Source organism: Podarcis filfolensis (genome assembly GCF_964270895.1).
Source record: "Podarcis filfolensis genome assembly, chromosome: 4".
NCBI lineage: Eukaryota > Metazoa > Chordata > Lepidosauria > Squamata > Lacertidae > Podarcis > Podarcis filfolensis.
The window spans coordinates 31,781,160-31,925,338 of NC_139607.1; the positions used below are offsets into that span (position 1 = coordinate 31,781,160).

A 144,179-nucleotide genomic window follows, 5' to 3' on the forward strand; every position below is an offset into this window, starting at 1 on the left:
CCAAAGTGCACAGAAACGCTATTTACCTTCCCGCTGCAGCGGTACCTGTTTATCTACTTGCATTGGCATGCTTTTGGACTGCTAGGTTGGTAGGAGCTGGGACAGAGCAACAGGAGCTCACCCCGTCGTGGGGATTGAACCTTCTGAATCACAAGCCCAAGAGGCTCAGTAGTTTAGACCACAGTGCCACCTGCGTCCCTGTCATCTGGGGTACCAGAATCTATTGATGAAATTAATAAATGGCAGCATTTAGATAATATTTGGGATATGATGGAAAAATACAAATTGCAGAACTGTGCCAGAGAAGAAATTCCTAGGTTAGCTTATGCAAACCAGCCTGAGTGCAGAGCTGTTGAGAAACAATGGGGAACCATTGGCAATACAAAATGAAGGCCATTGGCAATACAAAAAAGCTATCCTTCCTCCCCGCCCCCTCAAAGGAGTGGACAAAGAAAAGAGATTTGGAAGATTGCCAAGGCGATTGAGGGGGACATGGTGTCACAGGAAAATGTGTCCCTTTTGAAAGCTTAAAAGTGTTCTGGGAACAAGAAGGAGGAAGTAGGCAGAACCATCTTGGTTCTAACTGAAGGAGGCTGCAGCAAGAGAGTGAGAGCCATGATTGCGGCTTTGAACCTGCTAAAGCTCTGCCAGGGATGATGAGAGACACTGTTAGGGTATAATGTTCTGCACCGTCTCCCTTGAAGACTTTAGGTGTAAAGTAAAACCTATTTTTTGACAACACTAGCCTCGACTGTTCCTCGATTTTACCGACGGAAACACAACCATTGGTGAGTTACTGGAACCCCCAGGAATCTTGCTAGTGCTCAGCAGAGATTGGGGGTGGCACGCAACCTCCGAAAAAATATTATGCCCTTGACACAAAGTTATGTATTGTCATATGTCAGGGGAAGAACACAACACAGGGTTTTTGGTGACAGCCACTCCCTGAGTAACACTGTGCTCCACTCTGGGAAAACTGAACCAGATCCTGAGCAGCTTTGACCAGTTTGAAATGTAAAATTGTTAAGTACCTGAGACCTAACAAGTTTCATGTTTGTGTCCATCGTGAACTCAAGAGTGTTGTCCAAGCCAGGCATGGACAACTCAGTTTCATCATAATGTACAGGTAAGTACCAACTTTAATCTTGAAATGTTTTAGTGATGCTGCTGGTCTCCTTTCTGTGTGCCGTGAAGAAATACAGTAGGGATTAACTGATCTCCCATGAGACAATCTGGGTCAAGTTTTGTGCTCTGATTTCCCTGTTCTCAATATCGCAGTTACTGCTTCCAAGCTTCGCTCTGCAGGTTTCAGATTTTTTCACTGTCAAAAGGCCTGTTTCCCATAGATGGTAACTGTGTAAAATACAGACAGCGCTAGAGGCTGTGAAGTCTCTCTCTGTCTTTAGGGGAAACTGTACTGCCACCTCTCATTTGACATTCCAAAAGGCATCAGACAGATTAGTGGCAATCTCATGGCAGGCTGCTAATCTTAAAACAGGAGAGGGAGGGAGGGAGGGAGGGAGAGGCTTAAGCAGGGCATGCACTGCCTGAATCAAAGTGAGGAAAACAGGGGTGAAATTGACGCCCAAAGTTGGAAAAGACGAAGTCTCCAAACTACCATTGCATTGTCTAAAATGTGGCAGTACTAAAGAGAAGCCCTGGACTTTGAATTTGTGCAGGTTTGGCCCAGCTAATTGGGTTGGCCTATTGGCTTCAATGGGGCTCCTCAGCTGTATTGTTATATAGCATATATATAATGGCATGGCCCTCTCTATATTTTTTGGTCTCCAACTCCCATCATCCCTGACCATGCTGACTAGGGCTGATGGGAATTGTAGTCCAACAGCATCTGGAGGACCATAGATTCCCCACCTCTGACCTCAGTGGTGGTGCAACCCCTCCTAAAAGATTAGGACTGGGTTGCCACATCTGTTAGATCTTCTATAATTTTATTATTGACTGGGTTGTCAAAATTGGTTAGAATTTTGGAGAGATTCAGTTTAAAATGAAGAAAAGTCCTCCTGTATTAGACAAATGGCCTGCCTAGTTAAATTTCACAGGATGGCTGTGCTTGCATTCATGTAGGGTTCCAAAATCAATGTGTGATTTTGGTAGGTTTGCCTTTAAATGCAAACTGAATTTAATCCCCTCACTCTGCTCTACTCTGCCCTTAGTTTCTGGCCCCTTTGAGGTGGGTTCTACAACACCCCTTATCAGAAGTCTACAAATTCGCATTGCTTACCATTTTTATAATCTGAAAATAAGTTCTCTTGTTCATTCGCACACCTTGATTGAATAATGTCTGGTTACATTTTGCCTGGCACAGTGCAGGCAAAAAAATAATAATTGGCTGAAATGTCAGATGCTGTTCTGCATGAGAGGCATATTGACTCTCCACTGCATCCTTAAGTGAACTACTCAAAGACACAGGTGAGAGGCTAATCCACATGCCATCACTCTGAAGCAAGTCCCATGGAGTTCACAGGGAGGAAGGGATGAGCCATTGAGATATTTCATTGTTGAAATGAATGGGAGAGTTGTGTTATTGTGCAACTGCTGCTATTCATGTCAATAGGCTTAATTTCTGGAGGACTGTGAATAGTTTTTTCTGTGTTATGACATTTCCAAAGAAATGATTCATTTAATTCTCTTTCTGTCCACACAAACCATGTTTACTATTACATTTTGTTTTAATCTTTTCATGATACTTTCTGTTTGTCCCAGCCGGTCTTATCTGGAAGCCACCTGATGTCTAATTCTATAGTCCTTCACAAAGGGCTTGAGGAGTTCAGCAATTATAGCTTTTCATTTCTTCCCAGAGTGAGAACTAAGTGCAAAGTGTGCCTCTCAATTAACTTTCCTTAATGTCATGCAGAGCTCCTCATGGTGTGCTCCTTCCGTGGCAAATTGCAGTTCTTTGTCCTGCATGTTACTGCTGTGGCAAATGTCTTTGAGGAAGTAATTGCATGCACTTGGGCAAAGCAATCCTAAACACCGGCTATGCCAAAGGGAAGACAGTTTGCTGAGTTATAAGAATAAATGTCACTCACTTGGTCAAGGGGGAGGGTAAAAGTTATGAACCCCTCATGCCCCTGAGACTCTCCTACTTTTCCCACTATATGTGCCTTTACCTTGTTGTTGTTGTTTAGTCGTTTAGTTGTGTCCGACTCTTCGTGACCCCATGGACCAGAGCACGCCAGGCACTCCTGTCTTCCACTGCCTCCCACAGTTTGGTCAGACTCATGCTGGTAGCTTCAAGAACACTGTCCAACCATCTCGTCCTCTGTCGTCCCCTTCTCCTTGTGCCCTCCATCTTTCCCAACATCAGGGTCTTTTCCAGGGAGTCTTCTCTTCTCATGAGATGGCCAAAGTACTGGAGCCTCAGCTTCAGGATCTGTTCTTCCAGTGAGCACTCAGGGCTGATTTCCTTCAGAATAGATAGGTTTGATCTTCTTGCAGTCCATGGGACTCTCAAGAGTCTCCTCCAGCACCATAATTCAAAAGCATCAATTCTTCAGTGATCAGCCTTCTTTATGGTCCAGCTCTCACTTCCATACATCCCTACTGGGAAAACCAGTAGCCTTTACCTTATGATTATACATAAATGAGTTCTGTATATCTACATATGTATCCCTAATAAATATATGATCTACGCCTCTCATAAAATGCATGTAAAATGTATCTTTCTGTATCTCTATGTCCTCAATGTTTCCTTAAGTCATGTATTTTTAAAGCAAGTTTGGCTATATGTTGCATGCTGTTTCCCTTCAAATATTTACATAAACTCATCTGTCTCAGACAAAAGGGTTTATTAGGATAAATAAAGGCTCACGAGTCAAGTCACTGATATACATGCAAACGCAGCCCCCCCCCCAATCCTGTCAAATATATTCCTCGAGGAAATCCTGTCAGATGACTTCTTCACTTAGCCAGTTCCGTGGTGCCTGTAGATAAAGGAAAAACACCGTCATTAGCGGAACAATCAAGAACAGGAACCATCCCAAAACCCTTTATGTACACCTAAGCACAACAAGTGGGAGGCAGTGGAAGACAGGAGTGCCTGGCGTGCTCTGGTCCATGGGGTCACGAAGAGTCGGACACGACTAAACGACTAAACAACAACAACAAAAAGCACAACAATGACATACGTTATCACAATCTTCTCCCTCCCTTTGGATACCCTGCTTATCTGCTGTAATCCCCTCCCCGCACCTGTATGACAATGTCTGTTCTATTGACCTGTATTGTAACCGAAATGTATAAATGTCCACAGATTCTTTTGTTCGGGGTTCTCTCTCGGTTGCCTGTCACGCGAGTGGGAACCCTGTTGCCAACAGTCCCTAAAGATCAGGCTTATAGCCACTTTGCTTTTGTACATCCTGGTCTGGTCTCTGTTTATTTCCTGACCTGTTTGAGCCTTTCCGAAGGTCCAGCCTTCCCTAAGAAGCTGAACCCCTTGCAGGGACCCCATTTTTATTCTTATTTCAGCTGCTATATCAGCAGAACAGCTGCCGTATCCTATAGAAAGATGCACAGCCTGGGAGGCAGTGGAGGCTGCTCCATTAGAGCAAATGCCCAAGCAGCCTCATCTGGCTGCCATATTGCATACAAACGGCGAGGAGGTGGCTTTTCCTATCAATGGCTTTGGCTGCACCTATTGCTAGTCTCCCTGCCTTCTCTCCTACAGTTCCTAATGGGCACCAGCCACTGCTGCTGGGAGAGGGCAAGGAACACAGAACCTCCAAAATACAGACCCAGTGTAAAAATGGCAGCCACATCTTTGCTTCCTTGGAACTCTGCCCACCAACTGGGATGGATTTCTGCTTGTTGTAAACTGCTTCGAAGCCTATTTTGGCATTAATAATAATGCTGATAATTAATAATTAAAGTTGCGCATCATCAGAATGTGGAACCAAGATGCATCTGAAGTAGCCAGTAGCAGGCACTCTTCTCAGTGCAACATGTTCTAGTGTGGCATTAGCAGACACGGCTGTTGGGGCAGCAGCTGTCTCTTGGACGCGTAGGTAATGCCAACTTCTTGACAGCCCTGCAGTCATTAACGATCCCATGACACTCATGATGTGGTGGGATTAACCTCAGTGCCCTGGCCGAATGCCAGTTCAGGTATTAAGGTCCTGCTGTTTCAATTCGATCCACCGTTCTATCCAATTTTCTCTACCAAATTGTTACACCGTTGTGATTCTTTTCCAATGCTTAGTAGCTCCTTCAGTCTATAGGAGACCACCTTTTGTGGTTTTGGGAGATGTTCCATCTCCCTTGCATCTTTTATAATTGCTCCAGTTGCACAAGGCTCTTCTGCAGCATTGCTCTGCCAATGGTGTCTTATTAATGCTTGCTGAGCATAGTTACATCACTGGCAGAGCAATGCTGCAGAACAGCCTTCTGCAACTGGAGCAATTATAAAAGATGCAATGGAGACAGAAGCTGTTTATTGGGGTCTCCCGTTAAGTTAAGAACTTTTCGGAGAGGGGACCTTTGGTCAGTGGCACAGCATATGCCCAAGGTCTTCAGGATCAGGTAGCAATTGATGTGAAAGTTCTCTGCCTGAGATCCTGGAGAGCCCAAAGTAGAGAATATTGGGATAGAAAGACAAAAATATTTAGACCAGGCATTTTCCTAGGATGCTGTGGGGTCTTCCAGGTAATATCTTCCAAGTGGTCTAGTATGTATGGAATTTCTACACCCTGCAAACTTGCCCCAGTCTTGCTCCACCCCCCTTAATAAACAAGGCAGCCCTAAAGATCAACAAGGAAGCATTTGCTGGAATGTGAAAGCTAATCCAAGTGCAGGTGAGCAGCTCTGTGTTTTTGTTTGTGAGAGGCAGGTTTGAGCCTTGAGTCAAGAGACTTAAGTCTGCAGCCAAGGAGTCTGGTGAGGTGTGTGCACGATGGTAAATGCGAAAATAAATGCAAAAAAATAGGGAGCATATAGAAACTCAGCACAGTGCAGTTGCAAAATGTATTTTTTTTCATTTTGCCAAGCAGTTTCCAGTGACTGCTGTTGCTACAACTAAAATTTCAGAGAATAGCATTTGAAATGAAAAGATAGGAGAGACACCTCATAGCAGAGAGTACCTCACCAAAATGAGGATGAACCATTCCGTGGTCCACAAGAAATTAGAATTGCAGCAGCAGCAGCAAAAAGATCCATCAAAAACTGACCAGTAGTGCTATACCGGGGAAGTAGCCAATGAAAAGTCACACATCCTCATCCAGGGACTATTATGATGGGCTGATCCAGGGACTGCATACAATGTGCAGTTTTATTCCTTCCTGCTCATTCGAATACTGTGTGTGTGGAACACACACACACACACACACACACACACACACCACCTGCCAGGAGCATCGCTGCAGCTTACCTGGAAGGGCCTGAGAATTACATGGAATTCTGGGTTGCAAATAAAGGTTCTCAAACCAGTATGTGAATACATTATTGAGTAAGAAATATAGGAAAGGAACCATGAATCACTGGAGAGTGCTTTTTGTTATTAATAACAAAGTCAAATGCTTCTCTGCCCATAGAGCATTTCTTCCAGAATTTCATGGGTGGCGTACTTCCCTTGAAAGGTAATCGATACAACAGAATACCAGCATATTTATTCTGTGGCAAGGAGCACTTGTCATTATTCCTCCAGCCCCTACAAGTTATAACAATCTGTTTTATAATCACTTGGGGCTGTGCTGTGTAATTATATGCTTAAACTGAATCCAACTACATCAGCTCAGATGTATTGGATCTGATGATCTTTTCAAGTAATATATTTATGTTAATCTGCTTAGCTGCATTCATCAGCCTACAAGCTACTTTCTTTTTATCTTTAACTATGCACCCATTTATCAAGTAGGTGCCCTGTCCTCCTACATTATGGAGGGAGGATTGTTCTAAGTTAGATAGTTAACTCAAGCCATTGCAATCAACATATTTTTATGCCTATTTCCTCTGCTGCCGCCTTGCATTTATATCAATGGCCCACGCTTTATTATAAGCATGGTACAAAATTTACCTTCGGTGTAAGTCTATTCATTAAACATTAACAGCTTTGTAGAGCAACGGTGCATAGCCGCTTAGAGGTCCTTCCACAAACTGTATATGAAATGGTTTGCACCTTTTGCTGTTGCAGTTGTTCATTCAGTAGACAGGAGCAGGAGTCAGGAGCAAGTTGGCAATAAATCACATGCAGTCAGTGAAGCTAACTCTTTATTCCAGGAAATGCAGCAAACTCTAGTGAGCACAGCAACATGTCCCGGTAGATCTTGCCGGCTGCAATTTGGTGCACAATACACAGAGACATCCAGTCATGTGAGAAAGAGCTGGTGTCATGGACTGTCTGGATGCAGAGAGGTAGGTGGGAGGTAGCAGCTGGGAAGCCCCCAAGGGAAGAAGGCTCAGAGTTAGGGGACTGGTGGTGGGACAGTGATGAGTGGTCAGAGGGAGAAGAGGGAGCAGAGTAGGAGGAGGATGTGTTGGAAGCTGAAGCAGTAACAGGGCTTAGTGAGCAGGAAGGAGCTGTGGTGGAGAGCAGTCCAGAATCGGAGGCAGAAGTGGAGGCTGGAGAGAAGGGGCACCAAGAGGTAGAGAGGCTGAAGAAGCCAGGAAGTCTCCCCCTCCTGGGGTGCCCAGTTCCACTCCCCTGTGGTCTCCCAGAAGACAAAGAGGTATAAAGAGGGAAGAGCAAAGACAGACCAGATTGCTTGGGAAGGACCTGGAGGAGGAGGAGGAGGAGGAGGAGGAGGAGGAGGAGTTTGGATTTGATATCCCACTTTATCACTACCTGAAGGAGTCTCAAAGCGGCTAATATTCTCCTTTCCCTTCCTCCCCCACAACAAACACTCTGTGAGGTGAGTGGGGCTGAGAGACCTCAAAGAAGTGTAACTAGCCCAAGGTCACCCAGCAGCTGTATGTGGAGGAGTGGAGACGCGAACCCAGTTCTTAACCGCTACACCACACTGGTTCTCTAAGGAGGTGGCTTAGGAAACTGTGGGAAGGTGGGGACCTTCAGTCTTCACAACTGCCTTGTTGGGGCAAGATCTACTGGGAGGAGCTGCTGGGCTCACTAGGTCTCCTTAGCTGTTTGTTTCTTTGAATAAAGAGTTGACTTTGCTCAGGCCGTGTGAGTTATTACTGACCTGCCCCTGACACCTTCCTCTAGCATGAGTTCACCTTTAAAACTGAACTGAATTTAATTTATCCACCATCCCTAGGTGGACCAGCATTAACCAAGACTGTGGGGGTTGTGGGTTGTGTTTATGTGTGTCATCAAGAAGCACCCTTACTTTGGATACTCATGGTATCCAGGGCATTCTTACTGTAATAGCAGCTTGATACAAAAGCTATTCAAAAAAAATCCAGAGACAGAAGAAATCATTTATTCAGCTTGTGATCATTTGCCCTTTTCTCATCTCTAGCTATGACCAACCTCCTTGATCTACGCAGTCAAGAAAGTGCCTTACAGCTCCTTCTAATGGTAAATTGAATTTCTCACTTAATACAGTTAAAACTGTTATGGTCTATTTTGACTCGGACAGGGATGCCCTTCACGGCTTCAGAAGGAATCGAATCATTGAGTTTTATTGATTGTTACATGGATATTATCTTTCAAGGTTCTAGTAGTATTGACAAACAGAGGGCAGATTTACGTAGTCCCAAGTGTAACTTGGTAAATCCAATCAAATTTAATGTAGATGGTCCAAGTACACAGTTTGCTGTGCTATCCAATATATGTTTACTGAAAATCAAGTCCCATTCTGTTCTGTGGGGCTTACTCCCTAGTAAATGCATTCAGGATGGAAGGCTATGTGTTAAAAATTCCAGTCAGCCAACCAGACAAGAAGAAAATCTTCCCAAGCCATGTTGAGAAGTTTTGTTTTGTTTTGTCTTTCTACAACCAAGAGGTATATACATTTTATGTAATTAAAAAGCAAAGCAATCAATTTAGGGGATAAGGAGTTATCACCAATTATGGCTTTGATTTACCTAAGAAAACAGATTCAAGATCATTTCTGTATCATTAGTCTAATGGACTGGGCTGGGGAAAGGATTGGAAGAGGCATTTTCTAAAACTAACGGACTTAGAGAAACTGAGTTTTGGAGCTCTTGAGTTCAGAACCAGGAGTGCAATAAAGAAATGATAGCTAATTTTAAAACATTTCAAATATTCTCTGCATTAATGGAGAAGATAGTATTGCAATCAGGAGAGTCCTTTTTTCTAGACACTTCAGTAGGAAAAGTGGCCTGCTTTTGTATTTTTTTATAAAAGAAATAGTGTTTAATTCAATTTTTCAGAAATTGTTTTAAAAACCTGGTAGTGGTGGTTTGTCAGATGCCAGAATGCCGCATCATTTTATAATATGGAGCGTATGTTAAATTGGCTATCAAACTATATAATATCATTTTTCAGACACACATATGCTATGGTAATTTTATTCAGTCTTGAGCATTAATTAGAATGAGTTTGAATATAAAGGCATGAATCATCTATTGGAAACAGAAATAGCCCTTCCAGATTTGATTTTCAAGTGGTGACCATCACAGATTGGAGCGGGGTCAACGAATCAGGCACAGAGTGTCTGGCTAAGATCTAGCTAAACATCGCTGAGCTTAAGGCTACTTTTCCCTTGATTTCTGCTTCCTCAGTATCACTGCAATTTCTTCATAATATAATGTCCAAAGTACTGGTGGATCTCATGCATATTTTCATCTGCAACCTATACTACCTAACTGTTGTTAGCCGCTCTGAGCCCGGCTTCGGCTGGGGAGGGCGGGATATAAATAAATAAATAAATAAATAATAATAATAATAATAATAATAATTGTATACTGAAAGTACGGAGCAGGCAACTCTGAGGAATGATTTGTACCTGGCAGTAGAAGGGAAAGATCTGACGTATTTATTTATTTATTTATTTATTTATTTATTTATTTATTTATACATGGGCACAATTCTACTCTATGATATGAGGTGGTTGTATATGGTGTCTGGAAACCAAGCCTTATGAGGAGCGGCTGAAGGAGCTGGGTATGTTCAGCCTGGAAAAGAGAAGACTGAGAGGAGATATGATAGCCATCTTCAAATATCTCAAGGGCTGTTACATGGAAGAGGGGGACGAGCTTGTTTCCTCCTGTTCTGGAGGGTAGGACATGAACCAATGGCTTCAAGTTACAAGAAAGGAGATTCCAGCTAAACATCAAGAAGAACTTTCTGACAGTAAGAGCTGTTTGACAGTGGAATGGATTCTTCGGGAGGTTGTGGACTCTCCTTCCTTGGAGGTTTTTAAGCAGAGGTTGGATGGCCATCTATCTTGGATGCTTTAGTTGAGATTCCTGCATTGCAGGGGGTTGGACTAGATTACACTCGGGGTCCCTGCCAATTCTACAGTTCTATGATTTTACGTGGGAGGTATTTTTGCACAAAGTACACAGCAGAAACACATTGCAGGAAGCCACAACCATACATGATCCCCCAAAGTGCATTTCCTAAGTTTGTGATTGATTGCAGGCTAAGAAACAGCTACGGGCTAAATACTGAACTGTATACATGTTGAATTGAAGCAACTCTAACTGAAGGTGAGGGCAATGACAGAATCAGTCTTTCTGTTATGCTGTTGAGGGTTCGCGTCTTAGATACATCTAAGACAGGGATGGAGCATCTCTGATCAGCAGATTTTGGAGGACTACAACTCCCATATTCCTTGCGCATTGGCCTTGCTGGCCGGGACTGATGGGAATTGGAACCCACCAACATCTAAGCAGGTAAGTGTTACCATAAATGTTAATGTTTGTCCAATGCGTCAACAGTGAAGGCAGAAGAATCTGTACTTGGATCTTCCAGAACATGTGAGAGGGATAGCTCAATTGGGAGAGCGTGAGACTTTTAATATGAGGGTCAGGGGTTGAAGCCTCACATTGGACAAAAGATTCCTGTATTGCTGGGGTTGGACTAGATGACCCTGGTGGTCCCTTCCAGTTCTACAGTTCTATGATTCAAACTCATCACTTTAGCTGCTAGATTGTGCTGACTCTGCCAGTCAATTTGAATTGCAGGACTGGCTTTCTAGCAGTCCTGGGAACTATAATGCAGAACCTAAATATCCTTGATTCTTCGCACTTGTTTTTATTGGTCAGGAAAGGAAGTTAAGATAGCTGGATCTCATGGTATTTTCTTGGTTTTGTGTTGGAAGCTGACTCGAGGCTAAAGTGCTAAGTTGGGATATGGGTAGCTATTTAGAAAAGCAAACTGAAAGCCGCACAAAACTGAGATGGATATGGCTTAATTCACAGAAAGACAAACAGTTCTTGATGGCTTAAGCGTGGAGAACAGGAAAGATCTGGAAATACTTGTATTCCATTGTGCCTTTAAAAACAATGGTGTAAGAGGAAGAGATTGCTGGTAAATTCTGCATCCGATTGCTGAACTCCAGGAACATCCCTGGTTTCTCACGCGCATTGCTACTGCAGATTGCATCCTCAATGGCAGCACAATATTATACCCTTTTAAAAGGTAAAGGGACCCCTGACCATTAGGTCCAGTTGCGGACGACTCTGGGGTTGTGGCGCTCATCTCGCTTTATTGGCCGAGGGAGCCGGCGTACAGCTTCCAGGTCATGTGGCCAGTATGACTAAGCCGCTTCCGGCGAACCAGAGCAGCGCACGGAAACACTGTTTACCTTCCCACTGGAGCGGTACCTATTTATCTACTTGCACTTTGACGTGCTTTCGAACTGCTAGGTTGGCAGGAGCAGGGACCGAGCAACAGGAGCTCACCCCGTTGTGGGGATTCGAATTGCCAACCTTCCGATCAGCAAGCCCTAGGCTCTGTGGTTTAACCCACAGCACCACCCGCATCCCATATTATACCCTTTGCCGGTATATCTTTACAGGTATGATACCCTTTTAAATACCTGTAAAAATCCAGCAGCAGTTCTGTGCCCCAGCTGCAGGAGAATGAACACTAAAGGCATGACACAGATCATGCTGGGATTTAGAACAACAACTGCTGTCCTCCTGGCCAGAAATATCTTACCAGTACGGTGTCTTTACCTCTAATGCCTTTCTAGCTCCCCCTCCTTTTTAATTTGAAGAGGGAGGAACTGATGTCAGTAATGGGCTATTGCCTAGCCTGCAATCACTAGAGTTTGTGTACCTGTGGAGAGAAGTAAAGGTATCCTCAAATAGTAAGTAAACCCCCTGAAAGGTGAGGCTGCAATTCCAGCATACAAAGAGATTAAGGAGTTTGGGCTTATTATATGTTCTGGCAGCAAGCAATATGTTTCTTTTTGGGGGGTTGAATTGTGACTCACGCTCCACAGAGCAACAGCTGAGCTGGATCCAATGAAGCTGAATGTTGGAAGATTCAGACCAGGAAAAAAAAATAAAGTACTTATTCACACAGCACAAAGAAAACCAAGAAATTTGCTCGCACAAGATATAGTTACAGCCGCCAACTTGGATGGTTTTAAAAGAGGATTAGACAAATTTGTGGAGGATAAGGCTACCATCTCTGATGGCTATATTTTATCTCCACTGTTGGAGGCAGTGAGGTTTAAAGACTGTCTCAAGGCAAATTTTAAAAAATGTAGTATAAATGCCAACAATTGGGAAACACTTGCTTGCGAGCGCCCCAATTGGAGAACAGCCTTAACCAAAGGTGTCATGGGCTTTGAAGACACTTGAACTCAGGACGAAAGGGAGAAACGTGCTAAGAGGAAGGCACGCTTGGCAAATCCACACCGTGATCAACTCCCACCTGGAAACCAATGTCCCCACTGTGGAAGGACGTTTGGGTCCAGAATTGGACTCCACAGTCACTTACGGACTCATTGTTAAAACCGTGTTTATGGAAGACAATCTTGCTCGGCTACAAGTGATCGCCAAAGAAGTATCTGAATGCCTGTTGCTGGGAAGTATAAATGCTCTTGTGCTCAGGTTTTGCTGCTGGGCTTCCTGTAGGCATCTGGTTGAACTACTGTGAGAACAGGATGCTAAACTAGATGGACCTTTGCCTGCCCATAAATATAACAATGTTAGTGGCAATCGTAGAATTGAAAGGGACCCCAAGGGTCATCTAGTCCAACCACCTGCAATGCAGGAATCTCAGCTAAAGCATCCATGACAGAGAATCTTTAGAGGCCCAGTAGGAGTCTTTATAGGCCTAACTTGGTACAAGAAGTAAAACAATTGTTCCTGGGAGCACTGAAAAGAATGGCATAAATACAAAAATCTTAAACACATGTCCCTCCCTTTTTGAAACTGGCCTTTTTTTATTGTGCTCCAAGAAATGGTGGCTACAATGTCTCTCACTCTTAGAACCCCTTCAGATAAGCTGAAACCATACAGGCACCAGAGTAAGGTCATCTCACACATCACGTTCCTCAGGTGCGCACTAAAGGTAAAGGTAAAGGGACCCCTGACCATTAGGTCCAGTCATGGATGACTCTGGGGTTGCGGCGCTCATCTTGCTTTATTGGCCGAGGGAGCTGGCGTACAGCTTCCGGGTCATGTGGCCAGCATGACTAAGCCACTTCTGGCGAACCACAGCAGTGCATGGAAATGCCATTTACCTTCCCGCTGGAGCGGTACCTATTTATCTACTTGCACTTTGACGTGCTTTCGAACTGCTAGGTGGGCAGGAGCAGGGACAGAGCAACGGGAGCTCACCCCGTCATGGGGATTTGAACCGCCGACCTTCTGATCGGCAAGTTCTAGGCTCCACAGCGCCACCTGGGTCCCTCAGGTGCACACTAAGATGTTCTAAAGATCCCTTTCCTAACCTCATGCCCTCTGAATATTTTGGAACACAGCTCCCATCATTTTGGGCATTGGCCTTGCTGGCTGGGCTGGGTCTGGTGGGAACTGGAATGTGAAACAGCTGGAGGTCACCAGGTCAGGAGCAGCAGTTTTAAAGTGTACCCCTAAAAATGTATGGACACTGTGCAAGCAAAAAGCCCCAAACAAAACAAGTTTGCAAAGCTAGCATCATGATAAGGGAACAAGGACTCCTTGCAACTCCCTATTGAGAGTATTTTCAGTGGTGCTTCTCCATATTCTTTAAAGCGGCCAGCAGTAAACTGGTGGTGGGAACAGACTAGGTAGATTTTTTTTGCAGGGGCAAAAATTCAGAAGCTGGTTTAATGAAGCCATTGGTTGAAAACAGACGCTGTGAATTCCCCCCTTACCCAAATATCACCGAAATCTCCGCCCTCCAAAAGCTTGGGGAGAGATGGAGTTTTGCTGTCTGAAGGAGGAAGGCGTCCTCGGACTCAATGAACGCTCAAGGTCTGGGCGGGCTCGATGGCCGGAGTGCTGCCCTGCTGGGGCAGATTAAGGCGCAAAGGGAGAGAGGGAGGAAGGCGCGCTTGGTGGCAGGAAGGAGAGCGCAGACTGACGAGGCTGTAGCGCCCGCCGCCGCCGCCACCACAATAAAGCAAAACGCACGCGCAACGCGTCGGTTCCCTGCCTCCCGCTTGGAGCTGTCCAACGCAGCTGGTGCTGAAACAGCGCGCGGACCCAACCCCTGTGCGCCCAGTGACCAGAGATAAAGAGGGAAGCCGGTCAGAATAGCCTCTGTTCCGGGCAACGGGCGCCAGCAAGGCTGTGAGTTTCCAGAGAAGCGAAGTGAAGCGTTCCTGTTTAAAAAAGACTCCCGTCGCAGAAAAGGACTCGGAGCTGCCTTCATAGGACCAGCGTGGGAAAGCGCCCCTCGGGATGGATCTGACCGGACGCGCTCCCTTAGGGAGAGCTTGAAGGCTGCCCTTGGATATTTTTAATATTATTATTATTAATCTCGCGGTTTCCCCACTTTGGTTTTCTTTCTCCTCTTCCTTCCTCATTTCGAAGAGGCCATGTCCCCGCAGTCTGCGCACACCAGGAAAGAGCAGGTAGGAAACTTGGTAACTTTTCTGCAAAGTAGCCGCGACGGTGCATGTGCGTAAGGGAAACGGGACTTCCCTACTTGCTGGTGGAAGGCGTTAAATTGAGGGGCTCGGCTGTATTGCAAAAAGCGGTGTGTGTGTGTGTGTATCGGAAATCCCAAGAGCGACAGAGTAGTAGACTGGGGGCATCAAAGACGCTCCTGTGCTTTTTTTTATCTCAAAGAGAGGAACCTCCTGTAGTTCACACCATAACTATTACTATGCGAACAGAGAAGGATACAGAACGCCCCTGAATCTTTCTTTATTTTCAGTGCTAGAGCTCAGATTTGAGGCATCTGGAAGAAAACGGTGCCGCTGAGCACGTGCAAAGGGCTGGCATAGCGTAGAAGGGATTCTGTGACTCCGTGGTGCTTTTTAAAAATTTTAGAAAGTAAACATTGGGGGCAAGTCTCTCCAACTATACCGAGTCCTTTTCCAGGCAAGGAGAGCATCTAAGCCCATACCTTGAAGGTGGCCAGAAATGTGCGCGGAACAAGCCAATTGCCTGACATTTTGATCCCTGTAAAGACCTTAACAGGATAGCAAAAGCCTAGAGCTGCTTTTCCTTTTAGCCGGTCTTACTCTTAGTCTCTCTCTGTAATCTTAATGCGCCAGGCACTGGGCTTGTCATGCAGAGCCCCGCTCTTCCTCGGCCTCCTATGTTGCTCCGGGAAGCGGGTCGCTCCATCGCCACCCCTCCCTTCTCTCAGAGCTTAGCCTGGAATGGGGCTTGCTTCTAGCCTCCCATTTGCTTTGGAGAACATTCCAGGCTAAACAGATTCTCTTGCTAATTGTGCATGTGCCACTGAAACGGATTTTTTTTCCTGAGGATGCCTCTCTCGTGTTACTTTTTGGTTGACACTGGTTCCCTTTTGCATAAAGATTCACTGTAAAGTTTTGCTGAGAACAGAGTTCAGGCAGAGGCAGTCCTGATGGGAAGGTGGGAAGGTTGCAGTGAATGGAGTTGGAAGGGTTAACCCTTCCTTCTTTAGCTGGGACCCCACTCCGCAACCAAAATCCTCCCAATGCATGACAATTAGGCTTTTAAAATGCCCGATTGACTCTGATTGAAACTTAACCAAGGAAAAAACCTCCAAAAAACAAAATTATTACCAAATTATTTCCTGGGAAGGGGAAGACAAGATGAGAAGACTATCTGGGTCAAATGGGGAACTGTTGAGGACTGCTGGTCAGATTGCCCTACCGGCATTAAGGCAGGTAAAATGAATGGCAGGATGGCAGGAGAATTTAGTCTTCTTAAGAAACATGTGTGGCACAAAGAACATTGTGGAGTTTGCAAAAGTGCTTGGAGTGTGTGTGTGTTTTCTTCTGTAGCTGTCCATGCTGACTCCCCCCAAAATGCATGTCTTCCTGCCCTCTGCCCTTCTACCTTACAGATCGCTATTTTAGAAGTGCATGGAAAAAGTAAAATGATGGTTTTTCAGGAATGGGGATTTCATTTCCCCCCTGGATGCAGAATGTAATGCAGAGATGGGAAACTTGTGGTCTTCCAGATGTTGCTGGACTTATGTCAGTCCCAGCCAGCATGGCCAGTGCCCATGTCTGTGAGTTCTGTTTTGTTACATTCTGTCATTGCACAGTGGTACCTCAGGTTACATACGTTTCAGGTTACTTACGCTTCAGGTTACAGACTCCGCTAACCCAGAAATAATACCTCTGTTCAGGATGAGAACAGAAATCATGCTCTGGCGGCACGGCGGCAGTGGGAGGCCCCATTAGCTAAAGTGGTGCTTCAGGTTAAGAACAGTTTCAGGTTAAGAGCGGACTTCCAGAATGAATTAAGTACTTAACCCGAGGTACCACTGTATAAGAAATTAAAGCCAAGGCAATGCTATTCCAATGAAGGAGCAGAACATCGCAAAATAAGGGCTAATCCCATTCCCCATGGTTTCCATTGAGTTCTGTGGAACAAAAAAGCAGCAGAGACATAATGGAAGAGAAGCAAAGCATTGTCCCAGGCAGTCTTGCCAGCAATATACTGGCCCTTTCTACAGTTGTCCCACCTGTCGAAAGGCCAAACCTTTCAATATGTATATAGCTAAAGGTCCATTGTTTTTGAACTAGGAGTGAGGCTGTGGAAAGTGTCTGTGGCAGCCTTGAGAGGGCATTACCCTCACCCATCTTTGCTGCCCATGTCTTAGGAAGATGGCGGTGGCTTGGGTGAGGGTTGTGAGAGGAGGAGACAGAGAAATGGCTCTGGACTCCATCCTAGGTATCACAATTGTCATATTGACCATGTTTGGTTGAGGAAAGACTCTTTTCACCTGTCTTTCTGACATGGAACTGGGATGGCAAGATAGTGGCAATAGCAGTTCCACCAATTCACTTCGTTGCCATTCACTGAAGATACTGCCCACATCAGTAGTTGTGGTACCCATCCTGTTTTGGGGGGAACAGAGTTGGTTGCTGCCAGCGGAGCTCTGAGGTGGGAGCTGAAAGGCAGCCTGCTTTGAACTGAGTAGGAGGTGAGCAGATTTTCCTTCTTGCTTCCTCCCTCTCGCCATCCCCTTGGGTTTGTCCTGGAGTGAAGGTGGGTTGAAGGTGGGTTGCCATGACCAGTCTGACTCCACAGTATGTAGAATGCCAGAGAAGACTGAGAATGAATGTCTCTGGCTGATGTGTCTTTGTCACCCTTTGGGAATTATCACATTACACACTTAAGGTTTAGGAAATACAACTAAAGATTTAGGGGGAGGGCATGCCTTTATTCCAAAAGCAGATGATGTGACTATAAATAGCCTTCCCTCTTCCTGACTAGACAGTGGGAGGCAACAAAAATGCACAAGTGTGCTTAGAACAGGCTTCCAAAAGTGCCCAATAATAGTTTTTGTACGTGTAATAAAAAACCATACTCTTTTGCAATGCTCTCTCTTTGACCAGAGAGAGGATAGCTGCATAAAATAAATGAGAGGGCACACCAGAGTTGGGGAACTTGTGGTCTTCCAGATATTTTTAGACCCTCAGCTCCCATGAGCATAGCCAGTGGTCAGGAATGATGGGAGTTGTAGTCAAGCTACACCTGGGGGACCAAAGCAGGGTCAAACTTTGGCCTTTCAAATTTCAGCAGTGCCCTGTGTGAGGCCAAAATTGGGCACCTCCACCTCTCATCTTCCGTTCTGCTCAATTCACTATGTCATGGTTCCGATGCCCTGCAGTGCCCCTAGACTCAGCGCCCAGTGTGGCAGAACCAGTCGCGCTGCCCTAAATCTGCCTCTGACCAAAGCTTCCCCACTCTGCTTCCCCACGCAATGGCCAACCATAGTCCCAGGTAATCTTCACTTCTTTCATATACTATGATCTATCTCCAGCCGAAGTTGCTAATTTGAGCCACTTTGTTAATATGGGATAAAAGACAACCCTCTTCATTTTTGTCTGATGTTGAGATGCTTTATGGTCTAGTTTCCTTAGTGTTACTGGTGCTTGGAGATTCAGGGACAGTTCCCATGCTCTTTGTGCACATTCCTTTTCAGCGTAGGCTCTCAGCCACAGTTTGGGAGCAGTTGCCAACAATTACAGGCTTGGGTTTGAGTTTGCCATCACTTTGCTGATGGGAAATAGTGGTTTCTGCTGATGGAAAACGAGTCACGTCACTGGTTCACATTCCACGCTTTACATCCAGGCAGAAAAAAATGGTTCTTCCATGCATGCGTGAAGCATATGAACTTAGAAACCTCACAGATCCATCCCAGCCTTTCCAATATCTAATTTCTGTAACCAGAGCTTCCCAGACTCATAACACTAGCCTAAAAGTCATAGGGTTGTAAGTGACTAAATCTTCTCAGAGCAGAAATGTTGAAACCAGTGGACTTGAATTTGTTATGACGAACATTAAGTCCACTGATTTTGGTGGATACCTGAGTATAAATTAGTGGATATAAGCCATGCCATCTGAACTCAATGCCCTTACTTCAGATTCTGATGGCTAGTTGTGGATATTCAGTGTGAAGAAAAGACAGTCCATGCGTGCTTGAAATCACTCTCTTCTTTATTATTGCTCCATAGGAATTAGCATACACCCTGGAATTAAAACTAGGTTAAATCAAAGTCACATACATATTGTATCATTCTCAACAGTGTTGGTAACTGTGGAACTGAATTTGTACTAGTGCCAGTGAGAAATGAATACCACTTAGGTCCTTGTGGTCTGCCATTTAAAGCAAAATATGTGGCGCTGTGGGTTAAACCACAGAGCCTAGGACTTGCCGATCAGAAGGTCGGCTGTTCGAATCCCTGCGACGGGGTGAGCTCCTGTTGCTCGGTCCCTGCTCCTGCCAACCTAGCAGTTTGAAAGCACGTCAAAGTGCAAGTAGATAAATAGGTACCGCTCTGGTGGGAAGGTAAACGGCGTTTCCGTGCGCTGCTCTGGTTTGCCAGAAGCGGCTTAGTCATGCTGGCCACATGACCCGGAAGCTGTACGCCGGCTCCCTCGGCCAATAAAGTGAGATGAGCACCGCAACCCCAGAGTAGGCCATGACTGGACCTAATGGCCAGGGGTCCCTTTACCTTTACCTATGTTCCCATAATAAACAAAACTGCCAAGGGCATTTTCACATTTAAGGCTGCAATCCTGTATCTACTCTTCTGGGAGTAAACACCGCTGAACTCCATGGAACTTACTTCTGAGTAGAAATGTATAGGAGTGTCCTCGCATCAGTATGGCAGCATTCTACTGATCCATAACACCTTGCCAACAGTGTGCCGGATAATATTTCACACTTGTGCAAATGGCACACTCCTCTTTCTGTAGTGTGGAAGAGGCCACACTCTTAAGGAGAAAAGCCCATATATTTTGCTTCTCTATAGTAAAACTAAAAGATGATCAGCAGGCTATCTTTAAGCTTTTGATAAGATTCCAAGGAACCCTAAGTTTCTCTGGGAAATGGCTGATGCAGAAGGTTAGCACAAACACATGCTAACTTGCTGACTTTTAAGTTCTGCCGCACTGAAAAAGCTTCTCATGATTTCCCTATTCCTCTTCACAAGCCAGTGGGAAAAATGCTTTTTTCTCTGTGTGATCCTGGGATTCTCGGTGTGGTCCATGAGACATGGGAACTATGACAACCTTGTAGTAAACAGACTGCAAAAAGGGAGCTCATTATTTCTAGAAATTGCTCGCAGCCAGACACATCTGCTGTGACTGAAAACCCACAATCTACCATTTCTTATTGGTAGAAGTGTTTGCCCTGTCCTATCCTGTCCTAGTTTTATCAGAGAAATTGTGACTCCAATCCACCTGAGGAAGATCATCCTTTCCTATATATGAGGATCGCAACATTTAGACTGCAGCCCCATAGCACCTTATCGACAGCAAGTCCCTTTGAAAACAGTGGGGCTTATTTTTGAGCAGGCACAATTGGTTTGCACTTTTCCAGTGGGTTATTTTTTAAAAAAATAAAAAAACCTTTTTGATTAAATAAAAGGGTGCTTCCAATTAATTGGAAAGCACTATATATATATAGTTTCCCCTCATTTGCTTATCTCTCTCTCTTTTCCTGTTGTTTCCCATGTGTTAAAGTTTAGTTTGCATGCTCCCCAGGGCAGGGACCCAGTTTCTTGCACTCTGTAAAGTGTTTTACACACTGATGGTGCAATAGCAAAACCGGTGAGTACAAGGACCACCTTAAAAAGTGGCATTTTTCTTTCTTTCTCTCACATACAGAAGAAATGCCTCTTCTAAGGTGCTGCCTGATATGATATGTTTGCACCATCCAAAACTAAAGAAAGTATTGCTTCAGAAATATTGGTTTCCCTGATATGCAAATAGATAGATAGATAGATAGATTTATTGCGGCCATTGGCCCATATCAGAAACAATACATCAAAATTTATCCATAAACAATACAATTTAAACAGTTCCAAAATTAAAACACCCATATAAAACCAATTTTACTTCAGTTAAGTAAACACTATACACAATAAGCTCCCTCTATGTAAACTGCAATTCAAATCCATCAGATTTGGGGGGGTATGCGTCTTAGTTCTGGCACTTATTGATAGTACTTAAGTTTAGCTAAGCTGTCAGAGTCATACAGAGATCCATTTCTCCTCTTTTGAAATAAAACATTAATCAGGTATCTAGCGACTGCAAGGGATCTACTTGTATCTTCGTCGTTTAATAAGTATATTATTTGGGCTTCCTGAGGTCTATCAGCTATTCTCGATAAATATGGGGCCAGAAACTTGGACCGTGAAGCCGAATGTAATGGACAACAGAAGATTATATGGTATAACGATTCTATAGATCCACTTTTACAGTCACAGAGGAGTGAGATCTGTCCTTTGGAGAGTCTGTTACCCAACACGTTTGATGGGAAAACATTGAATCTAGCCTTTATAAAGGCATACCTGTGCGTCACCACAGATAAGGTAGTTAAATAAGATGGAAGTTTCATTGGTGGTGTTAAGCCAAGGTTTATCGGCGAACAGGTGCCACCACCTGTCGCAATATTAAATTGTAAATCCATCTCCTCTAATTTGTGAGTTATAATTCTCTTGGCAGAAATTAAATCCAATTTTAATAGTTCAGATGGAGATAGTCCTAGGGACACAAGTTTCCCATGTAATATTTTTGCCCAGGGGCTAGGGAAGTCATCTCTCCAGACACTGTATCAAGAGGAGATTTGGAAGTTTATGCCATAATGCCAACCAGTAACAAAGGATGCATTTCCATAATGTGGTTTCTAGAGATGTAACATTTAGTTCCAGACGTATAGCAGTATTGCTTACACACCTGGGTAATTTTAGCAACCTTCTTAGAAGCTGGTTTTGGATTACCTCCAAATGGGTTAGATTGACAAAGGGCCCCCATATTGGGATTGCATATGCTATTGTTGCAATCACCTTTGCCTTGAAAACTTTTAACATTGATGGAATATGGAAAGCCCCATCTGAAAAGAAAAAACGCAGTAGCGCAAAGGAAAGGGCTTTAGCTCTGTTTAATACATATGCAAGATGGACCTTCCAGCCCATGTTGTGTTGGAGAAGGACTCCCAAGTACTGAAATTTAAAGACTTGGTCAATAGCTTTTCCGTCTATTCTCCAATTATAGGTTTTTCGACTCTTGGAGAAAATTAGGACTTTGGACTTAACATGGTTAATTGTAAGAAAATTTGATTTGCAGTAAACATCGAAAATTTTTAATGCCCTCCTAAGGCCGACTCTTGAGAAGGAAAGGATCACTGCGTCGTCTGCGTAGAGTAGAAGGGGGCAACGATATTGGGCAAGACGGGGGGCGTGGATCGTTTCTTGAGAATCTATCAGAGGCACCCTCATATCACTTATAAATAGATTAAAAAGGGTCGGAGCAAGGATACATCCTTGACGAACACCTCTATTGATAGTTACTGAATTTGAGAGGTCGCCGGCCGGAGTGATTCTCACCCTGGCGGCCGATCCGTCGTGCAATTTAGTTATTAGCCACAAAAGTCTTTTGTCTATTCCCCATTGGGCTAATTTCCCCCAAAGTAATCCTCTGGGGATGCTGTCAAAAGCGGCCTTTAAATCAATAAAGGCCGCACAAAGTTGGCCTCTATTTGGGGAGGAATATTTCCGGGCAAAGTGGTATAAAACTAAGACATGATCAACCGCTGACTGATTCGGTCTAAAACCAGCCTGTTCTGGCCCAATCAGGTTGTTCTCTTCGGCCCACTTAGTAAGCTTAGTTAACAAGAACCGTGGATATGCAAATATAATTTATAGGTGAATCAACTAGATGTCATGTGATGAATTGATTGGTCGTTCTTTAATCAAATTGCATTAAGGTCTGTGTGCCAAGGCTTGTTCCATATTCCCTGATACAATAGCGCTTCCTTGCTCTTGGGTCTTGAATTTATGCATAATCTTGGATCTTGAATTTATGAATTTACACCACTGCCTGGCTACTCCTTTGTCTTCATTTTGTCATTAGCTGAGGACATTTTTGTTCTCCGTGGCATTGTCTGGCTATTTGTTCCTCTACTGTTGTTCACTTCCACACCATACATTGAAAGCACTCTTATTCCATTTTAACAGGCAAGGCTTCCCCCCAAAGAACCCTGGGAACTACACACAGCTAAAGTTCCCTGCACCCTTAACAAACGAAGATTCCCAGGATTCTCTGGGGGAAGCATTGTCTGTTAAGTGGTATAGAAGTGCTTTCAGTGTGTGGTGTGACCATTCCATGCATAGTTTCCTCAGGCTACTGCTTTTTGTTGTTGTTTCATTGCTTTTAGGTTGCTTCACCCCAACTTTGTAGCTCTCCCCTCTTGCTCTCTCCATGCAGCACACAATACCTCCTGACTCCATTTCCCGCCCATTTCCTCGTGCTTCATATTCACCTACCCTTCTTGCAGGTTCATCTTCCTCAGTACACTGTTTTGCACTCTTCCTTCAGTCTTCTTCCCTCTGGGCTCTTTATTCCTCAGCTTCCCAACCTCCTAGTATTTCTTTCCATTTCCACAGCCTGTGCAAGATATAAGTTCCAGTCAAGCTGACATTTTTTCCTCCCCTCACAGAATTTGGACTGCAAACCGTTTTGCTTTCCCGTGTAACTGAATGTTCCATGCCAGTCAGTGTCAGAGGCTTCTCTGATACAAGCACTACACAACGTGGATTTTTTTTTATTCTTACGTTTTGTGCTCCTCTCTATTTTCCCCCAGTCTCTTTGAATAGAAAACACAATACACAAAACTGCAACCACAGAATGTGAGGGAGGGAGGGAGAGAGACTACCTATCTCATATGAAAATGTGTATCTTGACCTCTGAAGCTGATAAGACATGATAATATTGGAAGAGAAAGTTCTTCTGAAATGAAAGGGATTGAGATTTTAGTCAAACAGGCATGGGCTGGAGAAGGATATTGACATAATGGGGTCAAGGTACCCCACATGGGTTCTCTGCAGTAGCATGTATGGATGAAATGTTCTTCCTCTGATTCTCAAACCTTTCCATTTTATCCTGTGAGGGGGAATTTCAACGGAATCGTGACACTTGCCTTTTTCTGGCTTGTGCGCAATAATCGTTCTATTGAAGCAGGTTTTGCATGCATTCAGAACATGCTGGCATCAACACCTGGCATCTGTGGACAGCTGTTGGAGCTGTATCACTTTGACAGGGTTCACTACGAACCCCGGCTCTACCCCCTGCCTTTATTCATTTTTTGGTCCAGTGCTCCAAGACAGGGGTGAGGAACCTGTAGCCCTTTGGATGCTGTTAAGACTCCAGCTCCCATCAGCCCCAACCAGCCTTGCTAATGGTCAGAGAAGATGGGAGTTGGGGTCCAACAGTGTCTAGAAGAAGGCCACAAATTCTGCACTTCTGCTCTAAGGCGTCATGTGAGATTAAAGCGGTGACCCTCTGGCACATGCCACAGTTGCAGTGTAAGCCTGTGAGGGCTCACCATCATAGTTGGGGGAAGGTCCACCATAATGCGCTTTGGCCAGAGCCTCTTCAACCAGGAGCTGTCCTTGGGATATATAGGTCAAGGATGGGGTGGATAAAGGAGGCACATTTTCGCCCAGATGTGTTCCCAGCTTAACTCATCTAGCTGGACCCTCCCTCCTTCAAGCCTTCAGTACGACAATATAACTTAACCAATTAACAGTGTGTACCTATTGGAGTTCACTTCATTTAGTGGTCTGCCTGCGAATACACTAGCTTGAGAAATATGAACCAATTGTACTAAAGATCCCTGTGTTGGGCTCAAAGGGAAACCTTCACTATGTGGAGAAGGGAGGCATCTCTAAATAAGTTCCTTTATCTGAAAAAGCCCTTTATCTGCCATCTTCACGAAGGATAAAATTATCAATGCTTCCTAGCCATGATAGCTTTGTTCTGCCTCCATGGTCAGAGGCAGTAATGCTTCTGAATAGCAGCTGCTGGAAACCACAGGAGCGGTGGAAGAAGGGTGCTCTAGTGCTCAGGTCCCCCTTGCGAATTCTCAGACTGCCCTTTCCTCCAGGCCCGTACAACACAGAGTTGCTCATTCTGCTGTGTTTCCCTTTATCTACGAGTCCATTAAGGATCCACTGCCATTCGATGAACCAGTGGTCAGAGATGAAGATGGGGAGGCTCTGAAAGAAACACAGGAATTTAGGCAAAACCATCATTTATCTCAGTGAAGACCTTACTTGGAAAATAAATACAACCCAGGTGGTTAAGAAAGCCCAACAGAGACACCATCTCCTCAGAGTATTGCGGAAGAACGATGCTAATCAACATTTGATGATCTCCTTCTACCGATCAACAGTAGAAAGTGTCCTTTCATACTGCATCACGGTGTGGTACGCTGGTTTGACATCAACTGATAGGAAGTGCCTACAGAGGGTGGTGAATACAGCACAAGATATTATGGGCTGTCCCGTGAATCCGCTGGATGAAATAGCAGAAGAACATTGCCTCAGGAGAGTGAGGAAAATTCTCAGGGATGATTCACACCCTGGCCGGCACTTTCTTGATCTCCTGCCCTCAGGCAGAAGATATAGAAGCATGATTAGTCGCACCAACAGGGTAAAGAACAGCTTCTATCCGTGGGCTGTTAGGCTGCTGAATGAAAAGATAACAACAGGGCAACTGACTTTCAGCTTTGGTGTGTGTGTGTGTGTGTGTCAGTAAACGAGGGGAATTAAGACTAAGAGAGCTGAGTGGGGGGTGCTTGTGTAATCTCACTGTATACAAGTTGTACAAGTGACAATAAAGTATTTCAATTCAATTTCAATTTCAATTTAAACAGCTGTGATGAGACGCAGCCAATTTAAATGCAAACAGGCCAAAGTTACATCGTCCTTCATGATGATCACTCCCAGGAATTGATCCCCCCCACCACCTGTGGCAGGGCAAGAATTCAGTTTTGGAAAGCAACCAGTTCTGCTCTGCAGCAGGGAGATTCAGTGTGGCACGAAAACTAATGTCGAGAAGTTTGCTTCGAACCCTGCCATAATGGGGAACTGCTTCAGAGGAGCTACGGCCTCCCTTAGTTCACTCAGCATCAGCAGACGTCAAATCAGATGGTTTAATATCTTTGCTTTGGAACCTAAAGGATTCTTGGCAACTTAGACATACTGAAAATTGGGGAGGGGTTGGATTTTGCCAGGTGAAAACCTTGAGAGATTTCTAAAAATGCCCTTGAGGAGCAACAGAAGGGTGACAACTAGTGCCACACACTGGACTGGTTGTAAGTAGGAAAGGGGGCAGCTGGGGGCTGACTGAGAGCAGAAAGAGATAGGTGGGGCAGCACCCCATTTGCCCCAATGGACCAACCTTTGCTGTCTCAGGGTAATTCATACTGAACACCAAAGGACTTATTTCTCAGCAAATCATTCACGGATTTGACTGCGTGAATGAAGATATGAAATAGAAGTTATAGTGGCTCTTCTAAAACATTAATTATGGTTACCAGATTTTTTTCAATGAATCCGGGGACACTTTTTTTTTGGTTTTGAAGCTGAGGAGCAACAGGGAGTCAGTAGTGAGGATGGTGAGGCAAAAGACCCCGGGCCCAAGCACACATGCATATTGCATAAAGGTGCAAAGCCCTTCTTTCGCACCCTGTGAAACATAAATGTGCAGAGTTTTTAAAAAACAGCAATGGCGTGCCGCCCACACATGACCCCTGAGCCTCCCCCAATCTCTTTCCCCCTTCCCTCTTTGTTTTGACAGATCAGGGGAGGCTTGGGAATCACGGGCGGCCGGCCACTGCCCAGTTTTTTAAAAAAATCTGCGCATTTATGTTTCACAGGGTACAAAAGAAGGGTTTGGCACCTTGCCTGGCAGAGAAACTGCATGCCTTGAGCCCCTCCTGGGCAATGGCCACCCACTCACGACTCTCAAGCCTCTCCTGATATGTCAAAACAGAGGGGGAAGGGGGCAGGAGATCTGTACAGCCGGACGTCCCTGTTTCCCCTTCAGCAGTGGCTCCTGAAGCCAGCCAGAGCCAACTGCGCTACCGGGCTGGCTCCAGGCTGCTGAGACTGCCGCTGCCATGTTTCCCGGGAACAGATTTGCAAATCCGGGGACTGTCCCCGGGAACTGGGGACTTCTGGTAACCCTAAATTAAGCTGCAATCTTTATCCAAAGTGGGGTCCCTTTGATTTAAAATTCGGCGCCCCCATGTCTCATCTTCTGCTGAATTCATTACGTCATAGTTACAATGTCCCGTGGCGCCTCCTAGGGTCAGCACCCAGTAGGGCGGAACCAGTCTTGCTGCCTAAAACCCACCTCTGCTTTGGGTCCCTTCCCTTCTCCATTAGCCATTCTGTTTTTATCCACTATGGTTTTATTCCATGAGCTGTAACCTGTAAGATCAAAAAGGGCATGGAAGACGAAAGAGGAGTGTAGTGGAGCACTCTGTTAATTTTCTTCATTTGAGGCCATATGCTCTTATACTCCCTCCATGGTATATATATAAATAAATTAAAAGAGGATCAGAGATCAGAAAGCACGTTTGATTTGAACATCTTTGTTTATGCTACAATACAAATAAGGAGAAGAATTCACATGGAAGCATCACTTCCATATAGCAATGCACATTAGATCATCAGAAGACAATAGTATTAAAAAAAGGTAGATTAAATTACTATTTACTTTTTTAAAATAGAGCTTTTCTGGCCCTTTTTTAAATGAAAATTTTCAAATCACAGCATGAAAATTAATTGTTCTGGCAATGTTTGATTCAATATTTAGCCTTGCCAAATCCACAAGACATTCCTGTGGCATTGTAGAGCTTAAATAATTCTTAATTAGCTAAAGTTTGCTAAATGACCTCTCTCCAGAAGCCACTGTTGCTGACATGGTTAATAGCATTCTTAAGCGAAACACAAACATTTTGGAAACAGGCCACCAAGTTTGTACTCTGCTAATAAGTTCAACAGATTTAATGGCCTTAACTGTGAATTTTCAAGATTTGCTTTATGTATTGAGGATAAATGTCGCATTTCTTTTCCAAAATCATCACCATTAAGGTCAGCAGGATATTGCTCTAATAAAGCAAAAGCTTTTCTCTCCACATCCCTTTCGGACGTGGTGATATATTTCCACAAGAAATCAACTTTTTTTCTGCTAACTGCTTAACAGCAAATGTAATAAAATACATTTTCTGAAGTAGACTCCTTCTGGAGTACCGCCTGTATAATTTCATTTCTTCCAATCAGGTGTTGTCATCATGCAGCCTTGCCTTCTTGCACCAAACTCCATCACATTTACAGGAGAGTTTTATTACTATTGTCAGGGAACTGCCATAGGAGCTAGAGGCGGAGGCAAGGCTCCAAAGCGATGCTGGAGAAGGGCCCAGCAGGGAGAGAGGCAGCTCATCGGCTGGGGAAGGAAATCAGCGTGACACCAGGGAGAAAGGGGGGCAGATGGGGGAATCGGCGAGAGGACTCCAGGACTCCTCGCCGGAGACCAGCGGGGAGAGCATGGGTCCTCCGCTGCCCACACCCACCCTGCGCAGAAGACTTCCACGCAGGGAGAGTAGGCGGAGACTTGGTGTCAAAGAACTTCTATGCTGGAAGAGGTTCAAGAAACGCCCACTGACGGATTCTGCTAGCGACTGAAACAGCCACGAAGTGAAGGGCTGTCCAGACAGAAAAGGTTTAACCAGGCAACCTAGCCAGGAGTGGCGGCAACTTACGCACGAGCAACCCCTATAACCATTACAACTATATTTAGGTTGTTTGGTGCCACCAATTCGGCTTCATTCCACACGTGTTTCCTGTTGTTTTGAAGTTTTGTCAGCTCTGTGAGGAGAGCTTCTACAGTGGCTATTTCAACATCCAGTGTTGCCTTTCTAGCTTGGATGGCCTTGTTGCAAATATCTATGCCAGCTAATATTTTGTACCACACAGATGACATTAGCACACTGGCAAAAGATGTCACACATAATGAAAACTCTGTGGACTTCGTTTCTTGTTTTGGCCGTCAAATTTAACTCTAGGAGATTTTCCAGTACTAATTCAATGCCAGGCAAGTGAGCTGCAAAAAGACTTGCACGTTCATTTAGTAGTAGAAGAAGTGGTAAAGACTAGTAGTAATATTTCTGTACTTTAGTAATTAAAAGTGTACCAAATGTGGTACTTTATTACCAAATGTGGCAACTCTGTGTTAGATTCTATCATATACAATAGTGCGGAAGTGGTTGCCATGGTGACATAGAAAATTGGACCAGTGGTGGGGTAAATATGACCCCACTTATCCATTTAAAGGTTATGATGCAGTGATGCTATGATGAAAGAAAATAATACTATTCATTATACTTCCGCATTTCCCAATACTACACAATATTATGGATTACAATACATAAAACCATGTACAGTGGTGCCTCACAAGATGAAATTAATTCGTTCCGCGAGTCTTTTCGTCTTGCGATGTTTTTCATCTTGCGAAGCACGGTCCGTCGCAACTGCGCCTCTTCAAGCGGCTTTAAGAAAAAAGGGAACAAACTCGCAAGACGTTTTCGTCTTGTGAAGCAAGCCCATAGGGAAAAATCGTCTTGCGAAGCATCGCAAAAAACGAAAAACCCTTTCGTCTTGCGCGTTTTTCGTCTTGCGAGGCATTCGTCTTGCGAGGTACCACTGTAGGCTCACACAAAATGAGCATGCTAGTATTTAAGACCTGCAATCAAAATCAACACCTTTTGACAGAAAAAGTCCAAATTAAAATAAATGGAGCTTATCCAGTTTTCAAGGTATTAATAAAGCAGAGCACTATTAAATATCGTAGGTAGTGGTGGTGAGTTGGTTGAGTGGGTTATTTTGCTTTTGCTTTTATTACACCTTTGGAAATACAATTTGAACTGATGCAAATATTAACCACCTCCTGATTCTTAGGAGGGTTGTTTGGAAAAGGTAATTTTACCAGGTGTAGACAGTTCTTCATCCATTCATCATGACAATGGTGGCAATGAGCTACTTCGCCTGGCACTGTTAGTGCCAACACTCACTGCCCTTTCCTGGCAGATGACAGTTTCCTCGGTAGGCAGATTGTGACGCCTGCAGGAGAGGCAAGGCAAGCCCACCTTCTCAAGCTGTCTTTTGCCAGGACTTCAGCACCACCTCTCTGGATTGCCTAGCCCTAGGGGAAGTAGGCTGGGGCATGCCGGCAGAAGAGAAAGTGAGCAGGGAAAGAAATCTCATAGCATTTTATGTAAGGTAAAGGGTAAAGGGACCCCTGACCATTAGGTCCAGTCGTGGCCAACTCTGGGGCTGCAGCGCTCATCTCGCTTTATTGGCCGAGGGAGCCGGCATACAGCTTCCAGGTCATGTGGCCAGCATGACTAAGCAAACCAGAGCAGCGCACGGAAACGCTGTTTACCTTCCTGCTGGAGTGGTACCTATTTATCTACTTGCACTTTGATGTGCTTTTGAACTGCTAGGTTGGCAGGAGCAGGGACCGAGCAATGGGAGCTCACCCCGTCATGGGGATTCGAACCGCCGACCTTCTGATCGGCAAGTACTAGGCTCTGGGTTTAACCCACAGCGCCACTTGTGTCCCAGCATTTTATGTAGGCTCGCACATAAATTAATAAGTGCTTCACAGAGTAGAAACAACAAACCCTCCATGTGTCCCTATTTTCCAGGGACAGTCCCGGATTTACAGAAGCCATCCCAGTTTTTGATTTGATCTTGGAATGTCCCGCTTTTCCTTAGGATGTCGCTATCTTCATTGGAGAAATGTGGGAGGGTATGGTAGGACCAGGGCTTTTTTCACCTGGAACTTGCCGGAACTCAGTTCCAGCACCTCTCAGGTGGGTGCCATTGCCATTATAAGAGAACAAGGCAGGCATTCATGGTGATTTCTGGCACCTCTTTCTAGAAAAACAGCACTGGGTAGGACATCCCTATTTTCATCGGAGAAATGTTTGAGGGTAAAGATAAAAGTTAATGACTGTAAAGCACTTTGTTGACTAAAAACTACTGTGGCAAGAGTGGGGAACCTCAGGTCTTGGATGCAGGTGCAACCTCTATACCTGCCCTTTGGGGATCTCCTCAGCCACACACCCTTTCCTGATGCCACACCCCTTATCAGCCCTATTTCATACCCTCCTTGAGTATGTCCTGTCCCTAAAACCCTGGAGAGCTGCTGTCAATAGTGAGCCAGATGTAAAAAGCATCCCACATTCCTAAGTGATCAGCATGCAAATCAGGATCTCAGCTGCAAGGGGCATCTGTTTATTTATTCTGTGGTGAAATAAATGACTGCGACCTCAGGTGCCAAAAAAAGCACTCTACTCCTTTCAGTAAGTATCTTCCCTAGGGCTGCGGATAAACAAGGCCAGGATAAATGGGTGAGTGGCTTGTGAGCTGTAAGACAGCTTCGTCTGACTTACACAGGACTCTCAATTGAATTCAAAGCTAGGAAGCATTCAACTCAGCTTCCTCACTCAAGAAACAATATCAATGCTCAGCAGTGAAAGCCATGGGTTGCCTCAGGCCAATGGCCAATGTGTGGCTGTTAACTTGCAGGACTGGTTATGTTTTGGCTTGGGGGTGGAAGTGAAGAGAAAGCTTCAATGAGACATACAGTGGTACCTCGGGTTAAGAACTTAATTCGTTCTGGAGGTCGGTTCTTAACCTGAAACTGTTCTTAACCTGAAGCACCACTTTAGCTAATGGGCCTCCTGCTGCCGCCGTGCCACCAGAGCACGATTTCTGTTCTCATCCTGAAGCAAAGTTCTTAACCTGAGGTACTATTTTTGGGTTAGCAGAGTCTGTAACCTGAAGCGTATGTAACCCGAGGTACCACTGTACTCTTGTGTGATGGAGTATGTCCTACCCTCCAACATTTCTCCAATGAAAATAGGGAAGTCCTAAATAATAATAATAATAATAATAATAATAATAATAATAATAATAATATATACCCCACCCATCTGACTGGGTTCCCCCAGCCATTCTGGGTGGTTTCCAACATATATAATGACACAATAAAACATTAAACATTTGGAAACGTCCTTATACAAGGCTGCCTTCAGATGCCTTCTAAAGGTTGTATAGTTACTTATCTCCTTGGGTTGCGGGGTCACATAACTCCATACCTTCCAACATTTCTCTGATGAAAACGGGGACATCCTAAGGAAAAGTGGGGCGTTATGGGATCAAATCAGAAACCTGGGTGGCTTCTGTAAATCCGCGACTGTCTCTGGAAAACAGGGACAGTTGAAGGTATGTGGTCTGAGCTGCAGTCCAAGGTATCTTTGGTCGAAAAGCTGGGAAACCTTTCACTGCCTCTTGAAGCCGTTCTTATGTTGACATTCTATAAATTACATGGGATCTGTATTATGAGACACGACACATTGTTTTCTGAAAGGTGAGCAGCAGGTTTTACAAAGCAAGTCTTTCATTTTCAGCAAGGCCAGTGATGCTGCCTAATTTCCTTACAGGTACTTGGGCTTGTGCCTAGCCTTTCTCCAAATTCAATGGATGTTACAGAAAATAGAAGTGCTTTATGCAGTTGATCTGCAGAGATTAGGGGGGTGATGTGCTGATTTGCCTTGATATGCTGAGTCACTGTCTGTTGATTCCGTCATGGAGTCTTTGAATAGTTTCCTTTTTCTTTAGCCTACATGACTAGCTGCAGTTAAAGATGGGAGAGGATTTCATTCGATCGGCGTTTTTAAACACGCTGATTTAATTCACACCTCTTGGTCTAAGACACAGATTGGAAAGTAATTATCCTTCAGAGTACGCACTTCTGCAGAACTTTACAGTACAGTTCTCTGCTCAGGAAGAGAATGTGTAATTTTATTTTATTCATTGCATATTTTAGGATAAAATACATTTAGAAAGGCATACGTTGAGATAAAACATGCATTGAAATGCTATTTTGAAATAAAACATTTAAATGTTCATATGGATTTTAAAATTATTATTATCGCAGCTAAATGTGGAGACACCGGATGGGATTGATTTATGATTGAATATGTGAGAAACAGATCCAGACTGGAAACTGATCGATCCATCTGTATTTAGAGGCAATCCTAAATGCGTGTCTTTATAATAATGGCATACCTTCCATTGTAAACTGTGCACAGTACTTCAATGGAGCAAAATTTAGTGATCCAGCTTATTCAAGCTGAATAATTTAAGGCAATGGAAGAATAATGCAGACGTTGAACTTCTTGAATGGAAAGTTTGCACAAGAATTGATATTTGTGCTGGCCGCTTTAAATGTAAACATTGCATCCTAGTCAGGAGGCCCTAAGCCAGGCTTCCCCAACCTCGGCCCTCCAGATGTTTTGAGACTACAATTCCCATCATCCCTGACCACTGGTCCTGCTAGCTAGGGATCATGGGAGTTGTCGGCCAAAAACATCTGGAGGGCTGAGGTTGAGGTCTGCTATTGAAGGTAATGGGGCACTTTATATGTCCAGCTGTCCTTTGTCAACAACAAATTGTTGCTGTTTTTTGTGTTGAATATATGCTATATGGTAATTTATGGACCTAATAGGTATCTAAAGCCATTTGCACATAACAAAATTTGTATTACTTACAATCATCATAGGAGCCTACACAACACAAAACACTGTTGCTGTATGTAGTTTTTATTTTATTTGTTATTTTATTTTATCTTATATTTTGGAAATGTACACCCAGCTTTTTCCCCTTTAAATTTTTTGGGGGCGCCCAAGAGGGTATCAGTGCGGCAAAGATCACCAAACATGCATATCACAACATACATATCCTTGTGCCCTCCATCTTTCCCAACATCAGGGTCTTTTCCAGGGAGTCTTCTCTTCTCATGAGGTGGCCAAAGTATTGGAGCCTCAGCTTCAGGATCTGTCCTTCCAGTGAGCACTCGGGGCTGATTTCCTTCAGAATGGATAGGTTTGATCTTCTTGCAGTCCATGGGACTCTCGAGAGTCTGCTCCAGAACCATAATTCAAAAGCATCAATTCTTCTGCGATCAGCCTTCTTTATGGTCCAGCTCTCACTTCCATACATCACTACTGGGAAAACCATAGCTTTAATGACTTTAAATATGCTTCTGGCTGTAAACTAGAGTAGAAATCTGGATCCAGCTAGATGGGACCCTCAAGTGACCACTTTGACAGGTAGCTAGGACCTCTCAAACTGCCAGTCACCCAGCATCACCATGACATCTGATTATAGAATGTCAAGGGAAGGAATTGGCAGCTTGCTCTAAATGTGCTCCCAATTCTTTATATGCACAGCCTTTTTCTGTTGCTCTGCATTGCTTAATTTTGAAAAATGTTGGCCTTTGGCTGCAAAAGAAATACCAGGGTATTCTCCTGATTCTTCTTGCTTTTGGCCACAGTTTTAAGGGTTAAGCTATCAATGACATCATATATATGATGTCCAGCCTGGTGGTGGACAAACTGCAAGGTCCAGTGGGACCAGTTGGGCCCAAAGGCTGGAGGTTCCCCACCACTGGTCTAAGTCAGGGTATTATTTAAAATGCTTTGAAGCCACGCATGGCTTGGGACCTTCATACCTTCCTGACTGCCTCTCCACTTCTGGATCACTGTTGCCATCTTTGTGATGTGTTTGGATAGTGTTGGCCATAAAACGAAGATTTTCTCGATATTGACCCATGTTTGTGGAATTTTCTTTCTGCAGAGGTGTGAGAAGATACTCTTCTGATGGTTTCTGGGAGGAGCATAAGCCTCTTCCAACAGGGTTTTGGTTGACAAAATTGCTCTTTCCTTCATTTCTTGTGGCTATTTCTCTGTTGTTACTGAGTAACGTTGCTGGTTTAGAATTGTATTTTGTGTTCTTCTAAGCCATTATTTATTTTCTTCAGAGATGTGGAACATAACATTTTAAATAAATAAAACACATTAATTTGTGCAGGTCGAGGGCTCTTGCTTCGGTCCCGTAGAAATAAATGGGACAAATTCTTCATGTGACACAAGTCTCATTGGTTCGAATTGGACTAAAGAGTGATGGACTTTTAGGGTAAAATCTGCACCGTACATTTGAGACATTCGCTCCTGGTTCTCTGCCTTCTGCCTGTTTTCTTAATCGCAGTCTTCTTGTTTGGGAGCCAGGTGCAAAAGTGGCCAGGACTCTTGCATCTTTAACAATGGATGAAATTCCCTCTTCTATACAACTATTAAAAGTCTAGGAGCCCTACCTTCTTTTGCACCTGGCCACCCAAATTTTTGTTGTTGCTACTATTAAATGGTTGGAAGTAATAAGCCTTTTGAATCACTCAGAGATCTACCTTCTGTCCTCCTTGATGCCACCTTTATTCACTTGTGTTGAACATTCTAGGGGTAGCCAGTGTGTTGAGCCCCAGATGTGGATTACAGATGTGGATTATAGCTCCCATCATCCCTGATTGTTGGCTGGGGCTGTGGTCCAGCAACACCAGAAGATGCAGTCCAACAACATCTGGAGGATCCCAGGTCGTTTGCCTGTTTTCTGTGCGATAGGTCTATTGAAGAGCCAATAACTAGGTGAATGATAAAAAGAAACATGCATGGATATGTAATGGTATGATTAATGTCACTTCTAGTTTGCTGAGACGGCTGTCTTAAATGTTAGGGAGCAAAGTCCCTTTGAACTTTGGGAATGACTTCTGAGCAAAACAATGCCACAATTTCTCTGCATAAGTTCCCCTTCTCCTTTTGGTCTTTTTATTCTGTTGATTTTTTAAAAAAAGAACTTTAAAGTCTCTTCTCTGTAATGCAGGATTCACAGTGCATTCTTTGTGTATTTCAGGTACGGTTTGGAGGCTGATATGTAAAGCAAAATGGCTAAAGTTGATACCTATCACTCCTGTCCTGCGATCCATAGGCTGTCTCTGAAGACTATCAACGATGACCCTGATGATAAGCTTGAAAATGGGTTTACCAGGTAAACTTGGTTCTGTAATTCAACATAGCCTGACTCCCAAATAAAGCACAACCTGAAACCCAAACATTATGGGAATATAGTTCACAAGGGTTTCCAACATGGTGCCTATGGGCACAATAATGCCCTTGAAGCCATTGCCTGCTGCTCAGAAAAACTCTGAGTCCCCTCCCCCACTCCCTGCCCACTTGGTCATGAGAAGATGTCTCCTGGTATTCATTTGCTCTCTGCACACCCCACCACAGCCTCACTGTGCCTGGGCCCAGAAATGGCTACGTCAGATCATAAATACAAATGCCAGCCCACTAATTTACCTCGTCATGCACTCCTGTGCAGGTCTACCCAGAAATAAGGCCCATTTAAATCCATAGGATGCCTTCTACCCCATCTAAGTAAATGTCGAACTGTAGCCTTAACAGTGCAATCCTAACCATGGCTGATCAGAAGTATTGGATTCAATGGGATTGACTCCCAGATAAGTGGGTTCAGGTTTGCATTCTGAGCCATATAATGGATTTCCTCCTCTACCCTCATCTCAGAATGGATTTTAGTATCTGTTGATTTTTTTTAGCATGTGGGCTTTGATTCTGACTGGATTTCTACAGTCCCCCCACCCCCACCCCCGGCTCACCTATTGTTTTCTGCCTTGACCATCTAGGATGGGTCTGGCAGAAAATCTAATAGATGCGAAGACAATGCATCTGTCAGTAAGTTCCGTCTGGCAAAATTCTTGTGGACATCAAGCGATGCGGAACTGAGGCGGAAGATTATTAATGTGCTGCGTTTTTCATAACGTCACCCGTGACAGTAATAGCACTTGTGACTTTGGAAGGAATGCATGTTCCTCCACGGTTGTTGCCTAATTGGGAGAGCTGGAGGAATAGCAAGTGCACGTCAAATGGGGGCTAAATGTGTTGTTCTTTCGGGTTTTACTCTTTGATTCTCAAGGACCCGCTCGCTGTGTGAGGAGGACACGTCTCCCGAATTGCACAGAGTCATTTCCATGGAGACGGGCGGCCTGCCTGAATCTCGAAGAAGCTCGTTCTCAGGCAGCGGAGCGATGGCTAGGTAAGCTACGTTTGGGAGATGGCATGGCAGTGACCTTGCAAGAGGTTAATGGGATCTCGCACTGGAAGCAAAGGGGCGGGGCGGGGCTGGCCAGCGAAAATGCCTAAGAAAGAAATTTTTCGTTCATATCAAACTACTATAGAAGAAATGGACGATAAATTGATCACCATCTGAACTATTAGGATCATAGGAGCCAACTCCTAGGGACCAATGGGTCGTTGCCCCCCTCCTAAAATATTTGAGTGGGCCAGGCCACCCCAGAGTTGAGGGGCATTGCCATTCAAATGGTGTGTGTGCACTGCGTCATATGATTGACTGTGCTTAGTTTTCCCTCCCAATATTTTATTCAAGTTGGCACCCCTGATTAGTATTGGGGGCGAGCTGCACTGGGCGATTAAGGTGGTATTCGAAGCATGTTCTTTTTAGTTCCTTGAGAGAATGTAAAATTGAGAGTGAAATCTTGGTGAAACCTTTTTCGGTTTTCTATCAGAAGTCACATTTTGTATTTGGCATAACTCCCACTTCAACAGTTTTCATGGGAGGTGGTGGGGAACCACAATCTTCTGAAAGGCCACCATGGGGCTTGTCTCAGCACCAGCTAAAATGAGGCTGTGTGGAGCAGCACTAAGTCCTTGCAAAATGTTACGTTCTCTTCAATGTTTTGTTGATTGTGCGTCTGACGTGTGGGAAAGCATCCAGCTTTGAAAATATTGGCACAAAAATGCTGGGTCCGTTCCCTTTAATTGCCACAGGGGGTTTCTTTCTCCAGAATATATTTTGGACAAAAGCAACATGTTCACCGTGCAACTTTGACAAAGAATTGTTACTTATCATGTAAGCGGTTTTAGGTTATGTGAAGAAGAGTGTTTTGTTATTGTTGTTGGAGAAACCCATGTTAGCAAAAATAGCTTTGTCTCTGCATTAGTAGTGGGGAGAACACAGAGTGTGAAAGCTTTCCATTGGCTTCCTTTGGACTTAATCCGTCCTATGAATACTTCAATAGCGCAAGGTTCAGCTACACCTTTACATTATGGGACCAGCCCTACTTTTAGCCAGAGTGGGGAGGCCACCTTGGGCAGATGTTTTGGAGTGTCATGAAATGGTAGCAAATGCTATTCATTATCTTTGTTGCCTAGAAAAGGAGAAATCATGTAGGATTTTCTGGCTGCAGTGCCATAATAACTTGAATATCCCTGGTTAGATGTGATTATACATATATCCGCCTGTGCACATATGTGTAATATTTACTTCAGATGTTGAAATGTAAAGATTGAAGTGTAGACATCCACCTCATCAAATGGAAATACATCAAAATGGAAGGAGTGAGGTGTTGGTGCTGACCTTTCAAGCCCTAAACGGCCTCGGCCCAGTATACCTGAAAGAGCGTCTCCACTCCTATCTCTCAGCCCAGACACTGAGGTCCTCCTCTGAGGGTCTTCTGCTGGTTCCCTTACTGCAAGAAGAGAACTTGCAGGGAATCAGGCAGAGGGCCTTCCCTGTTTTGGGAAGTTTTTAATGTTTGATGTTTTACTATGTTTTAATATATGCTGCAAGCTTCCCAGAGTGGCTGGGGAAACCCAGCCAGATGGGAGGGGTATACAGTGGTACCTCAGGTTACATACGCTTCAGGTTACATACGCTTCAGGTTAAAGACTCCGCTAACCCAGAAATAGTGCTACAGGATAAGAACAGAAATCGGGCTCTGGCGGCACGGCAGCAGCAGGAGGCCGCATTAGCTAAAGTGGTGCTTCAGGTTAAGAACAGTTTCAGGTTAAGTACGGAGCTCCAGAACGAATTAAGTACTTAACCTGAGGTACCACTGTATAATAATAATAATAATAATAATAATAATAATAATAATAATAATAAAGGGTTCTGCAAGCACCATGTGTTTAGTTTGTGAAAGTTTCAAACAGACCTTTGATGACACAATTACAAGGGAATGCTAACCTTAGGAAACCTTCTGAAGTACGTGTACAGTTGTTCACTTTCCCCTGGTCAGTTCGTACTGCCTAGCTGTTCCCTCCATCCTTTCAGGTTATCGTGGTTCATCTTATCACTGCGATCCTGGGCCAGGAGGAACTTACATCATGAAGACCAAAGGCCAGATTCCTTTCTTGAGCGAATCCGAGGGCCAGAACTCAAAGACATTCCCAGTAGAGACAGCAACACCCAGCTGAACTACGATGAGGCAGATGGATTGAAAAAGTAAGAGGATACAGCTTCTGTGGGATGATATTTGCTTGGAACATTGTGTTTACAGAGGAAGAATGATCCTGCCTGTGGCAGAGGGATACTTAGTGCAAGTGCTTTTCTCCTAGGAAAAAAGGTGTCAGTACTCACCATGCAAGGGAGGATTCTCGGACTCTGCCAGAGCATTGTGCCTCCTTTCCTAAGCTGGGAAGAAGCTTCTTGGACTTTGGGAAGGAGCTACGAGGCTCTGATTTCGGGGAAAAAAGCATTGCTTAGTGCAGCACTGATAGGTACTGAATATTGTATGGGGAAACTTTGGCCCTCCAAACGTTTTTAGGTTCCCACTCCCATCATCCCTGACCACCGGCCATGCTAGCTGGGGCTGATGGGAGTTGGAGTTCAGCATCCTCTGGAGGACCAGAGCTTCCTCGGCCCTGCTGTAGACAATCCTAAAAATTAATTGGAAGTCTCGCCATTAGCTTTAATGCGATGTGACTTGCACCTGTCATGTATAAGGGCTACAAGTCTATATCAATAGTTTTCGGTGAATGTACCCATTCAGTCATACTCCTGATCATGTAGATTTATGGCTGGATCCTTTCTATGACTTCCGCTCCAGGCTTCCAGACTGAACTTGGTTGCCCATTTTGAAATATGGATGGTTTGCAATGCATGGCAATGCATTACTCAATCTTCCATATTTTACACCAGGGCTGAGGAACCTGTGACCGTGCAGATGCAACTCCCATAATCTCTGCCCTTTGACCCTGCTGGCTGTGATTGATTGGACTTGCAGTTCACCAGTATCTGAAGGACCACAGGTTCCCCAGTCCTGTTTGATGCCAAATGAAACCAAACTTCTGCAGTGAGAATAACAATGCAGATGAAATGGATTTGCAGAGATAAATCAATTTTGCCTCTTCGGCAAAAATGACCATACGCCCAAGATTCATTTCTCCCCCGACCCCCCAAAAAGCTCACACTGTTGGGCAGGAAACAATGCGTGGAAAGTGAGAAAGGAAGGGCATAGAGGCTGGGATCTGACCATTGGTAGAATTGAGGGAGGAGAGAATGGAAGCTGGTGGGGAGAAAATGAGGACGGGACACAGCACAGGAAGCTACATTGTCCCAAGTCAGACCATTGGTTCATCTTGTTGGTATTGTCTGCACTGACTGACAGCAGCAGCTGTTTAGAGTTTCCCAACCCTACCAGGAGATGACAGCAAGTGAACCTGAGACTTTCTGGGTGCATATAATGTGCACTACCAACCCATGCAAACCATCCTTCTCCAGCAGCCTTGTCCATTGACATTGGAACCTTGCCCGGGGCTCTGTGGTGTCTCAGCTTTCCCCAAATATTGCTTATTTAGGTTTTCAACTTTTTCTCGCCCCTTGGACTATCCAATCAGAAACGAGCCCTTAGAATGCTGCATTGTGTGGCACAGGAACACAGAGTCTGTGACCCTCCCCATGCTCTTGGCTTCTATCTCCCATCAGCCCCACCTAGTATGGTCCATTGTGAGGAATGATGGGAGTTGTAGTCCAACAGCATCTGGAAGGTCACATTCTGTTTGTCAGGTCCCTGAGCTTGTAGAATGTCTACACCTGATTCAGTCAAGGAGATATTTCTAAACGTTTGCTCTGTGTGTTGACAGTATTTAACCATTTTAAGTAGTAGCCCCTGGACGATTAAAAGAGGGCATAGAATATTAGAACTGTAGAGTTGGAAGGGACCACGAGGGCTGTCCAGTCAAGGCCCTGCAATGCAGGAATCTTTTGCCCAGCTTGGGGTTCAAACTCACAACCCTGAGATTATGAGTCTCGTGCTCTACCAACCAAGCTGTGATACCCCAGTAATCTGTGTTCTGTGTATCTAGCAATATCTGCTGTTGATTACAAGGTTTCAGAGACCAATCTGGGCGCTCCTTAACTGCAGGCTTCGTATGTTCACTTCAGTTTAGAATTGTGAGTCTCCACCTATCACAGGCAGGGAATCAAAAGCTTGCATCACTGATGCAACCGCGATGTCCCTCCCTCCCCCAAATGATAAGTGTTGAACCTGGGCTCTCCAATAGATAACATTCCCCTTCCTTCAAAGTTCCAGATTTGCAGCGTTCCAGCCATGTCTCTGCTCTGCCGTGGTGTTTGCAGCAGCAGTAAATATGCCTGTTTTCTGCCAAGCCAGTCTTGGCACTGCTGCTGTGAGGATGACTGGAACGGCTTGAGGAACACTTAAGAGTCGCAGCCAAACGGGTGCTATAAATAGCCGGATCCTCCACCATCGAGCATTAGGACGCCTGAGACCAGGCTAAAGTGCTTCAGGCACCAGGCATGGCCACAAACGTGTGTGAGCTGCACGTGAACATGGGTGCCCGGTGCCCTGGATAGTTACGCAAAGGAGCTTAGTGCTGCGGTCAAAGTTGACCTCCTTAATCTTGTCAGAATCTGGGAAGGCCTAACAGTGCAATGAATAATGGAGGTAAGGATAGTTGCACACAGTGACCAATGTATTAAATGCTGCTTTCTGCATTGCTCTTTTATTCACCCATGCATTTACTTGTTAATTTTAACTCACTGTAGTCAATGGGCTCTGGCCAGATTTAACATCAACTATTCCAACAACACCAATGAAGAGTAAGTACGTAGATGATCTGTGCCTTACCTAGTCCCTCCCCACTGCTGCAAAACATGCTCCTCACAACTGTAGATCAATTGTCCTCCCACCCCCCCTTTCTAAGCCCTATTTCAGCTGCCATGCTTTTGTGGAAAATCTCTTCCTTGTAGATGATAATCTATCCCTTTCCTTCTGGTTAGTGATGCTGCTAATTGGGAATTTACACACCGTAGTATTTAGGGGGGGACCCCTTGCCCTTGTATTTATAGCCTTACTTTGAATTGTAGCCTCCTGGCTGATTTTGTGGAGCTTTCCCCATGTAAATTCATAGATAAAATCTGTCCATTCTTTTAACTGGGCTGTGTTTTGTCATAACACTGGACTCACACCACATTTAAGCAAACTGGCTGACGTGTGAGCTGTGAATTTGGTGTCACACTCCTCATTTCACTCATTTCTTAGTTGTGTGGGAAAACAAGCCACTTGGCTTGGTATTATATCCAAACCTTGGCTCATAATTTGTTTCTCTCCAAACAAACCATGATCTGGAGCCAAGGTTTCACCCTTGGCTTCCCGATCATGGATTGTTTGGGAGAAGCAAACCATCAGTACTTGTTTGGATGTAATGGACGCCAAGTCAGCTGCTCTGTAGTTTGTTTCACCAGACAACTTAGAGAAGGAACAAAGTGGGAGCGCATGAGCTGTGTGTATCAGTGTGCAACTCATGCTCAGGCTAACTTGCTAAACTACGGTTCTATCAGGAATGTGGCTCCTCTCTGCTGTGTGGGTCTCTGAGCAGCTTCCCCCCTCTTACATAGCACCTGCATTGGTCAAACAAACCATAGTGCTGTTTGTCATGTCATCTGAACCCAGACCACAGTTTGTTTCAAACAAAAGCGCAAGAGACAAGCCAGAAAAACATCAAGGACAAACCATAGTTTATTTATGGCTTACCGCTCAAGCATTGTTTGAAACCAACAATAGCCTTGGTTTGGACAACATGACAAGCAATCCTGTGTCTTGGTTGAGCTGCATGGGGCAGACAATGAACCCACCTGGCAGTGGAAAGGTACTTCCATGGGTAAGCCTGTTTTAAAACAAACTGTGGCTTATTGTGATGTTTGTGCCAGGCCTAAGTCTCTCTTTCACCATCTCTCTCATGTTTAATATTGTGTCTTTTAGTTTGAGTAATCCAGGATGCTTTAAGGCAGACTGGATTTTCCTGGCTTTTCTCCTCAATCACATACAAAATAGCCTTGTAAAAGGTAAAAGTAATGTTTACTCGCTCAGAATACGTGTTGCAGAGTAACAGATGGTATATCAGCTACAAAGTCCAGCTTAAAAGGGAGTCTGATCATGGAGCTCGGATTTAGCAGATGTCACCGAAGAGAGGAAGAGAATGTGCCCAGGCAGGGAGGAGAATATATGGCTACACCTTCCCCCTGTCAGGGCACAGCAGGCGGGTCTCTCACAGAGTCCTCTCTAGCAAACTTACAGGAAGACTCTGTGAGCTTCAGCTCCTATCATGTGCCTATCTAGCGAAACATGAAATGTTGGTTTGACTGCATGTTAAATATCCCACGTATGGCTTCATAATTGTCAGAGAAGTAGATTGGGCAGGGAACAATCCACAAGCACTATTCATTTCAGCTGGGCAGGCATTCTTGGTTTAATGATAGGAGTCTTACAGCCGCTCTCAAGAAATAAACAGCACCACGTACTATCTAGGTAATGGTGCAGAGGGACAACTTGACACAAACTCTCTATAGAGATTTCTTATACTTCATCAGACTTTATTTCCCTACCCTACCCCAAAGAAAGGTGTCAGAATGATTCCTTAGCACACCAGCCCAATAGATAAATTCTGGGCTGTTGTGTGAAAGACTTATTGCTGGCAAATGTATAAAGTGTGTACTAAGCTCTTTCAAAACCAGCCACATTTTGTGTGTGTGTGTGTGTTGTTGTGTTTCTGATATTCACCAACTCTTGTGATGTGCCCAATATTTTGTATTAAGCCACTCAAGTAGCCATTTGGGTAAACTTTAGACTGGCCTCCTCTAGTCTTCCTGAACCTGCTCCCTGCTTGCTAGCTCTCCAGCTCCTGATGAGCCAACCACGTTTTGCTAAGTCTGTTGCACACTGTGTTATGCAGAAAGAAGGAAGAAAAGAAAGATGTTAAGGAGGAGAAAAAGGAGGAAAAGAAAGAGGAGAAAAAGGAGGAAAAGAAAGAGGAGAAAAAGGATGACAAAAAAGATGATAAAAAGGATGATAAAAAGAAGGAAGAAGAGTAAGTATAAATTAGGAGGACTGCATCTTTACAACACACTTCCTGCTCTGTACAGAATTGAATGGTATAATCAACTAACTGCTCCTGAGTCGTTTAGCTCTTGAGTGATTGTCGTGTCGAAACCTACAATCGGCTTTGGCTCTGGAATATTCAAACGGCGCATTCTAGAATGCTGCAGCCACTCAGGGACCTTCCGCAACTTACAGAGAATTAGGGCCACCTCTCCCAGAACGTTGCGCAAACATGGGATAACTCTGGCACCTACGCAGAAACATTGCAGCCATTATTTGGTGCTGAGAGCTCCTTTTACAGGTGACAGCAGCATGATGTGAGCTGGTCCCCTGTGCATTTTCCGCACCATGTTGCCTTCCTGTATAAAGGCTTGCAGCTCTGAGTGTTAGGGCAAAACTCCTGTGACTGACCCCATCCACATGGCCACAGACCTTTTTAAACAGAAAGTAACAGCACTGTTGTAAGATGAATTCACAAAAAAATGTAAACATATGTAAACCTATAAAGGATATGCAAGTCAGGCTTGGCAAAGCCTGTGTTTTCTGGTTGTCCCCTTAGAGCAGTTTAAGAAAGTGTTGACCCCACTTTTCCTCCTCTCCCCACTTGCTGGTTCCTTGGCACATTGGTCAGTTAGGACAGCAAAACAAGTTGTGTGGGCGAGAGAGGAATGTATTGCAGCAGTCTTTGGTAGGCTGCTGCACTCCAAATGAATTGGACTACAACTCCCATCCTCCCCTGCCGGGAGGGTACCAAGTTGGCAAAGGTTGTACTACAGGAAGGAAGCTCCTGCTAACCCCACCCTTTGAATTTCTTGCACACAACTGGCCACAGTGGCCGGAGGATTTGGCACATTCAGGTTTGATAGCTGAAGCTTCCAATACTAAGGTCATGTTTACTGCTAGCGTGAACAGATGGGACGCCATTGATATAGCCACTAAACCTATGTGCACTTCTATGAAGCGCAAGGCTGTGCATGCATTCTTGGAGATAAATGGATCCCACTGACTTCAACAAGACTGCCTTGGAAGGAAATGTGCCTAGCATGGCAGCCTTGCAGTTCAATCCTACGCAGCTTTACTCAGACATGGCCGTGGGATTTGCGCTTTGGGTCACTACCTAAGCTTGTGCCCACCGATGAGGATCAACTTTCTTGCAACACCATGTCGAGGAAGGTTGGAAAGAAATAGAATGCTCAAAAGGCAAAGTAGATAATTGATTCCAAGAAGTGTGTTGCAAAGATTGCATCTCAATTACGCTACTGATGTGAGAAAACGAAGCAACAATAGTGGTAGTTGTGTACTTTGCGTGCTGTAGACTTGTAGTAATAGTACCTGCTGCCGTACTGTGATAGTAGTGATTGTGCAGGTCGTGAAAGCTGGTTAAAAACAAGATGTCTAGTTTCTGCATTTACTGTACTGGCAAGGTTGTAAATGTAATGCTGATAGTTTGGTGAGCAAAGTCTTTCACATCTGTATGGGCCATCTGTTTGATACCCTGTTCAGTTCAAGCCTTAAGATGCTGTGAATGAAGCATCCTCAATTTAACCACAGGATGAGACCACTTTAGCTGACATGTCCTCTTTTGGGGGTCCTCCATGACCACCCAGGGAGAAATTTTGCATTTTAAAGCAAATGTCCTGGATTTGGGGTTAAAATAAAAATAATAATAACTTGTGCATGGGGTGGCCCGGGATCCGGCATGGGCGACTCAGGCTCAGCAGTGGAGCTGTCAGGCGATTACCCTGGAAAAAACTCAACAACTTTTTGTGTCCGGATTTTGTACCTCTTGAAATATGGCGACCCTAAGATAAACTCGCTGATTCCAATTTATGAATGTATACGTGGGTGCCATGTTGGGCCATACCAGATGGGCCAATGCTGGCTATAATGTATTTCTTTACGAAATTGCAGCCTTCAGCGTACTGGAAGTGGGATCTCTCTGGGACATGAGATGTGTCTGTGATCAATGGAATTTCATGTGCTCACACCTGCATATTCTTATTGCTATTATTTCATTTATTAAATTATATACCACCCCCTCATCGCAAGATCTCAGGGCGGTTCACAGATAAAATACAAGTTAGAACAACAAGTAAAGCATTAAAACAAAAACAACAAAACAATAACCCCCCGCTTTCCCCTTCTTTTCAGGAAGAAGAAAGAGGTCTTTGTGATGGACCCTTCAAGCGATCTGTACTATAGGTGGTTGACCATCATTGCAACACCCGTATTCTATAACTGGTGTTTGATAGTGTGTAGGTGAGGATTATTCGTTAGTGGGTACTTCTGTTGTCATTGCCTGTTTTGGTCCTTTGTCTTTACTACTGCACACGTTAGATCTTCTAAAAAAACACAGCAAATATTTGTATCTGACTGCAACGTTGGTTGATTTTCCTTTTCCTGCTCTCGTCCTGGTGTTTGGTTTTTCCCCCATTATCATTTTTATAGTGCTTATTTATTTATTTATTGGCGTTCTTTCTTCTGAGACAGTTGCGCAGATCGAAATGGTAGCAGTTTTTAAATCTGCTGACTATATTTGAAATCATATGCCTACTGTATCTAGCTTGCTTTGAATGTCACTGTAGCTCATTTCCGCCTCTTTTCCTCTCAATTTAATGCAAGATGCTACAACCTTGTTTTGCTTAATATAACCTTTCAGGCTAATTTTAAATATATTCATGTTTTATTAATATTTTCCCTCTTTTTTTGCGTGCTATTCACTTTCAACTCGCTCTGAAATTTGGAATGCCGGCCTAGTTATCTCTTACTCATTAGATCCAGCTGTCTATCTATCTATCTATCTATCTATCTATTCAAGTGGTTTATATTAGCCCTACAATTCTATACTTTCATCTATACGCAGCTCTTTCTGAAGCAGGAACTGCCGCCCTCCCCACCCCATCCTCATCTCATTTGCAGCAATCTCTTGCCACTTGTAACAACCTGTCACCGCCATCTGGTGGGCTGAGTAGACCTGCAGTTCACAGATCATGAATTATATTTTGAATAGGCTGCGCCCTTGCACAGCTTTTCTTGGATTATTTGCTCAGTGCAGTTCCGCTAAATTGATTTCTGCTCTCCACTTTCCTTACCAGTATCAGGAAGATAAGCACAGGGAGAATTACAACCTCAGAGAATATATGGGAGATGAAAGCAGGCAATGTTTCAACGTAAAGTTGAACGTGTGGTTTGCTCTCCCCCAGTGCAACCTGCCTTGAACCGGTTGTTAGCTCTAAGCAAATCTTCCATTCCTTTCTGTTTGTTTAGAGCCTGTTTTGATGAGCTTCAACTGGAACACATTACACTTTGGCTGATCTTGGACTATTCCTCTGATGTCATCTATATCCTGGACACATTTGTCAGGTACAGAACAGGTGAGTTGTTTGAGCAGTTTCCAACCATGGAATCACACCACGAATGGCAGCAGATTCTGTCTGTCTGCGTGAATCCGGACTCAGTTAAATTAGGGGGGTGGGATTCATGCTGGCTTTGGCTCAGTTATGTTCCCAGATCTGCTTCTTGTTTATTTTTGCCATCTTGGGCCAATCAAGAACCCTTGCTTTGCTTTTACTGCTCAAATGAAGCCTAGGTGTGAGCAGAAAGGACTTGAGCATCCTGCTGCAGCAGCCCCCCATGCACTCTCAAAACCTGCTCTGTACAGCTGAGGGACCCTTCAGATTTTGGGGGTGCAAAGGAAGGCGAGAGAAGGAGAGAAAGGTGAAGTTCTGTTGGGTGAGCAGAAATCTGCTCATGCAATGTTGGATTCTGCCCACTGATGTTAAGATGAGCACTATATAAGATGAGTAATGTCATGTCTGGGATGCAGATGGCGCTGTGGGTTAAACCACAGAGCCTAGGGCTTGCTGATCAGAAGGTTGGCGGTTCGAATCTCCGCGACGGGGTGAGGTCCCGTTGCTCGGTCCCTGCTCCTGCCAACCTAGCAGTTCGAAAGCACGTCAAAGTGCAAGTAGATAAATAGGTACCGCTCCGGCGGGAAGGTAAATGGTGTTTCCATGCGCTGCTCTGGTTCGCCAGAAGCGGCTTAGTCATGCTGGCCACATGACCCGGAAGCTGTACGCCGGCTCCCTTGGCCAATAAAGGGAGATGAGCGCCGCAACCCCAGAGTCGGCCACGATTGGACCTAATGGTCAGGGGTCCCTTTACCTTACCTATATATGATGAGTAATGCCATGTCTTACCATTTTTGTGTTTACCACCCTGGGCTCTTTGGAGAAGGAGAGCAGGATAGAAATTTAATAAATGAAATGAGTGTGGCAATGCCTGGTTGTACCTCAGAAGTTGAACAGAATCTGTTCCGGAAGTCTGTTCGACTTCCAAAACGTTCGACTTCCAAAGCGCGGCTTCTGATTGGCTGCAGGAAGCTCCTGCAGCCAATCGGACGCCACGGAAGCCCCGTCGGACGTTCTGCTTCCAAAAGAACATTCAAAAACTGGAACATTCACTTCCAGTTTTCGATTGTTCGGGAGCTGGAATGTTCGACTCCCAAGGCGTTCAGGAGCCGAGGTACAACTGTATTTTATTTATTTCAATAAATATTGGTGGCAAAACAATATTTTGCTATAGATGGTCACAAAACCGTTAAAATACTGAAAATAAATATATTTGAAAACGCGTGAGCAGCTTTCTGGGGTAGACAGTTCTGCTTAAGCAATCTCTTGCCTTCTCTGTCCTTTTGCTTTTTCAGGTTTCCTGGAACAAGGACTACTAGTACGCGATGAAAAAAAGTTAAGACTGAATTATCAATCTACTACGCAGTTCAAGCTGGACTTGCTCTCTCTTGTCCCAACAGACCTGGGCTATTTTAAATTTGGGGTTAACTATCCTGAGCTGCGCTTTAATCGGCTGCTGAGAATTGCTAGGCTATTTGAGTTTTTTGACCGTACAGAAACGAGAACAAACTACCCAAACATGTTTCGAATTGGGAACCTTGTCTTGTACATTCTTATCATTATCCACTGGAATGCATGCATATTTTTTGCTATTTCCAAGCAGATTGGATTTGGAACAGACACCTGGGTCTATCCCAATATATCTCATCCAGAACATGGACGTCTGTCCAGGAAATACATTTACAGTTTATATTGGTCAACATTGACATTGACAACCATTGGCGAGACTCCACCTCCTGTGAAAGATGTAGAGTATCTGTTTGTGGTCATGGACTTCCTGGTTGGTGTGCTCATCTTTGCTACCATTGTCGGTAACGTAGGCTCAATGATCTCTAACATGAATGCCTCTAGGGCAGAGTTCCAGGCGAAGGTTGATTCTATCAAACAGTACTTGCAGTTCCGAAAAGTCACCAAAGACTTGGAAAACAGGGTTATTAAATGGTTTGATTACCTGTGGACCAACAAGAAAACGGTGGAAGAGAAAGAAGTTCTGAAGTACCTCCCTGACAAACTGAAGGCTGAAATTGCCATCAACGTCCACTTAGACACACTAAGGAAGGTACGCATCTTCCAAGACTGTGAAGCTGGACTCCTTATTGAGCTGGTGTTGAAGCTAAGACCCACGGTCTTCAGTCCTGGAGATTATATCTGCAAGAAAGGGGATATCGGAAGGGACATGTATATTATTAAAGAAGGGAAGCTGGCTGTCGTGGCTGATGATGGTGTGACCCAGTTTGTGGTCCTAAGTGATGGCAGCTACTTTGGAGAAATCAGCATCTTAAATATCAAAGGCAGCAAATCTGGCAACAGAAGGACAGCCAACATCAGAAGTATAGGCTATTCTGACCTGTTCTGCTTATCTAAAGATGACCTGATGGAAGCTCTCACTGAGTACCCTGATGCCAAAAAGGCACTAGAAGAAAAAGGACGGCAGATTTTGATGAAAGACAATTTGATTGATGAGGAAGCAGCTAAAGCAGGAGCGGATCCCAAAGACCTGGAGGAGAAAATAGAAAAGCTGGAAGCTGCCCTAGACATTCTCCAGACCAGGTTTGCTAGACTCCACGGAGAGTACACTGCGTCTCAAGCCAAAGTCAAGCAGAGACTTGTAAAAGTGGAGACAAAAGTGAAGAAGTATGGAAGTGGTACGCTGTCAGGTGACGAGGGTGAAAAACCACAGGAAGAGAAAAAGAATTAAGTGGGCACTTTGATCATCTTCATTCAGCTCAGAATATTGCATCAGAGAAGAGATATGCACATGAAAATATGTAAACAAGGCTATTTTTATATGGACCCAAATCAATGGCATTTGTAGCATTTTTAACTGAAGCAATTGTCATGTAAATAGGAAATTCTTATGTTTTATGATATTTTTAGAAACAGTTCTTCACTTCCTTTTCGTTGTTGTTCATTTTGTATTGGTTACGGGTTTCTTATGAGTCATGATCAGACCTCCTTGATGCCAGAGTGTGTGCATGTCTGACTGCATTTGTGATTGATACCTTTCACTATGTATTTGGCACCAAGGAGGTCTTCTGTAAACTAATAACTTAGTGGACTGATCAAACAGATGCATACATATAAATAAGAACGCTACTTGCACCATTTCTGCTTTGAAATCATAGCAGCCTCCCGGTGAATATAATTTATCCACTTTCACTAAATTTATTCTACTCATTTTGAAAACACTAGAACCATCTATATAGTACTTGCTGAATGTGGCATGTGTGAATGAGCTACTTTTATACTTATTTGTCACAAATCTCTATATAGTTCTACTTATGATATTATTTGGTTGTTGGAAGGGCCTGGCGGAGTTCTAATTTCTCTCCCTCAGAGAATTACAGATAGGCAAAATTGGAGCAGTAAGTAGGGTTGCTGTGGAAGTGCCCTCTGGACTTTTGTTCAGGCGTATAACATTCATTCCAGAACTGAGCTGAAAAGAAACCAGTTTCTCAGTTTTGCAGCAGAAACTGGCTGTGCACAGTGCTGATTGGCTGGTGCCTGTAACATCATGAATCCATAACCCCCTCCCCCTGTGGTTGTTTTTTGTTTGGTTTAAAAAGGCAGTGAATGAAATTTTAATTGCACAAAGTGACCCTTTGAATAATAAGGCAGATAGATAGTCTTGAAGCATGGGGAAAGGGGACAAGACTGCACTACCAATGACCACCACTTTCTGGGAATGTATAGAAATGAGAACAACCATGCTGCGTTATTCTGATGCTCATCCCATATTCCAGGTACTCTTTCTCTGTTCATTGCCCCTAAATTTACTATTCACTCTGGTTTTTAACAAAATGCAGGATTTTTTCAGCTTTTCTGCACTGCTGACAGTCCTCTGTAGTTTCCTTGTCGTTTTTCTACTGTGCAACAGAAGTCAGCAAGTAATACAATATTTGCAAGCCTTTACTGACAGGCAGCGCTATAAGACAACTCAGCCATGTGAAATGAGTTCCCCCACATTCTTCTTTTTCTCTCTCTCTCCTCCATATTGATGCCATTCCTTACACCCCTTTCTACGCTAATACATAACAATGAAGCTGTTAAGCAGAGGAATGGTGATTTCCTCTCGTCTTGCCCTATTGCCTGTCAATTTCACAGCCATTGCATAAAAGTGTTTTCATTTTCTTCAGGCATGTCCTTTTACTGCTTCTAGGGGAAAGTTTTGTTTCCAGTAACCTGTAACAGGCTGTGAACTGTAAAAAAAGAAAAGAAAGAAAGTTAGAATGTGATGTAATTTATAAATTCATTTCTCATAATTAAAAGTGCAGCATGCATATTTAGTCAGAAGTATGTTCCAGTGGGTGGTATTCAACTAAGTTTTCCTCAGAGTAGACCTGCTGGAATTAATGCAGCAAAAAAATTATTCAGAGTAGAGCCATTGAAATTAATGGCTGAATCTACTCTGAATAAATTTTTTGCTTGATACTGCGCCCCCCCACACCTATGAGTTGGATCCAATCTAAGTTAGTCGCACACAGTGCTATTTTTCTATAAAAATTGCTGCCGGAACTCACCATGAATACTGCCCTTGTTCTCTTATAATGGCAATGGCACCCACCTGAGAAGGGGTGGAACTGAGTTCCAGTGAGTGCTGGCTGGAAAAAAAAGCCCTGGTTGCACATAGGTCCCATTGAACTCAATGTGAAAACTTAAACATGACTAATTTAATTGCCATTGATTCAGTGCGACCCAACTGCAGTGAATCCAGGACTAGAACCCAACTCTCAGTGTCTAACATGATGTCCTCCTTAATACAATGGTACCTTGGGTTACATACGCTTCAGGTTACATACGCTTCAGGTTACAGACTCCGCTAACCCCGAAATAGTGCTTCAGGTTAAGAACTTTGCTTCAAGATGAGAACAGAAATCGTGCTCCGGCGGCGTGGTGGCAGCAGGAGGCCCCATTAGCTAAAGTGGTGCTTCAGGTTAAGAACAGTTTCAGGTTAAGAATGGACCTCCGGAACGAATTAAGTACTTAACCCGAGGTACCACTGTACAGTTGTTTAGAACTGCAGCCTAAGTTTGCTTGATGGTCTGAGACGCAGCAAATGTAACTGCTTGAATTGTACCTCAAAGTTATGCATGGTACTGCCTCATGATGTGGAAAACATCAGAAGGAATGCTGGGTTGCTTTGATGATGCTGCCTTGGCAGCCCCAAAGCGCTACTGAGGTGAAACATAACGCAATCAAGAGGACCTGAGGTGACTTAAGGCAAAGGAATCACTTGCTTTAGTTGCCCACCTATGACAGAGGCCAGGAATCTGTGTCCTGTCAGGTGTTGTGGGACATCAGCCCCAGCCAGAATATGTAAACAATAATACAAAATATGAAGTTATTAAAATGCATAAAATGTACAACTCATCCAAGTAGCCAACAATTAAATTCAAGCCATGATTCTTAAGATGCTATCCGACTAAGGCATACTCAGAAAGGATCTACTGATTTCAGCTGGTCTACTCCGAGTAGGACTTAATGCTGGCTGTCACCCTTGTCATTTAGTGTATGTATGCTTGCATTTGCTGACAGAACTGCATGGATGTTGTAGAAATTTTGAATTCAAACATGTCTATGATCCATAGTCAATACAGGGCAACCACCACATGGAGGAGGCTTGAAATAACACCTGTGTGATGACACACACACACACCCGTCCTGATTTTGCAGTTGTGTAAAATCGTATAACCACCTTTTTTATTTGCAATGCCTACTCTGGCAGATTCCCCACAGTGAAATTGAGACATGCAGTACAATCCTATATATGTGTCCACTGAGTTCTGTTGGATTTACTCCCAGGTGAGTGACAGTAGTATTGCAGTCGCAGTATGTGATGATTTAAGTGTGAAACCTCTCCATATGTTACAGCCACTGTGTGGGACACTTATTCATATATGGGCAAAGTCATTGGTAACATATATGGCTGGTCCAAAGAGGTCATCAGTGAAGAATGTTGTGGAAGGCCTCTGTCCCCTCATTGTATAACCAACAGTCCATCTTTAATGCTTCCTTTTCATGATCCAAGCTCTTTAAACCATCTGCAGTTTGAAGAAAATTGGACATTCCCACCACCTCCCGGTTTTGGTGCATCAGATTGGCTTTTCTTCCAAAATCCCTTGACAATTTTTTCTTAAATGTATGACATTGACAAATAAACCATCAGTTCAGAACCCAGCAGCTCTGGTTCCCTTATTTGGCTCTTTAGAACCAACATATAACGAGCAGAAAAATCTGATTTTTAAATCTTCCGAGAAAGAGAGCTAAGGCATAATCTGGAGAATATTCACTGTTGATCCTCATGAATCCCAATGGGACTCTCAATAATCCAGGACAACTCAGAATCCTGCGTCCATTTATGAACTCAGAAAGAATGGCTCAGGAACACGCAGGCTAAGAAGTCTTTTGGATATTACACTGAACCCTGAAGCTAAGTGGCAACTCAAGAAAAAATGCTACATAGGGGAGAAAATGAGGGGGCAGGATACGGCGGCAGCTCTCAAATCATTCACATTTTCCCTTGCAAAACCAAGACTGAATCTGCCAGCTATGCTCGATTAGTTTGCCTTGCTTCTTGGCAATTCTCTTTGTGGTCCATTAGGCTGGAATATAGGATTCTACTTAGCAGGCTTTCAGCTACTGAGACCACATCAGCCAGCTTTTCCGATCTTATTAGGAATCCAAATAGACACAGTGCACCGCTGTGAACAGCCTCTCCTACTTGTACTAGCAAGTCTACATTGGCATATTCCAAAGCAGTGCAGCAATTTGCTTTTTCTTCATAGCCTATCAGATGTTTTTGACACTGACAATGAGAGGCAGATGGCAAGGCTTCTGAATTAAAACTCGCCCCCTTTAATATCCCTGTGCTGCTGAAACATTGGACGCATTATGGCAGAGTTCCCCAAACTTGGGTCTTCAGCTGTTTTTGGACTACAACTCCCATCATCCTTAGCTAGCAGGACCAGTGGTCAGGGATGATGGGAATTGTGGTCCAAAAACACGAAAAGTTTGGGAAACACTGGTGCAGATGGAATGAAGTGCATATGTGTCATTTGTCATGCACAAGGGTCATTGCTGAGTTTTCATCACTGGCACAGGGGCTATGCTGCAGGAGTTATAGTATATATACCGTATTTTTTGCACCACAACATTCACTTTTTTCCCCCTAGAAAGTAAGGGGAAATGTCTGTGCGTGTTATGGAGCGAAAGCCTGCGGGTGGCGGGGGGGATCTGCTGCAGTCGTGAGCAGAGGATCCATGGTTCCCCTTCCTTCCCTCCTCCGTGGTTACAAAGCATGGATCCACATGGATCCTCAGGATTTTTGCATTGGGCTACTCCAAACTCACTGTCAGATCACATGTCTGTGGCCACAGCATGAACCACAAAAATCATATATCCACTATTTTGTTTAGAATATTTTTTTTCTTGTTTTCCTCCTCTAAAAACTACGTGCGTGTTATGGTCTGGTGCGTGTTATAGAGCGAAAAATATGGTAAGCAGGTGACTCAGCACTCATGTGGGGTTACCTTCTCGGCCCCCGCACGCATAAGCGAAAAGTGCATAACTGGGGAGCACCCTCTAAAAAGCCTCTAACCCCTCTCTGCTCTCTCACCAATCCAGTTCAGAAATACTATAAAAAACCCACAACTAAAATGGAAGCTCTGGGGCTGGTGGGAGCGTGGAGGATGTGCAGGGAAGCAGCTGCTGTGCTACCCTGTGGCTGAGCAGGCTCAACAAGCCCTGCTGCACCTCCCGTCTCTTTCGACATCCTCTTTGCACTCCGGGGAGGGTCTCCTCCATGAGCCACAAGGACTCTGCAGCTCTCTCCTGTGATTTCCAGCTTGGAAAGATTTATATCTTATATGCAGTCACGCATAAGTGGGGAAGGATGCATACACACACACACACAGAATCAAATTGCAGCATTAAATTAAATTTTGGACATGTTCAATACTGAATAACAAAAACTGTGTGGGTTGTACCATGTCACGTAAAACTACCTCTCTCTCTCTCTTCCCCTTGCAACTGCCCCAGACTGACTCCCAAGCACCCTGTTGGATGCAAACCAACATCTTTGCATTGTGGTTCCTTATTATTGCCTAATTCTCTTATCATACATAACTTCTTATCTGCCCTGAGCAAGTGCAATAGAAACAACTACATGTCGCTTACCTGTTTCCTCCGACACTCCTTCCTCCATGGTGAATATTAGACTGGAAGCTACTCAGGAAAAGGGACCTCTCTGGAAAATGCTTTGCATGTTGATGGTGCCATGTGCAATTAATAAACTAACAGCATAATACAATAATAGCAACAATAATGTGGACGCCATTCTACAGTTGTTTAAATGATGCGTAATGACTCTTTGTATTTTAAAAATCATTTTATTATTCTGCCTTTAGCATTCTGCTGTTCTTTGATTTTGTTTTCATGTATCACTAGCTGCCTTGAGCTCAGTTGCACTTGCAGAAGGATCACATAACTCGGACCATTTACACAACTGCCTCCGAGTGCCCTCTCCCATTTTGTGGAGTCTGCTTGGCTCCCTGGTGTACCCTGGACCTCAATGTGCTTGAATGCAAGTGGAGAAAAACTTCAGAGGAAGTTGGTGCATGCTCATAATCAAGGCTACTCAGTGGCAGCGAAGGTGGAAAAGGAGGCATCATCTGCTGCCGTCATTGCATCCTCATTGGTATCTAAAGCACCACCATATGCAGTGTGATGATAGTGGAAAAAAATTAGGGGAAATACTGTAGGTGCTTCAAATTTATATCCATTGTTTGGCTTCACGGGTCGCCAGTGTGGTGCCATTGGGCTTGCAGAGGTCTTCACTGCCATCTACAGGGTCCTCTCCCTCTGCTGAAAGAAGTCATCTGTGATAGTCAATAGCAGGTACGGGGAACCTTTTCGCCTGAGGGAGGCATTTCCTTCTAGGGCCAAACGCCAGCAGTTGGTGTGAGCAGAGGCAAAAGTGGGCGGAGCAATGCATGCAAATGTTATGTTTGTCCAGTAGGCTAGTTTCTACATGTATGAACACGTCCATGTCTAGCCTCCACCTGGATCAGTAAGAGGCATGATCAGAGTTCAAGAACACATCCCACAAGGGTGCAAAGTGGGACAAATGAGAGTTGTGGTGTGGGGAGATAAAGTTAAAGAGGTCTTTAGGTCTGAGGTTCCCAGCCTCTGGCCAACAGATAGGTTTGCCATATTTCAAGCAGCAGAAATCTGGACACAAACAAATTGTTGACCTTTTTTCTTTTTGAAATTTGCTTTTCTGTTTAATCATATCATCGATGCATACTGTGTTACAGTCAAACACAAGGTAATCAGAAAAAACAACAACTTAAATATAACACATAGGTAAAAGAGTAATAATCTTAATATAACTTATTCCTCCACTCTTATATACCTTGACTTTAACTCCCCTTCCACTCTTTCCCTGGTTTCCTATCTGATATCTTTTCAAACTGTGTTTTCTTACTAAATTGTTTTCATTACCATACCCTGAGTTTTTTCAGTTTCTCACACTTATTTTCTTGTTATATTTTTTCCATATAATCTATATATAATGTCCAGTCTTCTCTTAGTTTCTTATCATCTTTATTTCTTAATCTGTTTGTCATGCTGGCAAGTTCTATATAATCTAATATTTTAAGGTGCCATTCTTCTTGTGATGGTATTGCATCTGTTCTCTACTTTTGTGTTACCAGAGTCTGGCCCCTGTGGTCACATCCATCCATAATGTAGAGTGATTTTTTGATATTTCTATTGTTATTATTCAAAGAAGGAAAAGCTTCTGGGTTTTTAGGAAATGTTCTTTTAAACATTTTCTTAAGTTCGTTATAAACCATCACCCAGAATTCTTTTATTATTCTGCAAGACCACCATGAATGATAAAATAAACATTTTGGAGTCAATGTTATTGTTGACCTTTTAAAAGAAAATTCCCAAAGTTTCAGAGCATTATTATTATTATTTTAGAAAAATTCCAAAGTTGTTGAGGAAATGAGTTTTCCAAACGTGTTTTTTGGTTATGTTGACAAAAATCCAGGACAAACTGTTGCTTTTCAGAAATCCACCCCTTGCCCCACAGATGTCACTTCCACTATTGAAATCCAGGTAATGTCCGGGAAAATCATGATTTATGGCAACCCTACCATAGAGCAGGTTGTGTGCTGTGCCCAGTTTCTCTGGTTTGCAAATGTGCCCACTGGTCTAAAAAGGTTGGCACTCTGTTTGACATGGTCTGACTGTGCTGATGCCAACAAAATGGTTTCTGTTCACAAGGCATTTGACTTCCCTCCTCTGAGTGAAAAGACTCTAGTGTTTATAGAAACTGTAGCATTGTCCTGCAATAAATATTTACTCAGCTTAAGGTGTCCATTCGTGGGAAAAACCAAACTAATAAAGCTACCATCCACGGTGATTCCCACCTTTGAAAAGAAGGCTTTCGTTTTTTGCTTCCTTAACAACGCAGATTAGGAACTCGATCTCATCAACAAACCCTTGATTGTTGGCGTCGCACTTCGATACGTCTTGAGATTTAAGAACACCCTTGGAGTACATTCAAAGGCTTCTTCCACACTCCCGGCAACAGAAAACCGCAAAAGGCTAAATATGATCCGCTGTGGAAAGGAGAAAAAGCAGCCAGAAAAGAATTAAATCCAAGCACTTGTCTGGTTTTGTATATAAAATTTCAACCTTCTCTTCCACAATGGTTGAAAGGCGTGAGTTCAAAGATGGAGAGAAATTGCAGCTAGCTTTGTTTTGCAATGCCAAGGAGGAGATCCTGTTAAACAGGAAGCTTAGGATCTTGGAGTCCATGAAGAAGCAGGCAGAAACCTCCTTCACTCTTGATCAAAGAATATTGTACAACAGATTCAGCCTCAAGCTCAGGAGGTCAGAAGCGGCTCATGCCAAGCTGCACGGCAACAGACACCTTGCCAAACAGCTTTCCCAGAGCCTCTTTCCAAATCTGCATACGGTTGTGACGGATGGTAGCAAAAAGGCGGTGAGAGTTATATTGCAGAATGAGGAGGCCTCCCGGACTGTTTCAGCTCCGTGCAGAATCCAGACTCATCTGGCTGCGGTCTCAGTTGCCAAGAATCAGAGCTGCCAAGACTTGCAAGGTAAGGAAGCAGAGATTAAGGATCCACAGAGCTACCTTGGAGCTATTAAGGAAATTGATGCACAAAGAGGATATCGCAGGAAGGATGTATCAGCTGCTAAAAAGGTTTCCATTTGCAAAAGGCAAACTGACTTAAGTGAGCCTATCGGCATTCTTGGATACAAAAGGCCCTTCACTGCCTATCATCAGAAACATGACAGGCTGTCCGATGTGAATTACAGATATCAAGGGATTTCGGAGAGAACTTATTCACAGCTACAGCATCCACAAGCTGAGGCTACAGATCCTAACATGTCTTTGTGCCCTGAAGGACTTGTAAATAAAGGACTGAAGGAAGGCTTTCTGGAGCAAAAAAAAAGTAGCAAGGGGGAAAGAAATAAAAAATGGAGACCTAACTCTAGGAATCTTTTCTTAGGGTTGGACAACACACCACAGGGAAGATACTCCAGCATGGGAAATCACGTGATGGTAGACAATCATGGCAGTTTTAATAACAAAGTCAAGCTTTTTGTCCAGAAGATCGCAGCTTTAAAAAAGGAGGCAGACTCTACTTTACAAGATTATTATTCTGAGCGACTGGTAGAAAATTTAGGGAGTCAGGTAAAACAGGATTTTCTATGGGATACTCAACAGGAGCAGGCAAAATGGAATCCAGTAGGTCCGGAAACCAATCACCGAAGCATTACAATAAAGAATTTGGACAGGGATTTTATGAGAAAGGAAAGTCCTTTAGAAATTCTGATATGGGAATATTATAATGAGATTATTACTAAAGAGAACCTCATTGAAAGAAAGTGGTTGAACAATAATCCTTATCAACTGATCGCAAACTAAGGTTTGGAGTTTCCAATAATCTTTCACACACACCCTACAGTATTTAGCCCATATTTCAAGAGAAAATATGCGCTGGTAACTGTTGCTTAAAACCAGAAAGAGCCTTACCTGAAGAGATAGGATTTACTTAATATTTCTAATTACATGCACTCCCAAAACTTGCATTAAGTGCTCAGTGATCTACAGTTACTCTGTTAGGCCCAACATATCTTTTGACAGTTTGTCAAGGAGAAATAAATTTCAATCCCAGTGTAGATTGAAAAAACGAGCAAACATATGCATATGAAGATCTGCTTAAGTAGGGTAATTTAATTGAAGAAAATACTTCAGTTGGGACTGGAGACCTACAAGCAACTTACAAATGGACAAAAATGTCAAGTCCTGATAATAAAATTGTTCCTAATAATCATCAACATGTTTACCGTCTGAGTAATTTATTAAATGTATTAGGGTAAAGGCATCAGATTTGTTTGTGCATCAGGATTTCCTTTCTCTCCTCCCCTTGATAAGACCCCCAAGCCCCACTCAAGAGTTAGCAGACCATATAGAACAGGTATCTGCAAGGGACAGAGGGAGGGGAAGTCCTATTGTACAAGCAGAACTCCACTCATCCAATACAGTGATACCTCAGGTTACAGACGCTTCAGGTTACAGACTCCGCTAACCCAGAAATAGTACCTCAGGTTAAGAGCTTTGCTTCAGGATGAGAAAAGAAATTGTGCTCCGGTGGCGCGGTGGCAGCAGGAGGCCCCATTAGCTAAAGTGGTGCTTCAGGTTAAGAACAGTTTCAGGTTAAGAACGGACCTCCGGAACGAATGAAGTACTTAACCCGAGGTACCACTGTACTGGATATGACCCAGTTCTTCCACCAAAGGAGAGGAACTTTGGCACATAGGCCAGAATCTCTCTTCCAATGTGCCACTTTACTAACCTTATACCGCCATGAAACTCTGCCTTCTTCCAGATTCCCTTCTGCCTCTTTTCCATAAAACTGAACTCAGTGTCTGTTGTTTTCTTTCCAAACTCAGCTAGATTATATTGTGGAGGGATGACATGGCTCAACTCGTCACCTTTCAGAATCCACCTGGCAGAATCCAGGGCTCTTTTCCTGCTGCCACTGAGGTTGTTGCTATTTGTTGTATTAACGGTTGTGTCAGCTGCCATTAACGCAGTAGCATCAGGGAGAATGATAAGTCTTCCTTCTGGCCTTGACTTACACAGGTGGAAGCATCAAGGACTCCAATCCCAATTAATCCTTGTATTGGTTGTCTTCACCCTCGTTTATGGTAGAGCAACGTGCTAAAATGTGTAACAATCCTCTCCGGAGCCACCTGAGTGGAAACTGCTCCCTCTTAAAAGGACAGGTTCTTGGGTATGGGAATTAAACAGACCAAAATCCTTGATATGTATAGGTATTCTAAGAAAGAAAATCTAATAGAATTGGCTGCCCTAGATCCATTCTTTTATCGAGTCACAATGTTGTCTAGAGAAATTGGATTTGCAACCTGGAATTCTACACAGAAAGCTCCCCACAGAAGGGAATCTCTCTGCTCCACTGTAAGTGTTCATGTGAAGTTGCCTTACAACCAGGGATGGAGAACCTGCATCCCATCAGCCAAAAGTGGCCTGCCAGGCCTTTTTGGGACACGCCATGGACTTCATTTGTGAACTCAAGTGAATGACAGGTGGGAAGCCTTGCCTGACTTGTCAAATCTAACCCTCGGAGCCAAAAAGGTTCTGCACCCCTGCCTTACATCAGATCAGGATACAGTACAAGACACAGCATGAGTCATAGAATTGTAGAGTTGGGACACCAAGAGTCATCTAGTCTAACCCTTCCCCCCAGTTTCAACTATCTTATAATTGGCACAGTTAGAAAGGCCACTGCTGGGTAATATCTGGCTGGTGCTGATTTGGAACAGAGTCTCCTCAGTAGCAGCTCCCTTCTTACGGAATGCTCTCCCTGATGAGCTACTTTTATCTCCCTCATTAATTACACCTGGACAGAACTTTACAAAATCCATGTCTTCCCAGGTGTTTTATGGCTAAAATATATTGGTCAAGGTTGCCAGGGACTTGTTTAGCTGTGAGAATACAAGATTGTTTTAAATTTGTTTTTTTAAAGTTCCTTTCTCTTTGCTACTTTGCTGCCCTGGACTCCTTTGGTGAAAGGCCAGGACAGAAATTTAACGAACAGAAAGTAATGTTTATATATAGTATTACAAATGACCATTTACTGTACACAGTCCTAGATAAAAAGCACAGTCCGCTATCTCTCATCAGTGCTACTAATACACAGTATTGTATTCTTTAAAAAGGAGACACAGAAGTACAGTGGTACCTTGGTAGTTGAATGGCCTGGCTCCTGAAAAAATCGGCTCCCTAATGCCGCAAATCCAGAAGTGAGTGTTCCGGTTTGTGAACGTTTTTCGGAAGCCGAACATCCAACATGGCTTCCAATTGTGTGCAGGAAGCTTCTGCAGCCAACTGGAAGCTGTGCCTTGGTTTTCGAACCATTTTGAGAGTCGAACAGACTCCCGGAACGGATTAAGTCCGAGAACCAAGGTACCACTGTACAGGTAAACAGACTAGGTGCTCATGTTACAGAAACTATTACCATACACAAGAGACCCACAACAAAATGTTGCAGTGTATCCTCCCTCCTAACAGGAGTGTTGCTCTCCAGAGCTTTGTGGTATTGGAAGGCGGCCTAGTGTAAGAACTTAAAAACCAATTAAATGTAGAAGGTGACTTCAACTACAACCCTCAACATGCATAATTACAACACAGCGTTAGTCATGCTGAACAAATGGGACTCGCTTCTGAGTTGGCCTGCATAACAGCACTGTTAAGAGGAAATAGATCAATACAACACCTAGTGCCTTCTTAGGAGCCCCCGGAAAAGCACATCATTTATCTATTAACATAGGAAATTGTATCAGCCATCAGAATTTCATCCCTTCAGGTGCCTATTTTAAAACTGCCCGTTAATTGAGGCATATACAAATAACCACAGAAATTATATGCTTAGCTCCTCCCACCCCCTGCTCTCACCTATGAGATGAGTAAAAAGCCCCACTAATGTCAAGACACATTTGAGAGTGGTAAAGGCCGTCAGTTTCAAGTGAATTGTTAAGGACAGCTTTATACCAAAGGGAGTCAATAAACATGGCATTTTAAATCAAAGTCACTCCAACGATACCAGGGTTAACTTACGAAACTAAGAAAATCACTTTTCTTCTTTGTCACTGGACCATGGTGGAAAACATCACTGTTTTATTTAGCATTATTGGTACATAACAGTTGCCTGTATCTATTACTAAAAAAAATTAATAAAATAATCCTGAAAGACACATTTTTCTCTCTCCCTCAAATGAAATAATACCAATTCTGCACAAATCAAGCTGATTTGTTGTGTGTAGTAGTCAGGCATAGCAATCACCAAGGCACAAGCTCAGATCTGCACATCAGTTGTCACTTGCAGTTAAGACGAGGTATGCCAATTACATTGTCTTGGTTAAAAATGTACAGTCCCTTTATTTTATATTGTTACAGCGGCGATCACCAGCGTGCAGGGACAATCTGTAGAAAGGTAAGGGCTCCGTCCCTCTGATGTAGGATGCAGGCTTAAAACACTCCAAACCTATGGCATGTTATGTAAGAGATGGAAGTGAGCTTAGGGTTTATTTTCGAGACATACAATGAATAATTGGGAGTATTACAATGCAAACTTGCCCTTAAAGATGTTTAATTATTCCCCCACCATTGCTAAACTGGGGTGGGGAGGTGAAGAATCCTTGGCTGCACCACTGATCATACGATTTGAAAAAGGAACAACAATTCATTAAAATAACTTGCAGGGAAGACTGGATTGTCTATTTAAAATGTCAACATAATAGGCAATTAAAATTTTGTTTTAAGTGCACTTTTCATGCTTTTGATTATAGACCCAACGTTTTGATTTCTCCAACAACACATTTCATCCTACTCTAATGCTGTTTGGCTGAAAATGCACTTTTCCCAGTAAACAACTTTTTTTTTAAAAAAAGAAAAGACAAAACCCAACCTAACTATGTTTACGCTTTCATACAGCTAGAAACCTTGCTAATTAAAAACACTGTATGCTACAAGACAAGACATGTGAAAGACAACATATATATTGAAATGAGATTTTTTTTTTTTTAATCGTTGTGCTGTGACTAAAGTAAAAGTTCTCAAAGGCTGCAGTTAAACATTCCAAAGTTCTCCCTTCCATTTTTTATTGAGTCTAAAGATTTTTCCACACATTTCTTTGGGGGCTAGAACAGCAGTCATTGCATCACACCATTTCGCTTTCCAAGACTTCAAGTTTCAAAAGCAAAACTGTCCAAAAAAGTACAGTTCTTGATTTTTGATTTGATTAAACTGGGACGAAAAATGTAGCACATACTTAAAAAGGTTACACAATCTACAAATGATGGCAATATTTTTCCTCGGGAGAGTACAGTTTCGTTTTCTTGTAAATACTCAAAAAAGAAAAAAAAAAGAAAAAGGCTCAACTTCAAGCAGTAATAAACACAAGCAAAAGTGATTTAACCCTTTAAAATAAATATTCAGGAAAACCTCTCTGTACATACAAGTGAAAGAATATGTAACACTTTCACGCTAAAAGAAAAATAATTTGTTCAAAGAAGCAGCTGAAATCTGCTGTTCCAGCCCAATGTCCCCAAGTGAAGAAGGGGGCACAGACACGAGTGACTACTGTAGCTCTCTATATCTTATGGCCTTTTTGTGGGGGTGGGGTGGGGTGGGGGTTATTTTATTTATTTATTTTGGACAGGGACACCATCACCACCAAATCTTTTTAATCCCTTTTGTTATTTTATTTATTTTCGTTACAGCATGCCAAATCCTTTGGCATATGTGATGGCCTTCAACAATCTCTCTTTAAGTTTTTCTTTGCTGGAGTACTCTGGAAGCAGAAGGACATTAAAGCATGTGTGAGACGTCGGTAACCTACGGAGAAAGGGAAGAGGAGAAAACGATCAGGTCACGGGAGAGCGGAACACAAAACGCACAAGCCATTACTGTCGCTTTTCTCAAATCAACAACTAGTACAGTCGTACCTCAGAAGTCGAACGGAATCCGTGACGGAAGTCCGTTCGACTTCCAAAGCATTCGGAAACCAAGGCGCGGATTCCGATTGGCTGCAGGAAGCTCCTGCAACCAATCGGAAGCTGCATCGGACATTTGGGTTCCAAAGAACCTTCGCAAATCAGAACACTCACTTCCAGGTTTGCGGCATTTGGGAGCCAAAACATTTGACTCCAAGGCATTTGACTTCCAAGGTATGACTATAGTGGGGACTGAGGGGGAACTCAACTCAGAAAGAGGCTTAAAACGTATTTTTTTTACACTTGCTGCATGATACACTTAAATTTCTGAATTTTAAAGTAAGATTTACGTCAAACGAGTTTACCTTTCTGTGTCGGGGCCATTTTTGGCTATAATCATCTTTAGTTTTCCGAGTCCTCCTACTGGGGCTCTGTCTGTGCCTGTTGTAAACTGGAGGAATAGTCTTTTTTGCTCGTCTGTAAATGAATGGACTATTTCCCAAAATTCTCTGTTGAAGCAAAAATGAAAATAAATAAATATTCTGGGCACAGCAAAACGTCTTGTGCTGCTTATATCTTGCCCTTAACCTTAGAAGTAGCAAATGCAAGTGTACTCTATCAATATACAGTGGTACCTCTGGTTACGTACTTAATTCGTTCCGGAGGTCCGTTCTTAACCTGAAACCGTTCTTAATCTGAAGCACCACTTTAGCTAATGGGGCCTCCCACTGCTGCTGCACCGCTGCCACACGATTTCTGTTCTCATCCTGAAGCAAAGTTCTTAACCCAAGGTACTATTTTTGCGTTAGCGGAGTCTGTAACCTGAAGTATATGTAACCTGAAGCATATGTAACCCAAGGTACCACTGTTTTGTTTAAGAGTGTTTTCAAATGCAAAAATACTATATAAAGAGGCACACATATATCTCAATCCAGGTAGGGGAATATGGTGCTTCTGAATGCATATTCCTACCTGACTGAAGAACTGTATTCACATTTACTCAAACACCTACAGACTTCTACTCAGCTGCAGTGGTCTGTTTTAGGGCTTTGGATGGGGATGAGGACAGTGGATGGCAGTCTACCTTCTCATTTCCCACACTGCCTAAGTTACCTAACGCTCCCCCTTTCTCATTACTATCCTTAGCTGTTGAGAGCGCTAGCATGAACATACTAGCACGTGACGCAAAATTTGAAAATGGGTCCTCCACTGTTTTTGGCAAGTACAAAACTTTTCCAAATAGCCACGTTGATTACAAAACAGAAGTTGCTACTATATGACCAGGCGAGGCTCTAGGAAAAGCTATTTGGGGGAGCCCATAAAGTTCAAAGATCATTATTAGGCGAACAAGGATGTAATCCATGCAACATAGGCTCTGAAAGCTGGGAGGGGACAATAAATATTTTTTTGGGGGGGGGGAGCATCCCCTCCCCTTTTGCTACTCTTGAAGTCATCCTTCTACATGTGATTTTTTGACCTATGTCTAAGACATCAGATCTTCTGATTTAACCACAGAATGGACAAGAAAAAAAGATCTAGTATATTTTAAAACTGGAAGCCTTAAACACATCTCTTTTTTGTTTTTTAAACTGTGCATTATCTGGTACATTTGTGTCGTAATTTAGCTATTCACACCACTTGCTAACAGGCAGAGTCTTCTCCATTCACCCACAGAAAAACTTAAACCTCCTACCTAATAATTAGAGAGTCTCTGGTATAGCCGCCATCATACTCCGTAGTTTCTTCTAGAGCTTGAAAGTCTAGATTCTATAAATACAAGACATCATATCACCACCTCAGACTTTAGATATTCAGCAGAGAGCAAGTTATTGACTTTTGCACGTTTCAAGTGCCTTACCCTACTTCCGCAAATGAGCAATTCAATCTCTTCGGGTCTAAATAAATATTTTAGGGGAGATTCGTTGGTTACCATGTGGAATCCTCTTCGAAAGGCCTTAAACTGCTTCTCTACTGATTTGTTGAGAATGTAGTCAGAATACAGATTCACAAATTCCTGTTTAATAAAAAGACAAATAATGCAAGGTTTCCTCAGTGGTCAAGTGCGAATCTTTGTTTCAACTAACAAGTGGCTACAGGTGAGAAATAGGAAGAACTGCTGCCAAAAATCAGAACGGACTTCCCCCTATTTAATAACTTATATTTAAATCATTCGGGCTGCTAATAATTTTGAGCTTTCCCCAAATACATCCTCTTTCTTTTCACGCCATCCACGAAATCAAGTGGTTTACAAAACAAGCCACAGAGAATGTTTCACATCATCATCTACTTCTAATAAAGGTATTTAAAAATCTAATAAATAATAACAATAACAACAACAACAATTTATACCCCGTCTATCTTGCTGCATTTTCCCAGCCACTCTGGGCGGCTTCCAGCAGAATATAAAAATGTAATAAAACATCAAACGTTAAAAACTTCTGAATACAGGGCTGCCTTCAGATGTCATCTAAAAATTGTGTAGTTCTTTATCTCCTTGACATATGACGGGAGGGTATTCCACAGGGAGGGCAGTACCGCAAGAATTTCCCCCCAAATCACTTCTCAGAATCACATTTTATCAGAATCCCCTTCTCAGTGGTTCATCCTATACTCCTTCTCTCATTATCTTTTGCTAGCAGGCAAAGATGCCTTCATTCATATAGCCTTTTGGCCTTACAAGTTGACTTGTTATGGCAATTGTAAGTCTGCTGAAATTAGCTGAACTGGTGGCATTTCTTTCAGTTTTGTTGATATGTTTCACTCAATTTCTTTTCACGCTTTTGATTTATTTTGCTTTGTATTTTATTGCTGTTAGTCACCTTGAGCACTATTTGTTGTCGTACAAATTTAGCAAATGAGAAAATACAACTTTCTGACAGCCTCAGCAGAGATCATGCAAATGAGCTTAATTTATATAAACACATACAAGGTGTGTTTCTATCTGTTCTCCTAGAATATTGATCAAGTAATCACTCAGCAACTGGTGGCCCATTCAAATTACCTTTCTGTTTTCATTTGTAATAGGGATTTTATCTCCATTTTCCTTTAAATCGTGCATCATCGGATTACCAAAGAGATCCGTATGAGATATCTGGAAGGTTATCATCATATCATCTTCCACGCTTCCCTCATACTGCAACAAGTCTCTTAAGCTTTGATAGAGAACCTAAAATGAAACAAGACATATTTCATAAGGCTTTAAAGCCCCAGCGACAGACCTGGTAATTATGCAGTATGCATGAACGTTAGGGTCAAACTGTATGTTTTTACTCACACCCATGTCAGTTTCCAGATTTAAATGAAAAGCAGCTATAGGATACTGTGAATCAGATCACAACAACTGTGGAGCAGGAGAGAGCTCTTTAATCCTTTATTCAAAGGCTGTTTTTCCTATCCAAATCATCTTCATGTACTGTTTTTCCACGGGCAGGGAAGAGATCCCCACATCCTGGTAGGTGGAAAAGCAGTAAGGGGAGGACAAGTTTGAATGGAAAAAGATCTTTACAACCCCTTGCCTACTGTTCTGATCAAGGTTGCAGCCTCCCAGAGCTGCCTTTCATTTTTTAAAAAAAATGCACACAGTAAGATACTGTTTCAGGCAAGTGTGTGTCATTTTTTTTGTTTGTTTGTGGTAACCAAAGCTTAACAATGGCTATAAGTGGAGTCTGATAAAGAGCGGGGGAGGCGGGCGGACACACCTCCTTTTGCATTTGGAGAAGAAGTTGTCCTATTTTTACTATCTATAATTTCCAATAGATTTTCAGCTAAAGGAAACTTTGGAACAGATGCAAGTTTCTGTTTTGGAATGAAATAACACTGAGAACATCACTGGCATCGTTTGCTTTCACAACTACATTGTGAAGTTTCAGAAAGCTAGTTTCGAAACTGTTGTGATTGTCCTTATAACTCAGCTGCCAATATGGCTTGCCGCCACCCTATACATTTAAAATCTCAGCTGCTTAGATAAGACAAACAGGTTAAGTGACCCAGTCACCCTCCCTTCCACACAAACGCTCCCCTCTTCTCTAGTACTGGCAAAGCACATTTGTGTTGACAGTACAGGTCTCTTGACACTGCACATTGTGCAGCCTTTTCCTTGAGCACCTGACATCATGTACTGTAATAACAGGTGACTAGAAGTGTTGCTAAATGCTGACTTTTCTAAAATGCCCATTAAGCAAACTGTCACAGGACTAAGAGCTGGTGTGGATATGTGTATTGAAGTGGCAAACAGTGGGAGCTGTGAAGTCACCAGTTAAACACTGCCTCTGTCATGAACTACTAAGCAAGCAACACTCTCAACTTTGGTCCCTATTATGCAATTTTGAGTCAATGGCCACTGATGTTTCATGCAAGAGAACACACAGAGAGTGTCACACTGTCAACAACAACAACAACAACGCAGAATGTAAGTACAAATTTCCAAACGTAATTATCAACTTACAGGGTGAGAGTCTGCCAGGTCACGGAAAGTTCCTTTTTTGCCCATTAGTTTCCTGTAGACAACCATTGGGAAATGGACGTCCAGAATGCAGTTATTGTAAATGGCCAGACCCAGCACGATTCCAATCAGTGTAAACTGTCCCTCAGTTTCAAAAGACGATGGGTTAAACCAAAACAATTTTGTAGACTCATCGTAAGTGAACATTCCTATAAAAAAGCATGTCAAAATTAATACTGATGAATTGAATAGCAAGACTTTTTTAAAAAAGAAAAAAACATGAAAGCTTAATTTTTATTATTATCGTTACTTAATAAATTTGTATCCGAAGATTGCAGGTTCACAACATAACAATATAAAAAACACAAAAAATGCATAATAAAAATAAGAGCACACCAATCAATAATTTCCCCTCCCAGAACACATTTAAAAGGGCATCGGATGTCAATAAGTGAAAGGCCTGGTGGAAGAAGAATATTTTCACCTGGCGCCTAAAGATGTACCGTATTTTTTGCTCTATAAGACTCACTTTTCCCCTCCTAAAAAGTAAGGGGAAATGTGTGTGCATCTTATGGAGCGAATACAGGCTGCGCAGCTATCCCAGAAGCCAGAACAGCAAGCGGGATCGCTGCTTTCGCTGCGCAAAGATCCCTCTTGCTGTTCTGGCTTCTGGGATTCAGAATATTTTTTTTGTTTTCCTCCTCCAAAAACTAGGTGTGTCTTATGGTCTGGTGCGTCTTATAGAAAAAAATATGGTATAAACCCGGAGGGAGAGCATTCCACAAATGGGGAGCCATTGTAGAAAAGGCCTGTATAAATGTTGTCATCTTCTGGGCCTCTTGTGGAGGAGACACATGAAGAAATCCACCTGTTATTTAGTCACAGCTTAGTTCACAGCATCATCCGGACTTCATTCAAAAGTCCCCATGTATAATAAAGCTACCATAATATTCCAAAATCCACTGAAACTGTGTGTGTGTGTGTGTGTGTGTGTGTGTGTGTGTGTTGTAAATGGATGCTTGAACTTTCCATGACATACACACTACCTGCACAAGAAGAGCTAACATTTTAGGGAGAAGGCAGCTAGCTACAGCTGGCTTCTGGTGGGCAGGTGAGCACTCAAAACCAAGGCACACTTGCATGTGAAAATGGTGTACCATCCCCTAGAAGGCCTGTCACGTGATTTTGCTGACTTGTCACAAGATGGTGTCTAAGGCTGGGGTACACAAGCTACAAGTAAAAACAAAAAACCTAGAAAGATGGGTTTTCATATGGCTCAGGAAAGAGTAGATAACTGTTAAGAGGACGAGACACAAGCCATCTTGCATATTAAATAAATATGAAGTTAATTACGTACCAATATCTGGGTTGAAGATTTCCTCTACAACTAGCTGGAAAAACTCTTTGGAAACTCCTCCTTCATCAACCCCTTGTTCTCCTTCAAATTCCACATACAATTGCTTTTTCAAATCTGCTGGATTTTCCATGGCAATCATTTCTAACTATTGAATAAGAAACAAAACGTTCCTTTAGTACATCCTATTTTATAGGTCACCATGCCATGGATATACTAAACAGCCCCACCTCCCTCTGCTGCTTCACTACAACACGCACAAGCAAAAATGAAAGCTGTTGTTTTATCTTAGAAATACATTTTAACGGACGTAAGGAATAGCGAGACTCAGAAAACGAAGCAGTTTGTTACAAGTGATCCAGGGTAACGGTCACAATAAATACTTGCCGTAGAAAATATTTATAGTCTGTTATACAGAACAGCAGGGGAGATAATGAGGTTCACAGTGAGGGAGGTGGACAATGTGACCCACTTTGGGCTCATCCCATTGTGGTGCATTGTGGTGTCTAAGAAAAAAGAAGGAGGGGATGAAGTTGACTGGGAAGGCCTGCAAGCACTGTGCGCATGCCTGGAAAATGTTTTGATGGATCTGCTAGACCGGGATGGAGGAATATAACACCACCACCACCACCACCACCACTCTGGGTGACTTCCAACAAAAGATTAAAAATACATTTAAACATCAGTCATTAAATACTTCCCTAAACAGGGAAAGGTAAGAAAAAGAGGAAACAGGGTTCCCAAAGTGCTCTTGGAACTATCCCCAAGGGTAGGAACCACACCGTCCTCCCTCTAGTTGCTGCCTCAGAATTAGACCTTTTGGCTCAGAGTTTGAGGGGATTACTGTCATCTCCAGCGACTAGTACCATTCCCGCAGCAATAGCTGAGGAAGACTCCCATTGTCTCAAAGCCTTGCACAAACCCTACAGAGATCTCTCTTCCCCTCCTCAATTCTTTCCTTTAGAACGCACAACAGTTTTAACTTTTAGATTCAAACTTAAAAATAGCCCACAGGATTTTAGAGTACATTTTACAAGTTCATATTCTGCATAAGCCTTAAAAGGAGCCTTGAAGATAGACATGACAGTATCCGCGAAGGATCAGAAGCCACGATCTACACAGTGGCTTGAATCCTTAGAAAAAGAACTTCACAGAATAGATGCTTCTCCTTCCCTCCACCCCAGCTGCTTATTGCAAAATCTTCTGGAGCCCTCCCATCCATCCTTCTAGAGAGGCATTTTGGGGTGCATAAATGTCCATAGGGGAAGAAAAATGTTTCTTCTGCAAGATTCCTTAAGATTCCTTGATTTCTATCCTAGAATTGTAGAGTTGGAAGGGACCATGAGGGTCATCGAGTCCAACTTCCTGCAATACAGGAATCTTTTCCCAAGTGGGACTCAGACCCACAACCTGGAGATGAATAGTCTCATGTGCTACCGAAGGCGAGTTAACCAGTACCGTATTTTTCCGTGTATAAGACTAGGTTTTTTTCCTTTAAAATGTCAAAAATTAGGGGGTGTCTTATACTCTGGGCCATCTTCCCCCATTTCTTAAATCTGAGTCTTATACATGGGGGCGTCTTATAGACGGAAAAATACGGTAAATATTTAAAATCCAATCCAGCTGTAAAAGGAAGGAGTAGACCGAGGAGCTTGCTGGTTTGTTAGACAGCCGCCGCTCCATGTGCCATTGATTAAGCTGAGCATTGTGTGCAGGTGAGAGTGAACAAACACAAACTGCTTCAGGTCTGAATTGGCATCTCTCTGTTGAGCACAGGAAGGCAACACATGAGGCTCAAGGTGGCTTCTTCATGTGGCACTAAACTATGGTTTAGCATGTGTGAGCAAAATTCTGTAGAGTTGGGGCACATTTAATACAACTCATGCCCATATTTTTGCATTTATCCCAGTTTCTTGAAATTTTTCTTCTGCACCACTAGACTGGATATCTATATGTAGCCTTCAAAGTAGAAGGCTTAAAATATCTATTTATACAATAGATACTGAATCCAAACTGACACTGTTAACACTCAATATTATTAAGAAAACTGACAACTGGTTCAAACCCAAGTGAACCATGCTGCTCCTTGCTACAGATGATGGGGAAAAGTCACCAGCTAATCTAACCAGGAGCAAGTTTGATTCCAAAACATTCCATCACCCACCCAACTGCAGACATAATAAAAAACCACTAAGATTATCAAGGGAAAGTTCTCTCTCTATTGCACAACACTTTGTATTGCCCAGTTTCTCACTGCTAAGTTTTCTGAAGCCTTACAGGGGAAAGAACTGTAGAGAATGATCTTCTGACCCTCACGGGACGCAATTAATGCTATTTACTGGGTTAACACAAACTTTACTGACTCCTCTAAGAAGGAAATGTAACACATAAAATGTGTACCATCATTGAAATTGGGGCAATGTTTTACTTTTGTACTACGGAAAGGTATCTCATTTAATCCAGCCACTTGGAACAAGGTCATTAGAATATGATTGGAGCAATTAAATATAAAAAGGCGATAAAGAACTTTGCTTTACGAGTAGACATTTTTACTGACACGAGATATGCAAGAAGAGTTTTATGGAGTGAAGCTGTATGCAAATCAATCAGTTAGGCAAAATGTTTCAACCGACAATGGCCTTGTTCTCACATCCCAGCAAACCATAGTTAATGGTTTATGGCAGCGGTTTTCAACCTTTTTGAGTCCTCGGCTCCCTTGACCAACCACATTCTTTTTGCAGCACCCCTGTGGGGCTCAGGAGCCCAGTTATGTCACTCAGCCTTTTTCGAACAGCCTCCTGTGTGGCGTGTTCCCTCAGCCTCCTCTTCTCTCCTCTGGAGTCCTCTGGGCAGTTGCTGCAGCCGTCCCTGGTCTCTGAGCTGCCCCCTCCCCGCCCCAAAGAGAGGTGCCTCCCAGAGATACCATTTGCCTGGGGAGCTGCAACAAACAGCTGTGCACGTCTTTGGGAGGCAGGGACTCGAGAAGGCATCAGAGGGCGGGAAAGAGGGACAGAGGCCAGTGCTGCCTGTGGCACCCCTACCATCATTTAAGGCACCCCGGGGTGCCATGGCACAGTGGTAGAAAACCACTGGTTTATTGTGACCACACTGATCTTAGCCACTTTGCGTCTCTGCAGCTTATGCTGGGAGGAAACAAAACTGAACTACTGCCTTAGTGTGACATTTAAAGCAGGGATTGTAGTTTGTTTCACTCCCTAACCAGGATGTGTAGCCAATATTTGTTTTTGTCTTGCTTGTTGGGAGCAAAACAGTCCGTGTCTCCTGGTTTTGACATAATGCGAAGTCACGAATCCTGGTTTATATCCTCTGTGCGCCAGCAGGTGAGAGTCATATTGTCCAGATATGCACATTCATACCAAACTATTGCCTACAGTTTCCAAAGACATGTGAATCGGGCTAATATATTCTATGTCATGGAGGAGGAACCTTCAGATCATGGGCAAAACAAGGCCCACAAGGCAATTTCCCCACCTGCCCCACTCCTTACATCATATGACATAAGGTGAAGGGCAGGTAAGGTCACAGCTACACAAAAGCAACCGGGAGTCTTAGAATGCAACCCCAAGTCTTCTTCTGCAAATGGGGCTTGCATCCAGAGGCTTTTAAATTTGGCACCAAATGCAAGCACTTGCAAGCTCCTGATCAGAGCTCCTGAATGGAGCCAATCCCTGTTGAACGCAAGCCACACTTCCAGCAGGAGTCGTTGCAGCCTTGGCTTGAATTTAAGCCACAACTGCAAGGAAACAACTGGGCGAGCACTTAGAAGTGTCAAATTACTTGATATCAGGTGTTTAGTGGAGAACCTGGCAGTTCCCACTGCCTTGAGCTACAAGTTTTAAGTCAATCTTCACTAACCTGGTGCCAGCCACCTGAAAGGTACCAGGTTGCCAAAGGCTGCTTTAATTGAACATCTGTTTTGAATCTATAGTTTAAAGAAAGGTTACTCTGTGATGGTTACAAGGTCTTGGAGACAGAAGCAAATTAGTTATTTCTTAAATATGTATGAAACCAAATTTTCAAACAGATATTAGACCGAGTCTGACCATGAATGCACAAGAATTTAAAGTTTATAAGGGCACTTTGTCAGTGTTCAGAGTAGGAAGGTAGTTGCCCGGAAATTAGGAAAGTTTATTGTTTCAGGATGCATCTTGGGTGTAGTAAGGTACACGATACATACTTGACAATTTAACGGTGGTACTCAAGTCACAATGTAAATGTGTTGTACATAAAATGGAAAGGCTAACAAAAGGCAGCCAATATCCAAGGCCGAGGAAAAATTTACTTGCAGAACAGGAATAGGATTTCTGATACTATAAATCCAACTGCACTGCTGAGCAAATGAAAAACAGAAAGACATCCAGCTTAGAATAGAGCTGAGTCAAACTAGATAAACACACACATTAAATATAGCAGCCTTAAACTAGGTTTTATAGAACACAATGTTCCATTTTATTTGCAGGATCAATGTAAACAGGTTCTGGCAAGAATTCTGTCCTAAGAGTTTGGAAACTTACTAAGTGAATTATAGATTTGCAAGAGCTGAATGTGAGCTGTAATGCAGCTTTCTCCTGCAGCTACACTGGATCAGGGCACCCCCACCATTGTGGAACAGAATGCCGGAATCAAAACAAGTTGTGACCAAGGTTATCCCTTCTGCCACTGGCAATCATTTAGATACTCAAAGAGCAATTGCAGGATTGTTGCCATGGCAAATACAAGTTTTACTGCAATTCCAAATTCTGTGACTGCCAGTAAAGAAACTTAGTTCTGGGATGTGTGTACAGATGCAGTGTGAATGTGTGTGGAGTGGCCACAACAACGGCAGGTATGGAGGATTGGCCAAGGATCAACACATTCCTTGGACAGAAAAAGGCTTGCCATTCCTGATGCAGCACTTTCTACCAATACTTCTGAAACTCAACCACCAAAGAGGGATCAAATTATCCCATTCACAGGTGCCTTTTCACTCTTAATGAAATAGCACATGCAACGAATTTAAAATCTCAAACTTTCAGACCAGTGCAAAGTTGCAGATTCGTGTTTTCCCCTCACATGCATGAAAAATTATCTGAGGTAAACAGCAGCTGGCTTTCTCAGCTTCACTCAGGATTCTCCTGTCAACACCAAAGTCTTCAAACCAACCCAAAGCTTTGCACTATTTATGACGTGATCAAGTTAGCAGGTCTAAATAAGGAGACTCTTATCACCGCTGCATAAAATGTTAACGTTTTTGATGTTTGCTGAAAATGTTTTCTCCCATCCCAAGCCTTTTCAAATTAGTCTATTTCTGCAGTTTTGATTCGTGATGCTTTTATCATTTAATACTGTTTTATTATCTATATTATGTTTTATATTCTATTTCTATGCAGCAAAATAAATATAACCTAGTTTAAATAAAGTCAAGTCAAATGAACGGAATTAGAAGGCAGTGGGTTGCATAAGTGTGAGTGGAAGACCACTTGAACAATGCAACTTCCTTTCCCCTGTATACCCTTCAAAGTCTTCCCTAGAGGGTCTACCAGTGGGGGGCTGCAGGAGAGAAGAGAGAAGGGGAAAGCTCTGTTTCACTAGTGGAACAGGACCACTTGATACCACTAAATGTTAATGCAACTGCACATTATTCTTACACGCTAGATGCTAGCATCAGCACCAGAATTGCAGTTAAACTCTTTAACCTAAGTGACACAGGTCTCGAGAGACTTGACTCATGGCTCCTTCCCCTATCAGGGACTGCTCATCTTTCCTATCACAAACTGAAGAACCTGCATTCTAGGAAAAAAGCACGAACCATATTTTCTATTCCTCTAACCAAATTCAAGAGGTCACTGCTGGAAAGCTACTGTGAAACTTTAGTAACCTACACAACAGAGATGCAAAGTTCAGTACAGTACTCCATGAAGCTTTTGTTCCCCAGATGTCAGGCTGTTAACCCAAGACATGTGTTCAGACAATGACAAATTTGCTTACTAACACCTCTTGGTGCTATGTAGACCACTGGTTTGAAGACTAGCTTTATTAAGACTGAATGGGAGATTTTTTAATGGTTCCAGTTACGGCTTTGTGAGGGGCAGGTTGAGCTTCAAACAGTTAAGATGAACCACAGAAAGGCTTGCGATGAAGGGGCTAGGGCTTTATACCACCAGTTCCGTGGAGCAAACTGCCTCTTCTATACAAGAAAGGGAATTCTGACTGAACATCAGGAATAACTTTCTGACAGTTAAGACCTCTTCGACAGTGGAATGGTCTCCCTCAGTTGTGGACTCTCCTTCACTGGTGGTTTTTAAGCAGAGGTTGGATGCCCATCTGTCATGGATGCGTTAGCTGAGATTCCTACATTGTAGGGGTTTGGATTGGATGACCACTAGGGTCCCTTTCAACTCTACAATTCTACATGTGTCTGCATGTCGTGGAGGTGGGAGATGTCTTTGGGAAGGAACAACAACAATCAGTTCACACACAGGGAGGGAAAGGCTTTAACAAGTTTTACAGAAGGTGGTGTTTTCATTTTTATCTTCTTTCTTTTTAAATTGTGGGGGACGGGGATGGGGGACAGTTTCCAGCTGGCGGGCTGGATGCCTAGGTCCCCATAGCTCTGTGTGCCATTCTGAAAGGCAGGATGGGTGAAGTGCTTTATTTTGCTTGTGTTGTTTGAAATCAAACTGCACAGGTCAAGGCACAGTGCTTTGCAGGTGTGGATGCCTCCACTGATCACCAGTGCTTGTGAAGCCCTTGTGCCTTTACAGGGGGAAATGTGATTATCATTGGTGCTCGTATGGGAACATGGTTTTGCAAGCAGCAGCAGCTAGCTGAACTGACAGTGCCTGAAAATTCCACTTTTGGCAGGGAGCCGAATCTTTTTACCTGCAGCAGGGGTGTAGAAGGCAGGTGTGGCTTGGTCAAAATGGCTTCACAGGACAAAGAGGGAGGCCTACTGGGCTTATTAGGCTCACACGCTGGAGTACCTGACTGCTGCTTTATACCACAAACTGTTTCATGTGACAATTGCTCATGAATGTGGCCAGATTATGGGGACACTCTGAAACTAATAGTTAAACGGGTATTGCCAACTGATACACAACATGGAATGTACCATTATCCATCAACGAACTTCCAAGAACCTCAAGTCTCTTTCTGAATGGTCATCTGTGGATAAAAGCCATAGTGTGCCAAATCAAAATATTCCAGGAACATTTGTGCAGAGATTAAAATTCTAACGTGATGGCTTTTTGCTTTTAGCAAAAGAAAAGCCATACACGTTTTACATAGGTTCAAATGTTTTTCCAGGAGTAATTCTGGGAACTATAAGAAACAAACCTGTGTACACGGCAGGCCACTCCTCCACACATCAGTCCCCCAAAGCATCAGTAACCTCAACTAGTGCTTATAATACTTCAGACACCAGGAAACCTGAGTCGATAACATAGTAACAATCTGGCTTCTAGCTATTTTATTTTCCAACATAGACAGTCAAACACCTTTTTACATCAATACGCCACTTACCCGGACAAGAGCATCATCTATGATGTGATCCCGTCTCACTTTGAGTCGCAAATACGGATTTAACTGCTGTCCTTGAACTAAACTGTAGAGTACGGTGATGCGCCGTTCACTGTACATACGGATTCTGTTGTCATAATACAATCCCAGGTTTTTCGTAACAGCATTCAATATAAAGGGGCACGTCATAAAGGAGAATTTGTTTTCCGTTTCTACCTTGAAGAAGGTGTAATCTTTGTCCATTTCTAGAACGTCATTCAGTGGCTCATTGATAAACTCTTCAAAGGGGATAAGTGGTTTTCGGCAATCTATAGTTTTTACACCAAGTTCCGTTTCCAGTGGGTCTACTCGGGGTCCTTTTTTATTTCTTCTCTCCTCGCCCAGCAGTTCCTGAAGCGTTAGCTCGCTGGATTCTGGGATTGGCTCTTCGTCTTCCTCCTCGTTGTGATCCGTGTCCACATCCCCTCCCACTACATTTGCATAGTAAACCATTTTTAAGCACTTTGAAGCAGCGACAATGGCATCGTCGTCATTCACTAAGTTGCGGCTGTTGAACTCGTTGCTTATGACCTTGTAGGTTATAAGTTGTTGAAACGTTTCCATCATCCGTCGGATCTGGTCTGCGCTATACTTTGACCACAATCTGACCAGCTTCGCTTGAGCTGCCAGGGGTAGCTTACTCATTGCTTTGCAAAACAATGGCAGTGCCATTTCCAGGTACTCAGGACTGTGAAGATTACCATTTTCCATAACGATAATAAACAAGTTGAGATAGTTAGGATCTCGAGAGTACACATTATGGTAAGTCAAGTCACATTCCACATTGGGCGACAAGTACACAAGTGCATTTAAAAAGGCAGATTCTATTTTTTCGTTAGAAAGCAATCTATTGTAGACCCGTCTGACTGCATCAATGTCTACAGACACTTCTTCCGGGCCTAATTTTTGTAGGTTGTTATCCCCCTGTGTGGCATCGCCTGTTCTGGATGATGATGATGATGGTGCAACCGAATCTTCTTCCATGGCAGAAGAACAGGCAGCTTTTTCCTTTTCATCTTCATCCTTATCTTCATCCTTTCCTTGAAGGGATTTCAGTTCTTCCTTAGTATGCTGCTTGGCTTTTCGAAAGCTCTGTACCAAAGCTTCAGCGCTAGAAAATACTCTCCCGATGACACGGATTAAAGGTGAATAGTCCTCTTTTTCTCTACATAGCTCAAGGATTTCATAGACTTTGTCTTCTGTTAAGAATGTCACATCTACAATGTTAAACACAAAGCAGAAAACCTCTGTTGAACTTAGGTTAAACTTAGGTTAAACTGTTGAACTTATGTTAAAATCTATGTATTAAGCAGAGACCCACTATTTAGCAACTTCAGCAGGCATACAACAACTTTGGCACTTTATTATGACAAAAGATTGAATTAGAAACTAGGGCTGTGTCACGATAAACCATCCCCCTGGTCTCACAGCTCCCCACTCTGCTCTGGCACAGCTGTAAAGGGGCTGCTGCAAAGTTTTCACTTTTGATTTCAATTAACCAGGTTAACACCATGTCAGAATTCAAAATGGTGGTTAATCTTAACCATGGTTTGTTGAAACAAGCCACCTTATTGTATTTTATTTATTCAAATATTTCTAGCCTGCCCTATACTGCTTGATCTCAAGGCGGTGTAAGTAATTAATTTAAAACAAGGATTCATCAAATAAAAATAAGGTACATAAAATAAACCAACAGCACTAACCTTAAAACACAAAATGGAACACAGTATAAAGCAACAGACATTCCCGACTGAATAATCGGTTCTTTATCAGACAATAAAGCAAGGTGCCTGTTTCTGAAGGGAGAGTTTTCCATCACTGGGCGCCAGCAAAGAAATGACCCTCTTCCCCATCTCCACATAATATACAGCCTCTAAAACTGGGAGGCAAAGGAAAGCCTCACTGGCTACTCTTAATGCACGGACAGGTTAGTATAGAGAGATGCTCCTTCAAGTGTCTAGGTCTCCACTTGTTTAAGACTTACCGCTAACACCTTGAAACTGGACCTGAAGCATACTGGCAGCCAGTGTTAAAGGTAATGCCTTACCTTTAAAGTCATCTCTTGGGCCTTGCATTTCCTTTTTGTTCATTTTTCTGTCAGTGCAGGAGTTGTTGTGGGCACCTTTGGAATTGTTTTCTAGGTAAGCTGAGCTTGTTCCTTTCTTGGAGGGATGAGGATCACAGAGTTTTGCATTAATCTTATAAAGCTCGAGGGCTTTAATGGCTGCTGCATTGTTATCCATACGGAGGAAAGTTGGACAGGAAGCACAAAATTCATTCGTGCAGGCTTCATTTCCACAGCCCTCAGTTAACTGATGGTAGTAGCGTTCTATTAGATGCTTTGCAGCTGCTCGCTTCCTGTACCAAACATCCAAACAGTAAGCACAAGGATTAGTATGGCTTTCATATACAAGCTCATTCAAATGGTCGGCAAAGCACAGATTAGTGAGGCTCTGAAGTAATCTCTCTCAATTTAAGAGATATTGCACATCAAGAGATCCTGAAAGGCAAGATGCACCTGCTAAATAATAATAATAATAATAATAATAATAATAATAAAAGGTCTGATGCACAGTATAGTTTGTGAATGTGTAAACTAGTCTGCTGTTTCTTTAAAAAATGTAGATTATCAAAGTCTGGGGCAAAGACCCTCCCCAAGCTCAGCATTTCAATGTGATTACTTTCAACTGGAAAGATTTAAGTAACAGAACTTTCAAAAGTACTTAATTAGGACAAGGCTATGGTCAATACTTGTCATAGTTTGGTTCCAACAAATCATTCAGTTACAAGAATTACTAAGCTCCTCGTATATATATGCACTCCTTCTCATTACAGTGGACGCTTGGGTTGTGAATGTGATTCGTGTGGGAAGCTCGCCTGCAACCCGCAGCGTCCGCAACCTGCAGCGCCGTGTCTGCGCGGGTTGCGATCCGGCACTTCTGTGCATGTGCCGAAACCTGGAAGTAACCAGTTCCAGTACTTCTGGGTTCGGCACGGTGTGCAACCCGAAATCATGCAACCCAAAGCGTCTGTAACCCGAGGTATGACTGTATATTGAATTCCACAATAATGTAGAAATTTAGTACAGTAAGTGTATGACTAGAACCTGGCTTCTCCAAATGATATGGACTATGAGTCTCATCATCTCTCATTATTGGCGATGCTGCTGGGGCTTCCATGCCTCATATGCAAATACATCTGTCTGCATTGTAATTCCATGCTGCCATACTATACTAAAACATTCCCCCCCCCCCCGCAGTTGTCAGTTTTTAACAGGGATATTTAATTGTCAAACCAAGTTCAAATCAAGGTTTAAGATCCTGGCTTGCTCTTAAGCTGGTGACCATAGTTTCCTGCTTTGGATGAAACAGGGAACAATGGTTAATTAAAGACTCAATGATGAGAACTGATGATTAAAGAACTCAATGATGAGTTTCCTATAGCTGATCTCTTAATGCTTCAGTTTTGCTGGGTAGTACACGGCGCAGAAATGCTCAATATTTCTGCTAGTCTGAGCAAAAACTTGAAGTTATGTCTCAAATAAAATTGTTAAAATATTATTGGGATCATTCCAATTCACCATCGGTCAAGACTACAGGAGTTGTAAATCTCTTACATAGAACACATCTGGATAAATTATTTAATGAAAACTAATGTCTCAAAATATAGTGCTCACTAGGCTGAGAATATATAAGTGACCTCCAAAACACAAACTCTCCATTTTATTTGGAATTATTTTAATTCCAAATAAAACCTTCCAAAACTACTCCATGCAGATCTTTATGATATGGACCTAATAACAAGACTTTGCATGCAAAGGACATTCCAAGGAGAGAATATTATTTGATATTAGCCATGCTGTAAGTATTTGCAGTTTAAAACAAATAAACAAAATAAAAAACAACCTTTAAGTGCATGAATCCTCACAAAAATCATGAAGTATTTTTTTCTAGAGGAATTGGGGGTTTGTGTTCTAAGAAATACTAGCCTAAGCCCTCTGTTTCAAATGATGGCTGCTATACAGATTTATTTTAACAATTTCATACAAACAAGGAAATAAACTAAGTGAAATAGAATGTGTAATTACGTATAGATATTCTTGAGATGATTAATATCCCACACATCTATTGCAACTGGAATACTCAGCACAATTATCATTACTGCACAATTACATTATAACTGTTTGCTTCTGAGTAGTTTTCACTGGGACAGTTATGATCTTGAAAACCCTAAAGGGCCTGGGACTAATTATCTGAAAGACTACCCAATCTTGTTTGAATCTACCTATATATTGAGCTATTCTACTGAGTGTTCCCATCATGAGAGCAGGTGGTTAATTGTGGATAGGGCCTCTTCCACTGTGGCCCACTTTTGGAATATCCCTCCATGGTATACCAATGAGGTGCTGAGTTGTAACTTTTTAGGTGCCAAGCAAAACAATAATTTTGTCTCCAGCTTTTGGTGGCACATGACGGAAACTTATTTTGTGGTTTTGTTTGTGGCTGCTGGATCTGCTTGTGTTTTTTTTAAAAATATCTTGTTTTAATGTAAAAGGAACAGACACTACTCTATATACTGGAAGAACCGTTTTCAGAAGACAGCAAAGGAAACAAATACATTGTCAAATTTTATGGGAATGCACACACTGGCAATTAAATACAATATACTACGGGCCTTACAATTCCTTTACTAGCATCAGTATTCTTAGGTTTGGCAAGTATTTTATTATCGTTCTTCAAATGCATAAATTGGGAATTACTGAAATCTAACTAATCAACCAGTGTTAGACAGAGTTAAGTGTCACAATCATCATGAGTTTAGTTACATATTAATACTAAACCATGGTTTAGTGCTGTGTCAACGAGCCCAAAGCAAAGCCTTGGACTCATACGTATCTCATGCAGTCAGGAGAAGGACTTTGCCAGCACTTTCTTTCCATTTCCCCAGTTGTTATGTGTTGTTGTTATGTGAGAATCAGAGATTGTGGTTTAAATGAACTTTGGTCAGTTATAGAGCAAGCCAGCTTCAAATCATGGATTATGAAACTGGCTTGTCTAACTGATTAGTTATAATCCTGGATCTCTGGTTCATACACAAGCCGGAATTTGAAGTAACAAGGTAAACACTAGTGAAGTCCTTCTAGCTGTGAGGGAGGAGAGAGTAGGCAAACTTGTAGCCTCACTAGGGATCTTTCCTGCTTCTGTACATACATAACCATGGTTTAGTGTTACATGCAAACCAGCTTTGGTACTCCCTCTAGCTCTGAACGTCACAGTTAACAGAAAAGCAAAGTAAGGTTCTCAGAGGAAGCTGGTTAAAAATGCCTGATATTTTGACTCATTTCCCCCTCGGTCCTCTTTCTAACTAAGTTACACATCAACAATATTTGTCATCAGTTGTTTCCACCCTATCAAATCTGTTAGAGCAGGAAGAGCGTTAATTGATTTCTTCTTTTAAGTATTATGTAGACTAATGAATGGATTTTGCCCACTTACAAACAGTTTAACTCCATATTAGCAGTTAGTTGAGCCGTTGGCAAATAAAAGAATCTGAGTTAAATTATTTTGATCTAATAAATAAGATGGAATTAAATTGCAGCTGTAGCTTCAAAATTTAGATTATTTCAAGTTACAATAATATGAAAAGCACAAGTATAATGAAGCAAATTATTTACAGTTATTAATAGTAGTATGACAATGTATAGCGTGCCTTTCAACCCAAAGATTTCCATGTGGTCCATTACAAAACGTAAAATATATAAATCACCACAAAAAAGCCACACAGAATATAAACCAGGTATCATAAACCAGAAACACTGAAATAACAAGAAGCAGAAATTACAGAGTCTGGTAGTCAGACCAGTACCTTTTCTACTCATGAGCCTGACCTAGTATTTTCTGTATCACTAAACAATTGGACACTGCTTAATTTTAGTTGTAGATAATAAAAGTTGAAGCCGCCTCTGGTTGTGATCCAGAGCAGTCATTTATATTCCCATACAGAATGAGCACATGGTGGGTGATGTGACATTTTTCACTAGCACAGTTTACCTGCCAAGGCAGCGAGCTGTAATTCACGTTTAGGAGCAGCTTGCGTTATTGGCTCTAGGAACTGTCATAGCAAAAACATCAAAGAGATCTATGGATTGGATCCTTGCCAAGTTAGCTGCATTTAGATTCCACTGAAATCAGTGGCAAAAGTCAAGTCATGACTAATGTGATTTCCCATTGATTTCAACATACCTAATCTAGGCAAATGATCGTGTTCTCAATGTACCTGATCTGGGCAAACCATCATGTTGAAGAAGTGAACAATTAATAATTTTTCTCAAGTACAACTTAAAGGTAGCTGTTGAAGAATGGAGGTAATGCAACTCTGATACTGCATCTGGGTTTCACACAAAAGACAGTGGTACCTCGGGTTACATACGCTTCAGGTTACATACGCTTCAGGTTACAGACTCCGCTAACCCAGAAATAGTGCTTCAGGTTAAGAACTTTGCTTCAGGATGAGAACAGAAATCGTGCTCCAGCGGCGCAGCAGCAGCAGGAGGCCCCAATAGCTAAAGTGGTGCTTCAGGTTAAGAACAGTTTCAGGTTAAGTATGGACCTCCGGAACGAATTAAGTACTTAACCCGAGGTACCACTGTATACCAAATGCACTCTTTTGATATGCTAGTTATACTTACATTCGGCTAGCTTCAATATTTTCAGAGTGAGGTTCTCCTGGTGATCTGTAAAGGTTTAAATAAAAACGTGAGCATTTTGTATGCAGCTAAGAGGAAAAGAGATACAACTAGCATATTACGTGATTCAGTAATACCAATAACATATTCTCTTGGAAGTCAGTCCTAGTGATTTCAAATCAAAGTTACCTATAGGTTAAGGCTGCTTACAGTGATACAAGCACAGATATAAGCTGCTCATCATACACTCACAGTTGTCTACTTTTGCAATTATCAACTTTTACATACTGTACACTGCTTTTACATAGTACTTTCTATTCTCACATCAAATGCTTCATAAAAACCATTGTTTACAATACTTCCGCATTTTTAGCTGTCCCAATAATTTGCCACTTTCTTATTATCATTATTTTGCCAGTACCAGCTCAGCTGAGCTATATTAATCCTTGTGCTATATTAAAAAGTGGCCTTGGTATGTTTTGAGATTCCAACAAGCCTATGTTTCTAAGATTTCCAGAAGCTCAGCTGACAGTATTTTATTATTAGTAAGTATAAAGCAGCTTTTTATGTTGTTCAGATATCCAAAGTTCTGTGCTACTTAAAACTTTATTCTACAACAGTGCTGGTTTTCTACAAGGACACAGCCCTTTCTGTGATGATTCTGTATTTGTAGAATACCCTCCCCAGGAAAATATTTTTACCTCTTCTTTATTCTAGCCAGCTTTTGATAAAAATTATGGCACTGTTTTTTAAGAATTGTTTTATCTGCTATCTTTTAAATGTTATTTTGTTGTTTGCTTTTCAAAAAAATAAATATTATGGAATTTCAGTCTATCAGTGTTGTTACATGATGCTGAAAACTGCCTTGTGGAGGACAGATTCTCTGAAAGGTTGGTTAACAGCCGTTAAATAAATACAGTGTAGAATGTATTTGTTTATTTGAACAAAAGCATTTTAAAATTAAATATAACATGCTTAAGAAGTTTAGAAAACATCAAAGTTATCATTATTTAGCTCACCCCAGCCAAAACCAAAAGGTTTGCTTTTGTTTAATAAATTTCGTTACAAGTGCTTAAGTTTTCAGCCCCGAATAGCACTGCAGAAAGCATGATCGCAACACACCCACCCACTAATCTGAACACTGCAGCATGAGCTAGCAATTTTATATGGTGGCTCAATTCCAATGCCACTCAAAGGAACTTCTCCATTCTGCAAGAAGTTGCCTCCACTGTAACTCCTAGGATAGAAAAAGCAAAGGCATGCAAGTCTGCTGCACTTGCCAATTTCACCAAGTCTCTGGAACAAAATCATTGTTTTAGCCAAATTGAGCACCCATTGTCAGCAAGATACCATGAAGATCTCTTCCCAAATCTGTGCATTCTTTCATTTTCTTCTAAGGTCAGACTGTGGTGGACTGCTTCTGGCAATTACTGAACCAGAGACAGTCTCCCCTATATAACAACTCAGGGGCGGGACGACAACATTTTATAGAATATTAACACTGATATTCAGAGCAATATAAAGAAGGGATAGACACTTCAAAAGTATTTGGCTCTATGGTGTCCTCCTAAAGACTACTTACTAATTAAGCTGTTACGGAAGCATAAAAAGCATTATTTGCATTTGAAACACCATTTTAAAAAAAAGTTCATGACATTTACCTTTTACAAGCTGTGGCCATTCGGTGACATTGGGGTGATCACAATTTTGTGTTGTTGATTAAAAACAGGTTGTCGCTGGTCCTCTTGTGCTGGGCCAAGCATAGGCTTAATAGTGCTAAATGAATAAAGTTATGCTTAGTTAAATATCCTCAAGTTCATGTTTCAAACTAGGCAATTAAGCAAACAATTGTGATCATTAGCTAACACACACTCTGTGTTGCAAGAAATCTTAACACAAATATATATAATAATTCTGCTGCCAAAACTAAGTTCCAGCCTTTACAAATCAACTTTTGAATTTGTCTAGATTCAATGCAAGACATTTCCCAGAGCCCAGTAGTAGTTGGGCAGTTCATTAAAGTCAGGCTATTGGAACAAAATCCATGAAAGACAGAAATGATGATGGCCAGAAAACCTTGTGGAATGGAGAAGATATTTTTACTTCCACTACTGGTAGTGTTTAGCCATGCACTTTCACTCAGGCTTATAGTCATGCCTGGAGCTATGCATTGCAACTGTGCCTAGAAGAGCTTTCTACCAATTCCACTACCCTGCATTACTTTAGAAAAAGCCACCCTTAATGACAGCTCAAAATATTAAGCTGGTTTAAGGTTAATTCCGAAAACTGCCTTCTGATGTAGGTCATAACGGCCTCGGTCCAGTATACCTGAAGGAGCGTCTCCACCCCCATCATTCTGCCCGGACGCTGAGGTCCAGCGCCGAGGGCCTTCTGGCGGTTCCCTCATTGCGAGAAGCAAAGCTACAGGGAACCAGGCAGAGGGCCTTCTCGGTAGTGGCGCCCGCCCTGTGGAACGCCCTTCCAGCAGATGTCAAAGCGATAAACAACTACCTAACATTCAGAAGACATCTTAAGGCAGCCCTGTTCAGGGAAGTTTTTAACGTGTGATATTTTACTGTATTTTTGGTTTTTATGGAAGCCGCCCAGAGTGGCTGGGGAGGCCCAGCCAGATGGGCGGGGTATAAATAATAATAATTATTATTTTTATTATTATCATAAGAAAACAAGTTACAATAAAGAACTAGAGATTGCATTTGTTCCCTATTGACCTCCAGGATCAATTCAAGGTGTGGTTCATGATAAAAAAAGATCTAGAATAGGATATGCCCCAATATACCCAGAGGCCATCTCCAGCCTTGTGCATTACTATGAAATTTTAAGAGTGTCCTCTTTCATTATTCATGTGTCACCTTAGGAATGTAAGGAAGTGTACAGTGGTGGCTAACCTGTAATTACAGGTTACAGGTTTGCCCTTGAGACTCACTAAGACAAATCCATACATTTCCTAGAAGTGCATATTATCTTTTATATAGGTTGGCCTTTGATGGCCCAGGATAGAATGGCCAGAAGGTCTATTTTAATATTGGTAAAGGTTGTATTTCTGGCATCACCCACTTCAGCCTATGAGATGAGGCCACTATACAACACATTTCTTTGTAAAACTTAATACTGACACCAGTCACAATTTTATTACAATTAATTAGTAATTCCACCACAAGGTACTTCACCACTAGATTCAGCACCAAAACTTCAAAGAAAAAAAATACAGCCTATTACATCCATGGCTCTTTATATACAAGAACCTCTCACCCCTTCTCAGACCTGTTTTTGCAGACATCACGAGGCAGCTAGTGGGTAGAATGCTGACCCACTCCTTTCTAATTACAGCAAGAACAGCTGTATGGACCCTGTCCCCCCATGACATGGGGTGATTAATGAGTAACTGCCTATTTTTTAGAATGTACTTTTGAATCCCAGTAGTCCTCTCACAGGAAACACCTATCACACCAATGTCCTAGTCTCTCAGGACCACTTCAGACGTCACATTTTTAAGTGTATACGTCAAGCATCTTAGATGTATGCCTAAGAAAATGTCAAGTATGAGTGCAACAAACACGTGCTTGCAAATGTATGTATCAAGAGACCTGAGACTGGCTGAACTTCCCTGCTGAGTGTTTACTTGGTGGAAACGTGGGGTTTAATTCCATGAGATTTGCAGCGGCCTTCGAATGGCTTCTGTTGACCTTGACAAGGTTTATCAGCTGCTGTTCTAAAAATTTCCCACAATGCAAACTAATGAAAAACACAGGATGAAAATAATGCAGTTTACAATGGTTGGACTCTTCTTTTCAGCAACCCATTTGTAGTGGACATTTCCATTTCAAAATTTTACCTGTCAACTGTCTCCTGTGATCTGGCTTCTCTGGTATAAGATGTAAGGCTGATCTTCTACTCTGTCATGTCGCTGTCAGCCAGTGATTATTCAGCAACACTCGTACCCACAGCACCCCGAGGCCACCCACTGGCTTTTTGCTCTCCAGCTGAAGACTTCCATTGCTGAAACGGAACCAATTAATGTCTTACCTAATTCTATAAGCTGATCTTATCTGTTCTTACGTACAAAATTTTAAACCCTTAACCTGAAAAAAAAAATCACTAAATTTTCTCAACTCACTCTTTCCAAATCTGACTACAAAGCATTTGGCAAATAAGAATATTCTGAAGTATGAGCGATATCCAAATGCGGTGTCCTGCTTGCACAACAGACATCTTCTTGTGTAAACTGGACGTAAGACTCCCTTCCTTTTCCCCTGCAGTCCCCCATTTGCTTTATAAGGATGGGGGGGGGCAGGAATGGGAAGGAGAGGAATAGGAAATTCTGTTGCATCTACTGGTACAGCACTGGATCTCTCCCTATAAACACTTTTTGCAGAAATCTGAAGCACTGTCTGCACCCAGGTTTAGGATAGCCAGGCACACCAGAACCCCGTTTATAGAGCGGAGCAGATGGATAGAGAGCAGGGTTTCCCTGGGTAGCAAGACCAGTGGTCAAGGATGATGGGAACTGTAGTCCAAAAACAGCTGGAGACCCAAGTTTGGGAGACACTGTCTTAGAGGTAGTTTAAAATGGAGGATAGACAAAACACTTAAAATTGCCATCCAATTCCCAGCTCGGGGGAAGCTGGCAATGTCCCGTGGCTGAAACCCTAGAAAGCTGCTGCCAGTCAGTGAAGACAGTACTAAGCTAGATGGGCTAAGGGTGTGACTCAGTATAAGGCAGCTTCCTATGCTCCTAATTGATAAAGCAATACTGTCCCTGTTATGGAGGACATTTTGCCATAGGGTACTTTTGGTTGTAGTCCAAAAACAGCTGGAGACCCAAGTTCGGGAAACCCTGTACTAGTGTTTGGCTGAGCTGACCTAGTCCTGGAACATATTTATTCTTTGCCTATAGTATCCTAGAATAGAAACACTTCTGTTTATTTCTTCATAGCTATTCCAATTTGCAATCCCTGTAAGTGACTGCTCTCTGTGTATAAAATGTGATGCCTTTGGGGCACAATGAAATATACTAATGAAACTTAAAACTGCCAGAATCCCTTGGCCAAAGGCCAAATTTCATCATCTCTTATTTTATTCTACAGAAGAACACATTTTCCAAGAGGTGAATTTATGCTTGAGAACATGGTGCTCACATGAGCCTTGTGCCCTATATTCTATCATCTGGATACAGCTGGCCCTATTGTTATACGAGTTTCAGCTCTCCAATTACATAACACAAAAAGTCAACTAGGGACCTAAAATAAGAGGCATGCAACACACACCTCCAAATCTCAAGCTGAGTGTTCAGAATGAAATTGTGCAAGGAATGAATGCATGGTCAACAGTGATCAACCCTGCCCATCTTATTAAAGTTGGGATCAACTTTCTGGACAGCAAAGCAGGTGGGCTGACCCAGAGATGCTGTGAGTGCAAGTGCAGCTGAGCAGTCACTGGCTGCCACCCGAGGTTCCAATCTCAGAAATCACCCAAGAACTGACAGATTATGCATGTGAAAGCAGCATAACAGACAAAGAACAGTTTAAAAGTAAATTCAGCTAGAAGTCAGCTTTCATAATCAACGTCATTCCAACGTAATTTTCCTTTCACATAATAGCTGATATTGGGCGCAAAGTACAATTTTCACAGTTAAGACCACCAGTAATTTACTGTCTGCAAACAGCATTCGCTTGCAAAGGCTGCCTATTCATTTCGGTTGGGAGTGGGCTGGAAGGGGCACCTACAAACAGGCTTTCAATATGGAGAATGTAACCCTGTAAAGGAGATATAACTGTCTTGCTCTCTACTTAGGTGTCTTATCTTATTTCTCTTGTTCACAAACTAGTGGACAAAGGAAATAATTTGGTAAGACTTCACGATTCCTACTATACCAAATTAAAAGCTGCTGTTGTACTGGATATTTTAAAACCCCACCAACAGCAAGCAGCATGTCTGAATTTCAGCATGTATTTCATCATGCAACAATAAAATCAGAGTGCAGTTAAAACTAGCTTGCTTTGTGGTAACCAGACTAAAACTGGTTACTTAATATAAGATGTTAAAATAAAGTGAATTAGGACTGTTTCCAGGAACGTGGTAGCAACATGAGATTTTTGACATTTAGCCAATTGACAAAAAGGTGATACTGGAACAGAATAATACCAGATGAGCCGTCAAAAGTGTTCACACTTACAAAAGGTATGCCATTCATTATGCATACTAAAAGTTCATTCAGCAGTTAAGGTAAGACAAAAGCTGATCCAATTTATATTCTGTCCACAAGCAACTAGCATACAGTAGACAAGTTATTCTTGGTTTGTGGAGCAACTTGCAGGCTACATCATTCATATGGTTAGTCTGCTAATTAATGGAAACTGCAAATTTTCAAAAGACCATAGCACATGATATGGCAATCAAGTACTCAAATATTCAGCGCTTTATAATACCTTCATAAATATTGTTTTCTTTCATAAATTTGTTCTCTGTAAGGCAGTTTTATTAAGAGAAATTATTTCTGCTGATAAAAACATAATATCTAAGATACAACTATTCTACATACCATGTTCTTCCAGTACTTCAGCAGGTTGTTCTTGCACGTTGCCAAACGGCCTTCAATTGGCTGCGGACCTAGAATACAATATCTTACTTCAGTTTTTTTAATCAGTTATATAAAGATTAAGATCGTCTAATGAATAAAATCTACATGATGCTCTTTTAGAAGTTCATTTGTGCTGTACTATTTACTGCACTCAGGATGAATAAAAATGATTGTAAAAAAACCCACACATTTAAAAAAAATGAATTGGATTTTTACTCTTGTAAATGGTTTTTAAGTACTGAAAGTTTCTTATTTTCTAAAAACAGGCCACTTAAAATTAAATGTAGATCCAAGAATGTTATGCCGGTGTTTATAATTTCTTAAAACAAGAAAAATGGTCACGTAATGAACACTGGCTTGGTTCACATGTCACATTAAAACATAGGCAAAATGACCTGGTTTCCTGTGAAGAACTGGCATGCTTCTGGTGATGGTTTGTTTGAACAGAAACAAACCATGAGCTTAGATTCGGATGATACAACAAGTCAGACCATGCTTTGTTTCCTGACAGTTGCAGGAGTGGGAGAGAAGGAAACTGCCTGCAATTTCAGCAGCTTGTACCAGCATGCTGCTTGTTCACATTAAACCGTAGCTTAAAGTAACTATAACAAAGGGTTATAGCTCAGTGGTTGCAGAGCACATGCTGGGCATTCAAAAGATTCCAGGTTCAATCCCCAGTATCTCTGGGTATGGCTGCGAGAGATCCCTCTCTGAAACCTTGCAGAGTCACTGCCAGGAGACTATACTGAGTCAGATGGACCAATGATCTGACTCTAATTCATAGCCAAGTTCTTTTGTACGAAATAAAGGTGAACAATGTTTTATAAAACTTGTCTGATTTTGAGGTTGAGTTTTCTTTTTGATTATGTTTGTTATGCAAATGACAAATGAGACCTTGTTAAAAGAGAAAATACTATCTTCTTCCTCACTAGATCATCATCAAGTACAGTGGTACCTCAGGTTACTTACGCTTCAGGTTACTTACGCTTCAGGTTACAGACTCCGCTAACCCAGAAATATTACCTCGGGTTAAGTACTTTGCTTCAGGATGAGAACAGAAATCGTGCTCCGGCGGCACAGCAGTAGCAGGAGGCCCCATTAGCCAAAGTAGTGCTTCTGGTTAAGAACAGTTTCAGGTTAAGTACGGACCTCCGGAACGAATTAAGTACTTAACCTGAGGTACCACTGTATACCTAACTGAGTGAACTTGCATTTTCCTATTTTTAAAGCTCTGTATCTGAGCACTGCGGTTTTGCTCAGATGTCATTATGAACATTTATAAACAAGTACACAATACCGGCTGGGGCATCTCTGTGGCTTATCTGGAGGGGGGTGGGCAGGGAGGTTGGAGCTGTACAGATGCATGAGCAGGAATGCTGGATTGGCTCTGCTGGTGTATCTGTGCAGCCCCAGGCTCACCAATGCCTTGCTCAGTCCAGCCTAGATGTTGGGAGAGGGGCTCTGCCACGCCACACAGGTCACTGCTAGAAGTACATTTCCTTTTAGAAAAATAAATTGCTCTGCCCTAACCAACCCCAGCTTCTGGGAAGTTTGGAGGGCTTAGCTTTTTAAACAAAGGCCACATTCTCATGTCACACTAAACTAAGGCTCGCCACAATATGCATGAATCGGAATAACCCTGTGCATGTTTCAAATCATGTGGTTCTCCCACGCTCTCCTGTGTAACCAGAACAACAACTTCAGAGGCATTTACTTTCAGTTTCCGTTAAACTCAACTTGTCATTCTGGTTTAACCCAGGATTGTGGTTTAACACCAACTATGGTCAGTTTCAAAGTAAGCCAATTTCAAACCATCAGTTATTAAGTCAGCTTATATAGAAAATGACCACAGTTAGTGATAAAATATGGTCCCAGGTTCAGACAAAATGACAAGCACAGCTTAAGGGGAAATGAAAGTAAAAGCTTCTCCTTCCAGATGCATGAGAGGACAGGACACGAGCATCTAAGGATAGGTTGGGTTTGCTTTAGTTTTTGCATTTCGTGGTTTAGCCTGATGTGCAAATGTGGCCAAAGACATATGGGCCAAAATGTCCATATTTATTTAGAAAATGTATATCACAGGCTTCATCACAAGACCCCAGGGAAAATTACAATTCTAAAAAGAGTGAGCACAAGTTTGGGGTTGTTCGCTGCTTTATGTTTCTTGGGTTCACAAGGCAATAGAGTTAGGCAATATAGTGAAGGAGTGGAAGTAAAACAGAAAGAAGCAACCTGGATACAAAGTCTAACCTTCCATATAGTGCTCTATTCATTTACAGCAAATATAACTAAGCAACTACATTAGCCAATTAGTATACAGCACAGTTTAGAAAAATATTGTCAATGAGGGATTAGATTTAACTCTTTAATGATCCCACCGCAACCATGAAGTATTATACCTGAAAGCTACCTGGAAGAATAAGTTGCGGTTTTACAAACTTTAGAAATAAAGCGTAAGAGTAATGAAATTCACACAGGAGGAAACCCAGCAAGTTGATGACTCAGGAACAAAAAACCCTAAAATGCCCGGGCAAATAGGCATGTTTTGACTTGTTATTGGCACCAGTCACATGTCTAAGTGAAGGACATCCCACAAACAGGGTACTACCATGTCACCACCTAGGAGATTTCTCCTGGTGGTAAGCAGAAGAGAAGGGAGAGTAATAGGTGAATTGTTCAGTTTAGAATTAAATTGATTATAGATATCTGAGGACAGGCCAGAGAGATTTTGGATCTTGTCCATTTTCACACACTAACAACACATCCTTGTAGAAATCTATCCATGACATTTTATCTGCACAATCAGAACGAATTTCAGGAACCAAAAAGGCGTATTGAAAAATACAACTTTTGAGTTGGCTAGCCCCCAAAATGGCACCTACACATACCGTTTTGGCAAGTGAAACCTTGATTTAAGGAGCCATTTGGCTTATACAGTCACACCTCGGGATACAGACGCTTCAGGTTGCGCGTTTTCGAGTTACAGACGCACCAAACCCCAGAAATACTGGAACAGGTTACTTCTGGGGTTTGGCGCTTGCGCATGCGCAGAAACACTAAATCGTGCTTTGCACAGAAGCGCCGAATCGCAACCCACATGCGCGCAGACACGGCGCTGCAGGTTGCGAACGTGTCTCCTGCATGGATTACATTCGCATGGATTATGTTCCTATTAGCAGAACATTCATTCTAGTGGGTAACTGCCTAATGGCGTTTCTCTAGAACACTCAAACATCAGCAAATGAAGCAGACAGCACATTTGTGGGCAAAACTGCACGAAGATACACAAAACACCAGGAGGAGACTGAAGAACTTAATTTACAACAGAAATATTATTTGCATTATTCTGAATATTTACTCTAAACTGCTTTGCGTCTAAGATAAAACCAGATGAACTTTTCTAAATAAAAATGGCATACTGGATACCTTACCCCTGAAAATAAAGTTAAAATCCAACTATGTTTTTTTTTAAAAAAAACAAGCAGAGAAAACAATTAAACCCTATGTCACACAAACTTATTCAGGAAACACAGGAGTTCAGAAATTGTCTAACATTTTGTACCAATCTCAATTTTTCTATACATAAAACAAAACCAAGCCTTTATGTTTCTGCAGCTTCCAATAACAGCCTTGTTCGCACATAATGCTACACTATTGTTTCCTTACACTTACTATGGTTTTGTTTTAATATGTGAAACCAGCCCAGCAAACTATGGCTTGTTTTGACTATGGTTCATCATCCTCTCAAAGCCCAAAATATTTGCTTAACCTTGATTTGTTTGGCTACCTTAACTAGCTGCTTGCCAAGCTACAAAGACATGAGGCAAGAGCAGCTGGAAAACAAACCAAGTTATGGAGAAAGAAGCCATGGCTTGTTCGCTCATCTGCTAGAAAATTTGTGGCTTGTTTTAGTGTTATGTGCGATCACAGCCACAGTCAGGAAAGTTTAACAGAATTTGACTGTGATAAGCCCTTTTCAGGTGTTTTGATTGCCTAATATGTAAATAACACACACAAGAAGGGGTTGTGTATATCGTTTGTAAACAGTTTGGGACCCTACATGTGTGAGAGCATGATGATCTGAAGCAGCAGGCATCCTCTATTCACAGAGGCTCCCCACTTCAGATCACTGATCATCTCATGCTCATGTATGGCTCTATCTTATATATCAAGAGTTGGGAACATTTAGCTCTCAAGTTGTTGCTTAACTTAAGCTCCCATCAGCTCCAGCAAGCCAGGGATGATGAGCCAACAATAAAAACGAGGGGAGAGATATGATGGGAATGGAGAAAAGCCTTACAACAAAGGCATCTGAAAAGACATTTAGGGCTCTTTCACAGAAAAAGAACTAGTTGCACTAGATTTTTTTCCCTAACATGTGGATATCAGACTATAGAACCATTTCCTTTATAGTTGCTGTGCTTAGAATAACACCCATAAATATAATATACATTGCCTTAAGTATTTTGAATTGTGAAGATAATATTATATCCCCAATCCAGCTCTAGTTGCTTGTGTCGCATGTAGTAGCGACCCCTGAATCAGAATACATATCCCACGCATTTTATACTTTCAACAAGTACTTGCATCCACTTATGCACACATATCTCCTTTGCTGGAGAAAACTGCTCTCACTTTAGCAAGTGTTCTCTACTTTAAGGTCCTACTTGGGCATTACTATTTTGAAGTCTGCCAGAATCAGGGCAATACATACAAGATGAAAACTGGTCACCAAATGGACTAAGGACCAGGCTTATTTTTAACTCCCTCCTACTTCAGAACCCCTCCTGATCATACAGTTAATCCTTTTTGCTACAATGGAGGGGTCATCCACGCTAAATTACAACATCCAATAATGGTAGTGGAGATTCTATCCTTAGTGGATACAGTGGACGCTCAGGTTGCAAACGTGATCCGTGCGGGATGCACGTTCGCAACCCGCAGCAACGCGTCTGCGCATGCGTGGGTTGCGATTTGGCGCTTCTGTGTATGCGCAAAGCACGATTTAGCGCTTCTGCGCATGCACAAACACCAAAACCCGGAAGTAACCTGTTCTGGAACTTCCGGGTTTCGGTGGGTCCGTAACCCAAAAAAAGGCAACCTGAGGCGTCTGTAACCTGAGGTATGACTGTACTAGGGACGGATGCAAGCCACACGTTCCCTCCCAGAGCTATTCAACAAAGAGTGCACATTCGTCACCCTCAACCTCCCAAGAATATCTCAATAGTTGAGACTGGCGTGCCTACACCGAAACAGCTGAAGGAAAAGAAGTGGCATAGATCTGGCTGTAAGAATTTCCGTCCCTTAATCAAAAACCATGGACTATGTCTAGGGGTTGCAGTCATCAGATTCAGCAAACACGGCCACTAAAATCCACACCTGTGACACATTCATGGTATAAAAACTGTGAGCAGAAAATTTCTTTAGCTTTAAGTTAACTACAATATCTTACATACATCATTAGCACCAGCTTGGTGTACTTTTTCTACTCCCTTCAGTCAAATAAATATCTGGCATGGGTTTATTTCCCTGTCAGACTTGTTCCTCAACCTAACTTGTAGAGTTTTACTAAGTGCATTTGGACTTTAAAAAACTAGCACAGGGGCATGCAACTGGATCAGACAGCTGGATGTATACATATCCAGCCCTTCATGAACCACTTTGACAAGTGGGCGGGACTGCCCACCTGTCAGTCAGCTGTCATATGGTGTCAGGTGATTGTACCTTCAATCCACAGCAGCAAAGGACAAAATGGTGCACACTCTTGTGCTCCCAATTCTTCCTGCATCAGACTGAATTCAAGCTGCAGCTGCAAAGGAAGAAGTAGCTGTGGCAAGAACTGCAAAGAAAGAATCTATAAGTCAGACATGGGAAATGTGGATGTGGCTCACCAAAAATAGCCTGGTGGGCCAACATTATGAGGCTCAGTGGGCCTATCAGATCCATGGACTGGAGGTTCCCAGCCACTCATCTAGCACACAGCAGCCAAGTGGCGCTGGAGTTAACCTGAGGTTGATTTTGCGATGCTTGAACATGCTCTAAAGTTGTGTTCACATTTTCCACATGTTTAGAAGAGATGTATTTTAAAAGTCAGTCATCCTCTTACTTCTGATCATCATTTTTACAGAACACGGAAAATAAGTCCCTTTACTCACCATATGCCTTGCATAGAGGTTACCTGAGCTAAGGTCCTGCTTTCTAGCTGGGAAATTTTCAGAAGTAACAGAACTGCCACTGCAGAAGCCCAAATCTGCATCCAATGCAACTTTAAATGTAAACATTTGTTATGGAGTATTTGTTTACATGAGGAACAGTTACAATTTTAGTTTAGGCACCTGCATCAAGCCTAGGCTAGTAAGTAGTGACAAAGAGGCGAAACAGACAGCAACAATTATCCGATTAAACTAAGGGACGGAAATGTGGCTTCTAGTCACCCAATTTAAAAAATGAAACAAAACCTTGTGGGGAAAGTGTGCAAATTTCTGATTTCTAATTCTACTCAGAAACCGTCAAGCTACACAACAGCCGCCACATAATTCAGTTCGATGGCAACTACACACAACCAGAACAGACATGCTACCCACGTGGACCGGGAGTCCCGCTCCTAACTCTTAGGGACAAATGTTGCATGCAAACGTTTGACGGAAGCCTGCTCGCAGGAGGATGAACAAAGGAAAAAGCAGGTTAGATCAGGCCAGCAGCAGCAACGGAATAATACACACCCCACCTATATAATATCATATATTAATATATGTAATATAAAATAATAGCAGAGTCCACTGCTGGGGGAACAAGGCGGCGGGCTTATCAGACCTTTGGCTCCACTCGAGGAGGCAACTTTCCCGTCTTAAGGCCCTGATAAGCGTGTTTTGTCTGGGGCGGGCGAGCGGCGGCGGCAGCACTTACGATGCGCAGCCAGGCCCGGCTCCCGATACGCGCGCCCGGGTGCTGCAGACACGGAGCACCCGGTACTTTAGCGCTCCCCCCCCCCAAAAAAACCCCCGCTGCCTCCCCTCACACTATTGCAGAAAAAACACAGCTGGGCAAAAAATAAAAACAGAGAGAACCAGCCCTTGGAGAAGCTGTGAACGGCGCTTCCCCGCCCGCCTCTCCTCCCTCGCTTCCCCGCACAAGGGCGAAAAGTGCGGCCGGGGAAGGGAAGGGGCGGCCTTCTCAATCCCACGACGCCCCCACCCGGGGGGCTGTGAAGGGGAACCAAGTGCCCAGGGCGGGGAGAGGCCGCCCTTCCTCCCCCCTGATACTCACCTGGCGCTGCCGCTTCCCGCCTTGGGCCCAGCAGGCGCCGCTTGCAAGCAGGCCGGGCTGCCCCCTGACAGCGAGACGCCGCCGCCGCCGCCCCTCCTCTTCCGCGTCGCCTTCTGGCCTCCGCCGCCTAGCCTAGGCCGCTGTGCCGGAGCGCGCAGGGTGGTGGTGGTGGTGGTAGCAGCCGCCGCTGAGGGCTGTGAAGGAAGGGGAAGGCGCTAGGCCCGGCCCGGCCCGGCTAGGCCTGCCTGAGAGCTGAGTGGGAAAAGGGGAAGGCCGCCTAGGCGCTCTAGGCGTGCGCGCGGCTGTCGAGATGGCCGGCGATGGCTGAGCAGGGGCCTCCGCGCTGCGCCTCCGCCCTCTCCCCCCGCTCGGGGTCACCCGGAGCCCAGCACCACCATGTTGGGAGGGAGGGAATTACGAGAGAGAGAGAGAGAGAGAGAAAGAGCGGCCGGGCGGGGGCAGGGAGGAGGAGTGGGGAAAGAAGAAGGGGGGGAAAGAAAAGACCAGAGGCACGGGTGTCAAGCGCGGCGCAGCTTCGGAGGACTGGCGGGGAGGGAGGGGTGGCCCAGCATGCACCGCGCGCGGGGCAGCGCGGCGCGGCGCTCTCTCTCTCTGTGTCTCTGTTTCTCTGGCGTGCTCGGCCGCTCTGCAAGGACCGCGGATCATAGAAAGAGGGAGGCAGGGGAAGGGAGGGGCCTTCCCCGCCAGCAAGCAGCCATGTCACGAGAGGCATCGGCTTCGCCACCGCGTGGCCTTGTCCTTGCCATGCCCAGGTTTCTCGTCTGCTTTTGAGCGGCAGGGCAGCTCCGTGCCGCGGGGCGGAGGCTGGCGAGGTGGGGTGAGGGATCTGGCAGTGAGGGGAAGAAATGAAATTCCCCGGATCAATAAAATCATCCCGGACGTTCAGAAATGTTGACATTCATACAAGAGTGTGACCACCGTTATTTGTACTCCCTCTCCTCATGGTGCAGCCATGTTCAAAGCGGCTCAAAACAACATGCAGAATGCAATAAGATAAGATAATCTCCAAGAAGTGTGCATATATTAATCTATCAATCTCCTTCCCAAGTTTTAGACATGCAGGTCAGTGAACGCTGACATTTATGTTCGAGGTCTTTGTGTCCCAGTGGTGCCTGGTGCTCTTGGGGGCTGGTAGATTCCAAGGCAGGGAGACCCAACGCTGCCAACGAAAGGCTGAGCTAGGGCAGGGCTAAGGCTGATGGCATAGTGCCCCATTTGCCCTATGGACCAGCCTCCATCAGCTTTCAAAATTTGCCAGGCACATTTTGCACCTGGCTTGTGATGAAGTGAAGATGCACGGGCACTAAGATGGCGCCTGACGTCTCCACCATCTAGAGGTGCATGCCTAGGGATCCTTGGATCTTGACTGTTTGCATACACTAGCAGTACAACCTGTAGAACTCTATCCATTATATTTTTTCTGCACAATCAGAATGAATTTCAGGAACTGAAAAGTCCTATTGAAAAATATGACTTTTGAGCCATGTGGCCCCCAAATGGCAACTAGGCATTCAATTTTTGCCTTAGTAATCCTGGTTCAAGGAGCCATTTGGTGTCTAGCTTATATATCTGAGTTTCTAGCTGTGTCAACACTGCTCAGGGCAGCTTTACCTTTTGGCCGTTCACAACATTTACCTCAGATGACTAACTTGACACATGAATGTAGACTTTCATTCAACACGTTTTGGGTTTTGACCAACACTTAATATAGCGATGTCTCTTACCCATTTATTCCTAGAAGAAATTAAGTGGCTCCTGCTGTTTCAAGCTTTGGTGGAGCACTGCATCATAGTTTGAAATTGGCATCATATAGATTATTGTGGCAGAGGAGGACAGCACACCTGGAAGTTACAGGGCTTTTGCAGAAAGAAGGAAATACAGTATTTCTAAGGAAGACATTATGTAAGGCTCATAACGCAGAGGGGAACTTGGCAAGGGGCTTTCTGGAAACCTTAGCTTATATATAAAACTTATCACAGAACGTGGGCAGGTTCCTGACACACAGTAGATGGTGGCTAAAGGTAAAGGGACCCCTGACCATTAGGTCCAGTCGTGGCCGACTCTGGGGTTGCGGCGCTCATCTCGCTTTATTGGCCGAGGGAGCCAGCGTACAGCTTCCAGGTCATGTGACCAGCATGACTAAGCTGCTTCTGGCAAACCAGAGCAGCGCCCAGAAATGCCGTTTACCTTCCTGCCGGAGCAGTACCTATTTATCTACTTGCACTTTGACATGCTTTCGAACTGCTAGGTGGGCAGGAGCTGCTTTCTGGAAATGGCCCTGGAGGTAGGAGGGGAATCACTGAAGCACAGTTCTTCTGACCCCCAGCTCCTTGAGATGCTCCTGAAGGATACCATTGTCAACAATATCAAAAGCCACTGAGAGATCAAGGAGAAGAAGCGGTGTCACACTTCCCCTAGTGTCTCTCCCAGTGAATGTCATCAATGGGGGTGACCAAGGCAGTTTCAATGAAGCCAGAATCCTGAAGCCAGACTGGAATGGATCCATGTAATGTTGGACTGCATTACTGATATAGGTAAAACTATTGAATTATCATCATGAGGAAAATTGTGGAAAGAGTGGGAAATTTACGGCTTGTGACGCGATAAGGGAAAATTTAATAAAGATGTTTTACAGATGGTATTTAACACCACAGCGACACCCGCATCCTGGATGGTGGCTAGGAGAATCTTATTATTATGGTTTGATTGCTAATAATAATGATATTATGCATGTTAAAAGTATAAATGGAGAAAGATAGACCGATGTTGATATTTAAGCAATCATTTTTATCCCCCAAGTTTATTTACTACTGAGCTTGTAGTTTATCTCTTGCTAACAGTTCTGTCCTAACTATGGTTACTTAGAAGCATATCCCATGGAGCTCCACAGGTCTTCCTCCCAAGTAGATGTGGGTAGAATTGCAGCCGTGGGTTAGTTGGCAATCATCATCTTGTCACATTCTGTCAGGGTAAATATGGGTTTTAGTGCCAGCAAGATGTATAGTGAAAGGAATGGCCTGTGTAAGGTCACCTTTGAAAACAAGCCAGAGGAAAATCCATAGGCTTGTGTCCTCATATGACCTGGTGGATGACTTGTAGTACCTAAACTTTACAAGGCATTCAGAGAGCTGTTATTTATTGAAGCCGTTAAATGGAGAAAGGGAACTCCAGGATGGCATTTGTATTAGCTGGTTGTGAGCTGTTCCTGCTGTATTTAACAGGAATAGTCATTTAAAAAGTATCTAAGGTAAGAAAGGTAAAGGACCCCTGGACGGTTAAGTCCAGTCAAAGGCGACTATGGGGTTGTGGCCCTCATCTCGCTTTCAGGCCAAGGGAGCCGACGTTTGTCCACAGACAGATTTCCGGATCATGTGGCCAGCATGACTTAACTGCTTCTGGTGCAACAGGACACCATGATGGAAGCCAGAGTGCATGGAAAAGCCATTTACCTTCCTGCCATAGTGGTACCTATTTATTTACAAGCACTGGCATGCTTTCAAACTGCCAGGTTGGCAGGAGCTAGGACAAAGCAACAGGAGCTCACCACCATCAAGTGGTTTTGAACTGCTGACCTTCCGATCGGCAAGCCCAAGAGGCCCAGTGGTTTAGACCACAGCCCCACCCACGTCCCTAACATTACCTGTAGCGCTGATGACAATATTGCCCCAAATGTAAGCTGAAGGGATTCTAAAACAATAGGTATTCTTTTGTGACTGGGGACAGCAATTATGGCTTGGGAGCTATAAAACCCTTTCAGTTGCAGGTGGCCCACCCCCTTAGAGTCAGGGCTGCATTTAGATGAAGAAAGGCCCTAGGCTACTCCACTTGTGAGACCCCTCCCCACCCTCACAACTAGAAGAAAATGGAAGAGTGTTATAAACAAAATTGAGTGAAGCCAAGGATGATGACGGGTATTTGAAATTCTGAAATTCACAGTTTCCCCTCTAAAGGACATAAGATATTATTGTTAAATACCTTGGTGATTTTAAAAAATGCATAAAATTAACACTGGGGGTTTTTTGGTTTTTGGTTTTCGTTTTGGCAATAACTTTGAACTTTTTAAACCTGGGCAGGCCAGGTCTTCCTGTTATATACCTGCTGAGATTGACAAGGCATCTGACCCTCAACTGAATCTCATAGCTCTCCTGATGAGTGCTTTGGTCTGCAGCCACAGTGTGGAAATAAAGGATGAGATTGCCCACCAGATACCAGGCACTCTACCATTCAAATTAGGCCCCAGTGTGTTTGTTACAATCCCCTTCTCAATTAAGTAATCAATTTTAATCTAGAATTTAAATTCTCAAAACTTTCTTATTTGTTAATTTGAGCAAGTAAACTACTGCTCTCACTTCATTACAAACAGCATTTCTACCTGCAACACACTTGCAATTAACTAACTAGAAGGATTACTGTTAATAGCACCAGTTTTCCTATAACTTGATATTGCTGGATAGTTTTGATGATCTGCAAAAGCATTTTTAGTTTGCTTTCTGTTGCCACCCTGGAACTTTATTAGTGCCACTTTGTTTTGTACAATTCCTTGCAAATGAAGGAAAACAACTTTTCTGCTTGTATATATTGATAATATAATTTTGGTTACTGAGGACAAACAAGATTGTACAAAAACAAGACTGGGTGCAGGCCTGGCCAGGAATGTGACAAAGGTGACCTGTTTGCTTGCTTGCTTGCTTGCTTGCTTGCTTAACTGCTGTTGGAAACATCAATGTCCCTGCTTTCCCTTTTTATGGTCTTTGTACTGAACCTGGAGACTCCAATAGAGAGCATTCCAGGTCAAGAAGGAGGGCAAGTGGGCACCCTATCTAATGACAGGGCAGGAGCTACATGGAGCAGGGCCTTTTCACTGGTGGTGCCCATTGGATGCATCACTCTTCCCAGGCCTGCTCTCTGTTGGCCTGTATTTTGGAGCTTTATAATTTAGGAAGACTTTGGAAGAACTGGTTGACAAGTCTTATCAGTCGCTGACATATGAGCGGATTTTATTTGCTGCTATTCTGGGCTTCTGGTGCACCAGGGTTTACACTAGTGTAATAGAGTTGGCCAGGATGCCAGAAGGTATACAATTTACGAGCTTTCTCCATTATCTGCACAGCAGGGGGTGTTCAGTCAACAGTGCAAAGGCTGAGCTGAAGCATTCCATGCTGGTTACCTGCTTTCAGCAATAGGGGTCGCTGTTTGGTAGTACCCAATTGGTTAGCTGTCAGATTCTAGAGCTCCCTATTGATGGCTCTTAGGTAATTCACAAAATACAGAGTCCATTCATAAAACAGTGTTCATTCATAAAGAAGTAACATAAATCTCAATTGCTACATATTGGGTGTATATTTCAGTGGTTGAATGTACAGGTTTATGGCCATGCTGCAGTGTAGTGCTTATGCGACTGTGAATAAAAGATGGCTGGGCTCATTTTTCTCAGGGTTTGGGGGGGGGGAAGAGGTGACAAAATTGATTTCCAATAAGTGCCCCTCTCCTTTATTTCCATAACAAGTCATTGAGTCTGTACTCTGAATAGTGACACCAGGGACCTAGAAGGTGCAGGGCTTGTCAGTCCAACCCCTGCACAGTTTAATCAGGGCTGACCTTAAGGCAATTGGAGCAATTTAGCTAAATTGGGCCCTGCTTGCTGCTCCTAAGGGGCTCCCCACACCAGGGCAATCTAGATGGATTTTATTTATATCTATAAGATTTTGTAGACTTTGGCTGTGAACTGGGGCCCTACAAAAAAAAACCAAGTTGCGCCCCACTGCTTCAATTTGGGCCCCACTGGCTAGCCCTGAGTCTCATAGTTGCTGGGCCTGAGTTGCCCTGCCCTTGCATGAAATCTTGCGTTTACAATTTTGGGAGAGGGGAGACTGCGGCACTGGGGAGTCTTGGGAATTTTGGGCACTGGGAATTTTGGGAGAGGGGAGACTGCCTGCTGGGGAGCGGGCAGGCTGGCGAGGCCCCCTAGATTTAGAGGCCCTAGGCTTCAGCCTATTTAGCCTATACATAAATCTGGCACTGCTTCGAGTAGAGGTAGGCAATGTGCTACATGGGGGCCTCATTTAAGGTTGGTCCTAGTGTCTTCTGAAGTTGCCCCATTCTTTCATCTCTCATGCAGAACATTTCCGTCTCTGGCTCTGCCCCATCATCGACTCTGTCCCCACCCACCACTGGCATGCAGCCCTTCACAAAATAATCCTGAGAAATGTAGCGTTCAGCAGAAACTGCTGCCTTTGTACCACCACACAATCAAATCCCATGCAGAAAGTTGAAAATGAAACTTTCCCAACATTTCCCTTCCCAAGATTCTCACACAGGTGGAGAACATTCCTTTGTTATGCCAACTCAGTTAGAATAACTTTCCAGGATTCCTTCCTCTGTTGGTGGCTGGTCTGTTCCTCAAAATCATCTTTAACTGTGCAACCTGAATTTGCCAACATGTGTCTGAACCCCATCCCAAAATAGAAACAGTTTGGAAATGCCCTTATAGATTAAACAAGCATTTCCAGAGGAAAACTTGAACAGTTATCTGGGTGATTCTTCACCAGCCAGTGCTGTTTCCTGGATACAACCACTTTTTCTGTTGGTTAGTGCCTTGGTAACCACTCACTCAGAAAGCTCCCACTATTATAATTATATCTTTAGAAACAAACCGGCTATTAGACCAATCTTCTTGAACTGGAAGTAATTTTCTCCTCCAGTAATTCTTTGTAATGTACTGTCCCCAGCTCTTCATCACCATCTGTCAAGCAGGAGCTAAATTTCAGCTAGGTTGCAACCCTGCTTCAAGCAGACAACTCTCACCCAAGGCTTTCCAGGCTGTGCCTAGGAATGCAGCACAAAAGGGTGAGAAGAATATCAGGGTGCTTCTATGCTCTCAATACTGTTGGCAACTGCAAAAATGTTGGGGCAGACACACTGCTGCATTTCCAATCAGTGCATGCCGTATAACTCCTGCTAAAATTCTTCTTGTACCATAAACCTTCCAGTTTACTTTTTGCCAGTTTTTCATTGCACTGTAGTATAAGATTGTCCCTCCAGATGCATATTAATAACTCAATAATATTGGGGAAGCATCGCAGAACAGCAGATAAAGCAGAATGCTGTGTGCAATATGTAAAGGTAAAGGGACCCCTGGCCATTAGGTCCAGTCGTGGCCGACTCTGGGGTTGCGGCGCTCATCTCGCTTTATCGGCCAAGGGAGCCGGCGTACAGCTTCCGGGTCATGTGGCCAGCATGACTAAGCCGCTTCTGGCAAACCAGAGCAGCGCACAGAAACGCCGTTTACCTTCCCGCCGGAGCGGTACCTATTTATCTACTTGCACTTTGGCGTGCTTTTGAACTGCTAGGTTGGCAGGAACAGGGAGTGAAAAACGGGAGCTCACCCCGTCGCGGGGATTCAAACTGCCGACCTTCTGATCAGCAAGTCCTAGGCTCTGTGGTTTAACCCACAGTGCCACCCGCGTCCCTTTTGTGTGCAATATGAATTCACCACTAATACACTATTATTGCATCAGTGGCATGCTGCAGAATACCCATGCAGAAAAACAACAACCCATGAGTCTGGTGGGGCCCACAGAGTGGGAGAAGTGTTATAAATACTTCTTCCCCACCTACCACTCCTCTACAAATCACACCATCTTTCTGTTGCTTTTCAGATGTTTGGGAATCAGGAGAGACTGGAGTTTTCCGCCAAACGTAGTTTGTCAACAAGATTCCAGCTGGTGCCAAATGCAGGTGAAAATTCCGTCTCACTGCTGTGCATCTGCTGCCTTTATAATAGTGGCCGCAGGCTGGCCTTGAATGATACAGCTGACCTCGTGAAAGCCGTTTTGGATGTGGTTAAGAGAATAAACATGGCAACGATGCAAATTGTGGCCCCAGGTCAGTTTTTTTTGCTCAGTGAACAGTTGCACTGTTGCCTGAGAGCCTTGCAATTATAGACAGAATCGCTGAGCTTGCAATAATATGAGTCAGGGTAAAAGTGAAGCTGTGCCACTGGGATTATATTATACCGTAACTCAGAAAGGTTGCGCTGACATTGTTTCTGCAAAGGGAGTCAGCAAGCCAACCGCTTGTGACTCTGTGCGAAACAGCTGAGGGTTTAGCAAATGATTCTGATCTTAAAGCTTCCTTTCTTTTTAGCAAAAGGACAAGGTGCCTTTTTATGTACAAATCACTCCGTATAAGTTACAGCTGTGATGAAAAGGTTATAACCCAGAAATATACCGTATTTTTCACTCTATAAGACGCACCAGACCACAAGACGCACCTAGTTTTTGGAGGAGGAAAACAAGAAAAAAAATATTTTGAATCTCAGAAGCTAGAACAGCAAGAGGGATCGCTGCGCAGTGAAAGCAGCAATCCCTCTTGCTGTTCTGGCTTCTGGGATAGCTGCGCAGCCTGCATTCACTCCATAAGACGCACACACATTTCCCCTTACTTTTTAGGAGGGAAAAAGTGAGTCTTATAGAGCAAAAAATACGGTACTTCTTAAGGTAACATTTTTTTAAAAAGTATTTGTTAATGATATACTTTTTCTGAATTGTAAACATTGGATGTCAGCAAAGAAACGTTCAGGAAATAACCTCATTGTATACAAAAGATTCTGCAATTGTATTTAAGAGAGGAGGTAGTGCAGTGATTGAGCTTTTGCTGAGGATAAGGAGGACATAAATTTTAAAAATCAATTCATTCACACTATTTCTCAAAAGGATGGCTGTCAAAGGTTGTGTTATCTCTGTGTGTTCCATCCTCTACTCACTTTCTGTTGCCTCTTGAATCAGCTTTAGAGAAACGGCTTAGAGAAAACAGTCATTTATGGGCTGCCCCATTGGCATTGATCTGTGACAGGGCCTTTTCAGTGGTGGTTCCCTGGTTGTGGAAGGTCCTCCCTAGTGAGGTACACCCCTGTCTCTGCCATTATTCAAATATATAAAAGGATGTCACATAGAGGAGGGAGAAAGGTTGTTTTCTGCTGCTCCAGAGAAGCGGACACGGAGCAATGGATCCAAACTACAAGAAAGAAGATTCCACCTAAACATTAGGAAGAACTTCCTGACAGTAAGAGCTGTTTGACAGTGGAATTTGCTGCCAAGGAGTGTGGTGGAGTCTCCTTCTTTGGAGGTCTTTAAGCAGAGGCTTGACAACCATATGTCAGGAGTGCTCTGATGGTGTTTCCTGCTTGGCAGGGGGTTGGACTCGATGGCCCTTGTGGTCTCTTCCAACTCTATGATTCTATGATTATTCACTTTCAGAGGGAATTTGAAAACCTTATTTATCCGGGCATTTGGTGGCTGAATAACACTGTTCCCGGCAGTTTCAAGATCACTGGATGGAAGAATGTTTTTAAAACTATAACTCAGGCATCCCCAACCTGCGGCCCTCCAGATGTCTTCGCCTACAACTCCCATGATCCCTAGCTAACAGGTCAGGAATGATGGGAATTGTAGTCCAAAACATCTGGAGGGCCGAAAGTTGGGGATGCCTGCTATAACTGCTTTTAGATATTTTAAACTGTAATTGCTCTTGGAATGTTTTAACTGTTTTAGATGTTTCTATTTTGCTTTTAAATTGCGGATCAGTTCGCTCCCCCGGGCTTCCTTGAAAAGGTGGGGCATTCAACAAATAAACAATAAACAACAGTAAAAAAAATAAATAGCATTTAATAGTATCAATAAGTTGCAATTTTGCATTCATAAAAAAATGTATCAAAATGCAAAAATATGGTGCTGTCCAGTGGTTCACACAAACCATTGAATGGGATTGCTGGGTGTGCTTTGACAGGACAGTTTCCCCTGCCTAGTAACTTTTGTGCAACAGATTGCATCCAATTGGTGTCACTTTGCTGATGGAAAGTGATCATCTTTGGCAGCTCATCACTCATCCTGCAGCTCCCACCCTGCCACTCTGCTCCAGAGGGTTGCCCAAATCTTCAGGCACCAATTTGAATGCCAGTCGTTGAATGGGTACCAGTTAACCGGTACACTTTCCAGCTGGGGTTTGTGGCGGGTGTTGGGTGAATGGAGCTGACGAATGCTAGTGAGAGTGACAGGAGATGATGCAGACATTTACTGATGCGACATCCGTACAACACTTTCAAATATCATTTGAACAGAATGTAACTCAGAATGGCTTTGGGTGGCCATCTCTTGTACTTTCCTGTGGACCCTGCGCCATAAAGCATTGCCACAGGCAACAAGAACTCCTTTTTCTGCCCCTCCTTTTTGGGTTCGCACTGACACCAAGAACCCACCTCCCTAAGACAGAGAGTAAGGAAGGAAAAGTATAACTCATTCCCACCTCCACCCCTCTCCCCTCCCCCAAATACTGAAGCATCTCTACACTTAGCTCACTGCACTACCCTAGTCTGATACCCTCCCAGCCCTAGATCTATGCTCCCCAATGTGAGCAGCACCCTCAGACATCACCTGTGCACCAGCCTTGACTCCCTGCCTCTACCATTTTAAAATTATTATTTTTAAAGTGAGGACTTTTTGTGGGGAGGGTTGTTTGGTTGATGGGGTTCGCTGATTTTTTCATCTGTGTTTTATTTGTTCTGCAATGCATGTAAAAGTTTTGCATGGGCTTTTTTTTTTAAGGAGGAGGAGCTCTGAGCACCACCAGTTTTTCATCTGTGAAATGGGCACCCATCATTCTGGTGACTTATTTGGACGGTGGCTATGGCAATAGGATAAAGAGATGCACATGAAAAGCGCCCTCAGCAGTAGCCATTAACAATAATTTCACTAACATGACTCGTGCGTGTTCCTTTCCAGTAATCATACATGTCGGTGTGTTGTTATTAGACACAAGGCAAAAGGCCAGTTGCTTTTGGGTAGGTTAGTGGGCTCTGTTGAACAAGCCCAGCCATGTCCTTGTCAGAGCGATACAGCAATCAAAACAGAACTGTTTAAAAGGCTTAAGATCTCTAAGGGAGTCATTTATAGGAGCAGATGAAACCAAGAAGTTCCTACTTTTGGTGTCATGCTTTATATTTGTTATGGAACATAACTGAGAGGGCAAAGCGAGGTCTTTGGTTTACACTTTTGAAACTCTCTGTTGGCACTTTCTGTGCATGTTTGCAGCATTTGCAGAGCTCTCCAGGGCACAAGCCTGGACAGAGTGTATGGAGGTCCTGGGCTGCCCAGATGACAGGCCTTTCTGATGTAGTCCAAAGGCAAGGACAGCAATACGTTTGGCACCAGCTTGGCTGCAGGAGTTGCTGGAAGGGGGCATACAAGATACCATCCAACCACCTTAGGGACTCCACTCGGGATTTGTGTAGGGTTTCAGGTTTGAGTCCAGTTCAGCTCTTGTACCTGTTTTCCAGGCAGCTAGGAATGACTGAAGCTCATTGGAATGCAATAGCTGCCTTGAGCCTTAAAAATCTCCAAGGGAAATTGGTTTGTAAAGTTTGTGAACTCCAGCTTGAACTCCCCAGCTGTTTTCAATCTGGCTCTTTGTTGTGAAGCGGGGCCTCTCAAACATTGCACTTTATTAGTTTAACAGGGGAACATAATTCCATACTAAAAGCAATTCCAGCCTATAAACCTGGCCATGCTGATCTGCCCTTGCACAGCCCAGCAAGAGGCATCGTACATAAGGAAAGGAAACAAACTCTTGGCGGGAGACGAATGCAGAGCCTTCTATGGTACAGGACACACATTTGTTCAGGCAAATTCTCACTTAGAGCTGAGCACCTGATTTGGGTAAGGGCTGATCTCCGAGACCTCGGTTTCGCACTGTAAGCTGCTAGGTTGAGTTAATTCATTGCTCTCAGCGCTTGCAAAGTGCTTCCTAGATGGATGGCTGAAGCTTCATAGCACGTACTGTACGTGGCTTGCACAGGTCAACTGGGTCAACTGGGATTTCTGGGTGGTGGGGCGGGTGTAGTGCAGGTATGGAAGAGTGCCAAGTACATTGGCAGGCGGGAATGTCAATTCCAATGCCTTGTAAACAAGTTGTCTGCAGTTCAACCGTGAACAATGCAATTATGCTGATTATGTGCATGTTCCTCCCAGTGAGCACAAGTGGCAGGTCAGGTTACTCAGAAACTTCTGCGCTGCGAAGTACAGAGTATTCAGCCGATTAGGCTAGGCTAGGCTCGGACTTGACTTAGATCAGGATCTGGCTCCAGCCAATGACATGCCCGCCAACATTTCTCCGATGAAAATAGGGATATCCCATTCCATAATGATAATTTTGCTATTTTTACCCCACACACCTTACTGGGTTGCCCCAGCCACTCTCGGCAGCTTCCAAACATAGAAAAACATAAAACATTAAACTTTTTTTTTTTTTAAATTCCTCATACAGGATTGCCTTCCAGCAGCTTGGGGGTCAGATAAGTGCAAGTAGATAAATAGGTACCGCTCTGGCGGGAAGGTAAACGGTGTTTCCGTGCGCTGCTCTGGTTCGCCAGAAGCGGCTTAGTCATGCTGTCCACATGACCTGGAAGCTGTATGCCGGCTCCCTCGGCCAATAAAGTGAAATGAGCGGCGTAACCCCAGAGTCGGCCACAACTGGACCTAATGGTCAGGGGTCCCTTCACCTTTACCTTTAAGGAAAATTGGGACATTCCGGGATCAGATCAGAAACTGGAATGGCTTCTCTAAATCAGGGATGTCCCTGGAAAAGAGGGACATTTGGAGGGTCTCCAATGCGGTGCCTTAAATATAAGCCTTTTCAGTTCTATTCTTCATGCAGTGTTGACTCACAGGGCATACAGGAAGAACACTTTCTTCACAGGTTAGCTTCACAGAGCCCTTTTGTTCTTCAGTAGTCCACTCACACATTTAGTTCCCCACCTTCACGCTGAGGAGATCCTTCAGTACAGTGGTACCTCGGGTTAAGAACTTAATTCGTTCTGGAGGTCCGTTCTTAACCTGAAACTGTTCTTAACCTGAGGTACCACTTTAGCTAATGGGGCCTCCCAATGCAAGCACACTGCCGCCGCGTGATTTCTGTTCTCATCCTGAAGCAAAGTTCTTAACCTGAGGTACTATTTCTGGGTTAGCGGAGTCTGTAACCTGAAGCGTCTGTAACCTAAAGCGTCTGTAACCCAAGGTACCACTGTAACAGATACTTCAATGTGCTGATCACGTATTCCTGAAAGAGGGGGATTTCCACACGATGCTCAAAGCAGCTCTTGCACAAATCACTTGGAGATACGCAGATATAAAGCGCACATCACGTGCATTGCAAGTTCATCTCCTTTGTGTTAACCTTGGGTTTAGATGTTCGCAATAAGCAGAGCAAAAGAAACACAAGGATGGATTAAGCCTCATTTGTTGGCATGGTTTCAGGCTGCAAGCCTATGTGCAGTTACCTGGGAGTAGGCCTCACTGAAATGAATTAGGCTGACTTCTAAGTAGACGTGCATAGACTGAAAGCAGGGCCTTGATAATGCCATCTGTCAAGCTGTTTACTCGGAGCCCTTTCCCTTTTCTGCCCCACCTCCACAGTCCTTCCTTTCTCATGCAATGTTGGCAAACATAGCGTACAGAGAGCCTTGCTTGTCATTCGCTGAACCAAAGCGAAGCAGGACCAATTCATATTTTTTCTCCCACACTCCAGCCGTTCTCTTGGAAGAGAGGTTTTAGTTTGTCAACAGCACTGGCAAGGGGAACAGAGGTTTAGTTTTCACCACAAGGGCACAAGGCACCACTGAGCTCAAAAGACAAGCAAACTGCTCGCATTCAACAGACCACTAATGTCGTGAGCTAAATATATCGGACTTGGCTTGTTTCATGCGAGTGTTGCATCTGAACCACTCCCTCCTAGATTTGACGGGGGAACACGACTCAGGTAGGCTCAGGGCAGAGGAAACTTGGATCCTTTCCAGGCACGTTTATACTACAGCATGACTCAACCCAGCACCTGGAATATGATATCTTAGCCCCAGGGTTAAGGATGAGGAGAGCAGGAGGTGAAGGGAAATCATGCTGCAGGCAACTTATAGATCTGCGCCTGCAGAGACACCATACATTTAAAGCACACCCAGACTAGAATTCTGGGAAATGTAGTTTACGCTTTACAGAGATACAATTCCTAGCACCCTTGACAAGTTACAGTTCCCAGGATTGTTTGGGGAGAAAATGCGCTTTAAATGTGTGGTGTGCACATAGCTACCGGTCAGGTGCCAACTGGGTCAAACTGGGAGCTATGTGGATGTGGTGCTAGCTTCTTATGCCACCAGGGCTACTGGGAGTCAGGGAAGGCAAAACTACAGGTAATTTTAAGCATACCCTCCAAGCATAGCTGACAACTTTCCCCCTTTTTAAAGGGAAATTCCCTTATTCCAGATAGGATTCCTCGCAAGAAAAGGGAAAAGTTGACAGCTATGCCTCCAACATTTCTCCAATGAAAATAGGGACGTCCTAAATAATAATAATAATAATACCCTGCCCATCTGACTAGGTTGCCCCAGCCACTCTGTGCAGCTTCCAACATATATAAAACCATAATCAAACATTAAACTTTTTAAAACTTCCCTATATAGGGCTGCCTTCAGATGTCTTCTAAAGGCTGTATAGTTACTTATCTCCTCTGGTCGGGGGGTTGCATAACTCCACACCATCCTACATTTCTGTGATGAAAACAGAGACATCCTAAGGAAAAGCTGGACATTCTGGGATCAAATCAGAAACCAGGACAGCTGCTATAAATCAGGGTCTGTCCCTGCAAAAAAAAATGAACACTTGAAGGGTCTGCAAATTGCACCCATGGATCTGAACTGCTCATGTGCAGGCCATTTGTTGAATGGCTGCTGTACTGATGTTGCAAATTTCCTTACAATTGGCCAAGAGTAGATAGCCGATGACAGGTGCATCCTCTGAGCCCAGCGCCCCCAAACCCAATATGTCAGGCAGTTGCTTGGGTTGCCTGCCCCTAAATCCAGCCTTGGGTAGTTTCAGATGAGATGATGAGCAAAAATACTCCTGCTTCCTCTTACTACACCTCTGGGTCTTGTCCAAATCTGTGAGATACACACATCTCTGAGCTGCAGATGGGAATTTGGATGCATGAGTCATTCATGCTTCCCCTCCCCGTCCAAAATCACCCACTGTAATCCATTTACAGTAAATACTCTAAGATTGAGCCTGTGTGGTGATAACTGTACAAGCAATTGTAATCATTTCACAGGGTCTTAAGGCTATACCTCCTCAGACAAATGTAACACAATAGTCAAGTTAATCCAATTACTGCTATGTGGCGCTTCTTACTGTGCAACTACACTTTCTCACTACAGATCACATAGTGTCAAGTTTAATATAGCATGACTTTTCGTGAGCCAAAAAGTTAATGAAATACGTGGGGACAGAACTTGGCTCCGTGCCCCAATTATGCTTTTCACGTTCAAAGCCATTTAAAAATATATATTAAAAAATCCGAAAGGCGTAAGAGGCAGCAGACCTGTGACACAAAAAGCATTTGCACTTCATTTCTGATTTACAGCACAGTGCAAATTTGCAAAGCAGCTGGTTGCTCAATCATCCCTAGCAATCTCTGGATGCGCAGGAAGCAGCATGCCAACTGTAAATTGTTTTTCACTCTTATTGTTTCCAATTGGGAATATGTCCTATGCTTACCAAAGGGGGTAACATCATTTACATCCTTGGCCACATTAGGCTTTGTTGAAGGAGAGCAGGCAATGATGTTTCCTACAGATCAGGATCTGTAGTTGCACTTTGGCTGTGAAACGGGGGGATATCACTACTTAGATTTAGCCATGGTTTATGGATGAGAGGCCCCAAGCAGCACAGGAATAAAGGGATCGCGTAGTCTATATATTGCCTAGCTTATGGTTCTGTCTTACGTGCTTTCACAGAGCTAGGCATCATATAGCTTTGTAACACATGCCGTCTCCGAGAAAGGGGGAGAAGAGATTGGCACAGTGCAAACACACCAACAGGATTGGCTCTGCCCGTGTGTTTGCACAATCCAGACCTCCCACCATCTCACCCCTCTTCCTCCCTGTAAGTGACAACCTAGCTGCTGGGAAACTGGCAGAGCAGTTCCGCCCCACTCTGTGAGACACTTCAGGTCCCACATGAGGGAAGTATAAAACACAGCATCGTGGGAAATAAAACATGGCACCGATCAGATATATTACAAGGCCAAGGCCACCAGCAATGCCAAAGGGGTGGCAGGAGAGGCCCAGGCAAACATCAAACCCAATGGGCCCTGAGTGTGTATACCAGTTTCTGACCCCAGACCTGCTTGTGTGCCTGCCCCAGGTGAATTCCAGGCCCTCTAAGTGTCCCTGTTTTACCGGATTTACAGAAGCCGTCTTGGTTTCTGATTTGATCCCAGAATGTCCCGCTTTTCCTTAGGACGCCCCTATTTTCATCGGAGAAATTTTGGAGGGTATTGAGTTATGCGACCCCCTGAGCCAAGGAGATAAATAACCGTACGACCTTTAGAAGACATCTGAAGGCAGCCCTGTATAGGGAAGGTTTTTTCTGTTTAATGTTTTATTATGTTTATATATGTTGGAAGCTGCACAGAGTGGCTGGGGCAACCTAGTCAGATGGGCAAGGTAATAATAATAATAATAATAATAATAATAATAATAATAATAATGATGATGTCCCTATTTTCATCAGAGAAATGCTGGAGGGTATGTGGTTGGGCAGCACACACACACACAGGTAGTGCAGGAGTGAGAGAGAGAGCCAGAGAGCAAGAGAGAGAAAGACAGGACCAGCTGCCTCTGTGCTCTGCTGGCTGAACTTTTGGCTCTGACAGGTGAACAAAGCTGAAGCCTGGCCTGTACATGTTTGGGCTGGGCATCCTTGGCAGGCCCACAGCCTGCCCACACCCCAGAATGAAGCAAGGCTTTTTTTTAGCCTGGATAGGAATGAGATAAGGAAAAAGGAATGTGACCTTGCAGCTTCCACCCTGTCCTTGTGAAGTACCTAAGCACTGGCTAACCTTGGCATAAAAAATAATCTGTTGCCATATCTACTGCATACCCACCTACGCATGTGTTTCAAATTACCGTAATCCTTTACCTGGCAGCAGAGCTTCAGCCAGAGGCAGGAAACCCAGCCCCAGCTTCCCTGTTGAAGGACTTGTCCCTGGAAGGAGAAGGGTGGGGGGAATGCCTCTGAGCCGGCATCTGAGCATGTGCAGAGTTTCTTCTTTGTATCAAATAACTGGAGCCAGCTCTCCGGAATTAGGGGCAGAACTGGTAAATCCTGAAAACAAGCCTTATTTATCCTCTGCTTTGAGTAAGGGGCATGCACCAGCTATAAGATTCAACTTGTATCTGTGCTCTGATGTTGTTGGACTGCAGCCAATGGTCAGGGATGATGAGAGATGTAGTCCTACAACATCTGGAGGGCCACAGGTTCCCCCATCCCTGATCTAATTCAAGACTGGAGTGTAGGTACGACTAATGTGCACCAGGCATAGGACAGGTACTCTCCCTACCAAAAAGAAGACGCCGTGTTACTTTGGGAATGACGGAGCTCCACTTTCTAGCTTTGTGAAAATTTGGTGTCAGCTGAGCCCTAATGCAATTAATAAGAGCTTCCTTCCTTCTCAAGAGCCAACCTCCTGAGTGCTCATTAGCCGTGCCGCAACTTTGAAACCACAACTTAAAAGGCACTGCTATGATCACAGCAGATACATTTTCATTAACAGTGCTCTCAGCAGCCAAGCAGGCAAAAAGAAGAATAGAAAGTAGAACGCTGATGGGAAAATAGGAAAGAAAGCAAAATAAGAAGCATACTTATCATTGAATTCTACCAATAACTCATCCGTGTGTTCCAGTTACAGATAGGTAGCCGTGTTGGTCTGCCATAGTCAAAACAAAATTTTTTTTTCCTTCCAGTAGCACCTTAAAGACCAACTAAGTTAGTTCTTGGTATGAGCTTTCGTGTGTATCTGAAGAAGTGTGCATGCACACGAAAGCTCATACCAAGAACTAACTTAGTTGGTCTTTAAGGTGCTACTGGAAGGGGAAAAAAATTTTGTTTCATCCGTGTGTGTGTGTGTGTGTGTGTGTGTGCTGGTCCCGTGGGTTAACCGTGAGGTGAGGTCCGAGTCCAGTCCATGGTCGAGGGTGCAGTATGGAGGCAGTCCATCAAAGCTGAAGCTGGGTCCAAGGCAGAGAGTTGGGTGAGGTCGGGAGCTCCGGCAGGACAGGGTGCAGGCAGGAACTGGCTACCAACAATGTTTTCCCCGCAACTTGGGACTGGGGCTGGCCGGCTTTTATCTGCCTCGAGGCATAGGGCAGCCCCAGTCCACAGGTGACTTGCCTCTCCTGGCCTGGAGGCGAGCACTCCTCCTGCAGGAACTTAGTTCCCTCTGCCTCTCTGCCCTGAGCCTCTGCTGCTCAGGAGAGGCTGGAGGCTTATCGGACCCAGAGGCAACCTCAGCTTCCCCTGACGGGGCTGAGAGTGGAGCACCTGCAGGCAATGGGTCCTCCATCACCTCAGGAGCCAGAGCAGACTCAGCTGGTGCCTGCACCTGAGGATCCAACACAGGTGAGGACCCTTCAGGCTCAAGCCCCAGCCCCGGCTCAGCTGGTTCTGGAGCCAGGGAATCCTGTGCAGGCTGGGATCCCTCAGGTTCAGCATCTGAGTCCGAATCCCAGGCCATCACAGTGTGCATCTTTCCTGATAAACGCATAGCAGTAAGTGGGAACATTCGTTCTAAGCTCAGAGTCAAGTTGTGATGGAGAGAAGAGACTCATTTGATATTGCTTTTGATATGTCAGGTGGGGGCCTGGTTTATGGTAGGACATTCTGATGGTTGAACAAGTGGAAGCTTCAGGAGGAGAGCAGAGTGGCCTCTTCTCTTTGACCTTCAGATCTCCTTTTCCCCTTCTCCTTGGGTGCCAGAACAGGATGCACCATGTTCCCTTTCCCTTCTTCAAGACTGCTGAGTTATCTGAGTTATCAGATAATATAGGACACCCCCACTCCCACCCATCCTCTCCATGTTTTCCCAAAGCTTCTCATCTGGACAGGCATCTCAACTCATGGACCTTCAAGGAGAGGACCTTTGGCATTCCCAACACCAGTGGTCCAGACATCTGTGCATCCCAACTACCCAGTTATCATGATGGAGCCCCTATCATATGGATAACGCACAAAGCGGAGCATGCTATGGATAATTTCCTCACTTCTCCTGATATATTGCCAGAGAAATAATTTCAGCTGCGCATTCCAATCTCTTTAAAAATGCCTCTCTGGCTGAAGAGAGAAACAAGTTAATTACTTGATCATCATTATGGCGGCTGATTATTAAGGACTCCACTTCTCTGTGGATGATGCAGTAATTGCTCTCTCGGGCAGGAAAGGAACTTTTCATTTCATCCAAAGAAACAGACGCTTCTAAAATGTGTAGCCTTTGATTTGGATCACTAACTACACCATAAGGATTAAAATATTGATATACATTGATACACCAAAAAATGAAGGGAATTTGACTTCATTACACCCAAGCTGGCATCTTGTACTTCATTATCCTATGTGTATTGATTAAATAAGAATAAGGGAGGGAGCTAAGCTGTGGTGGAATAGGATTCTGGGGAGAAAAAACAGCAAAATCGTTGGTGTGGAGATTTCATGAGTGTGTACAGAAGTCATATGGGTTTGAGCTAAACCCGGAACCACTTTTCCTAGTGATTACAAACTAGGTCAGCTTTCGTTTCAGTCAAAGACCCCTCCAGACTGGTGTTTTACTGTGGGTGTATTCTGCAACATGTTCCTTACGAAGTAATTGTACCTCAGTGGCGGATTTGGTCTGCTTCAGTTTGTTTTGCAGTGCTTCTTCACAACTACCACATTGCTAGCACATTTTTGCTGTTCTAAGGGGCTCTAGAGCATCTATCAGAAAACAATATGTATATATTTAAAAACCTAACCTTATAATAATGTTATAGTAATGTTTTCCTCTCATAATAAACTAACAATCACACACGTTTCAGATGCCAATCACATTTTTTCTCTTGTACAGTCGTACCTTGGAAGTCAAACAGTTTGGTTTCCAAATGTTTTGGCTCCCAAACGTCGCAAAGTGACTGTTCTTGTTTGCAAACTATTTTTGGAAGCCAAATGTCCAATGAGGCTTCCTGCAGCCAATCAGAAGCCGTGCTTAGGTTTTCAAACATTTTGGAAGTCGAATGGACTTCCAGAACGGATTCTGTTCGACTTCCAAGGTATGACTGTATTTTCCACTCACTGTTGCATTTTCTTGAACTAAATAACACAAAGTAGTCCACTGCAACACCTGCAGTGTCCACTTCTCTTTTTACACAAGCGGTAAATTCATAGAATCCTAGAATCGTAGAGTTGAAAGAGACCCCAATGGTCATCAAGTCCAACCCCCTGCTGGGTGGGACAATAAATTAACCAGAACATTCATGGTGTAAAAAGTTACGGCATTTCAGCAGGAAGTTACAGGATATGCACTGATTGGAAATGAAGCAATGTGACTGCCCCAATATCACCACAAGCACAAATCCTGAACGTGCAATAAAGAGGATGTCTGGGGAGGCCCTAAATCACCCAACATATATTGGTCCTTACCAGATATAAAAAGGGAAGACTTATGTTCCAGCACAAATATTTAATCCCCCAAAGTAACATGGCCCAGGGCATGGTCTGAAGGCATGGAATTAAACTGCAGTGGGTCTGATCAGTAACTGTCTAGGATTCCCACATACATTGCCTTGACATCTTTGGAGGAATGGACATTTTCAACCTCAGTGATGTTTCCAATGAGCCAGCATATTATTGATTCTATCAGTACAGCTGGCAAGTAAGCTTTCCCGTTAGGTTCAGAATTAGACCACATCAAATAATACGAGTCTGATATCAAGGTAATGTGCTTTGAATGGTATACTAGAGGCTCCCCCCTTTAACAGAGGAATAAGCAAATCATCCCCCTATGTTATTTGCTTTGGACTATTTCTAGCTATATCAGGGAGAATTTGTGGCTAGACCTTTTAGCAGCCCTGGTCCCAACCATGTTCATTCAGAAGGAAGCCTGTGAAGAAGATGTATTCCGTGAGAATGGGGTAGCCCTTTCCTTGGTTTATTTCCATTAAATACCTTTGCTTGCAGTGCAACCTAGCCAGTGCTTAGGATGACAGAGGAGAGCTGGATCTCTGACCTCTTGTGACGGACCCCTTAGCCCTGCTCCCTTTTAGAAGGCTGAGGGATGGGGGGCACAATCTGACTATAATCTGTCCATCACCAGCACCAGCACCAGGTGTGGCTGGAACTTGACTCAAAAAGTAATCAGAGCAGGACGATTGATGAGCAATATAATAAGAATAAGAATACGAATAAGAATCTATTATTTATACCCTGCCCATCTGGCTGGGTTTCCCCAGCCACTCTTGGAGGCTTCCAGCAAAATATTAAAATACAATAATTCATCAAATATTAAAAGCTTGCCTAAACAGGGCTGCCTTCAGATGTCTTCTAAAAGTCAGATACAGTCATACCTCGAGTTGAATGTGCTTCGGGTTGAGCACGTTCGAGTTGCGCTCTGCAGCAACCCAGAAGTAATGGAGCGTGTTACTTTTGGGTTTCACTGCTTGCGCATGCGCAGTTGCTCAAAATGACATCATGAGCATGCATGGAAGCGACGAAACGCGACCCGTGCACGCGCAGACACGCTGTCGCATCTTATGTTCCGTTCAGGATGCGGACGGGGCTCTGGAACGGGTCCTGTTCGCATCCCGAGGTACCGCTGTCGTTTTTTCCTTTGACATTTGGTGGGAGGGCCTTCCATAGGGCGGGTGCCACTACCAAGAAGGCCCTCTGCCTGGTTCCCTGTAACCTCACTTCTCTCAGGGAGGGAACTGCCAGAAGGCCCTCAGAGCTGGACCTCAATGTCTGGGCAGAACGATGGGGGTGGAGACACTCCTTCAGGTATACTGGGGCCGAGGCCGTTTAGGGCTTTAAAGGTCAACACCAACACTTTGAATTGTGCCTGGAAACATACTGGGAGCCAATGCAGGTCTTTCAGGACTGGTGTTATGTGGTCTTGGGAACTGCCAAACCAGCAAAGACACAGGGGAGACAGAGGGACCTAGATCGTCACTGATTCCACTGGTAACTCTGCTGGTTCAGACAAAGACAGGCAAGTGGACAAGGAGGCAGCATGATCAGAAGCACAGGGTAACAATGATGGTGGTGGTAAATTTGTGTGAGACAAGCCTCTGTTCTCCCTTTCCCTTCCAGTTTAAATAGCACAAGCAAAATCTCACTGGGCATCTTTTCCCCCAACAGCATTTTCTCTAAGCCTTTTCACTGTCAGTTCTATACTGCTTAGGAATATAGTTTGTGTAGCCAAGCCTAATCTTTTTTTTAAAAAAAACATTGTGCCACTTCTAGCTATCTTACAACCTCCCCCCACCCAACACTCTTTGGGTGGAAGTGATGTTTGCCGTGGTTCCCATGGTGGCAGAAAAGTAAGTTAATTATTCAATGGAATCTCACGATGCTGGCAAAACAAAAGCAATTTTCTTTTACGGGTGGAAAATGAAGTATTACTGAGACGTTTCTAAACTTTTACCAGCAGATGTCACTGTTTGCATAATAAATAAAAACCTGACATCGGTTTCCAAGGAAATTAGATCCACTTGATTTTATTCTTTCCAGCCATATGCTCTGAATTCTATGCGAGCTTTTGTTGCCAGTGATGGGCATCCGTCTCAATTATCTTGAAGTATATATAAAGTGAAGTGGACGTGGAAGATTGCTAAACGCATGGACTTCCCTTCTAAACCTTTATAGTTGGACCTGCCCTATACAGATCAGAACCCTGGGTTACGGTCAGGCTGACCCCATGCAACAAGTTAGCAGGAGGGAAAAGGCAAGCTGCAGGCAGCACAATGGGTCAGTGTGTCTGGCTCTTCACCAGAAAGTTGGTGACTTGAGTCCACCCAGAGCAGGATTCCTGCACTGCAGGAGGCTGGACTAGATGGCTTTCAGGGTACTTTCCAACTCTACAATTCTATGATTCTACTCTGTAAGTATGGCCCTCTCAATGAACAGGAGATGCTCAGGAAGGGAGAAGTCAAAGCTAGATCTGAATCAGAGGTCGGGACATGGGCTGCAGTACCAAGGACAGCTCCCAAGTAGCAGACTCTTGGCACCAACAAGTATGACTGAGCCCTTGTATCTCCCTGTCCTCTTTGAGGAGTGGGAATCTTGAAGAGCTAGGGGGCAAGCCTAACTGAAGTCTGCACTTGATTGTGATTTAGTAGTTTCCTGATACATCGGGGTGGAATATCAAGAAGATTATGTATTTGGAGTGGCAGTTACTCAGGGAGTGGTGCTTCAGTACTGGGTCCTCCCCCTCCTATCCCTACAACAGTGGGATGTTCCAAAGATAGTTTGTTGCTCTTAGATTCAGACAAGAAGCATTTTTAATCCTTGATCACTACTGTGCTTCCATGCCTTTGTGGCTTGAAACCAATAGGCTTGCATGGGCTATCGGGTCTTGCAACAACTGATAGCCCTTTAAAGGGAAACTTAGGTAAATATTGCCCAAATATGCTAGGGATGAAAGCTGTTGTGGGAACTGCTGTAACAATATGCAGTTGGGGTTTCAGATGACTTTTGGCAATAGCTGCAAGTGCCTTATTAAAACATGTTTATGTGGATGCCCCTGGAAGTGTTTGTCAATAGAAGTCAACAGATATGGGAAAAGCTGGTCTGGCTGTCAGGTAATCTGGCAATGTGAATCTAAGTATTATTCATCAATTTATCTAAGGCCTGCTTAGCATGTCCATGTATATAACATGATACCTTTAACTTGATGATTGTACATTTAGTGGGCTGAATCCAGACTAATTTAGCTGAACTGAAGTTCCTTTGAAATCAATGAGTTCCCATTGGTCAGTGGGCCTTAAGCTCAATGAATGCAGTTTGATCCAATCCAATGGCTGGCAGCTGAATTTGTGAATCAACTCCATTGAAAAAAACACTCACTGTGTTTGGGGAGATAAGAGCATTCTCTGTGTTGTATCTGTGGTGGCCCATTCAGATATGAGAGTCATTAGTCAATGACCTGCATGCGTGTCTGATCTGATCCTTAGATATAGCATGGATACATCTCTAGCTGGAAGATTCTTGTGGAGTATGGTGGTTGGCCTTGCCAATCTTCTAATTTCATACTGCAGTAATGTAATTATCACAGTGCTGTGTTAAATTCATTTAGATCAGGAATGGGGAATCTGTGGCCTCTATATGTTGTTGGACTTCATCTCCCATCACCCCTGATCATTGATTGTACCAGCTGCAGCTGATAGAATCTGGAGTCCAATAACACCTGGAGAGTCATAGAGTCCCTACCCCTGATTTAGATCCCACTGAGAATGTGATCATTATAATTAACAAAGGAGATCAGGAGCAGTTCTCTTAATCCTGCATGTGTGGTGTGATGTTTTCTGGCAATGAGCTTTTGATCCACAGCGAAGGTTCTATGAACACTGCACCGGGCATTCAGAAAGCCGGCTGGCTTTGTGATGAGCTGAGTGTTTTCACTTTGGGGGATACAGGGTTGTTTCCACGCACACACCCCATATGTGCTGTAATGCATTTTCTTTCTGAATTAACACAGTTTTGTGTTTGATATTAACAAGTTAATATACAGCTAATGCATCGCACCATTTCCATTGCTTCAAAGATTCGCTCACAAAATAATGAATGTGGCTTCCGTGTCCCTTGAGGAAGGCTCCCTACTTGATATATGTTCACCACTCTCAGCTTCTCTGAAGGTCATTAGAAAGTGCCTTCCACTCTTTGCAAAATGCATGTCTGATGCACTCAAAGGCACATTTCTGCTCTAAGGATTGAACTGTAATTAGAATATACCACAGTGAATAAATTAAACTCAAGGGAGACTGTAGCGTGAGATATGAATTTGTCTGTGTTTAGGAGGGTAAATTAGGCCAGATTCAGACCTGGAAAAAGACAGAAATATTACATCTAATCTATTTAGGCTGCAATCCCATGCATACTTGCTGAAAAGAAATTCTGATTGACTGAAGACAGTGGGAATTACTGTGGAGCGAACATACAAGATATGAGACAGTGTGGATGAATGAAAATAACAAATACTTAGTCGGGGCAAAACTAGATTGATATTAAATTCACCTTTGCATTTATCACCACATTTAAAAAAAATTGGTAAGGATCAGTTATTTGGGGGGGGGGGGGAATTATCGGAATTGTAGCAGGTGGAGAGGGACAATTTAACTCTTTCACCCTTTGCTGTAGTCCTGACAAAAATATCCAAAGCTGCTGTTTGCATTGGAAGGAAATTCCTCATTGGCACCAATGGAGGATTTCCTCTGACTGAAAATAGCAGCTTCAGAGGAGAGATTTTCATCAGGACAGCAGCAGCAGAGAAAAATGCTAAGCTATAGGTGGCTAAGTTCTGGTCCTCTTGATGTTGCTGGACTACAAATCCCATCATTCCTTGCTGCCTGGGGTCGACGCCAGTTAGAGTCCAGATATAGAGTCCTCCAGATATTGTTGGACCACAGCTTAGCTACCCCTGGGTTAAAAATCTTTCTCCTTGATAATTATTAGCCCTCCCACTGAGACGACTGCTTTCATTTTTTTTAAAAAATAAGCCCAAATTAACTTCACATCAATTTGGCCCTCAGTTTACAAGCTCATAGTAAACTCTGCATTCTGATTACTACAGGTAGCTTGATTCCTCAATAATTTAGGAATTTTTCATGTCACCTAAAGAGATTTGTCTCCTGGCCATTAACTTCCATACCAGCCAATGCAGCAGTTAAAAAAAGTATTCTCTTACAATTGATTAGCATATCCAAATGCCCATTGACTCTCTCTTTTTCTTCAGGGAGTGGTGTCAACAGAATTGTTAAGTCCTCCAGCTTCCCAATTTCCACACCACACAGTGATTGCAAAAAACCAACCAACTAAATGAACAGAAACCTGATACTAATAATGTTGCCAGGCCCAATAAATATGGAGCTGAAGCAATAATGTATCTTTATCAGATAAAATGATGTTCCAGATCAGCTAGGACCAGGGCTAAATCTGACATTAGATTTTCAAGGAGTGTGCATGTGTGTGTGTAGTCCAGTCAGAAGTCCTGTTTTCAATGCATAGGAGTGCCCTAGACACCGAAACGAAGCTGAGAAGGTCCATATTCCACCTGCCTCAATACAGATGCACCATTTACAGGGGCTTCCATACAGCCTTTTCTCCTCCTTGCTTGGATGAAATCATTTACCGTCAGCCCAGTTTATAGAAACGAATGCAAAGTATGAAGAGGTAGGGATGGAAAGGCTAATGCAGCCCACTACATCAAGAGGGGCACAGGTGTTCATAATCAGGTAGATACAATAGATCAATGTACAGAGCAGAAGTCTTTTTAAAAAGAGGATCCAGTGATTTGGTTTCGAGAGTTGGGTTGTGATTTCGCACCCAGTCATGAGGGCTACAGCTGATTGGCTTTAGTAGAACTAAGCATGTTTGCCTTCCTGGGCACAAGATTAAATCCTGAGTTCCTAAATTATTAATGCTAGCATCACTATTTTATTTTATTTTAAAAAAAAACCGTTGGTGTGAAAGCGTTATCCAGGATTTTGCAGCTGCAGCTAGAAGCAGCTGCTTCCCAGCAGCAGAATGGTAATTATGTAAACAAAATTCTAATGGAGCAGATGTATTTAAAACTCTCATCCACCCCCAGATTGAGTTTTGGAAGGAAAAACGTATTTGTATTTATTTGAAAATTAGCAAACATTGGCACCATCTTTCAAGTGGGAACTGTTTCAGGTACGGCTCCACTGCCCCTTTTGAACAATGGCCATCACTCATGGCAAAAACAAAACAAAACAAAACAAAACAAAACCTTACTCAACAACTCAGGAAAACATATAGAATAGATAGGAAAACATATAGAATAGATATACAATATATAAGTCAACAAAACTACTCTTGAATGATTAAGCAAGTCAAGCCACTGACCAAATTAATAGTGCAATCCTACCTTCAATTTTCCTGCCCACCTAGCAGTTCGAAAGCACATCAAAGTGCAAGTAGATACCTTCCAGCGGGAAGGTAAACAGCGTTTCCGTGCGCTGCTCTGGTTTGCCAGAAGCGGCTTAGTCATGCTGGCCACATGACCCGGAAGCTGTATGCCGGCTCCCTCGGCCAATAATGCAAGATGAGCGCCGCAACCCCAGAGTCGGCCACGACTGGACCTAATGGTCAGGGGTCCCTTTACCTCTACTTTCAATTTACAGTGGCTGGGTGACAACAGGATACCAGCTAAGGCTGGAATCCTAACTTCACTTACCTGGGAGTAAGTCCCATTGAATTCAGTGGAATCGACTTCTGAGTAGGCATAGTTAGGATTGCAGCTAAAGTCCCCTTGTACCACAGAACCTGAGGTTGCACCACTGTGGGATCTGCACAAGAAACATAGAGAATCATAGTGACATTATTCAAAATCTGCCACAGATGTTTAATCTGCCCAAAGCTTTTTTGGATCACACTGATAAAGAAGAACTAAGGGACAGGATACATGAAAAGCAAGCTGGAAGACAAAGGTTGCCACAAGCATATAAATCTTCCCATTGACATCTTCTCTCTCAAAAGGACCATCAAAGATCTAGATATTTAGAAGAACTGACTACTATCCTTCCACATGGGGTTTTTAAAGAATTATGCCTACATTTTCCCATGTAGATATGGATTCTTGTCTCCCAAGAGATTTGCACCTGTAATTAGAAATAGGTGGAGAATGTAATCTATTATACAGTGGTACCTCAGGTTAAGAATTTAATTCGTTCTGGAGGTCCGTTCTTAACCTGAAACTGTTCTTAACCTGAGGTACCACTTTAGCTAATGTGGCCTCCTGCTGCTGTTGCGCCGCCGCCACGCAATTTCTGTTCTCATCCTGAAGCAAAGTTCTTAACCTGAGGTACTATTTCTGGGTTAGCGGAGTCTGTAACCTGAAGTATCTGTAACCTGAAGCGTCTGTAACCTGAGGTACCACTGTATATTGAAACTTCTTTTATATGATGTTCCAAGGGAAACATTCTTCAGAATTGTTTTTACCTAGTTTAACAACTTGCTCTGATCAAGAAATGTCCTCTTGCAAGACATTTATCCATTTGTGATGTATAGAACAGCATTATATGCTATACAGTAGTTGCACAGTTATTACAGGAGACACATGAGGGTTTTAGTTCAAACTATCCCCCCCCCCCCCGTTGGGTAAAAGGTTTTAGTATAATTATACCCTATATTAGCATTACTTAGTTTATCTATTGGAAACCATAAATTGGAGCCTTTATTTAGAAAAAATATTTATAGGCTGTCCCCTCATAAATTGTCAAGGCAGCATACAAGGAAACATCCATTTCAAGAAAACATAAAATGCCATGAGAACAAAATACAACAACAGCAAAAAGAGTTGTCAAGGTCAATGGCTAGCAAATACATGTGATCATACCACTTTAAACAGTTTCTACAAAGAATTCTGGAAACTGAAGATTGCTAAGAGCGCTGAGAATTGTTAGGAGACCCCTATTCCCTCCACAGGATTACAATTTTCAGAGTTTCCTGGGAAGAGGGAACCACCCTTGGAACTGGAGGTCTTTTATAATCATCTTCTAGATGAACCACAAGGCACAGTGTTTTGGGTGACATGACGGTTCCATCTATCCTGATTGCTTTGTGGTGTGCCTAACCACTTGGTGCAGCAGTCATGAAGTGGCTGAATATTGCAAGTGTGAACATGCGAAGAGTGTCTTAATGGGAGGAAGGTTTTCACCAGCCGTTGCTCAGCAGCGCAAGATATGAGCGGCCACGCACTCCATTCGCCTCAGCCTTCAGCTCCCCGCTTAATCCACCCGGCACCCAAACATAATTTTGCCACATCTTCCATTGTAAGCAATTACCCTGCTCATTAACAGTACAGTGCTAATAAAAGGAGCGAAGCATAAACAACGTTTCCAAAATATGACTACATAAAGTCGTGCTTTGTCCTGGCGTATTTGGGATTTGTCAGCTATTATCAGGCGAACAAGCATTTAATCAGCTTAAAAAAACATACCCCAGATAAATGATTAAGGAGTCTAATTATCAGCTGCCACTCTGTGAATGGCAGGCAGCTTATAAGGCGTTTGTTTAGCATGGCGCTTTTGCAGCTGCTGGCTGTTCTGTCTGTCCATCTAAATGTTTACTTTCTTTACAGCTTACTGAGACTACAGAGCTCATCAGTCCCCTTCTATCAGTGATGCAAAGTAGCTGAAACTGGTGGAACTCTGGGTGCCCATTTGCAAATACTGGGCGGAAGTAACCCAGAAACTGGGTGCCAAGAGGAACAGTGAAAAAGAGGGAGTAGGGTGCATAGTGAGAGCTACACTCAGTCAGTTTATATTGTTGCAACACCATTGTGAAGATTCGACACCAGATGGCGCTGTAGAGCACAAAATTTGTCTATGTGATTTTACATAGGGTTTCCCCCCTTTTGCTATAACGATCAGAGTAGTTTTTAATGGTTGATGTTTTATTGTGTTTTTAATATTTTGTTGGGAGCTGCCCAGAGCAGCTGGGGTCAGATGGGTGGCATATAAATAAATCAAATAGGGTGTGTGATTGTCTTCTTGCTACCACTTGCTCCCTGCACCATTGGGGACTATCAGCTGGAAGAAAGAACAGCATGGAGTTAGATCTGATTATGCTGTTACCACAATCCAGAAGCTTCCTGGTCCTGGAATTCAGGAGACAGAATAAAGCAAATCCTTTGCTGCTTTGGTTCATTTTGATCCGCACTGTTTACCTGGAGTGACAGTGGCTCTCCAGGGTTTCAGACAGGGGGCATTCCCAGCCCTAACTGGGATGGAATGAGAGGACTTCTGCATGGAATTCAGAAGGTTTCCCACTTTTCCCAACCGCTTTTCCTCAAGGCATGATGTAAAACTCCCATACCTTTTACCTTGTAAGGTAATAAAAGCTTTCTGAGAGATGATATACAATGAAATGAAAAAAAAAATGCTTAAAATATCCTTTGTTAAGAAACCAGAAGCTTTTCTATTAGGAATTACAGGTACTGACATCCCAAAAGAACAGAAAAGACTTTTTATGTATGGAATAACAGCCGCCCGGATGCTACTAGCCCAGAGATGGAAAGAAGACAAAGGCCCTACCAGAGAGGAGTGGTAAACCCAGCTGATGGACTATGCTGAAATGGCGAAACTGACTGAAAAACTCAGAAACCAAGAGGACAAAAACCTTAGAAAAGAATGGGAAAAAATTATGAGTTACTTAGGAGACCACTGTAAATAGATGGAAACATTAGCAGGATTTTGATTCACTTGTAGTGTAACAATTACCATGGATAATATGTTTGATATAAAAACTGGAGTATGGAAGACTATGTAGTAATAAATGTTTAAAATGGGACCCCATGGAAGGGGTGGGGGGAAGTCCAGGGATTAGGAGGAATCTTGTTATATGGATACTGAAAAATAATTGAGCATTAATACACACATATTACGAATATACAAGCATACAAGCATACATTTCATATAATCCTTAAAAATGTTCAAACATACCTACACTCGATCCCACAAATATTTCCTTTTCCTAACACCATCCCTCACCCCTCGTTGTTTATAATTTTGTATCTGTAAAACCAAATTAAGAAAAACCAAATTTCAAATTTGTAAATTTGTAAAACCAAATTTCACCCCCCAAAAAAAACCTCCCACATCTGGCACATCCCACCAGCCTGGCCAAGTTGCTGCTGGGCAGAAGCACCAGGAATTCCTCTGTGTGGCCAAATGATCTGCCTGTCACCTGGAAGTGAACAGCAAAATTATTGTTATTTGGATAACAAGCTCTCTATTGATAATGTGAAACATGGGGGAAATGGTCTGTCCCCAATAAATGTTATTATGGATGGTGGTGGATTAAGTGGTTGAGCTAAATGTGAGCTGCCCACTCAACATCACTGAGAGAAGGGGGAGACTGAGTAGAAGTGCCAGGTGAGGACAGCTGAGGACTGTTGGGAAGTGAGTGGTCTAAAAAACAAATACAGCTGAAAATACCCTGCTCGAATTTACGAGAGAACACAGAGGCGCATGCTGAACCGCAGAACAATTTCTGAGACTGATGGCGAAGATATGACAAAGGCCTAGGAGACAGGTAATAGTTCTTACATAACAACGAAAAATCATAAAACGATGGAGCAATGTATCTCAAGGGATGAAAGCTAAAGCATTATAAATATAAGGAAAGCAGAAAGCAATGCCATTAGAAAACTATACACATGGTGCCCGGGTTTAGAGTGCATTCCTATCTAATGTTGGGGGGGGGGGAACTGTGGAAAACTTCGGGGGGAAATGAATATGAATGCAGAAAATAGAAATTTGATGAGGGAGAAGGATGTTGACAGCAGCGCCTACGTTGAAGAAAAGAAATAGCTAACAATTTGGAAAGTTAGTAGAACAAACTTGGTAAGAACGGCATAAAAAGCACTGAGTAGTGTTGGGTATCCCTTGGGGATAAGGGGGTATTTTCACACATATGGGGAAAATAATGCTCAGTTTAAGTTTGTATACAGTGCACAATAAAGTCTCATATAAACATGTCAGTTGCGGAGATCTATGGGATAAAAACTCATGAATGTTCCTAAAATAAAAGGCTCGCCAATGCTTTTACTGGAGGGGGAGGGGTCTGGTGTATCCTGCAACATGTCAATACCGCATTAGTGGTGGATTTAAATTGCACTGTCCACACACGATTCCACTTTATTTGTCACTCTGCGTTGATTCCTCAGTGCGCTATTGCGCAATAGCCGCCTGCAAGGACACTCTCGCACTACAGCGCAATAGAAGCAGGGCAAACAATCTGTGCTATCTGTGGCTTAGAAAAGTGACAGGATTTCAAGCAGGGGATTACAGGACACGCGTTGATTGAAAGCAAAACATTATCTCTGCCCCGAAATGTTTGAAAGTGCAAATGGTATTGAAAGTTGGACCACCCCCAACGCCATCATGAACAAAAATTGTCCCAAATGCACACTGGAAAGCAATGCCTGGAGGGGCCCAAAGATATATTTTTAAAACTTTATTCTCAAAGAAAGAGAGGGGGAAAAACAACAAAAGATCAACAACAAAGGGCAGCCAATGTAGTCTCTTCCAGATGATATTGACTACAGCCCCTTTCAGAATATGACTTTCCTGATTATATATATTATGTGCATGAAAGCACTAGAATCAAGAGACTTGGCAGGCGTTTGCATGGAGTATAGACCTTGGCAGAGATAGCACAAAGTAGGTTTTCCAAGGTAAAAAAAAAAAGTGCATGGTTTTAATCATCCTGGGAAACACGAGTCAGTCCCAGTTTATGTCACTTTCTATTTTTAAAACTGCTTCATTAGTGCATGCTGCATTATGCCTAATTACGTTTAGTTGCATATTCAGATTCTGGTTGCATAAGGCAAAGTGGGATTGTCCAAACAGAAAGGGAAACAGTGGCTGTCTTGAGACCAATGCAGGTCATTCTGCTGCGGAACATCTGAATGTGTATAGACATTTTGGTAGGGTATTTTCCGTAAGGGATTGTACGCAGATGTTCCCTCCAAACATGTAATTTTCATTGCTGAACTAAAGAATGTGGACGCCAAAAGGGGGGGGGGGAGAATGACATTAAATATAGAGATTTGGGTCCTCCCCCCAATATTTTATTCCTATAATTCACAAGGACACATTGCTGCAAGCCTATGATTAAACTACAAAACATGTTCCAGTTATTTCATTACTACTTCATATTACTATATATGGGCCTGATACCGCCAACTTAAACACTGAAGTCCAGTTGATTTGGATGAGAGGATTAGATTCCAGTAAAGTTCTTTAAAATGCCTGACTTTGTCTTGATCATGCTCTTTATTCCGAAACCACTTTTCTAGTGTTTATTTTTCTCTCCCCCCTTTTCTGTATGCATATCTCACATTGAGGCCGAAGCCTCAAGACAGTTAACAACAGTAAATATAAAACAGAAGCCAAATGCTCCTTTAAAAGTCACTAAACAGACCAGATAAAAGCAACAAATCATGTGCCCACTCAGGAATAAGCCCCAGTGAATTCAATGGAACTTACTTGCTTGCACAGGTGCATAATGGCTGTGGCAGGTGGAGGGAAGGCCACAATAATGACACAGGAGACTGGTATTGGGTTGAACTAGGCCACAACTTTACTGAATACAGGAAAGAGTAGGTTTGGCTAAGGAACTGGGTATGTATCCAGCATCAGACAGCCTGCCTGCTACCTGATAAGATCCTGGTGGGGTCAAACTTGTGCTAGGGAGTCACCCCCAACATGGATTAGATGCCACAACCCTGCCCATTGGGAGAGATGTATTGGCCAACTAGTCCCCAGTCACAACCCCCCCGGACTCCTCTAATGGGGTACCCCTGTGACTAAGGATCCAGCCCAATGCCTTATTCGCCAAAGTTGTGACGGTTGCTATGAGGTAGGCAAAAACTTGGCCAATTTGCTTGCAGGAGAAAATTCCTCTCTGGCTCTGAATACACAGGCAACATTCCTGCCCCCCCCCCCCCCGGGTGAGCCCCTAAAGACTGGGTGGGTTGGTGGAAAAATCCCATTACGACTGACCAAGAAGGCAGCTGACACAGCCTCCCCCTTAAATGGGCTAGGGGCAGGCTGGTCACAGCCCTCAAGCCCCTTCCTCAGATTGGCTGCTTGCCCTTACCTGAGGGTCCGATGCAGCTGGAGGTGCGTGTAATGATCTCAGGCAGACAAGCAAGCCTCGATAAGAATTAATGACTCTCTGGCAGTTTTATGGTACATTTATTTATAAATTACACCCAGAGCACAGCTCCCAGCCTGCCGCTCTTGAAATGAGCTGATCAGTCTGAGTCCCTGCCCTCGTCACAGCAGGAAGGACGCCAAAGTCCAGCCTTTCCCCTTTTGCACTTCCGTTGCATTCTGACCTTCTCAGCTCTCTGGGAATGGAGAGGAGGGTGGAATCCCCCCCTCAAAAGATGAACGCTCTGTCCACTGTCTCTCTGCTGGTTGCCTAGCAACCCTCCCACTACTGTCTATCTCTTCCCCTCCCCCTTATTGTGAGCTGTCTGTGTCTGCTCTGGCTGAGTCAGGGAACTCTTGATGAAGTGGGGTTGAGCCCCCTTCCTCCTGCTCTGTCTGCAATCTTTCGTCTCCAGAGTCAGACTCTGTCTCTCTTTGTACTAGCTATCTCTCATCTCCTGAGTCTGTCTCTTCCCCATCGTTCAATTCAGCCATGTCCCTGACAGTGGGCAGCACCTGGTATCGCATCGCCCAGCCATGCCGGAAGATGGCAGCCTCCCTGGACCCACCACAGCCATGCCATGCAGCAATGGCCAACCAGCGGGAGTCCCAGGTGAGCAGATATTGTGATAGACATAGTGGGACTCACTTCTATTAGGGATGGGCAAGTCTGTCACTTTGAGTCTCTCTCAGTTTCTCATTCTCTCTCATTCATACATGTATAGGCAGGTCATCTGAGTCAAGGGCTTTCTGGGTACAGCAGGTAATTAGATCTGCACCCTTTCCCATCTGGTACCAGTTGGCAGACCTCAAGTAAAAATCAAAGTAGTTCCTGCAAATCAGAAGTTTGCCCTCACCTGCCTTAGAGGAAATGGCTGCTTCTTTTGTAGGAAGCAACTCTTTAGGGCAGTTGCTTGCATTGTAAGGGAGCAACTGTAGGTTCATATAATTCAGTAGACGTTTGTAAGGAATTATGGAACAAACATAGCTGAGAAGAACTCTTTGGCAATGCGACCGAGGAGAACTCTTTGATACTCTGTGGAGGAAGCAACCCTGCTGTGAACCCAACCAATGCTTCTCCCCCATTATTTCTCACCACATAGATACAAAAACAAGAATGAAATGTTGTTAGGCTAGGGTGCTCTGGGGCATGCTGAGAATCTTAGCTTTTCATCAGAACTAAATAATGCCATTTCTTTAAACTCGGGGCTGATCTCAAGGTTAGCATTGATTCATATCTCTGCCAGATGTTTACTGAGCATCTCCAAAACAGCCATGCATCGCTACGCGTGTTATAGCCTTGCTTCCTTCACAACTGATTGAGTCTGGGATTGATTGCTCAAGCTCCCATAGTGTCCTAGAAAGGCATGAATGGTTGTGTCCTATATTTCCTCTGTGAACAAGATGCCTGCCTCAGCATTAAGGCTCACTTTTTCCAGGTGATGTCATGCCCTTTTGTCATGCCGTTTACGGAACAACGGTGGGAAGGCTGAATGTGAAGAAAGCTTTTCTCCCAATTGTGATTCACAACTTATCTTCCTGCTAGGGGCTAGGAGCAATTTTGATTCCTTTGTCCTATACAAATATAAACACAGGTAGAGGTAGGTAGATAGAGTCAGGATTGGGCTGGGAGCTGGAAGTCAGTAACCAAGCCAGCAGGGAGGATCAAAGAGCAAGTCAGGATCAAAGGACAAGCTAGGAGGCAGAATCATGGAGCAAGCCAGAAGACAGGACCAAAGACACAGGAACATGTCACAGGTTAGCTGAACATCTCTTCTGGGAAAACTGGCAGAAAGCATTGCTCAAGAAACAATTATCCAGCACACAGAAGAACAAGCCTTGTTGAAGAAAAACCAGCAGGGCTAGAAAGACAATCAACCAGTTCCATGGGAGCTTCAGGTTTGCAGAGGAACCAGGCAGTGTCCAGACAAAGGGCGCATGCAGACTCCTGCTTCTCCAGCCACTTTTCCCTGGGAAAACCCAGTCTTTAACATTGACTCAGAGCTCAGATTCTGTGCTAAAGAACTGGTATCTCCAGGAAAAGTGGTGGCGTGAACAGAAAACTACTCAGACCCATGGCAAAGGACAAGCAGAATTGTGTGCAAGCCCTAAGTCAAGGAACAGACAACTGCAGGACCTTGGACAGCTCTGAGGAGCTCTTGCTGGCCAAAGCATTTTCTTTCAAAGGCAACGTATTGTCTTTGCAAGTGTGTGGTAAGGTCCACCTTCTAATGCTGCCGTTTTTTGACTTCTGGGAGGCTGCGGAGACAGCAGTACTGCAGGGGACTCATTCTTCAAGTCAGAAGATGGTGGCAGAGCTATCTCCTCCAGCTGAGAGGACCCCAAATAAGATGTTGACAGTTCTCACCCCAAGGAAGCATCCCGAATCTTTCCTCACCAGAGTCTTCTGCCTCACACTGCAACATCCCTGAGTTGTCTGGTGCAGGCATGTATCTACTTGTCTGAAACAAAAGGGTCATTATTAGATCTGAGCCAAAATCTCTCCAAAAATCTCTCCACAATCATGATAAGCACAATGTTCTTCTTAGCCTTTCCATCCACACATAGGGCAGGGGTTTTTTTTGTTTGTTTTTTTGAGTACAAATATGGATCCAACCCAGGATATTTTAATATTGTTAATTGTGCTCAGTCCGTAGTCCAACATTTAAGTGAGCCAGCTTTCTCAGCAGAGAATTTTTGAGAAATCCTCTAAGATTGTTCTTTCTTTCTGGCTCCTACCCAACTGTCGAAGAATTTCAACTCCTTCAAAAAATGATTCCGTGAAATCCCCCCCACCCTGCCCATCATTTCACCACCACCTAAATAGCATGGAGAATTTTAGGAGATCATTTTTGCTCATCCGTGCATTGTCCAAGGCCCCTAATGGACTTGAAGGATGTGTTTGCTGCTACCAATAGACACATTAACCCTCCAGGGCTCCTTGTCAGTGTGGTGTAGTGGTTAAGAGCGGTAGTCTCATAATCTGGGGAACTGGGTTCACGTCTCCGCTCCTCCACATGCAGCTGCTGGGTGACCTTGGGCCAGTCACACTTCTTTGAAGTCTCTCAGCCCCACTCACCTCACAGAGTGTTTGTTGTGGGGGAGGAAGGGAAAGGAGAATGTTAGCCGCTTTGAGACTCCTTAAAGGGAGTGAAAGGCGGGATATGAAATCCAAACTCCTCCTCCTCCTCTTCTTCTTCTTCTTCTTCTTCTTCTTCTTGCATTTATATACCACTTAACATCATAGTGTTTAAGCAGTGTGCACTGAGGTTACAAGAGAAATTAAGCAGAGATAGAATTAGTTAAAATCAACCATAAAATCAGAAAAGCTCCATTGACTTCTTGATGAAACAATTGTTTTTGAAAGTCTTCACTGAGTGTCTGAAATTTGGCAAGGAAGGGGAACTATTTGATCTCAGTTGAGAGGCAGTTTCACAGAATGGGGCCCACAATATTGAACCTATGGTTCTTGTTGGATGCATCTGGACCATGGGTGACCACTAAGACTGATACCCACAGAGGGATTAGTGACTGAGCAGGGACTGGGTCGGGAACAGGGTCAGGGTCAATGCCAATAGTGTATGGTTTATAGTCAGGTGTGGATTTAAGATATTTCAGAGTAACTGCTTAGCTATTCTGAGTGCCACAATTAATTTCTTATCTTTTTTTTAGTCCATCAAAATAAAAATACTGTTACGTAAGCCTACCACAGCCAGATATCCCACCAATCCTTTTAAAAGAGGCTGTTCTCCAATGCCAATTAATTTCCTTGCAATTTAGCCAGCAGAAAATTGCATGTCTTCTGAAAATTACACGTCTTCTGGCATGGATTTATGGAAATTGAAAAAGAACCTTTAATAGGAGACAGGGCATTGTCTCTTCCTGGCTCAGGCAGTGCCTTCAGAAATGAGGCCTGTTGTTAGGCCTGCCATCTTCTCATACATTGACAATTATGAGCTGCTGATACATTTACTTTATGAGGATTGCCCAGATGAAGTAATGAAACCAGAAAGCATTAAATGCCACAAATAATCAAATGATCAAAGACACTTGACCCACCAATGCATACGGCTTCAGACTGAATGCTATAGCAGTCGAGTGTGCCATCCAGTGAGGGACTGGGCTCCTGTATTCCAGGGTAAGAGGAATTGGTTGATCTTGATTTCAGTAAGGGTTACAGGGAACCAGGCTAGTTACAGGGAACCAGGCAGAGGGCCTTCTCGGTAGTGGCACCCGCCCTGTGGAACACCCTCCCACCAGATGTCAAAGAGAACAACAACTACCAGACTTTTAGAAGACATCTGAAGGCAGCCCTGTTTAGGGAAGCTTTTAATGTTTGATGTATTACAGTATTTTAATATTTGGTTGGAAGCCGCCCAGAATGGCTGGGGAAGCCCAGCCAGATGGGCGGGGTATGTATAAATAAATAAATAAATAAATAAATAAATAAATAAATAATAATAATAATTTTGACAAAGTCCTCCATGATATTATTGCAGAGAAGCTGGTAAACTGTGGGCTGGGTGAGGTAACTGTTGGTGGATTTGTAGCTTGTAGAGTGACCAAACCCAAAGAGGGCTAACTAATGGTTCCTCACCATCCTGGAAGAAAATGACTGCAGGATTCTGTCCTGAACCCGTTGTTGTTCAAAGTCTTGGATGATGGAATTGAGGGGATGCTCATCAAATTTGCCGGTGAAATCAAACTGGGATGGGGAGCTCACGCTGCAGAAATTGGAATCGGGATTCAAGATTACCGTAACAGTTTGGAGAACTAGGCCAAAACTAACAAAACAGCTTTTCAATAGGGACAAATGTAAGGTTCTGCCCCTAGGCAGGAAGAATCAGCTTGGGGACACTTGCCTTGCCAGTAAATAAATAAATAATACATAATTTATTATTTATACCTCAGCCATCTGGCTGGGCTTCCCCAGCCACTCTGGGCGGCTTCCAACAAAATATTAAAATACAGTAATGCATCAAACATTAAAAGCTTCCCTAAACAGGGCTGCCTTCAGATGTCTTCTAAAAGTCTGGTAGTAGTTGTTCCCTTTGACATCTGGTGGGAGGGCGTTCCACAGGGCAGGTGCCACTACCGAGAAGGCCCTCTGCCTGGTTCCCTGTAACCTCACTTCTCCCAGTGAGGGAACCGCCAGAAGGCCCTTGGCGCTGGACCTCAGTGTCCGGGTAGAACCATGGGGGTGAAGACACTCCTTCAGTAGTACATGTGAAAAGGATCTAGGGGTCTTAGTAGACCACAAACTTAACTTGAATCAATAGTGTGATGCAACAGCCCCCCAAAAACAAATGCTAATCTAGGCTGCATCAACAGAAGTATAATCTTCCAATAAAGGGAAGACATGTCCTGCTTTGTTCTGCCTTGATCAAACCCCACCTGGAGTACTGTGTCTAGTTCTGGGTTGAAAGGCTGCTTTTATTTAAAAAAATCCAGTTATGCCTTGTATGTTGGTCTTTGAAATCTCTCGCTGTCAATATTTCCCTGTAGCATGTAGCATGAAGATGGTAGGGAACATGTGACCCCCCAGATATTGCTGAAGCACAACTTACAGCATCCTTGATGATTGGCAGGCTGATTGGAGCTAAGGGGAGCTGGAGTCAAACAATGTGTCCTCCGTGTTCCTACTCCTCGAGCGGTCCGGAGGGTGGCAACACGAGAAGAGCCCTTTTCTGCAGTGGCTCCCCATCTGTGGAATGTTCTCCCTAGGGAAGTTCGCCTGGTGCCTTTATTATACACTTTTAGGTGCCAGGCAAAAATGTTCCTTTTTAATCAGGCCTTTGGTTGACCTGATTGACATCCTATCAATCCTGTTTTTATATATTGTGATCTGTTCTGTGAACCGCCCTGAGATCTCTGGGTATAGGGCAGTACAGTGGTACCTCGGGTTAAGTACTTAATTCGTTCCGGAGGTCCGTTCTTAACCTGAAGCTGTTCTTAACCTGAGGTACCACTTTAGCTAATGGGGCCTCCTGCTGCCGCCGCCGCGTGATTTCTGTCCTTATCCTGAAGCAAAGTTCTTAACCCGAGGTAATATTTCTGGGTTAGCAGAGTCTGTAACCTGAAGCATCTGTAATCTGAAGCATCTGTAACCCGAGGTACACTGTATATAAATTCAATAAATAATAATAATAAATAATAATAATGTATGCAGGGCTACAGGTTCCTCACCTCAGATGTGACCCAATATTCTCTACTCTGACTGGCAGAAAGTCACCAAAATCTCAGCGGCATTTAGAAAACAAGATATATAAGGGCAGAAAATGGATAGGTTGAAATTAGTGAAAATGAAATTGAATGAGGTATAGTAACTAAATGACATCCAGTGGAACGACATTTTACATGTGACACAGGATGCTTCTGAAAAAATGGCACAAAAACATTTGACTTTGCTTTGTTCAACCTGTAAGAAGTGCAGCAGCAAGAATCATTTGGTTTATAACTTAAGGTTCACTTTAATTATCAGTAAGTTAGCTAACCAAGTTGGGGGAGGGAGGAGGAGGACGAGAAGGAGGTGTGGCTTAGCAACCAGGCCAATGTTTGTTGATGTAGCATGCATCCTGATTGGCAGTGCAGTTCTGAGGGAGTTATTCTTCTGTATATTTGGTTGACTGTCTCCCTGCTATGTACAAGGCCTGAAGTCAGAAAAACAAACCTCTGTTTCTTTATCCTAAAATTATAGCTTATTTATGTTCAGCTTCTTCAGGAAAGTGTTGTCAGGGTTTCTTTTATCTCTGGACTCCTTCTGCGTTATCTGCCTTCACTAACACAAGTATTGTCATGCCTCCCTCTTTACCTCAGTAGCACAAACTGACAGTGGGATTAGAGAATGCGCTAGTCATCCTTCCAAATCCTTTGTGAAGCTATTCTCTTCACAGAGGTATTATTAACCTGATGCTTATTTTACCAAATGCTATTATGTAACCTTCTTATTCGGGTTATTAATGATCGTTTCATTTTTATATTGCAATCACTTCCATAGCAACCAATTATACTGCCTCTCATGGGGAGAAGATTATGAACTCCAATGGGAAATAAGCAGGAAGAGCGGTGCTTTTTTTAAAAAAACCCCCAAACAAACAGATCCCATCTTCATTAAAATGACTACAGTAATAAAATAAAAAAGAGAGATGTATGTGTGCAATGAAATAGAGTATTTCCGTTGAGACTGTTTCCCATAGATTGCCTTAGAAACAGTAAGATCACATGTTTAACTTAATTGATTGCCCAAACATGATAGGCTCACTGCCTCCTCATAGCTTTGTTTCCACAGTCGCATAATTGCCTGTGATGACAAGTGGCAGTACTCTGTGGTAAGTTTCACACTCTCCTTATCAAGGGATAGCTGCAATCATCACGTGTATAATGTGTAATGCCATCCATCTGAACTCCCACAAATGTTTCTTTTTAACGCACAGATGCCATCTAATAAACATGACATGCATGTCAGTTTCACAGAGACTTTGCGTATCAGGCCAGTTCGTTCCTGGAAGATGGGCTTTGTACGCAGAAGGTCTCAGATTCAATCCCTGGAATCTCCTTAAAAAGAAAGAAAGAAAGAGAGATCTCATTTATCAGGACTAGGAAAGACTTTAGCTTGAAAACCTGGAAAACTGCAGTCAGTCAGTGAGTGCTGGCAGCAGTAGAATCAGACAGGCCAAGGACCTGACTGATATTCATTACGATATCTCACTCTTTCCTCTGTGCCTAGTTCCAAAGGAAATGCAATACTGTACTCATTAAAGATATTGCGTTATCGGTCTTCCCCTGCATTACGAAAACCAGGCTGACATTTTAACACAGCAATCTTACACATATTTTGAGTTCAGATGGACTTATTCCCAGGTAAGTGAGTTACAGCATTGCAGTCAAAGTCTGCCTGTATCAGGTCAGCATTGTTGCTTTAGATCTACCAGAAGACACTGTGACAGAGGGAAGAACAAAGCACTGAGCCTTTGAAAGTCTGTTATTGTCGCGACATTTTAGTTTGCCCATATTTCCAAACCTAATGTTTTAGTGGTGAAGGCATGATGAGATGAACTGCGCTCATCTCTCCTAATATTTACTTTTCCTGGTGTTACTTTTTAATAGCCCACCGGAGTCCTTTCAGAAAGGAAAATAATATTAGACTGTTTCTCCAAGGGACCAGGGTCAACTAGAACTTGCCATCATTTCAGACATGGTGTGTATTTTGTGTGTGTGTGTGTGTGTGTTGATATTAGGGACAATACCAATGAACCCCAGGCATAGATACTGTGCAGGCCCAACACACACATTGTCAGCTTGTGCCCAAGGATGAAATGGTAGCAAAAAACAAAAATTATGGGAGTTTTTCCTTTGAGAGTTTTATTGCTACTAGGCTCTTGCATTTTAGCAGATTTCTTTTGGGTTCTGTGAATGGCACATTTAAGTCTTCCTGACCTCCTAAAACAATTAACTCTCATTTGGGACTTGTCGACTAGCTGCTTATTGGTAAGTTGCTCTCTCTCTGACCAAAGGCACTTGGGTGATGTGCAAGTGTTAAAAGTCAACAGCAAGAGCAACAATAAAATAATATTCGCTCACTCATTTTTGTTCATTATGTTTCTAAATTTGACCTTCATTCCAAAGCGATCCCAGGGCGGTGAACTGCAAGCAAATAAATGCAGTATCCCAGACCAATCCTATAATTAAGAAATCAAGACAAATACAAAGAATTCAGCTCACCCAGCCCTCCCCAAATGACTGACGGAGATACCTTTTCCTGGTGATATCCAACTGCCAACACTTGTTTACCTGCCACTGGCAGAATGGCATCAAGGATTTAGCCAGATGGATCTGCTTTGGGAGGGCATTCCACAGCAGAGTAGCAGCAGTAGGAAAAGCTGTGGTTCTTGTCCCCACTGATCTCATGTTTTTATCCACTGTATAATGTGTGTAGCTGTGGGAACTTCAACACAATTTGATATACAGTGGTACCTAAGGTTAGAGATGCTTCAGGTTATACATTGGTCCATCTAGCTCATTATTTTCTACACCAGTGATCTTCAATCTAGGGTCCTCAGATGTTGTTGGACTAAAATTCCAATCATCACCATTCAGCTTAGGGACATCTGAGGACCCAAGGCTGACGAACACTGGTATACTCTGACTGGTAGCTGTTCTCCAGGGTTTCAGACAGGTCTTCCAGTCCTATCTGGAGAAGCCAGGAATTGAACCTGGGATCTTTTGCAGATTTCAGAGCTAGTCACAGCCCAATAATAGACAAGGTAATGTAGACTGTGGTCACTTCCAGATTGAGAATTCATTCTGACTTGTTTGTTGGGAGGCTAAATGATGCTGCAGCAAACAAATATCATCCCACACTTTCCAGTACATTTCCCCATCACATTTCCCTTATCAAAAAAGGCCATTTTGGGGCGGCGGAGGCAGAGAGTGGTTTTGTTGCACAACTGCTCCCTATTAACTTCAGTATGTGATTGAATCCCAGCCAAAGATAGCAACAATTTATTGAAGCACTCTAGATCTTTTGTCTTTTAATTTATTTTTTTTAAGCAGCTGGGTTAGGGGATGGATTAGGACTACAGTGCGGGAGGAAAGCGAAGAATCCAAACCATGCCATATTCCCAATCTAAAACAACTCCATCTGGCTATTTGCCCCATTTCAGAGAACATACATGTATGGTTGCTTTGTTTCCCTTTTGGGAGAGACTGTTGTTCAAATAATGTTGGGAATTAAATATACCTTTTGTCTTACAGTTGGTACGTCTGCCGTTTCCCCCACAATTCATCCACAGAGTGAACTGGGCAGGCCTCTCAGAGAAATGTAACCTTTCTAGCCAAGACATATTATCTGCAGAGGTTGGCAAGAACCTAGGTGGACAAATGACCATCTTCTATCGAGCCATCTCAACACCACATCCATAGGCTGTTCCCATCTACAAAACAATGCCTCTTGTTTTGCTGTCCCCACTCTCCATACCCCTTGCCCATGATTTATTAGTGTCACAACATCCCATATATTTATAATAATACTAGTGCATCGCTGCAGCTGCATGGCTATTTCACACTAATAGTTGACACCTCACCATCAGAGAAGCCTTCCTTGATGAATACCAACTGCTTTGGCCTTTTGCTGCAAAACACATTTCTGCCATCGGGCCAAATTTCCTCTGGGATTCCCTTCCAACTGATCCAGTACTAAATCCTGTGCATGTTTGGGATCACTAGTGGCAGGAACTGGAAAGGAAACTGCAATAAATTCTGGACACACATTGCTTTGGGATCATGACGATAACGCCCACTACCTCTGTATAACTGAAAGAAGTGATAAACACTTGTCTGTGTCTGTGTGGGTGAGCTGGAGCCTTTGAGATCAGATAAGTAGCCTGGTGGCTTCATTCTAGCCTGAAAGCTTTCTGTGCTGCAGTTTCAGGTTGATTCTGGAAGCAATTAGAGTTAATCCTATTAGACATGCTACATGGAAGATTTGGGAGTGAACAAGGAGATTGCTTGGTGCTCGCTCTAAATTATCTATTCCCTCTTGCAGCTTAGAATATCACTTATCTGCTTTTAAACCTTAATGACATTTTCACTCGGCTATTGAGGCATTAAAAAGAGAGAGAGAGAAAGCAATGCAGGTTTTATTGACACCAATATCTTCATTTCCCCTTCCCTCAGTATTTCAATATTCCTCAGAAATATTGAAATGAAAACAGCAGTCACATTGCTAAGACCCGGACACAGGATGTGTAGCAAATCTAGCTTCATTTTGAAAAAAGGCTGTATTTTTAACTCCCGCCTTCCTTTGAGCAATTTCCTCCACTCTTGAATGCATTGATCATAGAGTGACCCAGTGCGATAGAAGGCAGAGCTCCTATTCCTGCAGATTTTCAGCAGGGACTTCCTGCTACCCCTGCAAGCCCATCACAAGACCAATTGCGTGGCTGCACATTCCGTCATTGAAGCTGATCATTATTTCATCGCTGCTAACTATTTGAACTTTAGCACTTCTCTTGCCTTAGTAAAGTTTTAATGTTTAAACGAATAAACACACCAATTTCCTCTTACTGTATTTTCACAGTCGAGGTTAGTTTGGGGAAATTTGGGTGGGGGGAAGGTAGCAGTTGAAAATACTCAGATAAACTATAGGCATATCTGGATTTATTTATATAGAATATTTTAATTCCTTCCTTTTACAGTGGTACCTCAGGTTACATACGCTTCAGGTTACAGACTCCGCTAACCCAGAAATAGTGCTTCAGGTTAAGACCTTTGCTTCAGGATGAGAACAGAAATTGGGCTCTGGCGGCGCAGCAGCAGCAGGAGGCACCATTAGCTAAAGTGGTGCTTCAGGTTAAGAACAGTTTCAGGTTAAGTACGGACCTCCGGAACGAATTAAGTACTTAACCTGAGGTACCACTGTACTATATTAAACTTGTGCCAATTCATACTTAACAAGAACCAGTGTGGTGTAGTGGTTAGAGTGATGGACTAGGACCTGGGAGACCAGGGTTCAAATCCGCAGTCACTACCTCTCAGTCTAACCTACCTCACAGGGTTGTTGTGGGGTATTGAATGAGGAGGGGGAGAACCATGTATGCAGCCTTGAACTCCTTGGAGAGCAGAAATTGCACGGCGGCAGCGGGAGGCCCCATTAGCTAAAGTGGTACCTCAGGTTAAGAACAGTTTCAGGTTAAGAACGGACCTCCGGAATGAATTAAGTTCTTAACCTGAGGTACCACTGTAGTCTGCTTCAGGCAATTCTCCCCACATGCAATTACCCTCACAACTGCAGGGAGAAGAGAGGGAGAACTTCCTGGATCTACCGCCACCGTAGCCAATAGAAAATTACTGGGAACAACCGCCCTCTTTTACCATAGTAATATAGGATCCAAAAATGAGATGTAATGTCGAGAATGAATGGTATCATTTCGGAGCTTTAGATAGATCTCAAAAAACTCTCAAAGCAAATGCGCTCCTTCACAAAACAAACATCAAGGAAATCTGTAGCTCGACAGATCATTTTGATAGGAAAGCCTCCTGCTTTCAATCACAGCTTCATATTTTGTTGTGAGAAGGC

General features: G+C 43.4%; 2 protein-coding genes across 8 annotated transcripts; one reads left to right on the top strand and one right to left on the bottom strand.

Annotated features, from left to right (window-relative positions):
• Positions 1-14,285: 14,285 nt before the first annotated feature.
• Positions 14,286-50,492, top strand: CNGA3 (cyclic nucleotide gated channel subunit alpha 3). 2 transcript variants are annotated; one of them, XM_083610669.1, is made up of 9 exons: positions 14,286-14,897; positions 35,607-35,741; positions 36,687-36,806; positions 38,844-39,014; positions 41,580-41,633; positions 43,766-43,900; positions 46,063-46,170; positions 47,179-47,285; positions 48,617-50,492. In XM_083610669.1, the coding sequence occupies exons 2-9, from the start codon at positions 35,638-35,640 to the stop codon at positions 50,017-50,019; spliced, it is 2,202 nt and encodes a 733-aa protein (XP_083466795.1). In that variant the 5' UTR covers positions 14,286-14,897; positions 35,607-35,637; the 3' UTR covers positions 50,020-50,492. The 2 variants fall into 2 exon arrangements, with proteins under 2 accessions (XP_083466795.1, XP_083466796.1); XM_083610670.1 differs by lacking the exons at positions 41,580-41,633; positions 43,766-43,900 and having other exon boundaries at positions 48,617-50,488.
• Positions 50,493-62,540: 12,048 nt separating this feature from the next.
• On the bottom strand, positions 62,541-98,882 carry UBE3A (ubiquitin protein ligase E3A). 6 transcript variants are annotated; one of them, XM_083610601.1, is made up of 15 exons: positions 98,281-98,836; positions 96,739-96,853; positions 90,976-91,043; positions 88,270-88,433; positions 86,078-86,192; positions 84,420-84,464; positions 79,779-80,089; positions 77,696-78,948; positions 70,178-70,322; positions 68,824-69,029; positions 67,381-67,545; positions 66,238-66,393; positions 66,073-66,146; positions 64,745-64,888; positions 62,541-64,281 (listed from the first exon to the last, which is right to left on the bottom strand). In XM_083610601.1, the coding sequence occupies exons 5-15, from the start codon at positions 86,095-86,097 to the stop codon at positions 64,161-64,163; spliced, it is 2,640 nt and encodes an 879-aa protein (XP_083466727.1). In that variant the 5' UTR covers positions 86,098-86,192; positions 88,270-88,433; positions 90,976-91,043; positions 96,739-96,853; positions 98,281-98,836; the 3' UTR covers positions 62,541-64,160. The 6 variants fall into 6 exon arrangements, with proteins under 6 accessions (XP_083466727.1, XP_083466726.1, XP_083466729.1 ...); XM_083610600.1 differs by lacking the exon at positions 96,739-96,853 and having other exon boundaries at positions 98,281-98,856; XM_083610603.1 differs by lacking the exon at positions 88,270-88,433.
• Between the last annotated feature and the right edge of the window lie 45,297 nt (positions 98,883-144,179).

Coding starts and splice junctions, on each gene's coding strand:
- UBE3A (XM_083610602.1), bottom strand. CDS start 86,097: ATGGCCACAGCTTGTAAAAG. Junction 80,090..84,419: donor AATATTGAAGCTAGCCGAAT/GTAAGTATAACT, acceptor TGTTTGGTACAG/GAAGCGAGCAGCTGCAAAGC. Junction 66,147..66,237: donor TGCTCATTTGCGGAAGTAGG/GTAAGGCACTTG, acceptor TTGTATTTATAG/AATCTAGACTTTCAAGCTCT.
- CNGA3 (XM_083610669.1), top strand. CDS start 35,638: ATGGCTAAAGTTGATACCTATCACTCCTGTCCTGCGATCCATAGGCTG. Junction 35,742..36,686: donor CTTGAAAATGGGTTTACCAG/GTAAACTTGGTT, acceptor TTGATTCTCAAG/GACCCGCTCGCTGTGTGAGG. Junction 43,901..46,062: donor GATAAAAAGAAGGAAGAAGA/GTAAGTATAAAT, acceptor CCTTCTTTTCAG/GAAGAAGAAAGAGGTCTTTG.